The sequence below is a fragment of the Passer montanus genome, unplaced genomic scaffold (genome assembly GCF_014805655.1).
Source record: "Passer montanus isolate IOZ18808 unplaced genomic scaffold, ASM1480565v1 scaffold75, whole genome shotgun sequence".
Classification (NCBI taxonomy): domain Eukaryota; kingdom Metazoa; phylum Chordata; class Aves; order Passeriformes; family Passeridae; genus Passer; species Passer montanus.
Window position 1 is genome coordinate 310929 of NW_024372702.1, and position 121896 is coordinate 432824.

At 41.0% G+C, this 121896-nt stretch overlaps 1 protein-coding gene across 1 annotated transcript; it reads left to right on the forward strand.

Annotated features, from left to right (window-relative positions):
* Positions 1-49685: 49685 nt before the first annotated feature.
* LDLRAD3 (low density lipoprotein receptor class A domain containing 3) lies at positions 49686-121490 on the forward strand. The gene is made up of 5 exons (XM_039731036.1): positions 49686-49833; positions 68304-68429; positions 70801-70935; positions 114296-114641; positions 116645-121490. The coding sequence occupies exons 1-5, from the start codon at positions 49746-49748 to the stop codon at positions 116904-116906; spliced, it is 957 nt and encodes a 318-aa protein (XP_039586970.1). The 5' UTR covers positions 49686-49745; the 3' UTR covers positions 116907-121490.
* Positions 121491-121896: the final 406 nt, after the last annotated feature.

Below are 121896 nucleotides of genomic sequence, written 5' to 3' on the forward strand. Positions count from 1 at the left end.
CTAAAAACTGAAGGAAAAGGAAGGAGGAGACTTTGTATCTTTATTTATCACACTGGCTTTAAAACTCAGTGTTTTTTAAATATTTTAATTTATTACATTGCTATTTCCCATAGCAACTGTACATCAGGGGCCCAGCATTTAGGCTGATGTCAGGCAGCCAGGGACATTAGCATGACTGACCTGTGTCTCCTTTCAAATTACATCACTCTCTTTGCATACTTAGTCTGCAGGACCCCATGGATTTGTAACATGACCTGGAGCTGCACTGACACCATCCAGTTTATGCTCTGTCCCCATTGAGCTGATGATGTAGCAATGAAATCTGACAGCTAAGAAAAATGCATTTCAAATTGAATAATCAAGGAGGTGTCAAAGGAAAGGTTCTGTTTAATTATGACCTATAAAACAGCAGGAAAAGACCCTGTGCATTTTTCTCAGTTTTTAATAGATTGCTTAATGGGTTGTACTGAGGTAAATACATGTGTGTATAATGATAGCTTAAAAGTTATTGTGTCCATACAAATGGTCCCTCACAATACAAAAAAAAAAAAAAAGAGTAATAGATTATGTATGAAATGCAAATACTTCTATATCTTTCTTGTCAGTTTTTATTTTGCACTTGTGGAAGCTTCATTTAATCTCTAGCAATAACTAATTTCCCCTGGGTTCTCAGCCTTGTCCTTCCTGCCTCTAATACCAGATTGGCAGCCCAGTCACAAACAGTTAAAAGCAGTATCATGGGGTGAATATAATCATGGCCAGTAACTGGGCAACTGCCCGCTTAATCTGATTACTGGCCTGTGACGCACTGTAGCCCGTTAACCTTGTTTTGACCAGCTCCCTGACACTTGTGGCACAAATAAAGTGTGACATGATTAAATGAGACTGATCAGTTTTGCTCACCATGACAATACCCGTCAGCTGCTGTGCTGAGGATTTACAAAGCAGTGAAAGCTTTGAAGTCCCATGATTTAGCTGTTATGATTGCTCTCCTCTGGCTGGTGGGATGGCTGTCCTCTCCAAGCACATGCAGTTCAGTGAGGACATGGCAGCTTTTCCATGGTGGCTCCCTGCAGATCTCTGCAGGTCCCAGCTCGTCTCCCAGAAGCATGTCTGCAGTGCAGGGATGGGTTTGGTACATACCTGATGTAACAGGCAGATGATGAACTTAGCAGATGAGAGAAAAGTGGGATAGTGCAATGGGAGAGAGACAAGGAGCAAACACAGCTCTAGGAATATATTTAGTATTCAAACTATGTTTTAACATGTTTTTGGGGTAGTTTTGGGCCAGATAGTTTAAAACTGAAAATATTGCTCATGTAATAATCTAAGTACTCTGTATTAGGTTGTTTTCTAATGTCTTGAGCTGCATTTAGAGGGTAGGCTTTCTGTTCCAAAAAGATCACTTCCCTTATGTGAAGCCTTGCATATTTTAAGGGCACAACGACTTTTACAGTCACCCTGGTCCTCTGCATAATGTTTTGGACTGTCTCCCCTGGGCACTGGAGGACAGTGCTTTTGCTAAAGAGGACACTGGGTTGCCTGCTGTTGGTGCTGTTGATGCAGTATTCTGAGCAGCTACAGATGCTACATGTCCAGTAAGTTAGTGTGCTGATGTTCCCTTTGTATAGTAAAAAAAATAAAATCTCAGCTAACCTTGCAAGCTCTCTTGTTTGCTGGAAAAGGTTGATAGGGAAAAAGGAAGGAGATACAAAGAGGAGCATTAAATTGAAAAGGAAATAATTACCATGGATGAGATATGAAATCAAGGAAAGTATTTTCCTCCCTGTCATGGCCATTTATTTTTGCTAATCCATGTGCATGCAGGCACAGGACATCATGGGAGATGACTAAACTCACATGGGAGAGCTCAATGCTGGCAGGCCAGGGGAAGTGCTGTCTGGGAAGACAGTAACTCACTTTTCAACCTTGGTAATTTTGTGAAAGATTTCAGGGCCAAACACTCACAAGTTCAGGATTACCTAGCAGAAAATTATATGACTATCAGCAAACTGAATGATTTTGAGTGAAGATGAACAAGGCATGTAAGCTGAGTCAGAGACTACTGTTAACTTATCACTTGTCTGATCTTAACTGCTCTCTAATTACAGTGTCTAGGTCCCGGGTGCTTTAGATAAATGCCTCTAATAATATAATGCCTGTTACAGGAGGACTGTCAGTGCTTTGTATGCTCCACATCAGGTGGAGAAGGGGACTAAGGGCATTAAGTCCTCTGAGACAAATTGCAGGCAGGTCTGGTGCCTGCTGCCAGCTTCTCCTCCCTGCTCACTGCCTGGGGTGACACTGCCATGGGGCCCAGCAGGACGTGGTGGGGCCACCCCAGCCCCTGTTTACCCTCCTTGCACCCTTCCCCTCTCCCAGCGAATGCTGCCTCAGAAGATGAAGCCTCAGATGGCCCAGGATGGACAGAGGCACTTCATTGCTCCCATGACACGTTGTTAGTGGGCTGTGGTAGTGCAGGGAGCAGGCAGCAGGCCACAGGGCTGTTTTGCTTGGCAGCAAGCACCCCACATTATGGCACTCGTAATGTATAAGCACAGTATGGCATCCAGCTGATGTGTGCCAGGCTGCTACACACTGCCAACCACAGCATGGATGGGGTGGCCTGGGAGACAGGGATGGAGCCTCTAATCTGTCAAATCCAGTCCCATCTGATGGTCCCCTGGTGGGGCATGAATCCCTGGCAAGCTAACACCAGGCACCAGTCTACGCTTCTCTTCTGGAAATGATGTAGGGGAAGAAGCCCTGACAGGTACTTAGCCCAGGCTAGAAAAACCAGAGCCTGGGGGCTTCCCAGACAGAGCCTGTGCCCCACGGTCTCTTTCTTTCCTTAGGGAAGGACTAGTGTCTACCATGCTGGTAAGCTTTGGCCACCTGAGACCTCAAGCTGAACACTGCCTGAGAGCAGCAGGAAGGCAGCTGCCTGCCTCCCCAAAAACAGGAAGGTTGTCTCATCACCTAAGGCAATTAGCCAGGTGCTGCACCACACTGGCAAGAATGTTTTTATAGCAGCCTTGTACAGAGGTCACAGTCATGGGTAGTGTCTTCCTTGGGCTGGTCACGGGGGCAGCACCCTGGGAAATTGTCATCCAAACGGGTAAAGAGTGGCAGAGAAACAACCACAACGAAACGCTGCTGTCTCCCAAAAGGGAACATGGATGGAATAGGATATCCTCTTGGTCAGCTCATACAACTCACACTGGAAATGGATAACAGCACCCCAGTACTCCACCAAGGCAAAGACTTTCTGGGCTAGTTGTACAGTCTGAAATTATTTTTTCATTCATGATATAAGTCCCCATTCTTTCTTCTGATTGCAGATTAAATTTAATGATTTATTGTATATTTTTAATACCCCTTTTTTTTTCCCCCAGGTGCCTGCTCTTGCATTTCTCAGTGATTCCCTACAATGACACTCATGAAGACACACTGTTAAATAGGAATCACAGATGCCGTGAAGAATTCCCCAACATCACTGCCAAAAGGGAGCTGGAGGAGGTAAGAGTTAAGGGCAAGAAGTTGGTTTCGATCCTACATGCTGCAAGAAAGAATATTTTAAAATGTCATTTTGCAATCTTTTGCGAGTATCTCTTTCCTGAAAGGATTTCTTGGAAGCTCTTAAGTGCCTTTGGTAAGTCTGCATTGCATTTAGGCCATACATCTCTGACATGGATGACCTGAGAACTCTATCTCTTGCTTCAGAACAATAGGGCAGCCTCTAAACATTGGTTTAACTATTTATCTTCTGTTTGGGACAAGATTGATGCAAAATCTGTAATAATATGCCAGACAGAAGTTGTCTTGACCTGGAGATGTTAGATTGCCTGATGTTAATAGCTGTTTCTTAGCATTGCTGTTGCCTGGTTTCCTGTTTACTTACCATTTGCTTTAAAGTATCTTAACAGACCTGATGTGGTATCAATTCATTAAGTCCTTCTTCCTCTGCACAGAATAAAAAAAATTGTGTCCTCCTGACTTAGTGGTGAAGACAGGAAATTTGCCATGAGAGGCTTATGCTATTGCTATGCTCTGTCTCAGTCTTGAAGAAATACTTGTGTTGCTCTTTTAGAGTTTCCAGCTCTGCTTGCCATAGGATTCTCCTGATTAATTTTTCTTTACTAATCCATTTTCTATGCTTTACAATCTTTGCAGACGGTATAGAACCAAAAGTTATACTCAAATGTGTAAATGTGTTTCCAAGCTGGAGCTTTTTTTTTTCTTTTTTGCCTTTTTTTTTTCCTTTTGTTGTTGTTTCCATGCAGAAATTAGAGTATGGACAGCTATCTTCTAAATGACACCTCTCAGATTGTTTTAGGCCAGCTTAATCTGACTTGCTAAATCTCAGTGTGAGTCACAATTTAGACATTAGAAACATCAAACTTGGAAATAATTGATTGACTCAAAAATAAAGTTTTGAAAAGAGGGCTAACAAAGACAAATCCCACTTTCATGCTATCCCAGCTAGTTCAGACACCAGCATTTCAAACAGTTCTGCTTGGCCTGACTTCTGCTAATGTCTGCAAGCTCAGGGAAGCACTCCCTGTGTATATCACTAAATTTTTACAAGCTAACCCAAAGGAATGCCTCTACAGTGCTCTAGTCAATCCAGAATGGCTTCTAACAATATATGGAACAAGCACTTAGCTGCTACCAAATAAATCAATCACCTCTCTGGCCATCTAAGTGCAGGACAATCCCATGCTAAGAATTTGTGCAACATCTCATGCAAAACTGTAACACAAAGAGTAATGAAGCTATTTCATGGGCATTTGCACCAGCTGCTAAAAAAATGAACCTATTTGACTTTGGGTAATTTTGTTTTCCAATCCAGATTTGCACTGGTTTTATATGAAATTTCAAACCAGTGAAAACTTTATTTTGTTTTCTGTTTAAGTCTGATGCACACCTATGAGACACTTGGGTCAGCAGAGCTGATTCAGATTCACCTGGGTCCAAGCAAGGAGGTTCTCAGATATCTAAGTATGTACTGCTGAGTGGGGAAACCCAAACCTTCTCCCCTACAGTTTCTTTCCTTTCTGCACAACCCCAGTTGTTATGCAGCCACATGTGGAGAAACAGGGATCACTCCTGTATTCTGCCACATCCTCTCCTACAGCTCCTGTTAGACTGGTACTTTTCTTCCAGCTTTTGTTCTGAGGTTTGATGGTAAGCCTACATGATAGAAACAGCTTCCCTGGTAGTGATTCTGTGGTGTTTCCATGGGTTTTTTTCCATGAAGTCTGTCCACTGTCCCATGAAGTCAGCTGGATAGTCCTTTACTGAATATCTTGCCATCCCCTTGTGTAATGTGAGCTTCATGTTACCACATGTGGGTGTGTGGCTTTGCACAGTGCTCTGTTAATTCTGGCTGGAGTATGAGAAAAGATGGCTTCTCTCCTCATTAGTGAGACTGGGAACAACATTTCATAAACGTAACTATCCTTTACTGTAACTCAAACCTGCTCTTTTTGTTGGACAGAGGAAGAGAGGTTTTTTTGTTGGGGGAGTCCTGCTGGCCAATGCTGTTCCAGTGGGAATTGCTGACTGGAGAGTTTCAGGTGAGACTGGAGTCACTAGGGTTCAAATTCCCATTCTGGTTTATGGCAAAGTCATTCATTTTGTTCTTGGCCATGCTGACGTTGCAAGTAGCTCCTGGACCTGAAAAGTATTTTGTGCTTCTGGCAGGTGAAGCAAATACCAATGGATGCATGAGAGAGGTCACTTTGGATTTCCATACAGACAGGTTTTCTTTTTTTTTTTTCCTTTCTTTAATGAGATTTCAGGAGAGGGTGAGGAAAGGTGGGTGATAGTACATTATGATGGAACTTGTAATTGCTTGTACAGCTTTCTAACCTACCTGTATTAACAAGAGTGTGATGGAAGAGAGGCAAGGGGCTGACTGCTCGCTGTAGAGTTGTGGGGAAGGGCAGGGATGCATGCAGGGGTAGAGAAGGGCCCTTCTGACATTGCATGCATAATCTAATCTAGGCCATAATAATTTCCTACTGGCTCAGCATCAGTCACATTGTTAGCCTAATGCTGAAATTAGATCTTGTCTGTCACTGACATTTGTTTTCCTATCTGCACCATCTCTGTACTGCAGTACTTCCTGGCTCAATTCATGTGGGACCAACAATCCCAGTTATGTCGATCCAGACGTAGCAGAAAGCTTTTACTGAGCACTCCCTGCAGGCAAGGCAAACCATCAAAGTGAGCGTTTCAATATGCCATTGATCTCTTGTGTAAAATAAGAGCAACTCCCCATTACAGCTTGGGGTCTAATTCCCATCCAACACCCTGCACTGGTCGCAAACAGAGTCGATAATAAAAATATCACAGAATCATATCTCTTATTGTCCTGGGTTTGGCTGGGATAGAGTTAATTTTCTTCAGAGTAGCTGGCATGAGCTGTGTTTGGATTTGTGGTGGAAACAGTGTTGACAACACAGGGATGTTTTCCTTGCTGATGAGCAGTGTTTACAGGGAGCCCAGGCCTTTTCTGCTCCTCATGCACCCCACCAGTGAGGAGTCTGGGGGGGCACAAGAAGCCTTGAGGGGACACATCCGGAACAGCTGACCCCAGCTGACCACAGGGATGTTCCAGACCACAGGACCTCACGCTCAGCATGTGAAGCTGAGGAAGCAGAAGGAAGGGAGTACATCCAGAGTGATGGTGTTTGTCTTCCCAAGTCACTGTTATGCGTGACAGAGCCCTGCTTTCCTGGGGATAGCTGAACAGCTGCCCATGGAAAGTGGTGAATTAATTCCTTGTTTTGCTTTGCTTTTGTGCATGGCTTTTGCTTTACATAGAGAACTTTAACACAGAAATTTTCTCATTCTGACCCTTCTGATTCTCTCCCCCACCCTCCAAGGGAGAGTGAGTGAGTGGCTGCGTGGGGCTGAGCTGCTGGCTGAGGTTAAAACACAACACATGTCAAAATCCATACCTACCTGTGTCTATGCTGTGTGCAGTCAAGCTGAGATGACTGAGCAGCAGGGACACATTCATTCAGTTGCTGCTCCTCTTCCTCTAAATGTTCCTCTTTAGCAAATAGAGAAGCAGTTTTTCTGGCCCCTGCATGAAACCTTGGGTCATACAAGTTTGTGCTGTGATCTTATATATTAAACATGATTTAGCCATTACATTTCTCAATTAAGAAATATCCAAATGTTCAGAAGCTATAGCAAGGAAATAGAAGATGCAGTTTGCTAAAATCAGGGCTGCTAGAACCACCACACGGTTCCTCTCTAGGAAATAGAGAAGCAGTTTTTCGGGCCCCTGCATGAAACCTTGGGTCATACAAGTTTGTGCTGTGATCTTATATATTAAACACGATTTAGCCATTACATTTCTCAGTTAAGAAGCATCCAAGTGTTCAGAAGTTATAGCAAGGAAATAGAAGATGCAGTTTCCTAAAATCAGGGCTGCTAGAACCACCACACTGAGAATGCTGCAGATACCGAAGTTTTCTTTTTTCCCAAAAAGGGAATGGACCCAAAATTACATTTCATTAAGGGTTTCTTGCAATAACCAGTGAGTTTTTCATCCTTCAGAAAATTAGAGAAACCTGGACAATTTTCTGTGTGGGTCATAAATTTCTGTTGAGCCTCCTGTGCTTCCCAGGGTGCAAACTTCTTTCTGTACTCACTACTCATGGTTGTGCCTCAGGGGTGGGAGAAGGGATCTGAGTTTCAGTTTAAGCACCCTCTCTTGCCCCAGGAAGGCTGCAGCTCACAGGGTGTTGGCTCTGCATCTGTATAAGCTTCAGATATTTCCAGTGCACTTGTTTCCACTGGAGCCAGACATTGTGGATTTCTTTCACATTTAATTAAGAGAACTAGGCATTTCTAGGGATTTAGCTCATCCTGAAGGAGACATTTAAAAAGCTACATAAACCCTAGAAGTGCTTAAGAGGACTTTATCCATGAACAGCTTGAGGAATGTTAGCCATTGAAAAGAGTGAACATTGGACAAACTCCAAATTTCAGATTATAATTTAAAAATAAAATATTTTAAACACACATTTTAATGTAAAAAACCCCTTCAATTTACCCTTGTTAGCAAACACAGAATTACTTAATTCACAGTTTTTCAAATACCAGCCATGTTCCCAGTTAGGAACTGCAAACACCATGTAGGTTATCTTCTTCTGACATCTTGTTGCCTTGTATACCAGGAGAGCTTTGAAGAGATAAGATGCGTTCCTTCCTTCACTTCTCACCTTATCACAAAGTAATTTTGTGGTCAACATCATTTTAAAGGACTGATTTAGAACCTCAGGGTTCAATTCCAAAAGAATTAATTTAATATCTGGCACTCAGAAAATTCAGTTTTAGCTTAGGGCTTATTTTCCTATGAAGTTTTAGGATCCTGGCTACTCCATTGCCTCCCACCTTGTGTTTTTAATTACTTGCCTACTTCTGGTTACATTCCCTCTGCCCTGTATATAAAGGCATCAGTGTGAGATAGCAACAAATGTTTTGTGAAAATATTTAGAAAAAGATTCCCACATATACACTTAAAAGGCAGCTTTCACGATGTGATGTTTTTTATGACCTGGAGAAAAAGACAGGCACTCTACTTCTAAAATAGGCATTAAACCAGAGGCAGGAGTTAAACTTTCAGACCTTCAGGTGACATAGACACCATGGGAGCTGTAACATTTACATTAGCAGGGGATTTACATGCATAACATAGTTTTGGGTCATTTTGCTGTAAATTACAGCAAATTTTCATTATCTAGACAAATAAATTTGACTTTTATTATTTATCTGTTTGATTCTCTTTAAGGAACAGCTGGATCTAAACTGCTAGGGGATATGCATTGATCCATTCATTTATTGATGAGCTACTTTACTGCCAAATAATCCCCCTGTTTACTTGTCTTCATCTACTTTAGATTCTGGAAGAAGACTGGAAATTTCACACACTGCCTATTACCTCAGTGGAAAGTATTGATATGCTGATTGTCCAAGATGTGATTGGAAGGCTTGGTAACAGCATAATCATCTTGCTGTTCTACATGCTGTTTATGATTACTTCTTTTGAACTCATTGGCTGAAAATATTGACATGTTAGCTAATGACTAAAACTCACATTTTGAATTAAACCCACCCATTTTCCCCTCAAATGCAATGGATTTTTAATAAGTCCCTTCAGAAAACACAAATACTCAGAAGATCAAGTATAATAAAACTGTGTTCTGAGTGGATAAGAGGTGGGGAGCTTGTAAACAAGAACTGTCTGGCTTTGTAGCTAGAGAACTGTAACTATAGAACTTCCTAACTGATGTCCATATTTATAAATAGGTGTTTTGGTTTGACCACAGACACCAGCCACTCCCACACAGCCACTCATTCCCTTCCCTCCAGTGGGATGGGGGAAAGAATCGGAAAAGCAAACGTGGGAAAACTCAGGGGTTGATATAAAGACACTTCAATAGGGAAAGCAAAACCCACACACATGAGGAAAGCAAAACAAAGTTCTTATTCATCACTTCCCAAGAGCAGGCAGGAGTTCAGCCATCCCCAGGAGAGCATGTGAGCATCCCCTCACATGTAACAGTGACTTGAGAAGACAAATGCCATCACTCTGAATGTCCCCCTTCCATCGCCCTCAGCTTTTTATGCTCAGCATGATGTCATATGGTCTGGGCTACCCAGTGTCAGCTGGGGTCAGCTGTTCCAGCTGAGCAACCTCAGCCTGCTTGCTGGTGGGGCGATGCACTATGCAGAAAAGGCCTTGACACTGTGCAAGCACTGCTCAGAAATAACAAAAACATCTCTCTGTTATTAATGTTTTCAGTGCAAATCCAAGACATAGACCCATGCTAGCACTGTGAAGAAAATCACCTCCACCTCATCCAAAACCAGCACAACAGGTAAAATAGAAAGGTTGCAATAGTTTAGAAAGTGTTTTTATTTTGCAGTTGATTCTGCTAGTGTAGCCCCCTGTCGCTCCACAGAATAGGATTAAAAGATAAAACAGGTATCAGAACTTTCCACTAGCATGTCTGATTTTGAACACTGTTCTTTGAATCAGAGTAGTTGGAACTGGGAATTTGCTTGGCAAGCAATGTGGAATAGACAGACTGGTGCTGGCAAGTATGGGGCTGTGTGTGTTTTTGTGTGGGTGGCTGGAAGAGGGAAAACTGCTCTGAAAATGACCCAGCTGAAATTTAACATAGCTCAGAGTAAAATAAGGATGAGGAGAAACAGCTGTGTGCCACCTGAGTGATAAAAATTAGGGGTGGTATCCTGCACCTTTTGTGATATCAGGGAACACAGAGACATCACCCAGTAATACTCTCAAGTTTCATCATGGTAGGCAGAGTTGTGAGCTAAGCCCCTTGCCCTGCTTTCAGGAAATGGTGCTACTGCCAAGGCATTCCAGCCTCCTACCATGGCAGTATGGGGCAGCTCAAGAACAAAGCCATTGCACTATCAGTCCTACACTGCCCAGGTTATGGACAAGATCTCACAAGACTTGTCATCTCTGGTTTCCAAGTCCCAAACGTGGAGTATTGTTAGAGCTGCAACTCAGGTCAAACAGGAGCTGCACAGCAGAGGGCCGTTTGCAGACTGGGCAAAGAAAGAAATTAAAGTGAATGGGCCAAAGCTTTGGGACCTCCCCTTTTTACAGCACTAGAGAAGAAAAGCCAGTGGCTATTGAGAGCTATGAGTCTCTAACCTGCTGAGCCCAGAAGCTGGCAAGAGAGGAGGAAGAAGGTTCCACACTTAAGATAACCTCATGCATACCAGCAGAACATCACAGATTTGGTCCATCATAATATACTCTTTCTGGAGGCTCATTAAATCCCTTTTTGTGCACACAAAGTATGGAGTAGCTCACATCTCTAGAGACCTGACCTAGAATTAACCATTTGCATGCCTGAAGAAGCGGTGAGGAGTGTACTGCACAGAGGCAGGCCAAGGAGGTTGGGTGGCTCCCTGAATCCAAGCCTGGTACTGCTGGAGCTCAAGGGAGGTGCAGGAGTTTGCACAGGTGCTTCCTGTCACTGCAGGCTCTGGAGGCCATGGTAAGCAGGGGGCAGGAGAGGCTTCTCTCAGTCTTTGAGCTCCATCCTAGTTCAATTTGCTTTCTTTGAGAAGGCTGCCAATGTAATTGCATATGTATGAGAACTGTCCCTTGCTTTTGGTTTGATCCTTATGTTTTTAACTGGCACATTGATGAGTACCAACCAATGCAAACAGTTAATAGCCTTTCACAGGTCAAGATGAGAGAAGCAAATGAGTAATTTTAGGGAATCTGAATGCCTGGTATGATTGCTCCTTTAAAAATTGATCTCCAGCTCTATTTTGCAGAGGTAATATTGCTTCAACAGGCAGAAGTTCCACCCGAATATATGGAAGAATTTTACTGTGTGGGTGTCGAGAACTAGAGATCAGAACATTACAAAGCCATAATGAAGATGAATTCTAATGGATAGATGGATATAGACCGATATGCTAATATACCTGTTTAACTTGATAGATGTTAATGCTGATGACAAGTTCATAAATATATTTGGATCTACATTTATTATTTTGCTGCAGTGTGTTAAAAATGTGATTATTTTTATATTGAATCCTTCAAAAAGCTGTTGCTAACCACAGCGTCAAACTCCTAGGCTTGCTAAGTGGCAGTTCTGTCACATACAAAATATTGCAATACATTAGAACAAATTTTTATCCTTAATTGAAACAGTCCTGACTTTTCATCATTATCAATCCTGTCACTGAGCATGACACATATAAACAACTAGTATTAATTTCATTCAGAGTACTATTTACAGATTGAAGTCAGCAAATTTAGATTGTACCTAGACACATTATTGCATTTTGCTCTTTTGCCTCAAACCAACATCAGCTCCCTAAAAAATCAACTTCTACCTTATAAGAATGATTGTGAAATTAAATATGAGTTGTATACTGAACTGATTAGAAACAAGAAATGAAAAATTTGAGCTTCAGCTTACAACATACTGAGAATTGGTACTTTCTAGAGAGGTCAATCTCTCTTGGGGATGCAGATCCTTTGCAATGTACTTAGGAATAATCATTTGTCCCCCTAGATCAGAGCTGGCAGGTCTGCCAATGTGAGTTGTTGGAGACACTCCATGGCCTGCAAAAGCTAAAAAAGAACAATTTTATGCTCAGGCTTTCTGCCACCACATCTGGAACACTGGGTCCAATCTGGGCTCCACAGTACAAGAAGGCCATGGAGCTCCTTAAGCAGGTCCAGTGGAGGGCTACAAGGATGATCTGGGGACTGGAGCATCTCTCTTACAAGGGTTGGAGGAGGGAACTGGGCCTGTTCAGCCTGGAGTAGGCTGAGAGGATAGTTCATCAATGTATCTGTACTTCATATCTGAAGGGGGTCACCAAGAGAATGGAGCCAGGCTCCCTTGCTGGCTCCAAGCATTGGGATGAGAGGCAACAGGCACAATCTGATGCACTGCAAGTTCCACCTGAATATATGGAAGAATTTTACTGTGTGGGTGTCTGAGTACTGGAACAGATTTCCCAGAAAAGTTCTGGAGTCTCTCTCATGGCAGATACTCAAAAGCTGTCTGGACACAACCCCAAGTGATGTGTTCTAGGGAAATCTTACTTGAGCAGAGAATCTGGACCATATGGTCCCACCAGTGGTCCTTTCTAACCTTACCCATGTTGTAATTCTGTAATTCTGTGATCTTGTAGGAATACCAATGAGTCTTCTGTGATAAGCTTGTTTGAAGAAAATTTCCATTTCCAGCCTTTAACCACAGCGCACAAAGCTAAAAGATGTGGCTTTCTCATGATGGATCCTATGACAACTTGTCATTACTTCAGCATAATTTACTATAAAGCTAATCTCTTTTTCAGAGTATATTCCTTGTTTTTCCTGATTATAGCCTGCTATCCTGCATTACTGCTAGCCATTCAGAAGCTAACAACATTCTGTGCAATCTGAAATTATTTATTTAGCCTTTATCTTTGTGGTGTAGATGGCTGGTAGTTTCATCGAGAGTCAAAGCACGGGTTGACAAGAGTGACTTGCTTGAGGGCACACAAAGTCTGCAGCAGAGCTGGGATCACATCTTGCTTTGAGGAACAAACCCAGAAATCTCCCCTGGTGAGAGGGGAGAAGGCAGTTCATGTGAGGATAAGGAGAAACAGAATGTGTATTGTTGACCTGAGGCCTGTGGTCCTATTAACTTACACATGCTCAGACCGTTTGTTTGTTGGCTAATCTAGCTGGAAGTTCGCTAGTGTTCACACATATCCCCTCAGAAGTGAGAGTGCACCTACATGTAAGATAGCTAGAAACAGGATTTAATTAGAATATAAGATAGGCTGTGGTGATCAAACACAGGGCTCAGCTAGATCTGGCCACCCCCTTTCATCCCCTTTTTTCTTTATTTTCCCACATTTTCATCTCCTCAATCCACCTCATAGATTTCCTTTGCCCTTCCTGTGTTCTTTGCCCTAAACATTGCATGATAAATCTTGCAGGTTCCCAAAATGCTGTTCCCATTGCATCCCTTCATGTGTCCTATACCAGAGGCAATAATCACCTTTAGCTTGCAAAGCATTTGGGAGACAGTTTCTTGGCAGACTTCACACCAGCTACCAATATTGAGTCAGTTCTGTGCGAAGTTCTTGGGAGCAGCCAGTGTTGTCCGGTCCATTTCCCTGACAAAGTTACTGAGGTTTCTCTGCCCGTCGTTGCTCTCCCTGCATCTTTGTGTTAACAGGGATTACACTTGTAGTCACACAGCCCAACATCTGAAAGGTAACGAGGAATCACACTGGACCTTTTATTCTGTTCTGGCTAAGAAACTGAGGTGTACAAAATGCTTTTATAGACGAAGAGCTTCCCACTTATTCTCTCAGCAAACTAGAAGATCCTGCTTTTTGGGAACCGCTAAGGAGGCTCCCATCCCCCTTGCTTTGCCTCTGAACCCCAATTGCTGCATGTAGTCAGCGTGAGTTGGCTGGAGCCCACCAGGTGGTGAGATGGTCACGCTGGGATGTCACACTTGGACCCCAGGAAGGAAGGGCAGCAGCTGGAGATCTGTGTCCTGGCAGGCAGAGGAAATTCCCAGAGCCACATCCCTCAGGAGTCAGAAACCACTCCTCCTTCTCAGACCCCCTTCTGGAAGCTAGTTCCCAAGCTGACTTCCATGTGGGAATCAGCTATCAGTGGTTAAAATACCACTGAAAAACTAACAGAAGCTACATCTAAGTATTCCAATAAATACTTATAAAAGCCTTATTTTAAATAAAAAATTAAATTTATATTTCCAAATGCTGTGAAATCCTTATCAGTAAATCTCCACAAGCTCCTCTGAGTATGTTAAACACAAATTGTAAGAATTCTGCTTGAAACGTTATTATTGTGCTGATCAGCTGAGCACAGTTTTAGAAATCATTTGGCAGCTTCTTACTGCTATAAACTGACTTTAATTCTTACTGAAATACCTTTTGCACTAAGCCTTCCTCTTCAGCTCATAAATACATGCTGCAAGCTTTTTAGAGAGTTAAACTTTATTCTATACACATGCAGATCTACTTATGTACTTGACACTCACACAGGGGAATACTTTACAACCAAAAGGTACCACTTAATGAACCGCTCATGATTTTTGCATGAGAGCGGAATGGCACACGGTAACGTGAGTTTCTTCCTGGTCATTGTATACTGAACAATGTTGTTCCTTAAAACAAGGCCCACTTTTGCTCCCTCTGAAACCAAGTAGGGTCAGGATTGGGCCCCTAGATTGAAAATGCAGTATAAATTTCCCAAATGCTGTGTCTCAGAGCTTTGCTAGGATAGTAAACCCCACAGGCTGGCTCAGATTTCCCTTTATACTTGGCACTTCCCCCTGTACTGGGCACTGGTGAGGCCAAACTTCGAGTACTGTGTCCAGTTCTGGGCCTCTCAATTCAGGATGGACATTGAGGTACTGGAGCGTGTCCAGAGAAGGGCAACAGAGGTGGGGAAGGGTCTGGAGCTCAAGCCCTGTGAGGAGTGGCTGAGAGAGCTAAGATTGTTTAGCCTGGAGAAAAGCAGGCTCAGGGGAGACCTTATTGCTCTCTATAACATCCTGAAAGGAGGCTGGAGCCAGGTGGGGATTGGCCTCTTCTCCCAGGCAACCAGTAACAGGATGAGAGAACATAGTCTTAAACTGAGCCAGAGGAGGTTTAGGTTGGATAGTAGGAGGAATTTCTTCACAGAAAGGGTGATTAGGTACTGGAATGGACTTTCCAGGGAGGTGGTGGAGTCACTGTCTCTGGAAATGTGTAAGTAAAGACTGAATATGGCACTCAGTGCCAAGGTCTAATTGACAAAGTAGTGTTTCATCATAAGTTGGACTTGATGTTGTCAGAAGTCTTTTCCAAAGTAATTCTGACTGACTGGCTATGGAAATACCTGGTCTTCTAGTTCGGGAATGAAGTTTAGAGGAGCATGCATCAGAAGATATAAGGGGAGGCTATTGAAAGCAATATACCCCACTGTCGTTGCAGAAGGTGTTGAATGAGCACGTATGCCTCTGCATGTCCGCAGGGGCGCATCTCTGACCCAAACTCTTCCAGGTGTTCCTAAAGGGTTCCTGTCCGCCGCTGCACGGCAAGCGGAGAGTTTGTTGTAAGACACTCCAATGCCACCGCAACCCGGCCGCCAAAACTGGCCGGGGGTGTCTGATGGGTAGCAGAGGTGAGGAAGAAGAGCTCCCCGCCGCAGGCTCCGGCGGGCCGGACTGGCGGAGCAGCCCCGAAGTTTGCGGGGCGGCCGGCGCGGGGCCATGTGGCTGCTGTGGCTGCTGTGGCTGCTGTGGCTGCTGCTGGGCTCGGCGGGTGAGTGCGGGCGGGGGCGGTGCCCCGGGGCGCTGCCCGGGAGCGAGGGGGCGGCTCCGCTCGGCGGGGGAGGGCGCCGGGGCCTCCTCGCCACCCCCGCCTCCCTGGGCGGCTCGTGGCGGGCCGGGGGCGCCGCCGGCCGCCCCTCCCCGGCTGCTCTCTCTGCGCTCCCCTCCCTGGCCGGGCCGGGCCGGGATGCCCGCGGCGGGGGTGCGGCGTGTGCCCCTCCGCCCCTCGGGGCGTGCTCGGCGTGGTCCGGCCCCAGCGGGGCTGAGCGGCGCTGGCGTGGGGCGAGGCGCATGGAGCGGGCAGCGGGGTCGGGCCGGCTTTGGGGTCGGGCGCCCTTGGGCCGAACCGGGCGTCGAAGTCGCCGCCGGGCCGAAGGAGCCGCGGCTCCGCCGGTACATCCCCGGGCGGGCCCACTTCTCCTCTGCGGGGCCGCCTCGGGGCGAGCGAGGCCGTGGCGGGTGCGGGCGACCCTGCGGCGGTGGGCCCGCGGCGGGATACGGCCGAGAGAAGCGCTCGGGTCCTGCCTGCCTTTACTTGGGGTGCCGAAAGGGGATTTCATACTTCTTATTCGTATTCGTCTATATAAAAACTCTTTCTCCCAGCCACGGTAGGTATATGCCTGTCAAAATTGGCGAGTTGATGATGTTTTGTGCAGCTTTGCTGCAGGTGTGAATTATTTCTGCAACATGATCTTAGCGGGCGCTTTTCCAGGCAGTGTAAGTAGCCTGGCTGCATGCTGCTGTGTCTGTTTCCGAATCACGCCTTGGCGATGAAGTGATGACACACAGTGTGTAAAACTCAAGATTATCAAGCTCAAATTATTTTCTTTTCTTGTCTTTTAAGAGTATTTGTTGTCATGAAGAACTCGTAAGTTTCACAGCTTCTGTGGTAAAAGTTTGAGTTCGGTGTAGATGGGTAGGAAGGAGAATAGTTACAGGACTTGAACTGTTTTGAAATTAGACAACTGTGAACTTTCACTGTAACATTTGTAAGTCTTTGGACGTTTAGGTGTCTTTGCAAAACTATTTCCGCCATTCCATTTTTGGGAGGCTTCAGACGAAGCTCAGGTTTGTTTACCTGGATTGTGTTGCCTTCTTCCTTATTAATTTCCATTCTACTACTGCCAAAATTTCATCTAATTATTCACAGCAAGTTACATGTTTCCATGTGTTGAATATATTTGCTTGTAATACCACCCCTAGATTAACACGGAGGGTTCCCATCTACAAGATACTGATCTTTACATCTGAAGGTTTCCCAGCCACCCACACCCCATGTTCCTTCTCCACCTTGGCTTGGGGGCAGTGACAAAGACCTGTTTCTTGTGTGGAAGTTGGTACTTCAGCTTTTTGACTGCTGGCTGTGGTTCTTGCACAACAATCTTGCAGTTACTTAACCAGAGACTCTGGCTTACTTTGGGGCAGATTCAAAGAAATTTCTGAAACTTCTTTTTTCATGTGTTCTGTTTTTCTTTTGAAAAATAAAGTAGGGGGTCTTCAGGGATTTGTTTTTTAGATGTTGCTTCCTCTGTATATTTTGGCACCCCTGCAAGCTTCCCACAGGGAGCATAAGTTTGTCTCTGCCTGGCCTTCGCTCTGTTTTGAATTTTACTTCTGGTAACTCCTGATATAAAATATAAATACTTCTTTTCCTATTGAATCTTTTTTGGGTACAGATGGGAAACCTTGAAACCCTAGGGGTGAATTTCAGTCAACAGAAGATAAACAGCGTATAGTGTCCCTGTCTAAACAGTTGTTCTGCTAGCGTGCAAAAGTAACTGTTGACTTGCATTGGCAGTGAATATTTGCAAGGCAAAGTTGATCTTTTATTTTTGTCTTTATTCATAATATTGTGGTTGTATCAAATAGTGCTTTTCATCCTGAAAGAGCCTATCTGTGTGGAAAAGGTTTTACTTTGTTATGATACTCGAGTTTGAACTTGCACCAGGCTTGTTAATTTTAGTTGGTTTCTAACTGGTAATTGATCAGAAAGAGACTATGGATCTGAAGTTTCAGCCTCTGTTCCCTGCACAGGAGCTTCCTGGTTACCTTCCTTTCCTCTTCTACTCCCCATCTCATTTCAAGTCTCATCAAGCTCTTGGGCAGCTCACACACCAGGCACCCAGTTTCTTTCATCTCTCGTGCTCTTGCCAGTGTAAGCAGGTCAGGCTGAGCTCCGATCCCCTCCTGCTGCCCTGTACATGTCATAGTGTGACCCAGTTTCCAGCACTTTTCTTTGGCTCAGTGTCAGCCCAGGAGTTCCTGGGTGTAGGTTAGGTCCTGTAAGGATTCCTGTTTCCAGCTCAGACTGTAACAACATTATTGGGTTAAGTTAATATAGAAGAAGGTCTGTTAGTTAGAAAACAGACATCTATGTTTATCTTCTACTGCTTGTATGAAGTAATGCAAGCTGATCTACACACAGTTACAGTGAGGTTTGTAAAGGATTGTTTCAGAGAATTGCAAGTACACTACAGCTGAAAACCCAATAAAATGTAAACAATCCCTAACAGAAAAATGTGTTCTGTAATCCTGACTGCCACTGTACTGTGTATTCAAGACAATTTTTTTATTTAAAGAAACTTCAATCTATTGAACATGTTTTGAACATAGATTTATGTATTTTTTTCTTCAAGCTGTATATCATCCATTAAGAAGATAAATGATGGCAGGAATCACAAACATTCAGGTAAATTAACTGCTTTTACAATGTGAGCAAAAAAGGAACACTTTTTTTCTGACAATTACAGACCATTCTGTTTTAACTGAAGAAGGTTTTAAAATGTTAGTCTTCAACTGGCTGGAGAATCAAAATGCAATTCACAGTTGGGATTTCTAAGTATCTTCCCCAGGTGTCACAGTTCAATAAAAAGGCCTTTCTGATACATTATTCAACTATATAATGTAGATATTATGCCTCTTAAAATATACTCAGCTTGCTTGTATTAAGAGGAGGCTTCTGTGTCTTATTCCCTCCAGTCTTTTGGTCTGAGATTGTTAGAATCAGGACCCATTCCACAGACAGCATAAACATGAAGGGCCACACGTGTGCTTTCATTACATTGTGCAACTTCACCTCAAAATTTTGCAAAAAACCCAGAACATCCCTAAAATCAAGCCAGGGGTAGGAGCTATTTGAAGAGTCATGTTACCGCATTAGTCTATGTTGTGTTATATCTGCTAACTTAAAACTTCCGCATGATGTTAAGGAAATAGCCATTACTTCTTTACATGGGTCTTCATTTATACTGACATTCAGAGGTATTGCTGGTAGTAGAATTTCTTTGCTGAAAACCTTGTGTACTGCATGGCGGGGGTAATCAGCAGTGCTGAGTAGTGGTCTCCACTGTTGGATAAGCAGCGAGAGAAAAAAAGCACTCTCTACTTGAAGACTTATGTCTGTATTGTGTATTCAGTAGGTGTCTTCTGTGTTTTTCAGGCAGTCCTCTTAACTCTTAGGCTGAGCCTAGTGCTTCATAACCAGTGTTTGTCTTTCTTGGTACATAAGCCAGCTGTGGGTGTGGGTAACACGTCAGTGTGAGAGAGATGGAAAAAGATTCCTGTAGTTGGTAAGTAAAGAAATTTCCAGCTTGGGACAGTAATAAACAACGCACTGGATATTTGCTGAAGATGTGAGTCTGCTAGTACTCATAATGAGAGCAGCCAGGAGTATTCACTCCAATGCAAAGCTCCCGAGCCATGCTGAGGAGAATGTGGGATTTCTCACAGGAGCCTGTGCCCACACATAAGTTGTTTTGAATCAGTTTCTGGTTATTCGACATTTGATGTTTGAGGCTGTTGTCAGACTTTACTCTTGCAAGTACATTTTTTGTGCAGGGACTGAAATAAGCAGAGGATGATTCGGGGGCGGTGTGTCCTTGGCTAGATTTAAACAGATTTCTCTTACTCACTGAGTGTGGGGAGTTGCAGGGCCCAGGAGCTTCCAGCCATGCCTTCTCACCTAGGATAATTGCTGTAAAGAGTCTGCAGTTGCCAAGTTGAGAGGGTGAAGCATGACTGCAATGTTGCAGTCACATGTGATAGGAAGGGGAGATTGTTAAAAAGAGAATGGGTAGTAAAAATGCACCTTTCATACAAATATGAAATAAATTGTTACAGGCATGCAGTCAGTCTGTAGTGCCTGATATACTGAGACCAGCAAGCTCCATACCTCTTTAGAGAAAAAGTTTCCAGGTGATACTATAATATTTTTATTGTGAAAATAGGAACCTGCATCCTGCTTTCATTTTTATGCTGATTATCTACTGTGTGAGGAAAAAAATGGCTCCTTTTGCTGTAAATCTGGTAAACTGTTACAGGGATATGTTGATTTGTTAGGTAGCAGTGATGAATTGATGCTTGAGATTCAAGCATCTCTGTGTTTCAGGGCAGTGTGGGAAGGCCTAATTTTTGTCACCTGGAGAAATAATTTGTTTCGGTTTTTGTTTGTGTTATGTTTTTTAGATTTTAATTTCTTTTTCCAAACTGGTACATTTTACCAGAGTAGTGTCTGCCATATATCCTGTTCTGTGGTTACTCTCTCTGTCCATGTGAGCAGAAATGCAATAATGGAGTAGGCCTGAAAAATCTAGCGTGAGATCTGCTGTGATGGTAGCAGTGCTCTCCATTTCAGTGTCTTGTCTGTTGTGGAAGCTGATGAGTTTTATTAATTGCTAGAAAGCCTGGTACGCTGTTCAGTTGTCCTGCTTGCTGCAGACTGGAGCTGGAGGATATTCTAGCTTTGATACAAGGCACTTTGTGATAACTATTTCAACTGGCATTTTCAGGGTCTGGACTTGAAAACAGCTTCATTATCAGCTGGCAGGTCTTGAAGATGAGGAAGGAGAAACATGTTGGGTCTCAGTAGTTAGGTTTTGGCATTTTTGTCTTTTCAAGTATTAAAGCAACTCTTCTGCCCTGGCAGGACCTAATAATGGGCTATATCTAAGATGCGGAATAGAATATTTCAAGTGAAAACAGTTTTAATTATGTATTTTAAGGTAGCTCTCAAGTGCTACAGAATGACAGACTGCCCTTTGCTTGAAATGTAAATAGATCATGGCTGGAGGTAATTGTACAGTCAGCCATTAGGATAATCAGTTTATTATACATTTACTGGCTGCTATAGAATTTTTGAAGAGGAGCTCATATATATTAAGAAACCAAAAAAACCCAGCAAAATTGAAAATTAAACAAATAGCTTAACAAGCAAACAGAACACCATGGCAGAAAGCATTTGTCTAAATTAGTTACCTCTGATAGTGAAACTTTTGATGTATGTGATCAATGGGGTTGCCAGGACTCTCTGTGTGTCCAGATTATATGACATGTAGAATCTTGTAAGCTGCAGTAATTTGATGAGATGTTTAGTTTCTTTCATGTACCTCTTGTGCTAGTGAAACTGTCAGACTAAAAGGCATTTTAGGCCAACCTCACCTTGCATGCAGTTTTGTCTATCAGAACAGAAAAATCCTTTTAGGGGAAGAGATGGTGTAATAGTAGCTGCCTTGGTGTGTGGGTGTGTTTTAACTTGCGCATGGGAAATGCTGAGGCAGTGAGATTTCTAAATGGAGCCAATGGTCTCTCCTTGTTCTCAGCTGCTTGTGCAGATCCCCACTTAGCCACTTATTGGTTGCAAAGGAACTTGTGGAATCACATACTTATTTTAGTTGCAGATTATAGAAATGTGTACTCTTTGGAAGTTGGAGACAAATAATAGGTAGCTCCTGTTAGTGCAAGAAATGTGTTGGAGGATTGGGGAATCATATGGGTGGATAATCAAAAGGCCCCAGATGAACAAAATGAGAATGGAAGCAATTTGGGGGCGGTGAGGTGGCTGCTGATAACTTTTTCTTAAAAGTGTTTCTTAAGCCTTCTTCCAGCCATGGGCAGGACAGCTGTGAACTTGTCACAATTAAAATATATCAAGCAAAGCCACTCTTTGTCAATGTGTAAATGGTTGAGTAAGTTGCTGTGTCACATGTCAGAGTGAACAGGGAGCTGAGGTAATGAATGGAAGGTGATATGGCTGTGAAATTGCTAAAATCTGGGATCATTTAGGATTGGAAGGTAATGAACTCTGAGGTCCCAATACTATGTCTTCTTAGCCAAAAGGTTTCCATTTTAAAATGGCTTTGGTGTCTCTCAAGGAGCCTGTGAGACTTAATTTATTAAAGACTGGGAAGTGCGTAAGTTGAATATGATTGAAGTATGCTGTTGTGTTATGAAATGGCTTGTTTCAATAAGGGCAAAAATACATATTTTCAGGTTTTAATGCTATTTTTATCTTTTTTAGTAGGGATTCTGATTAGTTTTTTCCTTTTAAATTAAAGGAGAAGTACCTAAGTGCCACACCTTGCTCTGGGTCTCTGGTGTTGTGTTGTTATCTTTCATCTGCTTAGACAGATACCAGGTGGCTCCTAAGGAATGTGATTGGGGAGATTCCTGGTTCAGGATTCTCTTATTGAAAATTTTAGATGGAAACCCGTTACATCACATGAGGTATCCTATGTTGGTCTGTTGTGAAACTGTTGAGTTTGTTGGATGAAAAGTTCGGTTTTAGGTAACGTTTTCCTGTGAGGCCTTCTCTGTTTTGATAAAATGTAGTAATGTTACTGCAGCAAGTAGGTTGTGGTTCCATTAAAAATTAAGATGTGAATTCTGGCTACTAAGTATTTGTCTTCAGATTCCGTCATTCCTTGGAGTAATTTCTCTTGCTTTATGTATTTTGGATGAATTTATCACTTCAGTTGTTAATGAGTCAGATGATGGTTATAGCTCCAGACAGAGCACCATTGCCAGCCATGTGTATCTGTGTCAGCTGAAGACTTGTATTCTTCTGGGCAAAGCTGTTCATGGTCTTAGTGCTGCAGGATCTACTCCAGGTTGTGTTACTGATCAGTGGTATGACTTTGGGCAAGATACAATTCTTTCCTCGCTGTATTCCCTCCCCTTTTACGTGTTTAAACTTTTTTTTTTTTGACACCAGCTCTCTTGATGCTGTTAGTGCTGCCCTAGTTGTAGTCAAGAGCTATATGCCACAAATGTCAGGCATATGTTTCTGCAGTTCAAAATAGTGGGTTTTGCCTTTATAAGATGTTCTGCCGTACCTGGTATGGATTTGATGTGAGGTAAGTAGATTTTTCTTGATATGATAATTTTTAGTCAAGTATTCCTGTTTTTTTTTTCTTTTTGTTGTTAGCGTAAAGGCATTAAGATTCCTCTGACACAGGAGTGTTAGGTGTACAAAGATGTGAAGCATGATAGAGACATACAAATTGATGTACTTATGAAAATCCATGTATTTGTCAAGGTGCACTTTCTCTCCCTTTTGTAAGGCATGGCGGGAGTTGACACCTTGAAGTACTGTTGCTTGTCTGGAGTGCTCTGCACAGGTAACCTGTGGCTCAGGACCGTGTCAAACCTGCCAAATAGTGGCTGCTTGACAGGGAATGCAGTTATTGCTCACACATGGCTGCAGAAGGGAATACTGGAGCTTGCACTTTCAAGTTTCGAGGCTGCTGATTCAGTCTCAGGGCTGGTATTCTGCTGCTGTCTCCCAGTGCAAAAAGTTATGTTAAGGGCTATTAAATGTTTCTGCTGCTCTTTGTATAAGCTTAGCTAAAATTCTGCCGCTACAGATAGCCATCATTTATTCATATATTGTGAGTCCCTTTCTTGTCAGATTCAAACTCTTTTATTTTTCTTTCTTTGCCTGCATCCTTGTTCTCTTGTTGTGAAGCTACATGCTGATGACTTAGTCTTTACATGCTTCTTTTCATAGATGATTTGTGTCACTTCCTTCCTCCTCTCAGTATCCTTTTCTCTTTTTTTCCTTTGTGCCTCATGACCTCACCAAATTGTACCCATTGATGCATAGAGCTAGCCATGGATTTCCTCATCATGCCTCTGTAATTAAAAAGAAGGATGCTGTTATATATACTTACTATATCTATGCCAAACCTGCAGTTAGGAATTGCCATTTTTCCATTGCCTCTATCTATTGCAAGTGCTCTGCTTCACTCTGCCACCAGTGCTGTGCTTGCTTTTCTTCTCCCTGTCCTCCCTATCCATCCCTTAGCTATGCTGTGTGCTAAGGCTCAGCTTTAGGCTGTGTAGGACTTTGCTGCTGAGTTTGGGAGGTGGAGTTTTGTAGAAGCAGACTACTTGGGACTTGGTCTTACTCAGTTTCTGGGATAATTTAAAAGGGAATTTTGCATCTTAAGCAAATGAGCCATTTCTCAGGGATGATATATGAAGGACAGGTAATATTTACTGGACACAATGCAAGTTGTGATTTAGAAATTGCTAACTCATTAGTACTTTTGCAGTCAGGTGGAGGACTTCCCTGTTATCTGCAAGCAGTATTTAAATTTCAGGAACTTATTCTTTTTATTTCCTATAAAAATGGCACTACCATGTGCAGTATACAAATCAAGAATGTACTTCTGTCCAAAGATCAAAGTGGTCTGTCTAGAACATTAACAAAGTACATGGAAGATAAAAAGGACGTTGACAGTAGAGTTGCTAAGAGTATTTTTAAACAATACAAGTTGGCAGTCCCAGTTGTACCCTGAAAATCTTCCATGAGGAATATGAGTTTCTGAATTGCAAGTTTGAAGTAGAGTGTTGTCAGACTTTTTTCCCTATAGGAATTACTGACAGCATCGTGTTTTTGAAATGTTTTCCATTGCAACCTTTCTTTAAAAAAAAAAAAAGAGTCCAGAATAGTTTCAGTGAACTTGCTTTGAACTTGAATTATATGTCCATTAAGGTTAAGAGCACAATAGCCATTTTTCTTCTTCAAATTTTCATAAAATGAGACAAAATGTTTTGCAGTGTAATTTCCTATTTGCACTATTTTGTAATTTCAAGTGATTGAAATGCCTGCCCTTTTCAACAGCTGAGGTATTAGACATTTCATGGAATACTCCTGATTCAGAGGTCCTGCATGTAGGCTTTTTTGAGGTAGCATGTAGGAGTGTCTGTCTCTTAGTTACATCAACAGAGTCCACCCAAAAGTGGTGGGTACTTCATGACATTGGTTTGCACAGCTGTACCTTTTCATCAGTCTCACATTTTTCAATATAGTACAGAAAGGGTTTGCCATTCTTATGCAAAACTGTGCATGTTAGTTACACAGAAAAAGCCCAGTGTCTCTTCCTGCTGTGGCTTTGATAATGTTCAGGCTTTCAAAGTTAAAGGCTCTTTACTTATTAATGGTTTCTATGTGAGGTAGACTTCAGTGTCTAATCAGATTGAATATCCTTAAAATTTCTAATGGGATCCTTGAAAATCTGCCAATGGACTGTATAGGTTTTCTGATGAATTGTTTTAATTGAGCTCTGCCTTGCTATTTGGTTAACAGTCTTCAGGGTAGCCTCAGGCTGCTTACTTTCCAATTTCCTTGTGTTATCTGTAGATAAATGTCCACCTCATTGGAGCTTAATGGCCAATTAGCTGAGTCAAATAAAATCTGGAAACCCAAGAAACAGTGCTTATCATTGGCAGAATATTCGTGTCCTAACTGAGGTTGAATCCAGAGTTGCTGACCTGGTGACTGCCACTGCTCCTTGTGAGCAGTTTCATGGGGAAACTGTTCAGCCGTGGTTTAGCTCATTTTTCCCTGCGGTGTTGGTACTTTGTTTTCTCATCAGTAGTTGCAAAATCAGGCAAATCTCTATTGTGAGCAAACTTTCCAGTTGAAGAAGCAATCAGTGTAACTTCCTTTGGGCCTGTATCTAAGTGACCTCTGTAAGGCCCATTAGATCCTGTTAAAATTAAGCCCACATGCAATCATAGACTCATCAAGGTTGGGAAACATTGTGAGCAAACTTTCCAGTTAAAGAAGCAATCAGTGTAACTTCGTTTGGGCCTGTATCTGTGACCTCTGTAAGGCCCATTAGATCCTGTTAAAATTAAGCCCACATGCAATCATAGACTGATCAAGGTTGGGAAAGCCTTCCAAGACTGAGACCAGCCGTTGACTGAACACCACCAAGTCAACTAAATTGTAGCACTAAGTGTCATGTCCAGCTGCTTCTTGAATACTTCCAGGGATGGTGACTCCACCATCTCCCTGGGCATCCCATTACAGTATTCACCCTTATAGTGAATAAATTCTTCTTAATGTCCAACCTGAACCTCCCCTGATGCAGCTTGAGGCTGTGTCCTCTTGTCCTGTTGCTGGTTGCCTGGGAGAAGAGGCCTACTGAAGCAGCTTGAGGCTGTGTCCTCTTGTCCTCTTGCTGGTTGCCTGGGAGAAAAGGCCAAACCCCACCTGGCTACAACCTCTTTTCGGGTATTTGTAGAGAGTGATAAGGTCCCCCTGAGCCTCCTTTTTCCAGGCTAAGCAACACCAGCTCCCTCAGGACCCATCACCTCACCTTGCTGAGCCTCACGCAGCTGGCTTTGGCACATTGATCCAGCCTGTCCAGCAGATCAACAGTCCTGCCCAGTTTAGCAGTGTCCACAAACTGGCTGACACTTGGTCCTCTCGTTCAGGTCATTGATAGAGGTATTAAACAGGATTAGCCCTAACACTGAGCTCTGGGGAACATCACGTGTGACTGGCCACCAGCTGGATGTATGTTCATTCCCCACCGGGCCTCACTATCCAGCCGTTTTTAACCCAGTAAAGAGTGCATGATTTAGACTTCTAAAATGTCAGCTGGTTATCTCCATTTTGGAAAACAGGCATGTGTGATATGGGAAGTCTCAAAGGAGCAGTGACACTGAGGAAATAGAATGGTCTTTGCACCTTTGCCAGTCTGGCCCTTGAAGATGGAATAAGTTGGGTGTTTGCAAACACAAGCCTTCCAAGCTACTTTGCACATTCCTGTAAGAAAACTAACTTGGCACAGGTTTAGTTACTGTTTCAGCATTGTTTGCTTTGGTTTAGAAGGATTGTGTTGGCCTGTTGTGTTGGAAAAAATGTGTTACTGAAATGCTGTAGTAAATGTTTTGGTTAGAGAGCAGTTAGAGTGAGCTCAGCTGTCAAAATTAAACCCTAGGTGTAAGGAGCTATACCAAGAGCTAGTCATTGCATGTTTCCAGGGTGGAGTGATTTTTGGATACTTTGAAATGTACAGATTCATAATCTGTTTTCAAACAAGCTTCCCAAGTTGTTCCCTTTTCCTACTAATCACTTCCCAGCATTAAACGAAGTAAAGGGTAGGTGCAAAAGGAGAATAGAAATCGAACCATACCACGTGTTCTTGTTGGACCTGTAAGTATAAATAAGAGGGTAGTTAATTTCTGTGTCTAAAATGATTAGATTTTTAGGTCTGGGGGATTACATATCTCTATAGAGTTACTATGTGAACTGAGTCTAGTTGGTAGTTGAAGCTGCAATTTCCCAAACTCCTTTCTGCCTGTCTGTTACAGGGTGGTCCTCCTACCTATTTTAGTCAGAATCCTGGAACTGCATATCAGCTGTATACCTCAAAGATTTTTGGTTATAAAAACAAAAAAATGCCTGTTTACTGATGAGGAATAAATGGAGTTTGCAGACAACCCCAGGCTGGGTGGGAGTGTTGGTCTGCTGGAGGGTAGGAAGGCTCTGCAGAGGAATCTGGGCAGGCTGGATCAATGGGACAAAGCCAATTGTGTGAAGCTCAGCAAGGCAAGGTGCTGAGTCCTGAGGCAGTTGGGTCACAACAACCCCAATACTGTAGGCTTGGGGGAAGATGGCTGGAAAGATGTCCTGTGGAAAAGGACCTGGGCATGCTGGTTGACAGCAGCTGAACAAGAGAAGGCCAGCGTCATCCTGGCCTGAGTCAGCAGTAGTGGCTTGCAGGACCAGAGCAATGATTGTCCCCTGTATGCTGCACAGGTGAGGCCACACCTTGAATCCTGTGTTTCACTGCAAGAAAGACATTGAGGTAGTGGAGTGAGCCCAGAGTAGGGCAACAGAGCTGGTGAAGGGTCTGGAGCACAAGTCTTGTGAGGAACAGGTGAAGGAGCTGGGCTTGTTTAAGCAGCAGAAAAGAAGGCTTGTGGGGAAATCTTCCTGCTCTCTACAACACCCTGAAAGAACGTTGTAGTGAGGTGAGGTAGACAGAGTAACGAGCAATAGGACAAGAGGAAATGGCCTGAAGTTGCACCAGGGCAGGTTTGTATTGGGAATAAGGAAAAAATTCTTCACTGAAAGGGTGACCAGACATTGGAACAGATTGCCCAGCAAAAGGTGGAATCACAATCCCTGGAAGCGTTCAAAAAACATGTAGATGTGGTCCTGAGATATATGGTGTAGTAAGTGAACTTGTCAGTGCTGTGTTAATGCTTGGACTCAGTGCTTATTGAGGCCTTTTCTCTCCTTAATGATTATATGATGCAGAGGTGGGCTTTAATATTAATAGTTTGTATTTTTAATGATATTCCTTTAGAAACGGTTTATGTATTTGGCAAACAACTGATCAGTATTTGTCTTCAGGTACCCGTCTTCTCAGCATCCAAGCAGGATAGAAACATAAATTATGGATGCTGGCAATATTCCCATGGGATAGGAGAGCATTAGTAGTCATTAACAGAAAAGGAAAACTGAAGCCAAGGAAAGCAGAACAATATGATCATGTAAGACATCTGTGGCAGGGCTGAACCCTATCTCCAGGCATCTCAAATTCCACACAGAAAGCTGCCCTTCCCTGAAAGGCATCCTCTCTGCAAGGCTGGACTACATGGCAGGTACTGGCATTCATCTTCCTCCTCCTGAAGCTTATGTCACCAGCATTTCTGTCAGAGAGCTGACCACAGGTCAGCACACTCACATGAGTGTAACCATTGTGGTGTTTGAAGGGACATCGTGGTGTTTCACACCAGTTGGATGACATATGGCGGCTAATTTGTAAAGCTGCATCTGTGTCTGCCTCAGCTCCGGCAGCTGCTGTTGAGGGTGAAAGCTGTACAAGTGTGAGAGACTTACCTTTAAGTGCATGTAGACAATAGCCTGTCTGCTTGCTAAGTCTGATGAAAAATTGTGAAGGGGCAGGATAGATAATGTGCAGTGAATGCTCACGGCCTCCTTTGTCTGTTTGGTTTATAATGTTATAAATAGATAATGGCATCAGTTGGAAGGCTCAGGTGTGAAGTGTGGTAGGAGTTGAGTGAGTTCTCTTTCCTAGATCACTTTTATGTGTTAGTGATAGGAAATGTTCCTGTGTGGCATTACTGACAGCCTTGAGTGGCTGGCAAGAGTGTTTTAAATCCAAGACTGAATTCTTGGCTTTCTTCTGAGTTTCTAGTTGAATATATTTGCATTGGCAAAATAAGTTGGCTGGTTTAAACACATGTTAAGCACAGACTTAAAGTATCTTGAAATAGTAGAGCTTGAATACCTTCTTTGCTTTCTCAAGGGCAAATTCTGCCACTGAACATGTGTTGTAGATCACATTTTAAAGTGGTTTTTCCCTGGTTCCAATATTGCTGTCCTTTACTTTGAGTAGCCTTTTTCTCTCCACCTCTGAAAAGGTAGTAGGATGTGGTTACTGAAATTATTAAGTTCTGTACCTGGAGCATTCATTGTGCCTCTCTGAAGCAGGAATATGTTACAAATCAAGGTGAAGTGTGACCATGTACAAACAGAACTGAGATAACATGCTAGAGATAAGTGATCCTTGGCAAGGGTAATGTCGCAGAATTGTTTGCTGTCTGCCTGGTTTTGTGTTGTCTGCAAAATGAGGATAGCACTTATCCACCTCAGTTTCTTTAGTTTCATAAATGCTGGTAAGTGCTCAGTTCCCCAAAGTGAGTGTCATCAATAATTCATTATCACTTAATTGCTGGAGCTGATTTCCGATTGATTTGCTAAGTAAGATGCTAGGAAGTGGTAGTTGCCACTGTCAGTTCTACTCTGCTTTTCCCAATGTTTTATGAGATTGTTGTGCACATGACTTTTCCCTTCTCCTCTGTGAATGCTTTGCCTTCGAGCCCTAATAAAATTGGAGTAGCTTACAAAAAGAATGGGGCAAGCTGCATCAGATGAGATGGTGGATTTCTTTTTGCATCAGCAAAGCAGCAGGTCCAGGAAGGGCTGAAATGCAGGCTGAGCTTGGAGGACTCAGCTCTGCATGTGTGACACACTGTCACTGTTTGTTACTTTTGCTTCTTTTCTTTTTTAAGTAGGCTACTTCTAGACTGCTGTCTTTTATTCTTGCAGGTCCTCAAAGTGCTGGCTTGTCTCTAAGCTTGTGTGAGAAGGCTGTTTCAATTGTCCCTTTTATATCCCTACTTTGAATCATATGTGAGTTCTTTCTGATAGTTTTTCATTATAATCAGACTGTGTAGGTTGAGAATGGGTAACAGTTGTACATGTTTTGCTTTTTTGTGTGAGAAGTCATAGATGAGGATTTGCAATTGTGTAGGTTCTCCTTCCAGTGTTTCCTGATAGCAAGAAGTTAGTGCCTCCAGTCTCCTAGGGTGGAGCAATGGCAGATTTCTTTTCTGGGTGCTAGAGGGGAGAACTTTAAAATAGATGTCCTGAAAAAAAATGTGATGCTTATTTTTATTAGCATAGGGTCGTCTCTGTTCTGTGTAAGATATGAACTAAAATACAAATGAGGAAGCAGGGCAGTATCCCACTCTCTGATATGTAGAAATGAGAGATGGGGAAGAAGTATTCATTTACCTATATAGCTTATCCTCTGGGACACTGTAAGCATCTTTCATCTACTTTCCTGGATGAAGGTCCAAAGATAAATAGCTACAACTGGACTTTATTTGCATGTTTTCTGATCACTTTTTCTTAAAATTTGGGACATTGCCTTACCTTGCAGAATCTGAACTGTTTAACACTTGTGCAGGGTTTTGCAGTGCTGAATATTTTCAAACACTGTGCTGCATCCTAAAAACCAGTGCACAGTCTGTTGGAGCATGTCTTTCATCTGAGTCTGCTTTGCCAAGGAGGCATTAAAGGGAAATACGTAGTTTGTTTTTTGGGGTGGGTTTTTCGTTTTTTTCTATAAACATACGTAGCTTTCAGATTGATTCAGTTCTATCTTAAACACACATGAAGAATGATTCTGTTACTATTTTTATACATTCTTGAGAATTTGCATCACAATTCTTTAAAAGAACCTCGATGGGTTTGTTCAGTGCATTAACTTTTTGCCTTCAACTGCTATGGGAATAAAAATAAATTGACATCTCAGTTCTCAGAGATGACAGAATATCCTGATTTGGAAGGAGCCCACAAGGATCGTCAAGTCCAAATACTGGCCCTGCACAGGACACCCCCAAGAATCACACCCTATGCCTGAGAGCATTGTCCAAATGCTTCTTGAACTCTGTCAGGCTTGGAACTGTGACCATTTCCCTGGGGAGCCTCTTCCAGTGCCCACACACCCTTTGTTGGTTTTGTTTTAATGTGTTCTAATGTCTTTAAACTTCATTAAAGGGACTGGGCTGGAAGGAATATCAGTGTCAATTAGCTGCTTTGTGGGATTCCTTAAAGACCTACTGCAGTCTTGCTTCAGTTTCCGTTTACCAAGCTTCCTTTAACAAGTGTTGTTTTTGAAATGAAATTTCAAATGATGATATTCCATTAAAATGAAAAAGTTAATTTTTTCAGCCTGCTGCACTTTGTTAGGTCTGTAGTCACTCTTGCCTCTCTTCAGGGAAAGATGACACAAATGATGCTGCTACTTTGAGTAAATAGTTTTCCATGGAGGAGTTGTCAAACTGAAAGTTTTGACTTGAATGTGTTGCAGCTAGGATATTTTGCACAGCAGTGTACCTGCATTTTGCACAGCAATGTACCTGCCTTATGTTCCTAAATCCGTTCTTCCATGTATTAAAAGGAATATTTTTTGTCAACCTGTCTAGGCAGCAAATTCAGAAAGGGAAAAGAGTATTTTTTTAAGTATGTACAATGGCTTAAAACTTCACTTTCGACAAACAAAAATAATCCTTGAATCAGTGCTTTTCTCAAAGAGATTTTAACATCTTCAGTGGAAAAACTCTGGTATAAAGGTGCAGCAGAAGGAAGAATAAATACTTGGGGAAGGAGTAATTAGTAATTAGTTTCTGCACAATGAATTTTGGTTTGGGAATTTTTTTTTGTTTTGTTTTTTTGGTGTGGGTTTTTTTTGTTTGTTTTGTTTGTTTGGTTTTGTTCATTTTTGTTTTGGTTTGGGAATACATGGGGGAAGGAAACTTTTTCTGCCATACATTTAAATTTTTTCTGTGGTTTTGATCTTGCTGTACAGATTTTTTCAGTGCTAAGTAAGCGTTTGATCACAAAGCATCTCTGTCAGCGTGTGCTTCTTGTTGCCAAGATGCTTCTGAAACACAGAAGGTATGTGGACCTACTGGAAAAGTTGTGTCACCACCCTTCTCTGGCAGTCGCTGTGATTGGCAGTCTGTTGTGTCTGAATGTGATGAAGAATGTCAGCCAGGTAGAGGGTAATCTGCAATACACTTAAAAATTCATAATGGCCAGTCAGATGATGGCAGTGATGAAGCTGCAAAGTTACCTTGTGGTAGCAGTCTCTGAGAACATCTTCCTGCTTTTCAGATGAAGCTTCCAGGATGCTGAAGGATACTCTGTACCATTTCTGATCATATGAATGAACTTGATGATAAGGCGAAAGGAAGCAAGAACTTCTATCCTCACCTTAAGGATGCCTGTATTAGGGGCGTTGTATCATAGACATTTTCACATGACCCTGTTTTGAGTTCACACGTGGAACAAACAGATGTTGTTTGATGGAGGTGACACTTCAGTTAAGTTTGTTTGTGCAGTCATCAGCTGTAATGCAGTCAATACTTAGTGCATTACTTCTTAATTTATGGAAAATCTGGAGAAAACACAGCCATAGTTCAAGAGTTAGTATTAAGTGCTTCTAGTTGAGCCATATCATCTGCTTTGTTCAACATGATCTAGGACACAGCTTGAACAAAGTTTCTTGGTCCTGGGGGAATCTTACCACTCCATTATATTTTCTGTGTTAGTTTTCCCTTTATACTTTCAGATTGTTCACAGAATATGGGTCAGTGTACATGGTCAGAAGGAATGCTATTTTTGTGTTAAGCCCTGAATCAGAAATATCCATACACAAAACTTGTAGTGAAGCAACAAGTGCATAAATATTTCCTTTCTATGTTATAGACTATATTGTGATTGAATATGTAAAAATTAATTGCCTAGGAGATGAGAAGAATGTGAAAGACTATAGTAATCTCATTCAGCCTTTCTTGAGTCATTAATAATGAAGCTAAATTAATTCTATTTATTAGTTGAGCTTCATCCCTTTTTTTTTCCCAAAGGGACTAACCCTTGAAATAAAGTGAAGCCCTGTTGCTTAAGTAGAAAGCAAACACAATTGAAGTGCTTTCAACATAATGGAGAACTATACAGTTAATTTTTCCTGCAGCCACTCCAGTTACATGGCTGTTAACAGTTAAATTATGAAGGAAGCCCCTCCTGACTCTCAGCGTCCTCTTTTGTTTGGGTTGATCACCAGGGTCACAGGAGTCTCATTCCACATGAAGCAGTATGAGATGCAGATAGGCTTTCTTCCAGACTTGAAGAGAAAGCAACTGAGTTGTCAGTGCCATTCACAAAACTCAGTTCTTCTGGGTCTTGAATGCAAGGAGTTTAGGTTCTGGTGCAGTGAATGATGAGCATTCTTGTACAGACTGATGATCAAAGGCGTGTCTGGAATGATTCTGGCTGTGAGGCGCTTGCTTGGGGGCGTCTCTGAAAACAGAGCAGCCTGGTGTCTTGTATAATGTATGAGGTCACAGGTTAGCCAGTGACATCACTGTGCTCATCATGTTGCTTATCCTGTGTCCTAACACTATGACTTATTGTCTTTTTGTGTTGTGTAATGTCTCCTGCTAACAGAATGGCACAGCTGACCTGTTAAATTGAGCATTACTGATAATAACAATGAAAACATCAATTTTTTTGGAAGCATCTTGAAAGATAGTGACCTTTTTTGTGTGTAATAAAAAGAATATTGAAAGTGGTCCCAAGTTCATGGTCTTTATGATATAAGCACAGGATTTGTCTTCTTGGCCAAATATTTTTTGCTTTTGTGAGAGTGATTTTTTTGCTTACGTGCTGATCTCCACATACTTCAGTAACTTGCCAGTATTGGGAAATAAAACTGAAGGGAAAATTTAAGGAAGATAATTGTGTTAAATGAAAGCCCCCTCCTACTTGTCTGGTAGGAAGAGAGTCTCTGCTCTCTTTAATCTTTTTTTTTTTTTTTCCATTTGCTTTACAACTTGTCTGATGCAAAGTATGTGAAACCTTTCTGAAGTGTTTAACTAATTTTCCAGTTATAGGAGGGTCTGTTACCTCAGAGCTTTGTACCTCACCTTTGAAGCCTGTTTTTCTGATGCTAATGGAGTAGCTTCAGAGAATGGGCAAAGCCTCAGTGTATGGATGGTTGGAGTTTATTGGGCTTTCCAGCACTAAAGGTAAGGTGGCAACTGTGACTTCGACCCTTCAACAGAAGATCTTTTCAGAATCTGTCACCTTGACTTATAAGACAATTACTGCAGTAACTGGGAGTTAAAATTAGAGAAATGAGTCTGTGTGACGAATCTCAGGTGGCTTTTTAAGAACTCTATTGCTCCCAAGTGTCTTCAGTTCAGGTTTCCCCAGGAGAAAAGTGAGTTTTCAATGTTTGGCAAGATTCCTGTTCTTTTAGTACAGGCCTGTGTTTAAGGAGAGGATACGTGTGACAGAGGCTCTGGTGCTGAAAGACTCAAAATCTCAGTAAGTCTGGAGTAAATCTGCTTAGGTATTGGTTAGAAAATTCAACCCCAAATGAGCAGAAGAAAGTAAGGACTGCGAGTGGGTTGAGACATTGTTCAGCCAAGGAAGAATCAGAGTTGTCATAACAGCAGTGGTGCACTGCCATGCTGACTTGGAAATGCAAAGGCTGGAGGCTGCTTTGCTTTTGTTGCTTCTGTTGCACACTTCTGTTAAGTAGGAGAAACCTCAGCTAGTGTCTGTATGCATTGAACTAGTGGTCTTTTTGATGGCAGTGGCTGTCAGTCTGGCACTGTGTATTACTTAACAAAGTGTCCTTAAAAATACCTATTATGTACAGTTTTCATTGTCTTTTGAACTTCTTGTAGTGAGTGAGAAGGACAGGAAGGTGCAAATGTGTATGTGAGTAGTACTGGGAGAGCCACAATTAGAGCTAGCCGGTCGCTGATTTCTTGGGGCTGTGAAAGAAAATTGAACATTGTTGTTACAGAGAAAATATGTTCAGGTTGTCCTTGTATTCCAAAGACGTCTCCTGCTGCTTGTTTTTTCTTACCAAGATTTGATAGCTGCTTGGCAGAAGTCTTGGCATTGCTTGGCACCAGCAATTCTCTGCTCATCAACTTGAAAAAAATGACTGCTGAAACTCAGAAATGCACAGTTTTGAGCTACACTGTTTTCATCATTATCAAGTCAATACAGTTTGATTTTTCTTACTTATTTCTTTCCAGAGATTTGGGGAAAAAACAGAAAAGCTTTCATAAAGTCAGGTATCTTCCTTTTAATTCTCATTAATCAAATACAGTCTCCAGCAGTAAAAACATGATGTGGGACCCACTATGCTAAATTTACACCCTGCAATTTTCAAACATTAGTTGCCACTAAATTGGCAGAGGGACTGGAACCAAATATACCTGCTTTGCAATTATATCTGCTGGGTTGGTATTTATGGAAATAGCCAACCAGGCCAACAAGAGTCAAATTAAAATTAACCCTTATGGCAGCATGCTGAAACTGCTGTTCATTACTGTGTTGAGCAAGGTTCTGAAGAACCTCTATTCTGGCCAGCCTCAGGTGCCACTACAGCGATAATGCTTACTTTCCAAGAAACCTGAAGAAAAGATTGGCAAATTTATGAGCTTAGTGCACCCTGAGTTCCAGCCTGGATTTTGTGTGGAAACAAATGTATCCTGCCTTGGAACCAAGTCGTGTGCACTTTGAATCAGAAATTTATTACTGACTATGTAGAATCCATGTCTTTTGTCTATGCATTTTGAGTTCTCTGGCTTACTGTGATATTAAGATTTTTGTTTTGTTGAAAATTTTCATGAGATTCCTGAGATCTCATGTGTTTCTTCTGATCCCCGTGTGTGCGGCTCTGTAGGTGATTCCCCAGCTCATGGGTTTGCTCTGCAGCCCTCACGGCGTTTGCCAGTTTGGCGCGCTCTGCCTGGACACGTCTTCGCCCCAGCTTCTACAGAATATAGCATACAGAAATATGATGGGTGCCAGAAGGAATGTGGACCTTTCAGTTTGTTTAGCCAAGAAAATGATGTGTGGCTTTATAGCATTGGGTTTTAGAGATCTCCTGAGTTTTGATTTGGCTCAGTGAAGAATACCTGATAGAAAAAAATGTTGAGTGAAGCCTTAAAAGGCAAGAATGGTTTTGTAGTTGACCGGAAAGGTATTCATTTTTGTTAGCTGAGTTTGTGCCTGGGATTGACTCATCTGAATGAAATACATCCAGGTTTGGAAGCTGCAAAAGGGCTCAAGTGAGACACCCAAAATTTTTGGATTAGGGGCTGAAATATGTAATCTTTCTTAACTAGAGCCTAGTGGGAAGCTTTTTTCGTAGACTTTTTCTGTCATAGGCACTTTGAGTGGGGTAGATAGGAAATTTTTTCTTTTGGGATGAGGATAGGTATCTAAAAAGCAGATGCCACTTTTTTTTTTTCTTTTGAGAAATTTTTCAGAGGATTGTAGGAAATAAAGGAACCAGAACTGTCAGGAAGCAAAAAGTGGAAAAAGGAAGACAGTACACCACACACACTGAATCTTTTTGTTTAGTGGCCTTTTCCAGAGTTACTTGTCTGTAGTTGCATTCACTGCCTGCAGGGAAAATTCATTTTTCTCATGCTCTTGTGAAAAGCTTTTCTCCTTTTTGCTGAATCTTGCTCTGTCTACCTTCATTCCAGTATTCTTCACTCTTTGCTGTGCTGTTAAATACAGCAACTGTTGAAAGAGCCAAACTCCAAGATTACCTATGTTGCAGTGACCCCCCTGATTTTACTGCTAGCTCAAAAGCAGTTTGGGCTACGTGGTGTGTGGAATGGTATCTTGCTGTGGCAGTATTTGCTGGAAAGAATCAGTCACCAGTGCCTTGCAGGAAGATTGCACAGCCCTACTGTGCTCCCCATGTTAATGTCCTGTTGTGTGGAGGCACTCTGTACATTCCTCTACAGGGAAACAACATCATTGCTCTTGGCTATGGCTTCTGGTACAATGAGTGAAAGGCAAGGTGAAACTAAACTCCAGTGAAAGACTGAGATCCTCACTTCAGTGTAATCCCTGCCATATATCTGTCTAACAGCATGTTTTCTATTGACAAAAGGCAAATCATACTTATTTTTCTGGTTTTGACTTTGATTTGCTTACAGAAAGCAGTCTAATCCATGCAGCAAACACCAAGTAACTTTATCTTCTGGATAAATTTTTATTATTGCTGTATAAAGCACATCATAGAGCTCAGTTTGAATGGGAGAAAATTATACTTTAAGTGGTTATAAAAGCTGTTATTTCTCACTTGAAATTTTTATTTTCTAGGTCTCTGGTAGTGATTTCCAACTTCAAATAAATAACCATTACTTGCATACGTCTGTCATTCCTGAGCCCCATCTTCTGCCCCCACTTAACTCTCTTTGAGGCTTACCTAGTAGAGGACGTGTAATCAGAGGTAGAGGAAAAGGGCAAATACACAGTCTTCTATAAAATGAAACCTCTCAACTCTAAAGTAATGGCAAAATCTCTTCAAGTGGACCTGGAGCATGACATTTGAAGAGGCTTGTGTCCTGTGGTTAAATTAGACCAGTATGTTAGCGGGGGTCTCCAGAATACTGTGAGAGCAGTGAGAGCTCCTGGACTGTCTGAAGGGTGTTGCTGTGGCTGCCCCATGGCTTGTCATGGTTTCATATATATATAGGGTAGCTGATTATAACCCAGCCTGGTGATGCTCTGAAATCAAGGCTCTGTTTTGGCTTGTTTTGTTAAAATTGTTTTTTTTTTCTAACAGGGTCCAGTTCTGCATTCTGTAGCTGGTGAGCAATGAGTTGCCTTTCTCCTTAAAGATTCAGGGATGTTCTAAGTTCACTTTGCATCATTTTTTGTCACCCAGCACACATGGTCTTCATGTATGCCCTCTTTAGTGTCTCACTCTTACCTCTTTGTTGGATATGCATGTATATGAAGAGGTTATAATCTATTTCCAGGTGATGCTTCTGTTTAGGAATACTATCCCATCTTCACTGTCTGTGTGCTGTCACTACTGCCTAGTACAGTCTGTGCCTTTTCTTATGCTATTGCCTTTCCTTGGCTCTGATTGTCTTCTGGTAGTTCTTCTTATTTTAAGAACTGTTGATTCAATGTATTTAGAACAGTGTTCTTGTCCTTCTTCCTTTTTAGGAGCCTCAGGAGAGAGGTTTCTGATCTCCTTGTTTTCTTTTCTTAGGGCAAGACTTCAAAGCAGGAGCCAAGTTGCCTTCCTGGGATAGGGAAGTCTGCAGATCTGTCTCTTGTCTAGATGAAAATCATGGTTATCTGTCATCAATCTCCTTGCACCTGGAAATTAGCTCAGTGTTGTTGAGTGAAGGGTTATGAGTTTTTTCTTTATTGTTAAGGACAGTGTTGATGTTTTGTTTTGTTGCTCTGTCCTGCATCCTGGCCTTCCTTGGGCTTGGTTCCTCTGTGGAGCCTCACACGCATCTGTCTCTTCAGGCTCTTTTTGAGGTGTGGCCTTTTCATGCAGTGTCAGAGCCCAAGTTCACCCCTCATTACCAGTAGCACAGATGTCACATCCTAAATGCAAAGTCTGCAGAGGGGAAGGTCCCTCTGCCAATCTCTATCATAAGAGAGATAATCATTACCACAACTTCATCTTGGTTTGCCTTCACCATTGTTCCACAGTGAGTTTGCTTTCAGAGCCCTGCACTTTTTGTCTCTAGCTCACCTTTGAAATTGTCAGTGACCAGTGCTGGGGGATACACTTGGAGCAGGTACTGGGTGTGCAGCTGCAGTGAGAGCTGCAGGTTGTGCCCTGCATAGGAGAAATGTTGGGAGCCCCAGACAAGGAAGGGTGACCTGGTGCTGACCCTTTGCCCAGTAAAGACACAGGGACCTGTGGCACTGGCCAGGTGACCAGACACTGGGACACAACAGGAGCCAAGGACTCAGTAGGAAGACCCCCAGACTATTGGCAGCACAGACTAAGGGTATGAAAGGACAGGAATTCCTTTGTTCAGACTCCCTCTCCAGAGGCACCAGCTTAAGCTGGTTTTGTTTTACACACCATGATTAAATTACTTAAAGGAACCAGAGATTTGAGAGTGCACTATGGGAAAACAGGGTTAAAGTGGTAAGAAAACCTTGTCTTTTGGTGTGAGTGTGGGGTGTGCAGAGTCAAGTGCACCCATTAGGTCACTGGAGCCATCTACTGAGTAGGGGTTTCAGTCCCAGCAGTGACAGCGTCTGGTAGTAGGAGTGTGACTGCCAAAGTGACTCCTGGGTAGTCAGACAGGAAAGTTCCTGTGACACCAGTAAATGTCAGTGCCTTCACCATTTACACGTTTGCTGGGACACAGAGTGGCATGTTTGGTTCTGACAGGCACTTTCCTTGCTGGAGAAGACTGATATATAGCTACCAAGAGGAAATTAGTGCTCTTGAAAACTTTGCTGCTTAAAGAAGCAATTGTGGCATAGTTGTTAAAGATAAGCAACTTTGTAAGACTAAGTGGTGTCTGTTGCAGTTGAAAATGGAAGAGGTATTTACTTTTAGGTTACCTGACTTAGCCTGAGAAAAGGCTACAATTCTTATTGTGTTCTTAATCTGGAGGGGGCATGCATGTTTCTTTCTCTCTTCTGTGATGGCATAAACTCTTGAAACTTTGTGGTGGGTTGATTCAGGCAGGACTGAGAACTACAGGTCTAGGTTAACTTATTTTTAAAGCTTGCTGCTCACCTATGGTGGAGTAAGAGGAAGATAGGAATTTATTATGAGGGTTAAAGAAAGCCGGGGCTAGCTGCTGTGATTTAAATTAGCTTGAACTGTTGAGGACATGCACCTTTAGCTAATCAGCTGTGTACAGAAATCAGCATAGAAAAGTTTGACATTGTGTTTCTGCACTGAGCAGCAATACCATCCATACTATCCTCATTGCATGGACTTGGACTCTGGGGGCTCTCTGTAGGTGCAGAGGTTGTCATTTTATATGGTTGGGTTTTTTCCTTGCTGGTTGAAACATTCTTTTGCCTACCAGTTAACAATATCAGTTTGTTTGTTTTTCCTGTAACATGTAGCTCTTGCTTAAACTGCATTCACTTGCAAAGGTTGATTTCTATGTCTGATCTGTGTGCTGAGACATAAGACTACAGAAATATTAAATATGGTTAGAAGTGCTGAGCAACTACTCATTGAAGAAGAGGAAAGATGATACATTGCTGAAGGACTCTTTCTCCCCTTCTGTTTTTGTACTGCTGTATATTTGGGCATTGTTTCTGTTTTCTGGGATGTAAAGGAGGGAGGAGTGTGTCCAGTATCAGCTACCAATTCCAAGGTGGTTTTTATGCCTATAAGTTAGAGTGTACTTTAACCATTGCCATAGTAAAATGTCCCTAGAGCAACTGACATTATGGAGTTGCTTTTTTATTTTTCAGAGAATTAACACTTTTACAGCCTTACACTTAACTTTTGCCAGTCCTTTTGATTACTTCTCATTGGAGCAGCACTTTAAGTGATTGCCATGTGACATAACAGAACAGCTTGAAGTACCATTTGCCTGTGAGGCAATAATCTAATAGTGAATTCAGTTGTTTTCTCCAGACAGAACAACTGTGGGATTTTTCTTACGTCATGTGTAAGGCCTAGATGACTTTGGCCAGATAGTAAGGCTGAACATCCCAGATTTTGCACAGCTAACCATCTTCTCTGAAGATCCCAAAATTCAGGTAATTCAGTACATGTTTTTAAGCAAGAAAATATGGTTAACAGCAGCCTTTTATGATCTCTTGCATCTGCACACTGCAGAAACAAGACTCAAAAGGCAATTAAAAGCTTTTGATCTTTGAAAGCTAACGTTCTTATTCTGATTGGGAAACTTAAACTTAGTTGTGGTAGGTAGGTTTTTATTGGCATAGAATGCCATGTGAGGAAATTTAAACCTAGCCCCTCCCAATTGTTAGAAAAACAATAGAATGCCCATAGTGCTTCCTGTTAAATGGAAGGGTTTTTAAAATCACTTCTGTTACTCCTTTAAATTTTATGCTGAATGAATCAGACTCAGTCTTGGTGCTGTCACATTTCAGGCACGATCTCAGTATTTTCTGGGCAGAATGTTGAGCTTGGCCTGTTTTTGGGAAATTGGAGTAGTGTGATGGATCACATGAGCGTATTATCTACTTGTTTACCCCTACTCCCCATTTAATTTCTTATAGGCACATCTGTTTGATACAAAAAGTGATGCCAAGTAATTACAAGTGTATTATTAAATGAAAGACAGGAATAATGAAATCTAAATTCTGTCCTAAGATCTTTTGTAGGTTTTCTCCATAACTGTGCATAAATCCTTTAGTCTTTTGTTTTTGTGGAGACAAAAAGAATGTTTTTCTTAGGATGTTGTTGTAGCAACATGCCATAGAATCCGTAGAACATGCTGAGTTGGAAGGGACCCATCAGGATCATCAAGTCCAACTCCTGGCCCAGCACAGGACACCCCAAGAATCCCACCCTGTGCCTGAGGGCATTGTCCAAACACTTCTTGAGCTCTGTCAGGTTTGGTGCTGTGGCCACTTCCCTGGGGAGCCTGTTCCAGTGCCCAGCCACCTCTAGGTAAAAAATCTTTTTCTAATATCCAACCTAGACCCGCTCTAACACAACTTCAGGCCATTCCCTCGGGTCCTGGCACTGGTCACCAGAGAGAAGAGACCTGTACCTGCCTCTCTCCTTCAGAAGAAAATGGCAGACTACACTGAGGTCTCCCTTCAGTCTCCTCTTCTCCAGGCTGAGCAGACCAAGTGACCTCAGCTCCTCCTTGCATGCCTTCCCCTCAAGGCCCTTCACCATCCCCATGGCCCTCCTTTGGACACTATCCAATAGCTTCATGTCATTTTATATTGTGGCACCCAAAACTGCCCCAGTACTCAAGGTGAGGCCACCCCAGTGCAGAGCAGAGTGGGACAATCTCCTCCCTTGCCTGGCTGTCCCTGATGTCCCCAGGACAGGGTTGGCCTTCATGGCTGTCAGGCCCCTGCTGGCTCAGATCCAGCTTCCCATAAACAGGACCCCCACGTCCCTTTCCTGTGGCACTGCTCTACACCCTCTCGTTTCCTAATCTGTACCCACAACCAGGGTTGCCCTGTCCCAGGTGAAGAATCCGGCACTTGTGCAGGGTCTGGCACTTGCCCTTGTTAGACTTCACATGGTTGGTGTCCTTCAAAGGTATTAAAAATAAAATGTTTTTTATCTTTGCTGCTTCTTTAAGGAAGCAGTGGGGGTAGCTCTGGCTTGGATAAGAGCAGCATAAAATCTCCGTTTGACCTTCTTGCTGGGGAATGCATGTCTTTCGAGGTGCACCAAGTTCAGTAATCTAAGCTATTTCTTCCTCCTTATTTATTTTTACTTCCTTTTTCTATTTAAACCTGTGCTAGTTTGGAGCTGTGTTCACTCTGCACTGTTAGTGGCCCACAGCCTGTTTCCCTTCCATCATGGTAAGTGTGCTGAGAGCCTGCAGACCTGGGGGATATATTTTTGGTGTGTACTCAAGCAGCTGCACTGCTGCTGAGACAAGCAAATGGGGAGGCTTTAGTGAAACGTCCAGTTCTCCAAATATAGAATCCAGCCATGAAGGGTGCAGGATTTAAGTAAGCCTGTTCACCTCTGCTCGCTTCCTGCACATGTTATTGCAAGGAAAAAGCAAATGGTTGTTTAATAGGGAATGGTTTAGAAGATTATATTTAATTAAGGTGCTTCCATGGTTAAGTGCTGAAATGCAGCCACCTGCTACAGGGCATGTGTCAGTTGCTTCAACTAATGCTGTAAGATATTTAAAAGAAGATAGTCTGTTCTATGCATATTGTGTTATTTATGGTGGGGACCATGATGGATTAATTGATCTCCAGTTCAACAAAGTCAGGTTTTGCAGTGAGGAATTAATGGGTGAATATGGGCATTGGATAGTAGTCAATGTTCTTTGCCACAGTAGTTTTTCTGTCTAAATCAAAAGAAACTATCTGTTTTAGTGCTCTGAGAGGGATGGTTTTCCCACTGTCTTTGACTTGCCTCAGTAATATTTAGTGTTTAATTTGAAGTTAACATAGGAGTTTCTGGTCTTTTGGCTAAGACTGTTCCATTCAAATCTTGAAAATGCCAGATACCAAATATACCACATCTCATGGAAAACTGAAGGAGGGGAAGTTGAACCTGATCAATGAGCAGTTCCTTGAGTAATTACTAATTAGCTGCTGCTTCAGTGAAAAAACATTTTTGAGCACTTGTATTGCAGTGGGACTGTCAATCTGCCTTTACAAATAACCCTCATAACTACTAATACAGCATGAGCACTGTAATCATCAGGCAGTTTAAATGAGGATGGGGGAGGATAGGGATTAAAACTATTCTGGGGGATTTAAGTTGTCAGATAATTAGTGGCAGGTGTCCTTCACTTGTGGCAGATGGCTTAGGTGTTTTGTCAGAGGTTTCACTGCAGAGCAAGAGAGTGCTTGTCTTATTCTTTGCTTCCCAGAGCCAGCCTGAATGCGCACAGGCATGCTTTTCTTCTGTTCTGGCAAGGACCTTTACAGCAGTACACAGGAAAGCAGATAAGACTGGCATTTTTGCTGATTTACATGATACACTTATGAACATTGGGCTGCAAACAACTTTTTGGGTAAAACCAAAGGTGTTTATTTGGGAGATGGAAAGTAAACTTCACCATCATTGATGTATTTTCCTTACCTTTTTGGTGCTGTTAACAAGCAATCTTTTTATATCCTATGTACTTGAATTCAGTATGGGTGTCTTCCTCTTCAAAACCAGTGCCTTGTTTTAATTCTAACAAGGAGTGAAGTGTTATAAAGAGGTTGAACATGTTTGTCCCACAGTCTCTCTGGGTGACTGTGTGAGTCCTGACTTTCTCCCATAAGCAGAAATTGTCTCTGCCCTCTGTTTCAGTGCAGTGAGCATTACTCCAAGTCTGCTTAATGCCACTGGTGTTACCTTGCTGACAACATATTTCTATTGCTAGTGAAGTCTGTGCATGCACATGTTAAACTGAAGTTTATAGGCAAAGCACTTTCTTCGTGCTCAGTTTTTGAATTCCTCCTCTGAATACATCACCTGTATTAGTAGATCTCTGTAAAGTAGATATGGAGTGAGTCACATGCTTCATGTGAACATAAAGAGGTATGAAAAGAAACATTTGTCCTCTGGGGCTAAATTCACAGAAGCAACTGGGCCTGAATGTAAGCGTTTGGAAGTAGTTTTGTGTTCTCTGAGGAATCAAATCTTGTAATAGCCTACCCGTCACTTGACAGTGCTTATTTACGGTCTTTTAAGATGACAGAGGAAGATCAAATTATGTTTGTTCAAGTTTGCTAATATTGCTGGCTTTTCTTTATTTGTGATGTGTTTTGCTGGTGATCAAATATTGGCAGGTATTGAAGTTATGTCTTTTGGATGCCATCTCACTGCAAATGTCAGTTACTGACTTGCTGTAGTCTCTCTCCATTTGTTTTCATAACATGTTGCAGATTTCAGTAGAGTTAAAACAGATTTCTAATGTGCTTAAATCAAGCCTGGTGTGGATTTATACCTGGGAAGAGTTTAAGCAGAAATTAAAAATGAGTATTGAATATAATGTGTGCATGGTGTGACAGGAAAGTATCATCAGTAACTCTTCAGCCTCACAGCTACATACCAGCCTGATGAAAATAATTCTCTTCACATATGTAAAGCTTAAAGCAGCAATCCATTGAAAGAATCCTGTGAAGATATCATGATTCCCACAAAAGACATGCCATGAAGAGTTCATCTTCATCCTTGGTCATAGATCCCTTTTGCCATGAGGCTGACACTACTGGCATTGTTCATGTGGGCAGTGAACACATAAGTGTCCTGTATTTCTTCCTCAAAACCTCCTTGGCCAAGATGATTGCCTGCTCTTACTGATTATACTTTCTGATACAGAGCTGTGTGATCAGTAATGATCTGTTCTGTAATGTACACAATTCTCTGGAGTGCTTTCAGGTAAAGGTGGTTTTGTGAAGGATATCCTTGACTTGCTTTCTTAATACAGTGTGAAGTGCTTGCTCAGTAGGAATTGTCATTTCATTTATTTTTCCCTGATTCTTTTTTGGGGAATATTAAATATTTAGATACCAACATTTTTGCAAGTGGCTGCTAAAACAGATTGATTTTCCTTACTCAGTCCCCTTCAGAGTGAAACAGGAGTCCGTTTTTTTATATTCAGCCCAGATGGTATGCTGCTTAAAGTGAGCAATGTGTTGCAGTGAAAATGGACTACTTTCCCCTTCTTTCCTTCCTCCTTTACTTAACTGAACACATCCATGTAACTCTTATTTGGGTCGAATTCAAAATTAATCAAAGAGGCTGCAGGGTAAATATGTCAACTTTGGAATGCCAGCTCTGCCAGATTGAAGGAGTTTCTGCCCCTGCCAACAGGCAGTGCAGCAAGTTGGCTACACAAAACCTGACATCTTTATGGACCTTGTTAGAAAAATGGACATGATGATGTGGTTTGGTCCTTTCCATGTCTGTTCTGAGTGTGTCTGTGACACTGCTCCTCCTTGTGCGTGTGCAGCCCTGCATTGGGCCGTGTGCTGAGTGGGCTGGAACATTGCATTCCTGGGCTGGGAGCTGAGCACCGCCCTGAGGATTTCTTTGAGGGTTTTTTAAAATATCCGTTAGGGGAGACTTGCAAAGTGTGAGGGAAGCAGAAGGAGTAATACCATTTAAAACAGTTCCACATGTGCCATTGTTTTGATAGTTTTTTATCCACCAATGGATTTTTTGGGCATGGAGTAATGCACGAAACAAGTTTCTAGATGTGTTGGCTGTGACTCTCAAATTGCTCTCTGTAACATGCAACTCTCCCAGGAGCTGATGAAGGTCGTGTTTTAAGAGAAGTATTGGTTGAAACTGGATTGAGTCAGAGTTCCCATGTTCCCATTTCGCAGCAAAGGTTGGGTAGGGCTGTCTGCAAGTATCTTGATCTGCCACTATCTTTTGTTTGTTTGGTGAAAGGGTTAATAATACATCCTTGCTTTAAAATAATATTGAGAATAAGGTTATTATATGACAAAGGAAATCCTGTAAACAACTTACTGGGCAACAAAATTTGATATCTGTTCCTGGAAAGTTGCTTCAGTCTAATAGGGTAGAAGTATGGCATTTATTTAAAGGAGCTGTTTAAAGGAATAGAGACTTGATAATGCTTTTTTAGGGAAGTTGGTTTTTGTTCGTGCTTTTTGGTTTTTGAAACTCTAAAAATTTCTAAAATTAGTTAGCTTGGTAAAATTTTTTTTCATTAAAGGAGTGTGGAGATCACGGCTGAAACTCTTCAGCAGGACAACAGCAGTAGATCTGAGAGGAGCTGACGTTTGGTTATTCTGCACAGAAGGTGTTACAGTGCTTGAAGTGTGTCCAGTTATGTTTTCTCTTGGGAACACCAGGATGCTTCATGGGGCAAAGGCAGTTCTGTAGCTGGGACAGGTGGCTGTGAGACCTGCTGCTGGTTCTTAGCTAGCAACTTGCCCAAGTCAAGAAGAAATCTCGCTTAAATATTCACAGAAGGACTTCTTATTTTAAATAGGTGCTGCTTCCATGTGGAAGGTGGGAGGAGCAGGTTGGATGAGGGATATACGAGGTTAGATAAGAAGGTAGTGCAGAACAATGGAGAGAGATGCCACGAGGTTGGCTCCTTTTTGATGTTGCTGCCTAAATGTACTGCCTTAGTTGCTTAGGTTCTGAAAGAGCAAAAGCCTTGGTAATTTCTAGTTCTCATGTCTAGCTTGAATAAGCTCTGTTTTATATCAGAGATTTATTCTTAGCCAGGTCATTTCTGTTTTGTAATATCTGAGAACTTGTAAATTCTAATGAAAGTTAAGAAAATTACAAGGGAATCTCCCAGTAGTACCATACTGATATGAAACTGCTTTTAGGGGGGCTGTGGAGAAGGGAGTTGGATTCTACTTTTAAAACTCTTGCATGCCTTATAACTAGCTTGAGTACATTGACTGAACTTCTGCATTGCAAAGAATACCAAGCTCTCTTTCCTATCTTGATCTGACAATGCGTCCTGTAATTTTGTATTACTGAAGTAGATTTTCTCTGGTTGCAGGTAGAGGTTGTTGTTTGTGCATTGGGGCTGGTTTGCTAATGAAAGGTTGTGTAAATGCTGAGAGCTTGACCCTGCAGATCTTTGAGTCTGGCGATTTTCATTTGGTCCTTACTTAGCAGGTACATGTCAGTGATACAAAGACTGAGCTGAATGTGTTTGGTTACCGCTGTAAGGGGAAAAAACTGCCATAAACAGCATCAAAGTCCTCGCTGGTTGAACACAGGAGTGCAGAGCTCTGTTAACAGTGATGCTGTAAGGCTGCACTAGCCTGGGGGTGCTGACTGACAGCACGGTACCTGTTCAGTGTTGCATGGCATGAGTAGCCAAGGACAAACTATTGCCATTGCTGATTTAAAGTCGGGGACTCCGGCATGAGGCAAAGTTGGGTGTAGCGTCTCCCCAGGAGCTGCTGGGAGCAGTGAGGGCCGTGCCTGACTGGGCTGGAGATGAGTCTGTTCCAGTGTGGTGTAGGCTGTAACAGTGTGGAGAGCAAACCTGCTGTTTCTCCATGGGAAGAGCAGTGATCCAGGGAATGAAACTGAGGTTTGAATGACACTGCTAAAAGATATCTAATTGCCAGCTGTATGCCTGGGCATGCTTTTTGGTGGCTGTCACTCTCTTTCTTTAAGGTGCTACATACAGCATGAGAGTTACGGGTGGCTCTGGAGACCTTATTTCCACCTTTTTTTTCTGAACTGCATTGTCTTTTAACAGCTCAGGGCAAATTTCCATTAAGGCATCTGCTCTGTGCTGGCAGATTCTTGAAACATCCCCAGGAAAATCAGCCATTTGCAAGAAATAGCATTTGAAAGGAAATACATTGTTTGAGACAGACATAGGTTTAAAAGAGACTGCCTCCCTGAAGTGTTCCTCTCCTATCTTTTGAAACAGTGATGTGAAACTTAGCAGTTTTGCCTGTGTCATGGAGGGAGCATTGTGATACATTGTGGGAGAGGGTGGGAACAATCTACATTTGACTGATTCAGAAGTTTCCGAAAAGCCTCATGTGCTAATCATGCTATAAAAATTATTTTGGTAGATGTGTTCTCCAAAGGTGCCTGTACAAAGCAGAATCTTCCCTGGGGCTTCAGAAATGAGCTAGGAAAAAGGTCTTACCTGAAACTTCTTATGCTGGCAGTTGTGATCTGCTCTGTGCCCTGTGCAGCACTGAACAATGAGGCACTCGCCATGTTGTGTTCATAATAGTTTTCCTTGCTCTTGGTGTTCAGGCCTTCCTTTCTGTGAGAGAAAGGAGTTGAACTCCAAGAGCAACAGGAAGCAAGATGGTGTAGGGATGGGCAGTGGAGGGAACCAACTACAGCTCTGCCATTCCTCCAGAATTCCAGAAATAATGTGGTTATCCTCAAAATAGATAACTGATAGGTAAGTGGTTAAGCTTAGTGTCAGCTTAGCTTGTTCTTCCTGGTTCTAACCCATGAAGATATGCAGGTTGGCAGGGGGACATGTTTTTGTGACATCCTTACCTGGAAAGGTTTGTATTTCTAGGGTTTTTACCTAGTCAAGTGTATGTTGCCTGGAGCTAGTCTGGAATATGACAGGAAGACAAGGGGAATATATTCTTTTTCTGCTTTGTCTTGCAGCTTCCCCCCAGTTCTTCAGTTCTTTGACAGGTCATGCCATTTTGATGCTTATTAAAGCCACTGATTGTGATTATCCTTCCTTCACTGAAGTTCATTCATGTTTCTGTGATATCTGCATTCCAAATGATGATGCGCAAAGTGAGAAAAATGGCAGTCTGAAATGGCTGACTAGTGCTGTGTCTAACCTTGACAGCAGATCTCTAGGTTTCTTTCTTTCACTGTTCTCTTGATCTCCAGTATCCTGCTACTGTGCCCTCTCCACCCAGCAGACTCAGTGTGCCAGTTGCCTTAGTGCCTGTGGGCAAGTTGTGCCAGGGGACTGTATTGACACCAAGATGCTCAATTCTAACTTTGACCAGAAACACTATATTTAAAACTTAATTGAAAATATAGTATGAAATAGTCAGTGTGTTACCTTGCGCATAGCCCTTGGCTAATAACAGCAACAACAAAGTATTCTGCAAGCTAAGTACTAAGTTGACAAAAGCTTGGGAGGATAGAGTTGAGTTCATGTAGCTTCATCATTTTCACTTCTGTTTAGAATGACCCTCTGAAAAAGAGATTTTTTTTTTAAAACAAACATTGCTTTGACCAGCATAGAGGCTGCATGTGTGTTCCTAGGAAGAAAATAGCAAGAGGAAATTGGCGAAATAGTGTGTGAGAATGGGGAACAGATAAAATGAGAATTTAAGTAAAAGAAAGTGCTGCCATGTACCAGGCGCAGGATACTGATAGGATAATGACAAAATAACCAGGATCAGGGTCCATTTGTTTAATCTTCATTCAACCACTGATAAACAGCTTGCTCAGTGACAGCTTTTGCTGCCTTTGTTAAATCCTCAATGAACTTACCTCTCTTTCATTTGCCGCAGACAGCCAACTGTTGCCTGGGAATAACTTCACGAATGAATGCAACATTCCTGGAAACTTCATGTGCAGTAATGGACGCTGTATCCCAGGAGCCTGGCAGTGTGATGGGCTGCCAGACTGCTTTGATGACAGTGATGAGAAGGAATGCCGTAAGTAACCATTGCTGTGACCTTATCATGCTTTTTATCACAGGGCTTTGCTAACTGGTGTTACTGCTGTGTTCTGTGTTAGAGAGGGAACAAAGCTGCTGCCATTTTCCTCATTTAGATCTTGTTGGAAAAAACATGTAGGCTTTAATGTTTCAGGTCTTTAATGTTCTTCAATGTCCCATTTTAATACAGCACTTGGGGAGGTACCTGAGCTGATGGATAAATTGAGATGGACTTGACATACAATTCTTCCATGATGCTCTGTGATTTTTAGGGATCTTGTATGTACTGCTTCTGTACACTGGTGTAGTGCTGTAAATTGACCTTCACTACCATCAAACCTAGTTCCTTCCATTTCAAAATTGTTGACTGTATCCTGTGATTTTTGTTCCCTCCATGCAAAATGCAATTCTTAACTCTACGAACTTTAACAATGACTTTCTAAAAAGTAGGCTGAATTAATTTGCTAATTGGTGTTTTTTAAGTTTCCTAAAGAACTTCTAGTTCTAGAGAGCTAAATAAGTCTGATCTGGTTCTCATCTGTGATTTCATCTTTTTCTCAGTATTAAACAAGATTTAGTTAATGTTACTCAGCCATAACATGAAACTTTCCAGCCTACTTGTGTTAACCAGACAGCAAAATTATGTTGTAGCATAATGCTGTGATTTGAAATCCACTTGAGAGTGAAAAAAAAAAAAATTTCATATGATTCTAGAGCAACGGAGAAATTTCTGAGACATTACTTGTTTTCATGTAGCAAATGTGGTTTCTCTATTTGTATACTTTACAGAGGTTTTTGTTACACTTAAACTGAATTTATAAGAAGCTTACCTTTCCCAGGACATTTCCAAGACAGCATTAGCTTTGCTGATAGAGCAGAAGGAAAAAATAATAGCTTCTTTCAAATTACCTGACTAGAAATACTTGAGTTGTTAAATGCTATTGCTTTTTTAAACTTGATTCCTCTTCTTTAACCCCAGTAATCCATCCCTTTTTAAATAATGGGGCTTTAATACCTGTGCTGTGTAAATTTCCATATATAGTTTTGCTTTAGGCCAGTGAGCTTTGCTCACTTTCTAAAGAATTAAAACTGTCTGTATTAAGTATCTAATGCTTTGCAGTCTTTGTAAGACGTCAGGCTTGTGTTGAAACATTGAAGACAGGTTAATTTAGTTTGTTTTTCACACTTAAAAGTTGACATGAAAGGATAGGCCTGTTGCAAGGATTGATCAGTGTAATGCATATCTGTTTAAACCCTAGCAGAAATTATATCAGTGGGAGCTTTGGCAAGAATAAAAATACCTAAAGTTCAACCTGTACCTTTCAGTGAGATGTTCCTGATGACAACAGCTGTGTGACTCAGGTTCCTCATTACTTGGCTCCTGAATAGACTGCTGGCATGATTTTGGTGTGCTGCTTCTACTTTTTAAAACAAGCTGAATGACAGTACTTCTTTGTATTTATAGAACACACAACAGGAGTTTTTGTGTCTCTAAGAATGTTGTCATTGTCTACCTTGTATAAATTTTTTCATTTGATACAATTAGATTATGTTTATGGAGACTTTCTTCATGAAGGCTGGACTGGGTATTTACTCAGGAATCAGTAAAAAGAAAATATTTTTTGTGACTTTCTGTTCAAAAATTTCCTTACCAAAATCAGTTGGGTCTGGTGAATTGCAGACAGTAATAAACATAGTAACTGACAATAAAATATAAATAGCTGTAAAATGGCAGTTCATAAAAGCTATTCTTGTCACCGCAGACTCAAATAAACCTCAGTGATGTAGGCTATGCTGCAGCTCTGAATTTTAAGTTGCTGCAGAGCTGTCCTTCCTACGTTTTTTTCAGATACTTTTATCCGGCTTGATTGGCTGACAGTTTCCTGGATGAGCATCCTTTTGATCCTACACAAATTGATGGAGATAATTAGACTGTTCTTTCCTCTTGCCATACATCTATCTGCTATTGGATCACCCTCACAAATGTAAAGCTAGCATACAAAAGAGGCTTGCAGGGAGAGCAATCGATGAATCCTATTCTGGCCTGCTGTTAACAGGTCAGATAAGCCAAAACAGAATGGAGATAGTGCTCATTTGAATGTCCCCATTTGTAGTGTTTCCAACCAGTCTTTTACATTATAAAGTAATCAGAAATTGGATGGGCTTGTACAGACCAAATCTGATGTTAGGTTTGTTCCTAGCTCAGAGACAAGGCATTGAAAAGCAGCCTTATAGGTGTATATATTTTTTTTTCCTCATAATTTTAGTCAACAGTTTGTTACTTTCCTTCTGTCAGAACAGGGCTCTGCTTCCTAAAACTTACCTTGCAGCAAAATTAGAGTTTGTTTTCTGCTGTGATTTTGCTTTGCAGTAGCCGAGCTGTTGATGGTGAGCACAAAGCCATAGGAGTTGCATTAGCAGCATGAGATGGCTGAGTTCCCAGTGTGTTACTACTCACAGCTGTACTTTAAGCTGCTTTGACTGTGATTCCTCATCAAGTAACTATTTCACACTGAAAAGTGTTAACCTTGCTTAAAAATGTCTGTGTGTGAGTAGGAGTTTGGTTACAGGGTTCATTTGTTGTGAAGAGGAGTATGCTGTGTTGTGGCATGACCATGAGGAAGTAGTCATGCACATGTATGTGGTATCTGGAAAGTCTTTCTCTTCTGATTTGTCTTACAGTTGAATGTGGATGTCCAACAACATTTTATCAATTCCCTTGCTTTAGCATCTCATCCTGTCTGTCCCCCTTTAAACAGGAAAACTTTGAACTCCGGGTCTGGATTTTTGTGGCCAGCAGGTGGAAAAGTGATGGTCTGTGTGTGAGGAGGAAATAAGATGCAAAGCACATTGTCCATTCATGTCTGATCTCTTCCCTCTCTTCCTTTTGTCCCTTTTCCATCTCCTCTTCTGCCATGTCACTTTGCTTATGGCCTTTCCTTCATCTCCCACTCTTGCCAGAACCCACATACTCATACACCACCTGTCATCTTCCGTGCTTCCTCTGTGCCCTTACCTGTCACCTTAACACATCCTATGCCAGCTGTCTTTGTGCTGTTTAGTGCACTGAGCATTTCTCATACTCTTGCCTTCTGTAATGGTGATGTGATTACTGAAAAATGTTACCTGATTTTATGTGGGAAGGAGGGTTGAGGAAAAGCATGGAAGGGAGGGAATAAGCTGAGACAGTGACTTCTCATTGTTGTAGTAAGAGCTACTTCTTGAAGAACAACCTTGCTTTATTTCTTCCTCCAAGCAACTAATTGGGCTTGAAAAAGATTAACTTACCATATCAAAATGAATGTTTTGTGAGTACTTCCAGTTCTCTGTAGTTTGACTAAACTGCTGTCATCAGTGTATCTCCCGGTGGAGAACTGTTTTGTAGTTCATCCCCATCTTGTGGTTCTCTCCTCAGCCTGTCGTCCAGTATCTGTCACGTACATTTCTTTGAAGTGTTGCTATTACTACTGCTTTTCACCGTGTAGATCATATACAAAGGAATCTGAGGCTCTTCTTCACCAATGCAGAATCTTTACCTACAGGACTTTCCTGTGAAGCCTGGAGGGATTGATTGCATAGATCGTAAATCCTCCTCTGGCTGCATATCAGGCTTTATAGACACCTGGTGTTAGTGCCTGCCCTGGTCAGGTTGGGAGCTGCATGTTGTCAGCACTCAGTTCTTTCTATTATCAGGAATGGAAGATACAAAATTTTGCAAAATGAAGAGCCTGAATGAAAGGAGCCTAGAAATGTGTGCTTGCATGTTTTGAAACATTTTGAGGTAAATGGATTATCTCAAATGCTGACTTTTATACCTACCTGCTGCCCTGTTCCTTTGGAGCCAAGACGTGTGTCTTGCACTTGGAAGGATTCTCATCATGAGATTCAAGAGTGCACTAATATTCTTAGTTAAGCTCATAATTTACTCTGTCATCTCTGATTCCTCTTTCCTTTGCTCTTTGTACATCTTTGTATTAGATTATTACAGAGAGAACATTGTGAACACAGAAAGGCTTTTGTCACTAATGAGCAGCAGCTAGTGGGGAGATGGCATGTGCTGCCTTTGTCAGCTAAACGAGCAGCAGATGGTGGGGATTCAGAGCATGGCACATCATCCACGCTAAGTGCCTGGCATGACAGCAGCCAGAATTAGAGACATACCAAATACCCAGGAGTCTGGATTTTCCTTTGTTGCTCTTCTGAGAGATGCCAAATTTGTATGTTTAGCTATGAGCAAATAGTGGCACACAGTGAATCAGTGACTATCTGTGTTAATCCAAGGACTGAAGAGTGTATGCTGTGGGCTAGAAGAAAGCTGTGTGCAAGGATAGCCTCGGGGCAGCATGTTCTCACGTTCCAAGCCTCCTTGTCTCGATTGTTTCTGTTTCCGGTTGGCACTGTTGCTCATTCAACACAAACATAAAGGTAAAGCAGGTTTTTTCAATGCTAAAAGCTGTGACCAAGTTATATAGATGTCTGAACAATGGACCATCATCCATGCTTGTAAGAATGTGCTGGCAACACACTCCTGGGCTGGCTAGCAAGGGCTGGTCTTAAGGAACATCCAGAACTGTGGTAATAAAAAGCTCATTTCATCACCAGCAATCCATCGTCATCAAACCTTGATCTCTGATCGTCCTTCAGACAGAGCAAGTCTCCTCCATGGGGGAGAAGGTCTTTATTAAATGAAGTGCTGCATGAAAATGGTCCATTATAATTAGGATTCCCCAGACAGGTATTGAAGCCACCTGCCAAGCAGGCTTCCGCTAAAGGTCAGTTCTGTCTCTTTGCCTGAGACACATGTGCTTGCAGGGAACCCAGTGCAATCAGAACTGAAGGTTTTGTAATACCTGCAGTCCTGGGTTGCACTCAGCATGGGGTGATGAGCCAAGCTTTTCTGCAGTTTCGCAGCAGCAGGCTCACTCAAGGTCCTGAAAACTGTGACTTGTATTTGGGCAGTCTGAGAAACCAGTTTAATCCAAGTGTCCAGTAGATCCGGTAAGAACATTTCCATTTCTATGTCAGGAAATTGAAGCCCATGGCACCCCTGCTGAAGCTAGGGTTTGGTGACAGACACTAAAGGAACTTCTACACCTGGCAGGCTGCATGCCATAGTGGAAGGATGAAGGTGTGAGGTGGGAACATGTTCTGGTTATGGTTGTGACCATGCTTCTGTTGCTGATTTTGTGAGAATGCAGAAGTATTTTTAACTATCTTTGTCAGGTAAGTGGAATAACATTTGAGATAGTCCTGTAATTACTTGTTCATTGCTGATATGTTAGCATATTAATCTTTGATTTCATATTCTCTTGTGTGTCTCTTAACTATGTTCTTGCTCTTACCCTGTAGAGTTGGAACTGTGTGTTTATGTATAGTAAACATGACCTATTTTGTCACATTCCATTCTGTGTCTATCTTTCCTGTGTTGAGTATGTTTGCATTTCCATTTAATCTATCTAAATGCACACAGGGTTTTGTATAAATGCTTTATAGTTGCAGAAGATTTTATAGCTCTGGTGTCCTTGGGGTGTGGAGTGCTGGGGTGGGAGATGTGGCACAAGTAAGCCTCCATCATTCAAAGTGTTTGTGTCTGCATGCTTGCTCTAAATCTTCATTGTCTCTGCACTGGTGAGGACTCGAAACTGGATTAGCAGTATATTGTAGTTTGAAAGTGCAATACATAATAACCATTTTTAAGTTTCCCCAAGGTTTGCTGTACCTTATTTCCCTTGCTTTTTCCATCTCCAATGTGAAGCTTTCTTACCAGACAAGTGTTCACTGCTCCCTCTGGCGTTCGCCTGCGACAGGTGTTGGAGCTCCCTACACTGAGGAGCAGCGAGGCCGCGGGTTCGCAATGATCAGCTACACACGGCCCCGGGGGAGAGAGAAAGAGTCCTTTCACAGGAATGCCAAATGAAACCCACGCTCTGCAATTAGTAGCCCGGGTTTCCTAGATCATGTGAAGAATACTTTACTGTGCTCTAAACCCTTTCATTTGGGAAACTGAAACTCTTGGAGAACAAAAGCAGATTAGCTAGGTTTTCATCAGGTGAATTTTAACTGATTTAATTGCATTCAGTTTCTACAAAAGAGATATTTTTTTAACAACTGCATCTGAGGAATGGAAAGTATTTAAAAAATAAAAAATCCCACTGGAACCAAAGTCAACTCTGAGGAAGTTTGTCTGTTATTGGAGAAGCTCTTAAGTGCAAGAACTCCTACACTTGCTGGCAGGGGCTGCAGTAGGAAGAAGGTGGTTTGAGTGGGGGCTGCAGCGGCTTCAAAACCTTGTCATATGCTTGGAAGACTCAAATGAGGACTGTCAGACTGCCTTGTCCTGCTTTCTTTGATGTAGGGTATATTTCAGGAGGTGGCCTTTAGATTTGTTGCTGTTCCCTGCTTTAAAAAAAAAAAGGTAAATCATGAAGTTTACCCTCAATCAAGAGCACACTTTGAGTCTGCTCTACAGGAATTTCACAAGTTGGTAGACTAAGGCACATTATATCTGCTTTTCCCTTTGTAAGTCCCAAAATTACAATAGAGGCAAAGGCAAAATTTAGTACTAAATGGTCATTATTAACAACTCAAATACTTCTGGCGACAGTCTGAATTTAGATGTGTGTCCTCACCTTGTTAAGGTTTGCTCTGAGAGCAGTCAAAATCATGACTTCCACACTGATAAGAATAAGTACCAGCTTTAATAGCCACTTTTAAAGACAGAGAAAAAAAATCTTGTAAAGACAATGATTGCTACAATCTTTATAAGGTATTTAATAAGTGCTTATTAAGACAGTACGGTTATTACAGCAGAAGACATTTTGCTTGGATTTAACCACTTAGCAGGGTCAGTCTAATGAATGGCTTTCATGTACAGGAACAAAGGTCACAAAGTAACTCTGGCTCCTATCATTTTAAATACTAGACTTCCAGTTTGACAAGCAGAGCTCAGTGCACTGAATAATGAGATGTGGTGTTTTGTTACAAAGAAATGTCTTCGTCATTCAGAAGGGATTGTCTAAACCAGCTGAGATCTAGAAATACAGCAGTGGGTCAGGACTTGGGCAGGACTAATCTTACCCATCAGTAAAGATTGCTCACTTTGAATTAATATTCAGTAGTCCCAGAAAATGATTCTTAAAGCAGAAGTTAGGTGTAGACTAACAGTAATTCTACAGAAGATGAGGGGCAGGATGATATTTTGAAGAGATGCTTTCAGATTCCTGGGATTAAGGTCCAGCATTGCATACCTGCAACGAATTTTTGGACCACCCCATCATGTATAAAGGTGACGGCATCTCAGCTGCTGCAGTCTGTAGCTGCTAGCCAGGTGCATTTTTTAGCTTTGAGAAGTTACCATTGCTGATAAGTTGTATTCTGTCTTGCTAGTGAACAGCTTATAGGCAGTGTAGCTAAATAGCTGTGAAATGGTCTTGTATGAAAGCTCACTACATTTTGGAGAAGATAAGTATTCATTAGTTGCTTATTTGCAAGTAAGTGGTTTAGTGACCTGGCACTTAAAGAAAACCTAAGTAAACAAAAAAATCTTAAAAGGGGAACTCCAGCATTGAGATAATTTTTTCACATCTGAGGATTTTGTTACAACCTTATGATTGTAACATAATTCAAAAGTATTCTATCTGAACTTGTAGTCTTTAGTTCATCAAACCTCTCTCTGCTACTTTGGGAAGTGTTGAGTGGCTGTGATAAGGTTCAAAGTACTTATTAGAGGGTTAGGTGGCTGTGAACTTTGGTCATTGTCTATGTGTAGTTGTGGAGGTGATGACAAGCCTCTGCTGCAAATGGATGTGCACCAAGACAGACGAATGGTTGATACAAAAAGTGGAGCTAGCTGTCAAATACTGACAGATTTTAAGTGCTCTGTGATTGCCTATGAGCATGAAGGAGGGTGATACAGGCACAACGAAAAAGGTAAATAATAAATACATTAATATTAAAGCAGTATGTTAAAATAAGTAGTATAATTACAGCAGATGGAATAATAAGTAGTTCGAAGTAGTGCTAACATAAATGTGAAAGGTGGAAATGTGAGGCTTGCGGCATTTTTTTTGAGTGTGATCTGGGAGTTTGACTTTTTTTGTAAACAGGACTAACAGTCTGCCTTTGTGGTGCCCTGCTTTACACTACATCTCCATCTAGTGCATTTAAAATGCTTCCAAAGGAAACAGGAGCAGCCACAGAATCTCAGTGTCACGCAATGATTGGAATTAGAAGGGGTTTCTGAAGGTCACAGTCAAACCCTGCTGCTGAATCAGGTTCACCTGCAGCCAATTGCACAGGATCATGTTCAGGTTGCTTTTTAAAAGTTTCAGAGGAGGAGACTCTAGAGCTTCTCTGAGCAGCACTAGCTCTGGACAGAGTACTCCCAACACAGCCTCACTAGGGCAAGGTAGAGGAGAATTGGCTTTCGTCCAGTGCTCAGGTACCTCTCCTGTTCTCCATGATCTTTCAGAGGTGATAGAGAATGGCTTAGCAGTGGCATCTCGACACATGTTGGTGCATCCCACTGTGCCCCATGGATTTATGCGTGTCAAGTTTGCCTGATCTCTTACCTGTTCTTCCTCAGCCAAGGGAAAGTCATCTTTTATCCAGACTTCCTCTCTTACTTCCATGGTTTAGGATTCCCAAGGGCTGGCCTTAGCAAAGACTGAGGCAAAGAAGGCATTCAGTATCTCAGCCTTCTCTGTATTCTTTGTCACCAGGGCACCCACATCGTTCCCAAATGCATGGACTCAAATTTTCCCTGGTCTTCCTTTTGCTACTGATGTACTTGAAGAAGCCCTTCTTGATATTCTTGATATCCATTGCCCATTAATTCTAAATGGACCTCAGCTCTTTTTTACCATTTTCCCTGTCTTCTCTGACAGCATTCCTGTGTTCCTCCTGAATGGCTTGTCCCTTTTTCCACATTCCACACTATTTCTTTTTGAGGTTGCTAGAAGCTCCTTGCTTATTCATGCAGGTCTTTTACCCTCTTCACTTGATTTCTTACTCATAGAGATTCACCTGCCCCCTTTGGTGCATCCCTATGAATAATAAATTAAACAGTCTGGAGGTTGAAGGAAGTGCTACTTGAGTATTAACCAGTTCTCTTGGACCGTGCTACCTTCTAGGGCCATAATTCATAGGATTCTGCTCCAGATTCGTTTGGCCTTGAGGATGTCAGAGTTAGCTCTCACATAGTTCAGTAATTCTAGTTACTGCCTGGCTTCCTCTACTCAGGATCTTGAATTCCACCATCTCATGGTCACTGCAGTCAAGGCTGTCCCCAGTCTTCACATCCCCAGCCAGTCCTTTTTTGTTTGTCAGTGCAGCTGTCCAGCAGCAGCACACCTCTCCTCCACCAGCTGTGTCAAGACATTACCATCAGTGCTCTGCAGGAGCCTCCGGGCTCCTGTCTGCCCATGAGTTGTTTCTCCAGCAGAGATCAGGGTGGCAGAAGTTCACCAGAGCTTGTGGCTGTGAGGCTCCTTCCAAATGACTGGAGAATTCGTCATTGACTTCACCTTCCTGACAGGGTGGCCTGTAACAAACACCCACAGAAGTGTCACCCACGTTGTCCCTTGCATGTTGACTTCTTACCTGTAAGCTCTTGTCTGGTTCTTTACCCAGCCCAAGGCAGAGCTCGATAGATCCCAGCTGCTCTCTCACATAAAGAGCAGTTCCACCACCTCACATTGCTGGCCTGTGTTTCCTAGAAAGGATGTAGCCATCCATGACAGCATTCCAGTCACGTGTGCTGTCCCACCATGTCTCTGTAACTGCAGTGAGAATGTGCACACAGATCTCTAAAGCTGCCTGGTTTTTCTCAGTGCTGTGTATTGGTGTACAGGCATTTCAGAGAGGTAATGGTTCCTGCAGGTTTTCCTGGAGGAAGTGGTGCAGGAGGATCCACCGAAGCCATAAACACCCTTGAGGTGGTTTTCCTTCTGGATCTCATCTTGGTAGTCAGATAGGGAACATCTGTTGTTGCTGTGGTTGGCCTGTTTTATTCCCCAGCTGGATGTGATGTAGTGAGTGTTGCCGCTTTGAAGCTCACACTGAGTCCTTCAGTTTAATGCCTGCTCACTGGGTTGGCCAATCTTTGTCAAACATCCCCTTGCCTCTTCTAGACAGGTGGATCCCTTACAGGACAATAAATAGGGATTATTTTTTATATTGACACATTTTGGTGGGGATTGTGTTAATATAAGGAAGGAGAAAATATAACAGCAGGGTCTGAACTTATTAAGAGAGAAGCCAGAGGCTAATTAGCATCCTGAAAGGATCATGGAAATGAAAAGCTGCTGTCAGTAGATTTTGTATATTAACATTAACAGAATAAGCATTGTCATGTGCTAGGATTCCAGCAAACCAATCTTTAGATGTCTCATTCTTACTTAGAACCCAGTAATAATTTGTGTAAAAATCTAATGAATTTAACACCTCTTCTTCTAGATAACTAGTATATATAGCAGAAAGCTAGGAATTTCTCTATTAAGGTAGTTGTATGTTTTGTAGTAGGTGCACATATCCACATGGAAGATCTCTGGACTTCTAGTCACATCTCAAAGTCAGTGAGTGCTTTTAAGTCTCCTGTTTCTTGCTGCTTCCTGTCATCTCCTGGATGACCTGGAATATTTCTTGCAGGTATGTAAAAAACATCAGAATTCTTAAGCAAAGCTGGATATTAAACAATGCATGAAATGAGTATCAGCATTAATTGGGAAGATGCTGTAAGGCAGCTGCTGATCTTTTTACCACTTACTCAGATGGCTCTCAAACTTGGAATATCAAATTGGAATTAGCTCTTGTTTTTACTCATGATTAAGCAACCAAATACTTAGTAGTTATAATAAGATTTGTAATTAAGTGACCATGGTGAATGTTTCATTTGAAGCTCAATTACACATGAGTAGGGGCAAGTGCAATAGCTGCTTATGTTTGATAGCTTTTTATGCAGGGAGATCAGGAAGGTTTGTGGTGCTAATTATTTAATCCTCTTGATGGAGGTCAGTAAATAGCCCAGTTGGAGAGCTTGGAATTGGACAGGTTTAACTGTTGGATGGAATCAGTGGCACAACTGAAAGAAAAAGGACAGGTAGGTGGAATCCCAGAATAGAGTGAGGGATTGTTGCCCATCAGGCACACAGTTGTTCCTGAGGAGTACTGCTACTGAAGTGCCTTAAGGGTGGTGTTCTGTCCTGCCTGCTTGCATCCTGAGTAACTTAACAACTCTGAAATTGTGCTTGCTTCGTCCTTTAGTGTGATGTTATTGTTTGGGTTGTTTAGTGAGTAGTAACTTCTAAAATACTTCTCTTACTGAGAAACTGCTTTACTGAATGTCTGAAAACCAAGGTTTTTGTCTGTGCTCTCCTCTGACATCTCTGCTTTCTGATGATTTTGAAGGACTAAAACTGACTCCTAGACCATGAAAGATTATTTTAGGGCCTTACTGTCTGGCAAGAATTAAACGCCACCAATACATAGTAATTCAGCTCTGAAGTGCTTTATTTTTTTACCATTTTAGAAGGAAGCCATTTACTCTTCATAGCAGCAGACTGCCTTAGCTTTTTTTGCTTTAGTACTGTCCTTTCTCTCTTACTGCTAACTATAGTGTAAATATTACTCATGTAGGTGGTTGATAGTTTACTATATTGGAGGCAACCTCTGATGCTTCCTACTGGGCTAATTTCACTAGTGAAAAACCCATAAAATTGCTTCCTTTAAAATAAAGCACGTTTTAGGCTCTTTGTGTTTGCATTAGCAGTTTAAGAATAGCAACTCTTTCACTTGCCTTGTTAAACAGCGAGCAAAAGCAAGAGTGACCCAAGGGCTTTTTGTAAGTGCAGTGAATGCTCTGCAGTTGGCTGTGTTTTGTATCATAACTCAGTAACTTTAATAATTGTTTAGTTTTGAATTGGAGAAGTTCTGTCATAGTGGACTGTTGAGTGCATTTTATACTGACAATATTACTCAAGTGCTAGGTTTCTTCTAGATAGGAAGAAGCAAGCAGAGGAAGTCAAACTTCTCTGTTCTGCAAGATGGCCCTGTTCCAGAGCTCTGTGAACCAACAAATTATGCATTTGCCTTCAGTGCTGAGGCAGCTGAATGACTGCAGGTAGCAGTGGCTTTCCATTGGGAACAGAACTGAAAATACCATAGGGTCCAAAGAGCAGTTAACTAACGCAAAATAACTGTAAGTGTTAACAGGGTTAGGGTTTATATCGATTCTTGGGGTGAAAGGAATCAGATCCTGGTGCTATCCAGTTTGTGTTGCATATTGTTGTCAAATCAATCCTTCTTTGTAAATTGAAGTTGAAACCTTTATCTCCTTCCTGTGAAACCTTTACTGAAATGCTGCATCCCACCACGCATTCATCAAACGAATCTGGTTTTACAGTGCTGTCTGATGTGGCTGTAGCATCCCTTACCTAAAGTAACCACAACAGAGGAGTTTAAGGTGGTTTATTATCAAAGTCAGGAAGATAGTGATGGCTGTGCAGTAATGCAGCATCTGCACGCAGTGGTTTCTGTCTGGAGAGTTGCTCTTGTCGCATGCAAGTAATCAAGTTTTGATTAGCTGAATAAATCATTATCTGTTGTTGAGTTGAGATCCGTAGCTGTGAAGCAGTATAAAGTTACTTTGCTTGATTGCTGCTTGGAGAAGTTCTAAGGCAACAATTTAGTACAAAGACTCTCAGGTTCTGTGCAGTTTACTTCTGTCTGTACGTTGTATCTGCTATGTCCTGTTTCCTCACTTCAGATTACAAAATAATTGAGAAACATTTTAAAACGGAAATGTTTGTTAAATTAAAAGAAGGAAATAGGCTCCTCTGCTGGCCTCATCGTGTGGGGTGCTTGCTGTGTGGTCTTTGCATATTACATGCAGTATTTAGTACCCAGTTCACTCTAACTACCTGTGAAATGCTTGAGGTGTGGATAAACTGACTCAACAGTAACAGTCATAGAATCACAGAACAGTTTAGGCTGGAAAGGATCTTAAAGATCATCTAGTTCCAGTCCTCCTGCCCATGTGCAGGTGTACCTTTCTCCAGACCCCATCCAACATGGCCTTGAACACTTCCAGGGGTAAGGCATCTGCAGCTTCTCTGAGCAGCCTGTTCCAGTGCTTCACCGCCCTCACATTAAAGAATTTATTCCTTATATCCAATCTAAATCTACTACTCCCTTTCAGTTTAAGTCCTGTCACCACATGCTCTCGTAAATAGTCCCTCTCCTGCTTTCTTGTAGATCCCCTTCAGCTACAGAAGGGTCACAGTAAGGTCACCCCAGAGCCTTCTCTTCATCAGGCTGAGAACCCTAACTCTCTCAGCCTGGTCTCATAGGAGAGGTGCTCCAGTCCTGTGATCCATTCTCTGGCCTCCCTCTAACAGGTCAATGTCCCTCCTGTACTGAGAACCCCAGAGCTGGATGGAGCGCTCCAAGGGTCTCACAAGGACAGAGTAAAGAGGCAGAATCCCCTCCACTGCCCTGCTGGCCACACTGCTTTGGATGCTGCCCAGGATGCATTTGATGTTCTGGGCTGCAGGTGGACATTGCCAGGTCATGTCCAGTCTCATCCACCAGAATCCCCAAGTTGTTCTTGGCAGGGCTGCTCTCAGTCCATTCACCCACCAGCCTGTCTTCACATCAGGTTTTTCCTTGACCCAGGTGCAGCGCCGTGAGCTTGGTCTTGTTAAACTTAAATATATATTATAACTTGTTAATTATAAAATACATTTGATGTCTTTGCTGCTTTATCTATGAAAAGAAAAATCACCTGCCCACTGTAGATCAGTTGTAGTCTTCTAATCAGGTTTCAAGTCATTGTAGCCATTAGTATCAAAATTGCTTTTATTCAAGAGTGTTACCTATATACAGCATAAGATTTTACACAGTATTGCCAAATCTAATTTCTTTTTCTCTGCTATTGTGCATCTCTGCTCAGAAGTAATAAAATGGATGACACTTTTTTTAAAAATAGTACAGTTTCACACTTGGAATCCTAAAGATACCAAAATGTTTTTCTGTTACTGCTGTAGAGCTGTGCCTGCAAACTGTCACATTGTCAGTGGAGTGTACTACTGGTCCTGATGGGAAGTTAGTATTTTTTTTAGAGCTTTGAAAGTAGAGGGTGGGAGGATTAGGTTCTGTGTAGCATAAGGAGCAGCTTCACGCACTCACATGTACAACTGCCAAAATAGTTTTTTTTAACTTGAGCAAAGCAACCTGGAGGGAACATTTGGTGAACTTGTATTGTGGCCAGCAACTCTCTGCCACCGTCTTCACCATTTGCTTCATGTTTCAATTTTAAGAGATTAAAAGAATATTTCAGTGAAGAGCAGTTTCTTCCCATGTGTGATGTAGTCATAGGAGGCTCCTCAAGTTCATGGTAGTTCACTGACACCTCTTTTTAAATACCATGACAATTCCCTTTTGTGTAATGTAAATACAGATTCACATTAATCTTCCAGTCCTGGGTCACTTCTGCCATGAGCAGGTAACAAATGAAGAGTGAAACTGGAGTGAATTATTCCTTCTGCCATAGGCTCACAAATTGGTTGAATGGCAGGTTTTTTCAGTGTTTTTGTACTTACTATATTGAATCCAGAGTAACAGTTTTGTGAGTTGCTCTGTGGTGTCTTGCTGTATTTCACCCCTTCCTGTCCAATGTGTGGTTGCTTGGTTTCTTCATTTCTGGAGACATGGGTTCAGGGGGACTTGCCTGCAAGTTCCTTTAAAAACAACCAGCTTCTTCCCTTCCCTTCCCTTCCCTTCCCTTCCCTTCCCTTCCCTTCAGCTGGTTGTAATACCTTGGATAAATAAGGTCAAACAATCCACGTGTGCTTCTACATTTTTTTCACTTCTCTTCTGTCATTTCCTGGTATCCCTGTAATTCTTGATTACCCTGAGCCTGTTTCAACCAAGCTTAGCAGAGAAGAATATAGATTTTAAAGACAATGCTGTCCTTGAAAGCTTATTGAGGCTGGAATCTCTGAAATAGCCAAATAGATAGCTGCTGTTAGATAAATATAAAGCTTCTCACATACAGATCTGCCTGAATACTCTTAACCTGTGCAGTAGAAGACACAATGATGAGCAAAGGAGAAGAAAACTTTTTGTAACAGTCATGTAATGGGAGTTGGAATTGCGGAGGAATGCTGGGATAGTGCAGCGCATGACTTGAATGTGCTATAGGCTGTCAGGATCCTGGTATATGTATCTGTTTCTTGTTAAAGAAAGGTGCCAAAGACCTGAAGAAAATTACAGCCCTTCATATTTAGAGTATTTCCAGAGATCCTGCAGAATGGGAAGGTAGGCTTCTGCTCTGGAAGAAATGATTGTCCTTTCCATAGGAACTTTATAAGCAGTGACCAAAAACCACATATTACTTGAAAACCTTGGGAAAACTATGCCAGGGGACAAGAAGGATGTCAAATTGAAAATAAAGCTGAAATTCTTCAGTGGAGTTCTCCAGAGTCAGGGGACGTGACTTGGACTTAGCCTTTACTGGTTTCTAATTTTTCCTGCATTTGTGTACAGCATATGAAAAATGCATTTTGTGTCTGGAATTGGAACTTGGAAAAGTAAGTTCTGTTTGGGAGCAAGACTTGTGTCTAGTAAGCAACTGACTGACTCGTGAATCACCTTGGTGGTTGAAATGCTCCTTTATACTCCTAGGGTCTCTAATATAAGTGTGAGTTGGAGTTGGGATTGGTTTATAGATCATGGCTGTTGCAAATATAGAGAATTGAATTTGAGTTTTGTTTGTTATTTTTTCCTTCTCTCCGGTTAAAAAAAAATAAATCAGTGGACTATAGAAAATGGAAACTTAGAGATAATTTGAAGGTGTTTAGTTCCTTGTTTGTTTTGGGTCTGTGGTTACTAGTATGTGTTTTTAATGAACAGTTATTTTAAACCAGAGTTTTCTTGTGCTCTGGCTTCTGTCTCTGGAGGAGGAAGAGAAGATAGAAAGATGTCTGGGGATAAAATGTTTAACTAAATATTATATAACTATCTAAGTACTACTTTATTAAATAATTGTCCTGAATGGTTTCTCTTTTTTGGAGGGTGTCTTTGTGCTTTATACAGAAGAAAGAGTTCTTGACTTTGTTCCTTGTCATTCTAGCATGGTTTTCTTCCAGGTGTGGCCCAACATAAAATACTATTTTGGCTTTACTGTGGTAGCTCAAGGCAATGTCCCAGATGTATTTTGTACCCTTTGGGGCCAGAGCAGCTGAGGATATTGTGACCTGTGCCTGTCATACCTGAAACGGGGCTCATGCACCGCTCTCTGCCACTTCTGGCTGCACGTTCACTCTGCTTAGGAACGTGCAGCCACATGACCTCTTCAGAGGGCGCTGGTTCTGATGACTCACAGTCTGAAATCTGTCAGGAATAATAGGCTACAGGAGTAAGAGAATGGTCCTTGCTAGAAATGTTAGAAGTACATAATTTTGAAGCCTTAATTTGTCAAGATTTTCAGAGAGGACAAAGAGCATCATTGAGTATGATTTGCCAGAAAGCTGATAGCCTCTGAATTCAGAACCCAAGTGACAAAAGTAAACCTGCTTGGAGAAATGGGATCCAGTAAATGTTAAAAGAGGCAAAATCAGTTGCTTCCCCCTTTTCTTATTTCTTCTCCTTCTTGAAACTCTCGGAACTTCTTCCTTTTGTCCCCTCTGGAACTGTTTTGGCTCAAAATTCATCTCTAAAGTAAGTTGTCTGGAAGCACTTGGGGAATGTTTACTTGGTTTCAAAAAGATGTTAGCTCTTATAGAAAGGAAAACAACGACAAAAGCACAATATGTGAAATATTGGGCACCTCTTCACATACATGTGCTATTATCACTCTCTTCCAGCAGCATCGTGGCTGGCTTGTTAGTGCATTAATACAGACTGTTTGCTTTGATGACACTGAATCAGTTGCTGAGGTTGTTTTGCTGCCTTTGTTTTAAGACTTTTGGGGGTATGATGATGCCTCACACCTCGTGGCTAATGAATTATTTAGCTGAGATCTGTCTGTTTCAGAACTCTAATACAGAAATTGGTCTTTGAAGTGTGTGAAGAATTGCCGGGACTTCAAATGTCTCTGCTGATGGTTTTCTATTACCAGAGGTGTGAAGCACAGTGGCCACTTCAGGGTAATTTATCATACTTTTCTGCAAAGTAATGGCTCACTTTCTTTTCCCCAAGTGGACCTTGGATACTCTTCAGAAAAAGTGGTAGTTGAATATATGAAATTTAGTGATACATCTTATTTTGTACTTCATAATTCTAATTGAAAACTACTAATAAAATGAAGAAAAACATGTAAGAGAAGAACTGTGAGAATTTGATTTTGGAGGACACTAAAGCAAGTTAGAATGACTGTGGTTGTCGTTTAAAACAATTTATATGCACTCTGTTGAGTGGTGGAAGAAAGTTTTGCTACAGTACTGTACTTAGTAGTTAATCCTGGAAGAGAGGATTCCTTCCAAATCAATGCTGTTTATCCCTATCAGATATACTTTTTTCTTTGTCTGAACACTGATAGTCCCTGACCTTGTCCTGGCCTTGTAAAACTGTGCAGATTGGTGTATTGATGTGCCTTAGGGCCACATTAAAAAAAACTTGCCTCTTGCTGTGGTACCCAGTTTGTCATAGTTCAAAACTTGTGAGTTGTAAGCATGTCTTAGATTTGGTATAGGGGTAGGAAACACTTGCTTAAAAGGCCAGCAAGCTCTGGATCTGGCTTCTTTCCTGGTGTTCTCCCCTCAGTGGCCTTAGCACATTGCACCATACACACCTTCCTGCAGTTACTAGCATACTCCTCCTGCAGAGACTGCCTTTGCTTTAGAGTGGACTGTGTGAAGTCTTCAGTGTCCTGTGGTGTGGTCTATCAAGTCATGAGATAATTTGAAAAAGCAAAAATGTAATCATTTGTCTTGTAAAATTACTTTTTTGGTTGGGAGTTGTTTTGTTCTAGGCTGGTGATATGATAGGGAACTACTTAACTGGTGCTTGCCTTGAGCATCATGGTGGAACCATCTGCATTACTATGGCTGAGGGCAGTGTTCTCTTGCTACGAAGAATGGCTGTGCAGTAAAGTAAAAAATGTGTAGTACTTGAGATCATAATGAGATTCTGTAATCATGTGTTAAACACATTTTGATGCTATTGTTAGTATTTAATGTTTTATAAATAGCTGTGCTGTGCAGCATGAGATACAACAGTCGTTTTGCACCCAGTTTTATATAAATCATGTTGAATAAAGGCAGTGTTATTTGTGTTTGCAGCCTGAAAAATATTTTTATGATGGTCTCTTGTGTTTTGTAGTCTCACAAAGACACTAATTTGCTTGTAAGGCATCTAACATCAGTGCCAACAGCACTGCATAGAGCACCCTTAACTGTACTGCCACAACGGGATCTCTAACCATTGTAAATTGTTTCCCTCCCCTCTGCCCACTTCTGTCTCTTCTCACAGCAAAAGCCAAATCCAAATGTGGTGCCACATTCTTCCCCTGCGCCAGCGGGATCCACTGCATCATTGGCCGCTTCCGGTGCAACGGCTTCGAGGACTGTCCCGACGGCAGCGATGAGGAGAACTGCAGTAAGTGGGAGCCTGCTTGCAAGTGAGGGCACTGCTGCTTACTTCCACTAATTGGTGCTACTTAGAAAGGAAACATTTGGTAGCCTTCAGTTTCTGAGTCAAATATTCCCCCTGTCATTTACAACCCAGATGATCATTGGCTTTTCACTTCATGAAAATGAGTCTGCATTTTTTTTTTGGGTCCATCTTAGTCTTGCTTTGTATATAATGCCTGTGTGATACTCCAAGCCCTTGAAATTAGTTTTAAGATGCATGTTTGCTTTGAACATGTTCTCTGTACTCAAATGTAACTCAGATTGGCTCAATTTTAATTGTTCCATTTTTATTTGCCTGGTTTTTGTCACTGAAGAATATGATGTATTTGGTCATCAGTGCATCTGGGTTTCTCTGTTTATACATGTTCTCAAACAACAAAAAAGCAAATAATGGTATATTTAGTGAAACAGGTTCTTGGAAGGAGAGGCAGATTCTTGAAGCCAGATCTGCCTGCCAATGCACAGCAGCAGGGAAGTTGTAGCAGAGAAATGATCTGAAGTACTGCTTGTTTTGAGCTAAACCCTCTGCATGTAGCTTCGCAGATCCATTTGTATCTGTAGGTCTAGCAGGGATATATCATAGCAGTAGGGAAACGTTATGTTGAATCCAGCAGCTCTGTTGTTACTGTCAAGAGCGGGTAAAAACATGGGTCTCTAAGTGAAAGATTGCAGCAAAATACTTGCTCATTCTCCTGTCAGAGGCATGCTGAGGTTTTGTTTTCAATGACTTTTAAAGGTCAGGAGGAGGACAGCAGACAGCAGCTTTCAGATAACAGATAACAAAAGGAGCAATCTTTAGCGTGATCTGTCACTGTCTGCTTCGTGGAGGACTTGTCTTTTTTGTTAGTGGTTGGTGTGCTTCCGCAGCATGAACCTCTCTTAAGGTGGCATCTGCTGTCCTGGAGAGACTGGTTTGGGCCCTGCTAGGACTATGCGGCTGTGGCAGGGAGTCAGCACTTCTGTGGAGAAAGCGAAGCCAGTGAAGCATTGGAGGCTAAGGAAATTACTCTGGATTATGCTTGAACAAGTGGACTAAAAATTAAGATTTTACAAAAGTGCTTTGAATATCCTTAAGGTGGTGGACTGACAAATGGCAGGTCTCAGCTGAAAGTGCACCAGCTTATGGAGTTCATTAGGAATGACAGAATTTCCTGTGAGCTTGTAGGGTGTAGCTCTATTGGGACCTTAGAGCTGATGATAACATGCTACTCATCTCCCCATTATTCTATGCCAGTTTGGCGCTTGGTGTTTTTTAGCATGTCTAAATGTCTAGTTACTGCTTAGGAAGAAGAACAACCATTTAGGTTCTGGGGTGACCTCAAAAATGCAAGTGTGCAGCAGTTTCAAACCAGGAGTTTTAGCATATTTGTGCTAAACAAGCTCTTGGGGAGCTGGAGAAATTGGGAGTGTTGTTTTTGTCCTGCAGGTTATATGCAGGGTAGACTATTTATTTTTTTAAAGTCTTTAAATGTAGATCTTACTTCAAAGACGAAAAAATGGAAGCCAGTTAGTATTTGGAAATTAATCTCCTTTGTTATTATGGTAGAGAAGCAGTTTGAAGTAGACAGGGTATCTAAGCAGCCTTTTTAAGATTTTCAGTTGGAAAGTTGCATTCTGTTTCAGTCACCCCATTACCAAAAAGTGTTTGGAGTTCAGAGAAGAGTGCCAAAAAGTATTAAAGGACAGAGGTTGACTTATGAGTAGATATTAAATCCAGCTAAACTATGCATATCTCAACGAAATGATGACTGTGTTGAAGGATATGGTTATATATGATGTATATGAAGGGTGCGAACATTTTTCCTTAAAAAGGAGTTGAAATTCAAACAGTGAGAGGCCGAGAGATTTCAGCATTGCTGTTACATCAATTCAAAATAGTGATGAGAATGGGGAAGCCTGTCAGAGGTAAATAAACCACTGCCTGGCAGTTCTCAGTCAAAATTGTTTTCTTACTATATGAAACTTCAGCTAAACTGAGCCTTCTGTAATGGAAATCAACAGGCAGTGTTTATGGTAGGCAGTTCTACCCTCCATATGTCTTCAGTGTGAGCAAATGTGGAACAGTGATCATGATTGGGCTCTCATGAAAATGAACAGAAGGCTTATCACAACTGTGGGTGGGCTAAATCTCTGCTAATTGTAATGAATCTTGCATAAATTAGAGGTTTCACTTTCCCTGGTTAGAGAGCCAGGGCTAGTTTGATTGCCAAGTTACCCCCACATACCCAGCGAATTGACCAGCTGTTGAGTTGTGACCTGTGGTTGATGCTTATCAGCTATTTAACTGTGTGAGCAAGAGAATTCTTAATGAAAGGTCTCACTTTCTCTTTTTGCAGCAGCAAATCCCTTGCTTTGCTCTACTGCCCGATTTCACTGTAAAAATGGTCTTTGCATTGATAAAAGCTTTGTGTGCGACAGTCAAAATAACTGCCAAGACAACAGCGATGAGGAAAGCTGCGAAAGCCCTCAAGGTAGGCACAGGGGTTTTATTCTCTTCTGCAATATTATTCCAACTCAACACAGAATATGCTCAGCAGAAAATATGCTTCTATTGGCTTGCTCTGTGTTGGCTAGCACTGCAGATAGTGAGAGTGAAATGTGTGGAGAGTGTGCACATGCATGCACTGCATTCTCAGAAGAGTGGTATCTTTTTCAGGTTAGTAAAAACACACTTTTGCAGGAAGTGCTTGTAATCTGTGATCCAGTGCTCACTGAAGTTGCTGGGAATCCATTTAGTATTTCTGTGAGATGGATTGGACCCAGGGGGATTGATAGTAAAACCTGAGTTGGAAGTGAATCTGACTGTTTACCAGATGAATAAATCTTGTGTATGCTTAAAGCTTTAGATCTTCATTGCTCAGTTACCTTCTGAAAGACGTGTTTAACTGCACGACAGATCTACAACAAAAACATTTATTTCTACCTTTCCTCTGAAGACAAGGAAGAAAAATTTTATTTGAAAATTCTTGTGTATTGGGTATTGGGAGAATCTCAAAACACAGTGACATTTTTATTCTTTTTAACCTATCATATAAGTCTACAGGTAGTGTTTTTCAGTTTTGTTTTCTTTAACTTAATACCACAGTATTTTATAAAACAAGAAGTATATATGAATGACTTGAGGTTAACGAACGGTGTGTATTGGGCATCTGCTGCTAAACATTTTAATGTCTGAGTTCCTACCAAGAAGCAGGAGTAGAAAAAAATACGGGAGATGGTGGATATTTTCAGGGGAGAGGTGGTGTGCTTCAGCCTATGGAAAGCAGGACAGATGAAGAGAGATAAAGCAGCATGTGAAGGAAGATGTAATTAGTGAAATTGAAGGAGAATTACTTTACTATCTACCTGCACTGATTAATTAGTCCTTTGTGGAAAATAAAATAATCCTGAGCTTAAGATGCTGATAAATATTCTTGACAACTCACAGAGGAAGAGGAAGAACACACAAAAACAATGCTAACAAAACAGGGTTTATAGCAGTGGTGTGTGACAGTCTCTTCTGTGTCATACCTCTGCCTAACCTATGGAGGGGTCATCTTGGTAACCCTTCTGTGTGCTGATCTACATCACAGGCTGGGAAGGTAACTGTGCTGGGATCAGAGCCTTGGAGAGGGGCTGCCTGCCCCTGCTCTCTGTCGGGAGAGGGACAAAAGGGCTGCCGAGGGCCTAGCACGTGCCCAGGGCTGGACTGCTCTTCACTACAGCTCTAAGGCAGCCTAATCACATTAATGTGGGTGGTAAGGTTTCTTTTGCTTTCTCTCTTTTTTTTTTTTTGGCTTCTGAAGCTTAAAGCAGCAGTGCCATTCTTTTAGATGGGGATCACTGCTTCCTCTGCAGATTAATTGGCTGGATTGCCTCCAGGTTGTTTGTTGTCATGACAATCTGCTTTTGGAACTGTCAGGCTCAAGAGAAGAAAAGAGCTGTATTTCATGAAGCTGTTATTTTTGTCTTCATATGTGGTCCTTCTGGAAATATTAGATTATTAAGAGCGTAAGCAAAGTTATTATTTCTGATTGTATGTGTGAAAGAGGCCCTAACAAGGAAGAAGGAACTCTCTCCATTAGAACAAGAATAGGCATGGTTTTGGGCTAATTTAAGAAACAAATGGTCCAAGTATGGGGTTGGGAATGAGGAGTTCCCAAAGTGAAATGCTGGTTGTGGAGAACCTGTGTAATTGGCTTTTCCCTTTGTCAGCTCAGAGCCTTCCTGAATTGCTGTTTCACCATCTGTAAGTGGACAATGTGTGGGTACCTGTCTTTCAAAGCTAGGATTAAAACAGTGTGATGTGTTCAGCTTCCCATCTGAATATAAATGACGATTCCCTCTGGAGCTTGCAGCTATGGGTATGTCTGTCCTGGCTTGCAAACACAGCAACTACTTTTTGTTAATTGGGAATTAGACACTACTATGGACAGTCTTTAATTTCCCACAATTCTTTCTACAGCAGATCTAATTACTTTAATTACAATGTGTTCCTGTTCACACAGTACCCAAGAATCCTGGTCATTAGCTAGAACTCAAGTGCCGTGGGTACTTAGGGACAGAGCAAGGCAAATCTGTAGGGTGTTATAAAATGAAGATAGAGAGTTTCTTCCCACTGGCTGTGTTATGTCAAATGTTATAGCTTTAGTTCAGTGTAATTGAGTGTAATCTGACGTATGAGATAGAAAAAACAGCACACAAGGACAATCTGTAAATGTGTTGATTTAGAAGTCACTAAGCTTCTGAACCACTGCATGATAGTGTCGTTATCACCATTTAACAGATGGGAAAGAGAGGGCATAGATCAGCTGAAGGAAATGCTCCCAGAGTGCCATCCTGGCTGGTAGGAATAGAGCTTCAGCCGTGCTTGTCTGCTTCAGGGGCATGCCATTAGACTTAATCAATGTTTGCAAACTGTTTTGAGATACTATGACAACATGGGAAATGGAAGTGTGAATTATTAATTGCTACTTTGCTCTCCTTCTGCTCTTGGGTATACTGACAAGCTTTTTAAATTACCACCTCTTCCTGCTCTTCCATGAACTTCAAAGGCCTCCTTTATCCTGCTGTCATTACTGCAAAGCTCCACTAGTATATCAGTTTGGTTTGTGTCAGATACTCCTCCACACATAAGGATCCTTTCAGTCAAGGAGGGTCACTGCAGACAAGAAAAACAGGAATGTGCCCTCCTACTGAAAAACATACTGACCCAGCTTTGACATGGAACACTTCAAAATCTGCCATCTTCTATGAATAACAGCTTTGCTAGCGTGCTGCAATTTGACATGAACCTGAAGACGTGCATTTATAAAGATTAATTTTAGTCACAAATAAGAGCAGATTCATTTGACAGGAGGGAGGGCCCCATGATTTAGTTGTGAAAATGAGAAGATCAAATTTTGGAGGATGTTCATGTCTTCCTTTCTCTTTAACACTTGTAACTGACTGTTGTGCATTTTACAAAGGTTTGTATGTCATGAGGCAAGCGTCAGATTAAAAAGTGCCAATTTAGCAGCAAGCCAAAGAATTCTTCTCTAATTCCTTGCAAAAGTTATCTGTAGCTCTTGTCACTGCCATGATGAAGTTCAGACCAATTATTTTAATCCCATTCCAGCTATACTTTGGTCATCTCAGTTTTCCAGCAGTGAGGTAGCGTGGCAAAATATTTCCCTTAATTTCATCAAAGTATGTGCTTGAGTATTGGGATTGGATGGAGGATATAACTGCTAAATTGCTGGGGCATTTATAATTGCTAATTCACACCAGTCAAATACATTAATTACATAAGAATTGTTCTTTCTAGGGTGTTACTCCGGGTTTAACAAAACCCGCAGTGATTAGAAATTTCTGCTCCTGTTCTGTGTTAAATTGATCTCAATTCAATTGAAATCCCCCACACTGTCCCCCACACTCTTTTCTCCTATGCCTCTATTTAGCTGACAGTGTTAATCTTAATCATTCATAGCATCTACTCTGGGTGTACTCCTCAGGCTAATCTGTTGCTGGGGGATTTCCTCTTCTGTGACAGGCATCCACTCAATTTGGAAGGAATTACTCCTTCTCCGTATCTTCCAACAACCATATAAATTTGTTCAGCTCTAGCACTGTGTTTAATTTATTCTCTTAATTGGTTTGGGTTTTTTTTAATCTAAATGTGTCCTCACAGTTCTTCTTTTCCTCAATTTTGTACTTTTAGTTTAGAAGAATTCAATGCTAACAAAGGCATACTGGGTTGTTTAATTCAAATTCGTTTTTCTTACACAGCCCTTCTTTCTTCTCCATCTAAGTTGCTAAATACCTTTACTAGCTTTAACCCCGTTGCCTAGGAAAGGGAGTTTTATTGCTGCTAGTCTGTATTCACTCTGTTTGCTGCTCTAAAGAGAGTCTCTTGACTTCAGTAATATTCCTGAAATTCTAGCTCTGCAGTTGTTTGTAAACAGTACTGTTGCGGTCAAGTTATAAACCAAACGTTTTGCAAGTGTTCAGAATTTAATTATTGTCCTGTGTATTTGGTAATGTCCACTGCTGTGCATGTGGATACCACCTCCTTTTATTTTTTGTGTGTCTTTTCATTGAGTTTGCATTATTATTTTTATGTACCCCAGTATTCTAAAACAGATTTAGAAGCATACACAGTTTTAGAAGTCTCTATTCTTTTCTCTGGGGCATTTACAAATTACTTACATAAAACTTGTCAGCATAGTTAAAAAAAAATAAAATCTGACCCTGTGTCGAATAAGAGGAAAATCATTCAAAATGATGACTTCCTAAAATGAAACTCTATATGATAATATGAATTCTGTGATGATAATTTCTGAGGATTAAGGTATAGGCAAAGCTGCAAGTGGGCTGGCTGTAGAAGTAAGCACCAAGGCCATTGTTACTGTTTGCATGATTGAGTTGCAATGCAAAGTGGGTTTTAGAACTGGCAGCTAAGTGGAACACATGTACTCTAAATTTCATTGAAATACCACAAAATCTACTTTATGAAGCACAAATAGCTCCCAGAACATCCCACTCTGTATGGAGCTTGTAACCAGCCCTTTGCACATGATAAATTGAAATTCTGAAATTCCCAAATGCTGTGGGACATCCCAAGGCTTTGTAGTTTGATCCTGTCTGTATGCAGGGTTTTATTGAGTCTCTCTGACTCATTATTGTCTCAGTCTGTAAACTGAAGCTTAACTTGCAATTATTGTGCATAATCTTAGCCCAGATTCAGCCTGCAGCAGGAATTTAATACTCAAAGGCAACTGAATAGAAGCAGAAACGTGAAGAAGGACACAAAATATCACTGAATGTTTTATTAAATGAAGGCTTTGCCTGACCATATTTAGCTCTCTAATATCCTTCTTTTGTAATAATGGAAATGATTTTGTTAGCTGCGAATTTTTTCTTTCCTATGTTTCTTCATTCTCTGAATCCATGCTTCTTCTTCTTTCCCTTTTTTCTCCTCATTTGAGAGGGTTCTTGTCAAGAAAAAGATGTATCCATCTATTTGGGACTAACATGGGGTCTAACAGGTAAGGTGAGCTATGGGAGGCAGGTGTTCATGTGGTTGGTACTGATTTTTCAGGTGTTGGGCGAGTTCATCTCCATGTTAATTTCGATAGCACGTGGATGGACTCTGTGGTCTGTGCTGCCTCCCAGGACCGGCCATCATTTGTAAAATGGATTGTTGATCACTTGGTAAGAACAGCTGATAATAACCAGCCATTACTGTAGATGGGCCCAGACTCATTCAGAAACATGGTATCTTCTGAGTGGCATTGGGAGAAGAACTCTTACTTCACTGTGCATGGAGGCTTTGAATTAAAGCAGTTTAAAATAGATGTGGGGATCTCAGGGAGAGGTCCAGACAGCTGCTACAAGTGGATTTGAGTTGCTATGCCTCTCAGCTCCCCGAGCTTGTGAGTATGACAAGGTTTTGTTGCAGAACAGGCAAATGTAAATGAGGAACAGTCTCCTTGTAGACCAGCATGTTGCTTCTACAGGCCTGTCATTTTGGCAGAGTAATAAAAGGCATGCTGCCAAAATGTTATGCTGCAGTTGTTCTGTTAAGAGCAAATGTGATGTGGCAATAGACAAGCAATGACTTCAGGTCTTCAAATGGACAAAAAACTTACTTTAAAAGGTGTTTCTAGATCTGGGAGGTGTCCAGACTCTTTACCTAATCTGGTCAGTTCACCTTTGATGACTTCAAGCTCAGAGTTACCAGCAGATGATGACTTGATTACTGTAAAAATTAGTTTTATGGTCTAGGTCAAGTCTTGGATGGGATGTTGTGTCGGTGGGAGTTACCATGTTTACCAACAGCTTTATGAGGGATAATAGGGAAGAATAGGATCTGGCAGCAATCACTTGAACTGAAAGCAGTTCCTTTAAGATAGTAAGGATGGAGAACTACCATTGTGCCTCCAGCTTGTGTTAAGTATGTTCTGTAGACATATGCACTTCAAAATGTCTTCCCTCAAGGCACAGCTTACTCCCATCATGGAAGTGCTGGTCTCACTGGAGTGCCGCACTGGACTTTTATTGTAATACCATGAGTTTTAATTTTGGTTAGATGCCTTTTTTTTTTTTGTTTGTTTGTTTAAATTGGGTTCTCAGGCTACTTACAAAAACAGAACATGCAGGGATACTTTTCTTTCGTCAAGTGGCTGATGAGAAGACCTGGGAACTGAGCTTGAAAAGTCATGGGGTCTTCTCACCTGTGCAGAGATGAAATGTGAGCTCTGAATGCTTGTGACCAGCTATTCTTACCTTCACTTTGTGGCATTTATGTCTAATTAAAAGTTCCCAAAAGAGGTGATGACATGGATATCCAGTTTCATTGCCTGTGCTTCAAAACTTCAAAAACAGACTATAAAATGTTACACTTGAGGAAGACAAGTGTGAAATAAAGGACATTCTTTTTCCCCATTGAACTTGAGGCTCATTATATTCTCTTGAGCTCTCATTAGTAAAAATAAATAAATTCCTGTGAAATACATTTCCCACAAATTTATTACATGATGTTGATGTTTGAAATACACTGTATGTATTGGCATGTCATGCCATGCCCTGGCTGCTGAATTGCATTAACTTTTCATTATGTCAGTGTGATTTAATTGTGCAAAAGGCTGCTGTTGCTGGACTGTAGGTGCCAGACCCAAGTCTTTTTACAGTCACTGGGAGAAATCCAAATAAAAGGCACAGATGTTAATCTTTGACTTGCTGTGAAACAAAAGCAGTTCCACGTAAGGTGACCAAGTATATTTTCTGTAGTTGCTGTAGAAAATGATTATAGCATTTGTATTTAAAATGAAACCTTCTGTTATTGCAGTTTCAGCACAGGGACAACCTGTTTTTTGTTGGAAAATGGGAGTTGTCATAACAAACATGTGTCATGGATGAACCTCCACAAAGGTTTCCTGGGTTAAGTACTGAAGAGACACTCTTGCTAGCAGAGTGGGAGTTAGCTTGGCTGTGTCTTCTGTTTCATGTTCTAACCATCATTCATCAGACTGGCCTGCCCCAGCCTGTAATTCTACTTTCAAGCCCAGCTGGGGGCTGGTCTGTGTGGCTCTCCCACCAGGTCTGGCCACATCAACCCTGCACTTTTAGTTAAACCTTGCTGTTTAGCCTGATTATTGTCATTAATCTCTGGCAGTAATAATTCTTTAGCCTAAATCTAGCTTTGAGACCTGTGTGCATTAACCAGGTCGGCAAAAGGTGTGAGGTTAATTTATTCTTCAGTGCCTTTGTTAATCTTGGTCTGGCATTGTCATGTCTGTAACCACTGGTTAGAAATTATTTCCCAAGATGAACTATTGAGGAAGGTGGCTGCATTCAGCAGTTTCCACTGAGACTTCGGCAGAGTTAGAAGTTGGACTGTTTTTTTCTGCAGCACTGGTATTGGCAAGAAGAGCGGTTTTGTTGCATATGCCTGTTGGGGGGGGTGGGGGGGAAACAGATCTCAGCTACTTGAGTGTCAGACTTTGGGGTAGTTTTTAAATTTTGGGTTGGTTTTTTCCACCTGCAGCTGCCAACAGTAAAGTTGGAAGATGTGGCTCCTAAAATGTTACACTGCAACTCTGTCCCCAGCTGTAACTAGTTTTGCATGTGGTTAAAATCTGGATCTTTTCACTACTTCAGTTATATCTGGGAATAATTTGTGGCATGTGAGCTCTGTCAGAGTTTGTATGTGTGTTCTTATGCGGAGCTAAAGCCACCAGCAGAGCCAACATGGCCAGATGTAAAAAGGTCTCTCTTCAGATTCTGTAGCAGTTTAGTACATAGCCAGTTATGTGATTGATCTAAAGCAGTGTGTTTTCAGTGTAGACAGTCCCCTAGAGCAGGGTTACCAAGCTCTGCTGTGAAGTTTTACTGACATTTGCTCAACAAGTTCAGTGACTCCAGGTTAGCCAGCTGTCCCTTTAGCCACGATCTGTGCTGCTGCAATGCACTTGGTTTGTAGGGAGGAGAGCAGGTAGAAATGCAGAATTGTCCCCAGAAGTGCAGGTGATCCATGAGTCCAGGACTTCAACAGTGCAGGCCTCGGCAGGTTGTGTCTATTACTTTGAGGAATCCTTGTTTAGGGTGGTTCTTGTTTTTCTCTAAGTGGTTTCACCTCACTGTGCTAGCATAGCTGCAGTTTTATTCTGCCTTATGAAATATGATTTTATATCAGTCTATAGGACAAATAAAAGTATGGAAAACTGAATCGTGAGGGATGCCAAATCACTGAGGTGGTATTAATGTCAAAGGGTACCTACCAGACCTTACTGATCTTCATGCCCACTCCTTCCACGTGCTGGTCCCAGCCAGCTCAATGGCAGCATTTAACTTTCTGCAGCTGAAGGCATTTGTTTCTTCATTGTAGATCACACTTAAGTTTCTGTGCCAGTGTGCTGTATTCACTGTGGAGCGCACATTCCTTGAGGATGGCTTTAAAGCCCAAGCCAGTTGCCAGCCAGGTTCCAGAAAAAGGTATTTCATACTGCCTGATCTAAAACTAGCAAATGAAACTTTATGAGGAAGTGGATTATCATGAAAAAAGGAAGTTTCTTGCCAGGCTTTAGATTAAGCTGAGATTCATCCTCAGTCACGCATTTCAGTACCTGTAAATGTGTGAAGGATGAGGCTGTTGAATTCTAGATTTTCCCTCTTTGCTGCTCTTGCATTCAAACTTGTGTCCCAGAGTCTGATCAGGCTTCCTAGCAAAGATGGGAACTGCAGCAGATTTTCTTCTGCCTGCTGAAAATTGTGAAGTGATGAGAAACATCACACCAGTATTTAGTGTTTGTGCTGTTCCCTGAGCTTGGCAAAGTAACTCATGTTCCGATCTCACGTTACCAGATTTTTGGTGCTAATTTGCTGTAAAGCATTGTGTTAAAAAAATCCATATTTATGAGGGATATTAAAACATAAAGTAATTATATGGTTTTCAATTTCATAAACATCAACATGCAATGCAAATTAGAAGCTGAATAATTAATTTTCTGTTTATTTTTAATATAAAGTCTATGCAAACAGTAAGACCTGGAGAACAAGCAGGGGGAGAAGTGTGAAGGGTATGGTGCCATAAAATGCTTTTAGCATCTCTGTTCAGTTCAGATTTCAAAACAGGTATGGGCTATTAAGGGAGGTCTCAACCTGGTGAGTGGGAAGCATTGGGTTCAGAACTCCTGTTGATATGTATGCCCTATTGTAGGCACACAGTTTATGGTAATTAATAATTGGCGTGGGGCTGCAGCCGAGCCTCATCCCCAATGGCTACAGCTGTGAGCAGCAGGTGAGCAGCACTGGCAGCAATGAGCCATGGAGTGCCCAGGGGCACTGACCAACCACCAAAGGGAACAGAGGGCACACAGGTGCAGTGCATCAACGTGAGGGGTATGAAAGGCTGGGCTAAAGAACAAGAAGGGCAGATACTTCCAGCTTTCTGAAGTGGTGTGGTGTTACTCTGTATGGGTAGATGCCTGAAGCCTTCTGATGTGGTATGGTGTTACTCTGTGTGGGTTGAAGCTTTCTGAAATTGTATGGTGATACTCTGTGTACTGTGGCTGTCTCAACTGTGACATATGCTGCGGCACCCTATGATTAAATAACACCTCCATCAACGTGGCTGAAGGCAGGGACACCTGGGAGTGCATGTTTGTATGTCCTGAGCACAGAGGTGGCAGCAGCTGGAGCTGTCTGATGCTCACTGCTACTGGTGTGGTAAATAACCTTGGGCAATTTGGGTTGTGTGCCTCATCTCTACTCTGAATGGGAAAAATACTGAAATTTTAACTTTTAAAAGGTGTGTAAAATATTAAATCATTTGAAGAAAATAAATGATTAATAATTTCTGAATATTGTCAGCTGCAGTGCACCAGCCAGTCTCTGTTCAGTCTGGTCATTGGTGTTGAAGTACATCCTCTGAGGCTTCAAAGCAGAGGCTTTCAAAGCTTCTAACAACATTAATGCACTACAGTAAATGCAGTTACTATTGAGCTCTTAAGCGGACATAATTTTGAGGATCTGGTGTTTTTCTTAAGGAGTAGGAAATGTGTTATCTGTGGGAGTTAAAAACTCGTTCCATTTGTTCAAGTAGTTTTTTGTAGATTGTCATTTCCCTCTGGTTTCTTCATGCTGAATAGTAAGCAAACACCAGCCTTGATTTAGTGATGGCTGTCCGGAAAACACTTTAAAACTTTTTGAGGCAGTTTTTCCATGGTAAATTGTGTTTATGGTTCTCTACAGAAGACTAAGAACAGTGCTGCAGCACAAGTTCTAGACCTCAGAGGTTTTCTGAACTAAAACTTGAACTGTTCTGTCAGTCAACTTTGAAGTCCATGTTGGCTGGAGCCTGGCTGACTGGTTTGTGAGAATGTGGTTTGGAGTTAGTTTGAGGGAAAGGGAACATTATGTGCAATTAAAATGGAAGCTCTGCAAGGTATTGTGCTGGTACTTTTAAGAAACAATAGTTGTGGGAATATTGTATGGGTCCTTACAGTAAGTGACCATCAAATTTAATTTTCTTATTTCATACTCTAGAATTAAAAAACAATAAATATGTGACTTCAGGAGTGCAGTGCTGTGAGGGAAGTTGTGTCCTTGCTTAGAAACTGGTTGACTGTGATCAACCACAAAAAGGAGAATGAGAAGACCATGTCTCCCATTCAAAACTGAACAGATTCCAGGTTGATTTTCTTTGTTGTTTTTACTTGCTATTAAAGCAGAATTTGTCTGACCAGGTTGAAGCAGGTGTGTTTGGGATCGGTTCGATAGAGAGGTTCTTCAGAGATGGGCTCAGACAGCAGGGAGGCTACTGCAGGAATGAGAGGATGGGAGCAGCTGTTGTGATAAAAGATGAGGCCTGGTGACAGAGAGTAGAGCTTACTGTGCAAATAGCAGCTGCACATCACAGGCAGAGGCTTAAGCCATGCTCCTTCTTCCTTTTTTTTTTTTTAATTGCATTTTATGAAAGGCCATGGTCTTGTCAATTGCTATTGTGTGGGAGGTAGCTCATATAATTAAGACTGAGGTGTTAGTAACATGCTGTTCATATGCACACATGATCAGTTTTGTGATGAATTAGCTGCCAAGGTTTACAATCCTGAGCCCAAATTTTTACTTTTTTTCATTGAATTCATAGCACATGTGATTGAATCACTGAGTGTTTGTGGAAGCTACTGCTGGCCTCTCCCTTGTTTTCCAGACTACCTTTTACACCTCTTGATATGTAAATCCCAGTTGATGGTTAGTTGGCAGCCATATGAGATCAAGTTCTAGCTGTGACTGATAATTGCAAGAAAATATTCAGGGAGTGCCTTCCTGGCCAAGGTGGATGTAATTCAAGACTCTGTATGTGAAGGAGTGCTGGCTGGAAGTGCCTGAGGAAATGTGCAGAGGTGGTTCTGTGAGCCCACATTTTGGAGACAGATCCCAGCAGATGCCTCTGCAAGCTGTATGGCCTGTCTGAGGTGGAAACCAGGCACCTGGAAAACCACTGTGCAATGAGTTAACCTTTGAATAATGAATTTCCCAGTGAGGTACCTGAATGCTTTTGGTTTGTGTCTCTCTTATCTGTACATCAGCAATATGGTCAATCTTTCCAGAAAGCCTGGTGTAAGTTCAGAGTAGAGGAAACATGCTGAACCTGTTTCTCCTGTTTCTGTGCTCTTTCATTCATCATTTCACCCTCACCATATTCTCTACTTTCTTTTGTTGGAAAAACTATTCAAGTAAAGAAATAAAGTCAAACTTGTGTTTCCCCCCCCTTTTTTTCTTTAATTGCCTTCTTTCCTGTAAGACTTCAGGGGCTTTTCCTCATTTTTTCTTTTTGTTTGCTTTAGTTTCTTTCTGTCTTCAGATTTTACATCTTGTTTTTTTTGTCACATGTTTGTTTTTGCCTTTTCTGAATGTGTTAGAAAAGGGGATCTCTGCACTGAGCAATATCCAGACTTCACTCTATTATCTCTAGTTAAAACATCTCAAAGTTTTTTTTCCCCTGACAGGTAAATCTCTCCTACACAATCATTGTTCTCCTATTTTAATGTCACCTTGGGGGGGCAGGAGATCGTCTAGGCTTAAAACATAAAAAAAATAAGAAAACCCTCAAAACCCACAGGCCAGAGCAATCACACATCTCTCTGAGAAAACTGAGTATAAGTTCTTTTCCATCTCTGGACCACATCTCTTCTCTCCAATGTGATTGCCACAGTGCCCCTCTACAAGAACATTGCCAGCTGGCAGTATTCATAGCAGTTGTGTGTTTCTTTCAGCAGAGATTTAGTGTAAGTTTATGATGTCTGCAGATCACAATCAGGTGAGAAAATGAGTCAGTTTCTGCTCTGGTTGTGCTATAGCTGTTAAAGCAGGAATTTCCTTTCTGCCTTTTTTACCATATTATTTGTACTGCTTATATTTTATAGCCATGATTTATAGCATATGTCATGAGTTTCTCTGATGCTGCTAGCAGTTCCCTGCCTGTGGTTTGCTAGGTGGGGGCAGTGTCCTGATGCTTTTGACATGAGGTGTGTTTGTTGGCTGCATTACCTTCCCATTGGACACCAGAACCAAGCCCTTGCAGTGGAAGGAGGTGGTGGGGGGAGTGTCTTGAAAGAAATTACTGCATTAAACATCTGCTAGAGGATGAAGTTTCCACAAGAACTGGGTTAATAGTCTGCTTCTGGAGTGTAAGCTGGGGTCAAGCCTTTGGCCAACCCCAGCCATGTGCAGCACACAGCAGCAAACGTGGCTTTGCAGAGATTGGGGTGCAGAGCAGGAAATGTTGCCCCCTCATACATTAAACGGGAGGAGGGGGAGGAAGCCTTTGCAGCTGGGTTGAGTGCAGGCTTCTGCCAGCAGTTCTCCAGAAGCATTCGTCACTGCTGTGAGTTCTGTGGGTGATGCTTCAGAGAAAAATCTCCCTTAGCTTTTTTCAACCACAAGTCTCTGTCATGCGTAACAGGGTGGAGTTCTCTGCTGTGCTCTTCCCCAGGTTTTTCAGTTGTGGGAGATAGGGGAGGGAAAAAAATTAATCAGACTTCTTCAATTTTTCCTTTCCAGGGACTGCAGGACTGCCTCTCCAAAACCATTACTTGACTCTTATGGCAGTTGTCTCTGGAATTGCAATCACATAGTATTCTGTCTCTTCTCCTGATAGCTCAGACAGACTTCTTTAGCTTTTTGCTTTTTCTTTCTTTTTTTTTTCCCCATACCCTTTTCCCTTCTACTTTTACTATGAAGTGAGAAAGCCAAGGAAGTGAAGAGGGTGTTGCGCACCTCTGCCCTTTTCATATTGAGAAAGGAATGTGTCTCTTTTATGTGTGCTATGGCTCTGTCCCAACAAGAAAGCCAAAAATTATGAAGTAGATTTTTTTTCCAAAACATATGTTTAGATGCACAAGTAAGGTCAACTTCTAGTAGGTTCTGTACTCTTAGACAAGTTTGAGAAGATCACTCTTTTATATAATGTCAATGTGGCTTTTCCTTAAAGGAGGTAAATAATGAAGCACCGAAGATAACTTAATACAAGCAAGGCTTTTTCCTGCTTGAAAGAATGCTGACTGGAGCAGATACCACAGAGTCCTTATTTCCACTTATTTCCTAGTTAGAGGCTTCGAAAAGGATCACTATATCTCGAAAATTCAGTTTGCCCTGTCCTGTACCACTCTGCTATGCTTTGTTCAGTCTAAGCTTCAAGGCCTCAGGCTGTGAGGATTTAATTACTGTTTCTGGGGGATTATTGTAACTGCAGCTCTCACATGTTTTTTCTGTTCTAACTTCACCTCTGCTCTAAAGCCAAGGAAAACTCAAGTGTTACATAGCCTATGTGGTTTCAAGGCCTCTACAAGCCTGTAGCGTAGAATTACTCTTAACTTTTACCTTTCCTTTGTCTTTTGCATCCAGAAGAAACTCTCTAGATCTTTGATTTATCCTGAGTAGGATAATGAATTTATCTCAGTTGTTTTGGATGAAAACTGATGCTAAGTGAGGTTTACCCTTCACTGGGCTGCTTCCACTCTTTCTGTGATCTGTACATTAAATGTGCTTCCTGTTTTTAATGAACACTCCATCGCAGCTGCGTTTTTTTATTAAGGTCTTGTGGACCAGTTCTTGCTGAGCCTTGCTAAATTACTCTTGCAAGAAGATTCTCATTGTCCAGAGGTAGGATCATGTTGCGCTGAGCTTGTCTTTTAGCTTATTTTTCCAGTGGTTAGATTAGCTGCATTTAGGCCCATTTTGTCATTAGGAAGTTATTAAATTGCTGCCCTGTGGCTTCATCTTCAAGCATTGACCTTTCTGTTGACATTTTGTGTGTGGTTCAACCTGGCCTGATCTCATTCTATCTGTTACAAGGGTTTTTTTCCCTGCAAGTCTCATGTGTTTGCATAGGTGCTTCGTTTCAGAGGAGTACAGGAGGGATACAGATGTTATGACTTCATTTTTTTATTATTTATTATACTGTTTGGGCTTTTTTGATCTCTTGAACTCAAAACAATGATCAAACAAGGATTCTCTTTCATTTTTCTTGGACTAGTTTCTCTTTCCATGGATGGAAGTAACTGAGGTTGATTTTCACATTCAGTGACTGGTAAATCACATGAATTCATCCTCAGTCCAGCTGAATTTCTTGCCTATTTATGTTTTTTGTTGGATCTCAATTTCTAAACCTTACTTCTGCCCTACATAGTTTACATTTAGTGTTCCAGACTGAAAGTGTATCTTGTGAGCGTGGGGGTAAATGCTTGGTGTTTCCTTCTCCCTATTTAGCTGGTTCCTTGAGCAAGATCCACTTCCAGGCCCTTGTCCCCTGCCTGGCCCAGAGAATGGCCAGGGTTTGTTGCAGGGAGGGAGCTCTGCCTGGTGTCCAGCTGCTGTGGGTAAAGGTAGCTCCGCTGCAGCCTCAGCAAGTGCTCAACAGCGTCTGTTTTCTTAGGCACTTTCAGGCTGCATGAAAATTATTTCAGGCAGCAGCAAAGCATTTGTACTAGCCAAGTATTGCATGAAACATCCAGAAAACAGATCTGGTTAGGACACCTTCCATGGGAGGCTAGAAGGAGAAGTGGAAAAAAATAATAGAAACTTTCAGAGGGAATTCAGTGAGGTAGAAAGGGAGATCTCTTAGGCCATAACAGTGAAGTCTGTGAGTCGTACTTTTCCTTTCTTCCATCCAAGCAGTATATCTTAAAACTTCCAGTTGTTGCTATTGCGTGTTAAAAGGTTTTCCTTCTGTCATTCCTTGCTCTATCTCACATTCATTCACTGGAAGTGCTGTTCCAGCCCCTGTCTCACCAGTGCTGGTGAAAATCCTTTCCTTTGCCTTTCGGGCAGAATGTCTGGAAGTGCAGGTGGATGTTCAGTGGTCTTCATTTGCTGAGACAGGGTGCTCTGCTGAAATGAGGGCATATGTCACGCGATACAGAACACAAAAAGGAGTAGTTATTGCTTGTGATGGTTATTCTGAGGGTTTGACTCTCTTGTCTCACTAACTGGGAAAAATTCTCTGGTGTCCTCTACGCCAACTTATAATTTTCTGATGAATCTGAAAGGGATGCTGACTGTTCCACAGTGTCTCTTAATGACATGAGAAGCTCTAGGTTTTTCTTCTGTGCCTTGTGGGCTTGGTGGTTTGGTGTCACCCTTCCCCTGGGCAGTTTTCCCCCTGGGTGATAAATGGTGCATGGTACAACTGTGGTTTGGCTGATGTGGTTTGATCCTTTACCACTATGCAGTCTAAGAAAGGAGAGGGAGAGGTCTGTTCTCTGGCAGTAATGTGTGAGTGGGAGCATTTTCAGAAGAGATTATCAACCTGTCTTTCCCTCTTGATTTCATGCTGCACCTTAGCCATCTGTTCTGTCAGCCCTGGAGAAAGCTGCTGCTTTCTCTAGTTTCACTTGCTTAACCAAGGTTGTGAAGGTTCATTCCTTGCAAGGACAAAACTCCTGTCTGTTGTAATTTAAAAGCATTTACTATTATGAATTATGATGCCACCTATGTTCTGCCCAAGTGGGCTTTAAATGAAGCACAGGTTTGGTTCATCGAGGTACAGCTGTCACTGCAGCCAGGAGTCTTTTATGTTGGTGTAGTTCTCATTCCTACATGAGAGAAAGAATTTCCCACTCTACAGATTCACCATCATTTCTTACAACTTACCACTACATCTTTAAAATGCTTCCAAATAGGCTTCCAAAGCTCAAGTTTTTCAGTCTGTCTTCTGTTAGGTACATTCTAATGTCAGTTTTTCCTTGCAAACTACCAGTAGCTGAATTCATTACAGGAGCTTGCTTGGAAGAGACTTGTTCATAGAAGTCCAGAAGGCAAAGTGGGAGTCCTGAGAGCTCGCACAGAAGAAGTGCTTTGCTGTCTGTGAACACTTGGTGCTGCGGTAGTGCCAGTTCTGGGGTTTGTTTGCTTTCCAGAGGAATTGCATTGAGGGTGATGGGGCACAGCCTAAGGGAAGTAGTAATCTGTGTCCTGTGAAAAGCGCCAATAAACTGTAATCAGATATTGACACTTTTTAAATACAGGACTATATTTCAATTAGGATCTTGTTCTTTCTTCTGAGACAAAGCCTTGAATATTGTGACTCTTTTAGCATGGTGGTGTGGCAGTGTTCCTGATGAAAATGAGCATTTAACTTGCTGAATTCCCATTTCTACTGTTGGCAGTAGCTTTTTGATTCCCTTTCTTCCTGTCTTGCACTGTCACAGGCATCTCAGGAAAGTCATTTACCCTAATGCTGTGTTTGACTCATGAGACCCAATGAGCTAATAGCTTGAGAATAAATTGCTGTAGCAATTGCATTCATAAATATCATGAACAGCCTCCTTAAAGTGGTGTTTGATTACTTGAGACAAAGCTTTCAAAACATTAAAACAGTTTAAAATAATCACTTGGCTAAAGCAATAACATTCTGTGGATGCATTTCATTTTTCACAACCCTCTATTTATTTTCCTTTTCAGAAAATGGACAAGAAGCCTGTATTAAAAAGTAATTAAATCTGCAACCCAAGCAAGACACAGAAAATTCAAAATTTAATGCTAATGCAATTTTTTCATTTTGCAGATGATTGTTGCCCACTCGCATGCACACAAGTATGCACATCATTAACATTGACAAAGAGCCCACTGTTAACTTTGAGATTCTTGGTTTCCAGGAGTTTATTACACAATCCTATTATGTAAATGTGGTTTTGTTAACTTGTGCAGTTGCCAGGAGAATTAGTGTCTGTCTATAGAGCTGCATGAGATGCATCCACAAAAGCTGGGGGGGACTCTCTGTTCTGTTGAAAAAGTCATGTTGCTTTGATTTATAACTAAACTTTAAAAGTTTAAAGTATCCTGAAAATATAAACCAAACAAATCTAACAGTGTGATGGCAGTGTTTGCTAAATGAGACGGTGTCCTGCATGGCATTGTGTGCATCCCACTAAGGCCTGGGGGGTTACTGCTGCATATTTGCTGGCTTTCTTTAAGGAAAGGTATGTGTTGTGAGGATGTGTAAAAGTACATAGAACAAAAACTTCTGGCTATTTGGTTTAAAAAAAAATTAGTGTTGGGTCCCTAATTTTTTTTCCTAGTACAATACAGGGAGTGTTTGTCAGGGGAGTGAGGTTTGACAAAACCTTTATTCCTGTTTTATCCAGAGACCTGATGTATTTGTTCTTGATTGTATGTCCGATCCAACATGAGGGGAATGAGAACACCACATGAAACATCCTACTGCTTGGAACTTTCCTGGCTGGAGGGCAGCTCCCATGTCAGGTAGTTCACCTACTAAAAAAGTAGAATTAGAAGGCTCATTGGAGTCTAGTTGTGGGTGTTAGTCATGTACAGGCAGGAGCCGGTAGGGACAGGTGATGTGCATGGGAGGATTTATTTACACTGGGAGAATAGTGTTCTTCTGTGAAGGTATGATGTGTGGTACATGGTACCAAAATTACTTTTTCTGAGTGGTGTCAAGTGCTATTGGAAATAGCATTCACAAATTGTCTCCTTCTGTGAAAACAAATTCTATCTAGCTCTCATGGTTGGGAGGGGGATTCAGTAGGCAGATGGTTCAAGACCATGCTTCAAGGCATGTTGGTTAACATGCCTTTAAAAGGTTGTCAATCCATGAATTCTGACTTTGAATCTTGTAGTGGATGAAGTTGGGATTGCTCTTGAGGATGAAAGTGAATTTCACCTTTTAAATCAAGAGGTTTATGTTTATCAGAGAACATGGACAATGCAGCTTCTTAGCACTACTAAACTTGTAGTTTGATTGTTATATTTAATAAATTATATATAGCTAGAGGTGAGGGTCAGTTTTTTAAAATACTAAATCTGGTCACTTCCATGTGGTTTTAAGCTTAGAGTGAAAAGCAGTAACTTGATAGTTACTCAGTATAACCTCTGTAATATCTTTACAGCACAGTCTGGTTTGAACATTGCTCTTCATCCTCACACCAGCAAGGTAAATCAGTTGCATTTTTTGTTGTCCTGCCATCTGCAGCCAGATAGGGATGAAGATGAGGCTTCATTGTGAAGCAGTGAACTATCGCAGGTTCGTCCCACCCCAGGTGCTGTCTCGCTGTCAGGGGAGGCTTGTGAGCTGCAGTGTGAGTGTTCAGTGGTAAAACCTGTCACCTTCTGCAACGAGCAAGGTCTTGGCTTCCAGAGAGCTGCAGATCCAGAGCATCTCTGCTACTGGTGGGCTCATTTTCCATGATCTGGTTCATGCATATTCAGCTCATCACTGTGGGCTTTAACAGTCAAAGCTTTTGTTTTGCTCCTTGTCCAATGCAGAGATTGATTTGAAAGCTGAAGTAATGTTGGCGTACTTCCCATATTTTGCCCCAGATATTTTGCTGTGGCTATTCCTGTTTCATCACATTTTTATGACTTGAAAATAGGCCACTTCAGACACTTTCCTGTGTAAAAATTGAGCTAGACCTTTCTCAAGATGAACCTTTAAAATTAGAAACTTCACACTTGAATGTCAGAGTTGTGTATAATTTCCTGTGTTGACAACTACATTGCCTCTGTCATGGATGAGTGAAATGTCTTGAGCTGTTGCTAAGTTTGTGCCTGTTTCAAGAGCTGCTGTGCCTCTGTGGCACAGATAAAGAAGTCAGCTCTAGGTTGTGTTGTGGCTGAGCTTTTCTGGTGTGTTACAGTCACTCTACAGGGATTATCAGCCTTTCATATAATTGTGCCATGCCGGGGTTATGCTAGTTATATTTTAGGTTCTGTTTTGCTGTTCATGGTATCATGTAAGTGCTGAGTTTGTTTGGTGTTTAAAATTGTTAGAGCAAAGGGAAGATCATTTTTCTCTGGGCTGCACATAGAAAACTCTGGAATAACATGTTTGATTTTCTATCAGAATAACTTGCCATAGCCTCTGTCACTCCAGTGAGTAATGTTTTCCCTTCTGGTTCCCATTGCTATAATTAAATGCATTCAGAGCATTCTGTTTCTGTCTATTAACATGTAATCATGTGATTGATTCTTGTATGCCAAGTAGGTATTTTTTTCCAAAGGAAATATTTATTTACATGAGTTTTCAGATCAGCTATGTAAATCAAGTGCTTGAGAGTGGCATTTTGATGTGCAGCTTGAACACTGGTATTTCCAACTTCTGTCCTCTGCATTCCTCCCTCATGTACCTCCACAGCTTTCTGCTGCTTTAATTGTTGGTTCCCTCATTACCATGCTTAGTCAGATGTTCATAGCACTGATTATTTAACTTGCCAAGAGAAGATGTTCCTGTATCCTGTGGATTTTTTTATTGATCAGGATTTAGTGGGAGGCTGACTTGCCTTTCTGAACAGATCGCTTGTGTCAAGGAAAGCTGCTGACCAAGGATATTTTTAGACATTGTTAATGATCCAGAGAAAGAAAATATTTGACAGTACATTCTCATCTGTTCTATTTCTTTGGCATCACATCAGGTTAATATTAAGCTTTTTGTGTTTGCATCCTTTTGTACCATAAATTCTTTGCCTTCTTTGTTATAACTGTCTATGCAGTTAACCCTGATTGTTTCTCTGCTCTCCATTACTTTTGTTCCCTGATCCATGGGAATAATATTGCCCCTGACCTATAGTAGAATTTCTAAAAGTGGCCAGTAACTGTAAAAATGAACAAACCTAAAGCACTCATACAAACAAACACCATATTTTTCAACCCCAAAGAATGAAAAGGTATACCCATGGATAAGGCATTGATGATCAATACTGTCTTCCTTCAAACTGCCTTGTACTGAGCATAGGATCGGTACGAGACCGTGGTTCCAGAATCGTTAATCCTGGGAATGTTTGCTGTTCTGTCAGTCAGAGGTACAGATTTTGCCAATGTTTTTGTTGTTAACTGCAGCAGTGTGTTTAGGTCAGCTGAAGAAAGACTGGTGGTGATGCCTATCCAGCACAATCTTTTCAGACATAGGCACTTGTTTTTAAGAAATTCCTTAACCCAGAGTAGCACTTTGCATTATGGTCCAGGTGTTTTTGATTTCAGACTACAGACTTGTACTGGGGATGCAGTGGCTCAGCAGAATGTCACTAGTCTAGGAAAGGTATTGAAGGCAAATCTGTGAGCAGACACTCACTGCATGCTTCTTTTACTGCCATCCTATGCTGAATAGATTTCACCTAAAAGCAGGCGCTGTCTTAATCTTCAGAGATGTAAAGAAGGATGTTTTAATGTCATCTGTTTATCCTGAATCTTCCAGTCCATTGTGGCTTCAGAATTTATTGTTGTTTGTACTCCAGACCAATTGCAGAGTAAATGGGAACATCCCAGCTGCTTCTGCTGGTGTAGCCATGGCTGCATTGACAAACTCAGTAGCAGGGTATTGCTCATAAGTCTTGTGGTCTTAATCTGCTGTTTTATTGCTGTTGTAATGATTCCTCTATAACAGAGCATCTTCCTAGGGAAAAAGGGTTTTCTAGGTATATTTGTGGAGCTTAGCTTTTTGAATGCATCCTCCAAAGAAGGAAGAGAGCTGCTGGAAGGAGTCGGACATTTAGTCACACATTTGACAGTGCAATTCAGAGTGCTTACTTGCTGAATATGTGAACGTGTTAGTTGCTCTTGATCCTTCTCAGTGTTACTAAGAGGATCTACATTGTTGACAACTGATTTTGCAAATCAAGGAAGATATAGTTTTTATTTTTAAAAATATTTTCTTCTATTTCTACTCTGCTTTTAGCTAGAAGAGAAATATAGGAATGATCTGTCTAAAGGCTTCCTGACACACTGTAATCATCACCAGAGATCATAAAGATGAAACAAGGCATCCTTGACACTTGGGCCATCTAATCAAAGAATTGAGAGAATGAGTTTAGTTCCTTGATCATCTATGATCCTGCTGTGTGACTTACAGCAAGTTTCTGTTGTGATAATTTTTCCCCCAGATTTTTAAGATAGCAGTAGCACTTCCTTTATCTTCAAAGGGTGTAGTTATAGATTTATGTGAACTATTTGTTGATTGCTTACTTAATCATAGAATCATTAACACCAGTTTGGGTTGGGACTTGAAAGGTCATCTAGTTCCAAGCTCTCTGCCAGAGGCAGGGACACTTTCTATTGGAAAAATATTGGAAAGGACAGGATGGTGCATCCATGACTTCTCTGGACAACTTCTTCCAGTGCCTCGCCTCCCTCATCATAAAGAATTTCTACCTAATACATAATCTTAGAGCCACCCCTTTTGTCCTGTCACTGCATGCCCTTGTAAAAAGACAGTAATTATTAGTGTCTTGTCTTTTATATCCAGCAGGACAGAAACGTACTGTTACAAGTTCACTTGAAAGCCTTGCTCAGGAAGAAGTTGTGAATCCATTTCTCCTTTGGACATGCCCTTGGAAAGGTTGGGAGTTAATTCATGCAGTTCCCCAGGGCACATCCAACAAGATGTTTTGGAATAGAGTGATCTTGATTGGATCCTGCCTTATGTTTGCAGTTCAATTCAAATCATGTTTCTCCCAGTAGATTATTTCACTTCTAGCAATGTGGAGCTCCGGTATGTGGAGTTTCCCAAAAAAGCTTTTAATACTTCATTATGCTGACTGCCAGCAGAACTGCTGTGTGACCTCTGCATGGGTGAAATGGGATTTTTCAGTTGTTGGAAAATGCTTGTATCAATCAGCAATTTGAAGTGCAACAGGAAAAATGAAGTTCCCTTTCTGATCAATACAGTCTGATTGTAGACATTAGTCTTTGTTTTTTAGCATGACTCTTTTATGCTTTGTTAATCCTCTTGAGCAGCAAGAAGAGTTTAATTTTGATGATCCATTTCACCTAGGAATTCCTATAAGAACACTTTAGAGTTGTATAAAAAAATCATGTGGTGACAAGAGGATATTTGCAAAATAAGCATTTACATTATGATCTCAAAATACTTATTCTGGCCACTAAATCTCTCTGTCAAATGTTTGTATCTCTTTTCATATTTTTACATTTCCATTTGAAATTAGTCCGGTGATTAAATGGAAGTATCAGAATATGATTAAGTCACTCTTCTGCTTTATCTGTGTAAGTAAATAATGATGAATTGAAGTTTATAATTAGTGTCTTACTATCTGTTTAGTTTTTGGGTTTTTTGTTGGCTTTTTTTTTTTGCTTACACAGATAATTTTTGTCTCTTGCGAAGATAAAGGGCTTGGATAGCCTTTTTGTTGTCTTGACATATAATGTTAATGACTCTAGGTATGTTATCCATGCTTCTGATTTTATGTAGGGTTTTTTTTTTCATTAAGCTTGATGTGCATTAGAAAGTCAGATTTTAGTTCTTTGAAAGACTGTCCTTGTTAATTAAATCCACTAATTATCAGGAAGAGGTTAATACCTCCTCACTAAAGCAGTGCAATTAGAAGTGTTTCTAGAGTGTGCTTCCTCAAGTGGAGTCTGAAAGGATACTTCTAAGCCATTAAAATTTAAAATAATTTACCATTCTGAAGACAACTATGAATTTTATATGATTCTGTACATACTGAAAAGAATGTAAAAAATAGACCCCACATTACATAAAATACTATGTGGATTATGCAGTGCATTGATATGAATTCTATGTTCAATGCTGCTCATTCAGCTGCTTCTGTTCAGTTTCTCTGCATAGCTAAGTGAAATGGTCCTCAGGTTACCCAAATTTAAAAGATGTCATTAATTCTTTCACAAATAAATGTGTTAGAAATGCAATGTCTACCATTTTAAATCATCAGTTCAAAGAAATGACCAGTCAAGCTGAAAATCCAGTGAATGAGGTCAGTATGTTGTGTGAGGCAAAAACATCATTCCCTTAAAGGGTACGAAAGCAGCAAGAAGAATGGAAGCTGGAACAGTTATTAGCATTTATAGTAGTCAATGAGCAATAAAATAGTTTTCTATTTTCCTAACAAGTATGATTCATGTATCATATGCACAGCTCTATGATACTGAGCTAAGCAAAAATTAGAGCAATGCAATAATCAAATCTGAGATCAGATGCTGGTTGTGACAGTGGTTTTTCACCTACCTAGTTGGGTGCTTAGGGGTGCCGTCCTGGGCTCCTCTGGGTTGTGTGGTCTCAGAATTGCCCTTTTGCTTGAAAAAGAGTATATTATTATAAGGTTTGTACCAAGATAAATGTTGGGACTTGTATAAATCAGATTTAGACTTTTTTTTCACATCTATAGAGGTGTGGGGGAAGGTAAGGATAAAAAACAGTGCAAGAAAAAATTAATTTATTTAAAATTCCATGAATACCAAATTTTAAGTAAATGTCTTTCTGAGTAGATCTGCAGTGCATGATGTTATCCACTCATGTCCTTTTAATGCAATTAAACGAAATGCACACCTTGTGCTTTAAGGGGAAATGTGCTAAGAAGAAGGTTCTTGGTGTTACCCGTTTTGCAGTTACTCCTCTCATGGGCCAGAGAAGACCTGGTTGGCTATTTTCCTTAACTTTCTTTGAAGTTTTAATAATTCAAAGATAGAAACAGCTGTTGGCCATAAATGAAGCCCAGCAATGAAGGGAAATGAAGCTGTGCAGGTTTATGTGTGTGAAGGCATGCCCAACAATACATTGCTACTGACACAGTAATTTAAACTCAGCCATACATTTATGTACACCTCGAATTGAATATTCAGCTGACAGCTCTGGGATCACTTGGGCTCAGCAGGATGGGAGGAGGCTGAGTCCCTGCCATTGTCTAGGTGGACTTCTACCCAGGATACCTGTCCACATGTCCTACCTGGAAGCTGTTGGCTAGCCTGCAGTCCACAGGACTGGTTTCTCACTCAGATGAAGGCTGTCTAACTTCAGCAGCACAGCACATAAAAAAATTTACATTTGCGTCAGTGCGAAAAATGAAATGTCTCTGTTGTTCCAAGCCTCAGCAAGTGCTTGGAAGTACTGTACTAATATTGGAGCATGAAAATGTTAGCAAGTACTGATCAAATTTGTTGCGAGTGCTTGACAGCCAGTCTTGAAATTTTGTTGGTGGTGATGTTTTAAAAAAAATAAAATAATGGCTTTGTAGATGTCCTCAGAGGAATTCTGCAAGACTAGATGCCGTGGGGAATAAATATTAAGATTGTCAAAATGTTAAGGACCTAGTCTGAGTATAACATATTCCATTTTAAATTAGTAGTAAGTCATCTGGTATTGTAGCAATTAATCTGGTGTAAATGAGATTAAAATCAATATCAGATTAGTGGCTAATGGAACGCCACTGATTGGTGTGGGTGTGATTTCAGGGACTGCAGAGAAATTCCTATGGCCTACTCTGCTGTGCAAACTCTTCTTTGTTCTTTCCCCTGTTTTCTACTGTGCTTTTTCTCTGTGCCTGAATTTGCAAATTCTCATAATTTATAAGTACAATTGAAGAGCTCTCCTTAGGAGGGAGCATTTCAAAATTGCCTTGTAATCTCTGCTAGGAAAGATAAACCTGAAATCAGAACAGATGGTGAAATTTTATATTTATTAAATAGATCTTGCAAATTCAAATCTTTCTGCCTGATATTGATGCAGTTGGCTTATAGTCTTACTGGTTTTTGTTGAGCCCCAATTCTGTCTGATTTTCTCACACTCTTGCTTTATTGTTCTGTGTTCCTTGCATTCAGGTTGCAGTGCAGCTGGCTGACAGATGAGGGGGAATTGCATTTGTTTTTCTTTGAACAAACTGTATTAATTATAATGCCTCCCACTGGGCTTGCAGTTTGCTTAAAGTAACACATATCATTAGCTTTTAAAAACTGACAGGATCATAATCTTTGTATTATTTTATCTTAAATGGTGTATGATTTATATGCATGGTATAACCACGAGGCAGAACAGCAAACATGCACTCACAATTCTGGGTACTACAGAAAAATGTGTTTTTCTTCCTGAGGAGAAAGCATTGGTATTAACTAGAAGGGGTAGAAAGTTGGGTGGGTTTTTTTAGGGTTTTTTTTTGTCAGCAATGCAGGTTAATTGTTAACTGTTTGTCCAGAGCAATGAAAAGTGAACATTAATGCAGTCTTAACAGATGTATTCTTTTTTCATATACATGTGCATGTATTACTGGAGAACAGGTTCCTGTGGTGTTTTCTTCCTGCCAAAAAGCTTTTGGTAATGAACAGCAGAATTCATCCACGGACATGCTGTGGCTTGAATAGTTGAGGTCTGTATCTTCTGTTTCTTGATTTTCAGCCTAGTTCAAAATACTCTTCTAGACAGATGAAGACGCTTGCATCTTTTTCTGATATTTTAATGATCAGGAGTTTGTCTGAGTGGAGGGGTGAAAAGAAAATTGCAGGATACCTAGTTTACTGCAGGGTATCAAGAAAAATAGTTAAGAGCATGTACTGTGTGTTTTATAAGGGTGTCATTAGTTACAGGAGAAAGTCAGAGCCTTGGGCTATTTCCATACAATTCAGTTGGAGTTAGGGTTTATTTAAGTCTACAGGATGGATAGGAGCTTTCCTGTGCTGAAAAAGAAGGAATTTGCATAAAGTATTTAAGGTGTTTATCACACACCATGTATTGCCATGCAAATCCTTATGCTTTGTGGCATGCATTCACCAAGTACAAGTAAATACGATCCAATGTTGGTCTGTAGGCTTCAGATGAAAGGAAATTTTCCTTATTGAAGAAAGTTTTTGCCTTGTATGATGTAATGCAGCAGATTTTTCACTTGGTGCCTTATTTAAAAGCAGTGCCGCATAAAGGGTGTACATTCAGTATAAAGCATGTACAGTTCATTAAGTCAAATGCTGTATATCCTGTAAGCAGTGGAACAACAAGCAACTAGCAAGCAAATGAATAATTACATTAGAGTTTCAATAAAGAAACTCTAAATGCCAAAGACATAGTCAGAAATAAAGTTTGTTGCTAATCTAGCTACGATATGCTGATGGTAATGGTGGAGACAACAGAATGAGAACGATGTGGTTTTGAAAGATCTATGCCACTGTATGGCAAGCAGTTAGTCCAAAGAGGGACCTAGATTAATGCAGTTGAAATGTTCTGTATCTGCTTCCATTTGGGTGGAGTAAAGCAGTTTGGCCTTGGTTTCACACATGTAGCTGACTGAGATGCTCTCAGCTGGAGTTGATTTATCAAAGACTCCCAAGGTGGAGGGCTCACGTGCAGAAACAGGATTAATTTCCACCAGAAATGTAACATTTGCATTCACTTACCTCAGAAATACCTAGGCTAAGCTGATTTTCCCTTTCATCCTCTATCAGGCTTAGTTAAATGTTTGTTGGAGAATGGAACACCTTGCTGCCCTCATCCTAAAATGTTTGTGAGCAAAACACCTTAAGAGAGAACCTTGAGCTCTACAGCTTATGGGTGGAAACACTCTTTTTATGGCATTTTATTGCTTTGTAGGAGAGAATTGGAGAGTCCTTGGTTGGGACTACAGAAAGAGGGAGAGAAAGAGGGAGGATGATCCAAAAGAGGTGTGGAAGGAGGCAGCTCTGTGTCCCATTCTCCATAAGTAGGGTTCATGTATTTATATGTTGCACTGTATAGAAAAGTGTAAGCAGTCTTTGCAAAAGAGATGACTTGGCATCTCCTGTTTCCTGGGTGAACTCTGTCATTGTTAGGCCACAACCTAAGGGATAGGTTCAGTAACTTGGGGGAGAGGAAAGAATCACACAGCCCCAGTTGCCTTTGTTATCAGATGCTAGTGAAGAAGGAGAATAGAAGAATACTGATTTTGTATTGAATGTCATAATGCTGCAGTTCTGTTACAGAATTAGCATGCAAAGAAGAACATGCATAATATTTGTTCTGTACAATGAGTGTCAAGTTTGGAGTGTTTGTGTAAGATGCAGCATTAAAAAGAGGGTGTGCAGCATAGAATGTCATTGTTTTCTCCTTGATCTCTACAGGTCCTATTACTTCAAAACTGGTTCAGTTATTTTCCTGGATATGAGCTCTTGGTACTCATCTTTAAAGCATCATGGGTTTATTCCCAAGGGCAGAAAACCTTTCCTTTACTGAAATTTGGCAAGTCACTTTCAAAACAATGCAATTTTTCTGAGTCTGAAAACCTGATTTATTGCTTAATCCCCGCAGAGGATATAGAAAGTGTCATATGTTGTACATTCTATGGTGTTCTTGTCTAGACAGAGTATTAGAGTAGGGTTGCAAAGATACTCAGGAACATCTGCAATTTTAAATGCAAGAGGACTGTATTACTAAGTACCTTCTCAGCTGCCAGTTGCTTTTCAATGCATACTTAGGTTTTTCAATAAATACAAACTTCTCTGGTTGCTTCCTACTAAACAGCTTTGCCCTGTTTTCAGCTACTCACTTAGATCTATCACTAAGCAGGTAATTGCTTTCATTGCTTGGGTTTTGCCCAGAACCAGAATCACTGTCTGTATCTGGCATAAAGCCTTTGAGATTCTTGGTCAAAAATTTTAGTGCAGAAGAGCAGTAAAGACATACACAAACTTTCCTTCACAGAGGTCTGGAAATTAGTGGGTGAGTTTCAGATTGCTGACAGCTATCCCAGAAGTCCCTGTAGGACATAACTCAGGAGAGAACAGAACTTCTTACCATCATCGTAGTGGGTGTGTTCTTGGTCTCTTTCAAACCCCTGGTGTGAACAGGAAGAGACTCTGCTCAAGGTGACAGTCCTCACTCTCATGTCTGATGGGAAATGCTTTGAACTGATACCATGCAGCCTGAAAGACTCCTCTTTCCCCTTTCCTGTACCACCCATTGTCCCCTGTGAGAGCTCTGACCATTGAAGTGACCTGACCCTGCCTCCAGCAGTGAGGTGGCTGAGTGAAATGATCACAATGATGAGTAAAGGAGGTCACAATTAGGAGAAAAGTATCAATCAGAAAAGTATCAATGAAGATGTTTAGGGACTTCTGCATCAGGTCTACTCTTGCTGAGCTGACAGAGTTAATGCTGAATAGGCTGTTTCCCTAAAAGAGGTTGATTTATTTCCATCAAATATTCAGTTGCCATAGACCTCAGGTATGTTTGGATTAAACTTGTAAAACCAGTACTTCTTCGTGAGCATTGTATTACTGAGAACGATATTTAAACTGTGCCATAAGGGACAAATTCATGTCCAGCATCCTGCCAGACTGAGGAGTTTCCATTATACTGAGGTCATCCTGCTAACCTTCACTGGCTTCAAGGGAAAATAAGCTCATTTTAAACCACAGCAGTAATTAAATCTGCATGCCTACTTGACTGATTTAATGTTTAATTAAAGCAGAAGTATTGTGGTGGGGTAGTTGAAATAAATGACTGTCACCATTTGAAACGCTGACAGAATCTTTTTTTTCCCTTGTTCTTTTTAGGTTTTAAAATTGCTTCTTAGTGTAGTATGTAGGTATGCACTGAGAAATCCTTAGAACGTCTGAACTAGCATGAAATGTTTGAACTGTGTTTTCTGAGGTTTGAATAAGCATAGAAGGCTTCCATCAGATAAAGGTGCAGAGTACAAAAAAATAATGAATTTCACACCAAATAATTCATTGTATTTTTGTGTATACATCTGTGTAACACTTGCTAGCCATTAGCAGGATGAAGTTTCTTTGATTAAGAAAATGTGAGACTGGTTTACAATGAGCTATGCAATTTTATGTGGGTAGAAGTATTGAACTATAGTCAGTCTATGAAAATGCACAAGTGAATTTGTGTTTTGCTTCAACTTTTTAAACTGGATATAGTAAACAAGTAGGGATTTTTCCTCATGGAATTGCAAATTATCTGTAAAACAGAAATCATTGCTTTCTGACGCTGTACCAGTCTAGTTTGTTCAGAACCTCCTAGCTAATAATGCACATGTGCCTCACAGGTTCACAGCTACTCGCAGGCAGCTCTTAGTCTACTGAGGCAGAATAAATACTGTATTCATTTACTGCTAAGGGATCACTTGTCATAGGTCTTTGACAATTGCTGAAAGAGCTTTCTTGGCATTCTTGGGCTCTTGAATTTCAATGCTTTTTCTTATTAATTACCTTTTTAATTACTCACCAACCACCCTGATTTTTGTTGCAACATGCTACTGCACTAATCTACAGAAATTGAAAACAAAAGATTGTAAGAGAAAAATTACCCATTGAGTAATTGGCTTATGGAGACATATAGTGAAGGAGTAAGAAACAAGTGCTCTCCTAGAAAAGTTCTCTTGTGATTTTGAAAGTCTTCTATCTGATTAGAAATTTGCAAGATTTCTTGACAGATGGAAAAAAATAAACACAGCAAGGTTGAAGCTTTGAAGTTAAAATTGAAAAGGTGTTTGAAATACAGACTTCGTTTTGTTTAAAACAATAATGAATTATTTGAGTGGGCAAAACCCCCTAATATTGCCACTGTTATAGGATCCTAAGGACATAGGTTTAAATGAAAATAATAATGAAATTATAAAAAGAGTGGATTGAGTTACATGGGCCTATATGGTGTGGGCCCCTGAAATGTCCTCTGGTTTGCTGAGATGTGTCACTGATCCCCTTTGAGTGCCAGTTGTGTTTTGGAAATTGCTGGGATCCCCATCCAGGAGTTCTGCATCTTCTGTCACAGCATGGCATTTTGGTACTTCTTTAGTTGATGGGAAGATTTTTGTATAGTACGGTATCCTTCATTAAAGGCACTCCCAAATCAATAAATCACAATAGATTGCAGAGACTACCCTAGGAAATGAGGACACTGTGTGCTTCCTGGGCTAAGTCACAATTTTTCAGGTAATTATTTTTCTAGACCAAGTGAAATTTTGGCTCTTCCCCTATTTCTTATGGGAGGATATGTTTGTTATTTTTCAAAATCACTAGTAGAACTGGACATCATTAGTCACCCTTGAAATATTAGGCACAATGCTTAAACCATAGTCAGATAAAATTCCAGGTTTGATCTTGATCTAAGCTAACTGTGGCTGATAGCAGTCTCTGTCTCAAGGGATGACATGCTAATGCACTGCATGAGAGGTCAAGTGGCACTGGTCAGGCTGAATATTCTGTGGAAAGTGTAGCACTACCAAGCATATGGTACATATGCATTAGAGCACCGCTCTCTTATTTTAAATGATAACATTTACACTACTCCCCTATGCTGTATTACTAAAAGCCATTAAAATAACATTTTGGTTATGGCACCATCTGAGGTAAAAGCACCGTGCTTTCAAGAATGACTGGTTTGAAAAATTTTAATTTTCAATTAAGCTTGAAAGGACAAAGTGCAAAATTAACTAACTTGCAATTAATTTCAGTAGTAATTATGTAAAAAATTCCAGGCATACAGAAGATGAGAAGCATGGCATAATTAGTTGTGGAGGTTTTTACTGCTGTAATTACAGTGATAAATATGTATGAGGCTGTTTGGGGAAGGGAAGCACAGCAAGCAATTGTATTTAATTAAACTTTTAGCTGGCTTAGTTATGGAGACTGCTCTTTGTTTTAATCCCTTCAAAACTGCAGTGACACTCCCAAGGCAGGGTAGTTACACCCCAGTGTGTGAAAATTGCATTTTAGGATTTATTTTTCCTAGGTAGAGGTCTCCCAGGTCATCTGTCACTTTATGAATCACAGGTAACCACTATGTTCCAATTTTACAGCTCTTGAAACTTTTGTGAAAAGCCCAGTGAAAGCAAATTGCACAATTTGTTGTTTGTGTGTTTAATATGTTCAAAGAGAAGGATGTAGAATTGCACAGGTGAGCATGATGCAGAGGAACAATCAAGCACAAGGTAAGAGTGACTGCTAAGCAGTTCTGTTAGGATCAGTCAGGCCTTCAGCATCCAGAGGTCTTTGTTTATGGGGTGCTTATCTACAGGAACAAAATCAGCGGAAAAATTAAAGCTATTTGTAAAGGGAGCAAGGAGTCATGCAGACCAGTGTGTGTCTTTTATTCAGTATTTTTTAAATACTTGGTGTGTTCCACTTAGACTAGAATCTAGTGTGATTTGGTCTTTTTCCTTTTAATTTTCTTTCCTAATTTGTGTTTAGACAAGTTTTTAAGCTGAGACATAGGCATATTAAATCAGCCTCCATCTTTAACGTGTGAATACTGTATGTAGACAGCTTGTTAAAATATCACACAGTGCTGGGGAGGACAGGACTGGGTTGCTCAAGGATAATTAAGTGCACCTTAAGAGTAAAGCAATAAAGCTGCCTCCTCTTTGATAATAAAGAAAAAGTAAATAATTCATTATGGTCTCTCTGTGTGTGGAGAGTAGGGTATGCCTGATGGAAGCTGAGAATTCCCAATTTCTGATCCTGACTGACAGTCTTTAGCTCTGCAACTTGAAGTGAATTGTTTTATTAATTTAAGTCTTGCTTTTTAGGTAAGGAATAGGTTTACCTATCTTGTTGGATTACTGTAACATTTATGTGATTTGTCTTTAAATACTTAAAGGAATAGTACTAAAAAAATACTGTAGTTGGCCATTTGCATCTGTTCTGTAAAGGAGTAGTAGTAAATGGTTTTGTTTCCTCCTCTTTCAAATTAGAGAAAGTCTTAACCTTTTTTAAGAATGATTGTTTAAATTGCAGCAGATGCTCGTGTGTGTGTAAATGGAAACATGTCTCAGCTATTACAAATTAGGCTTCCTAGAAGCTTTTACCCAGCCCACACAGTCCCCCAGATTTTGTTTAAATTTAGTCATGAAGCATCACTTTACCTATCTTCTGTTCTTCCTGAGAAGTGTTTCATTAAATTTGTCTCACGTCTTTTCCCTTTTACCCATGTCCATCTTTAGTTCTGATCTGTCCAATAATCTAAGAATTAGTCATTGAACTTATTTTTTATAACCAGTCGCTATTATAAATTCTTCAGTGATATCTCCTTTTAATATTTTCTCAATACTAAATAAAGCATGCTTTTTTCCTCTCTTGATATTTAAGCCCTGTTTCCCCCATTCATCATCTTTGTTTCTCATGCTGTACTCTCTGTCAACCTAATTCTGTCTTCAAGTAAGCTGGCCAAAATAGGCTGCCAGTGTTCAAACGTGGTTTCAGTGGGGTTTTGCAGAATCATGTCATAATACAGTTAATATCCTTTCCGTGTGATAAGCCAGTTTTCTATTAACCTTCTTTACCACTGCTATGCATTAGCTGAAGTTTCTGTCAATAAAGGTTCATTCTCATGTGACACATTAGCTAATTCAGTGCCTTTTAAACTATGCTAAGCTGTACTAATCATTATTATTTGCCTCCAGTCTTTTCACGCAAAACGAGAACTATAAGTATGCCACCAAAAATCTCTTCATTTGCCCTTGCATACAGTAATTATCTTGACATAGTGATTAATAATTATGATTCTTGCCTCTTAATACAAATTTTAAAATACATTTTTCTTTCTTGCATTGTACACATGCTTTTCATATCAAGACTTGCACAATTCAGTATGACTAGTTTAGTCAGTCAGCCAGGGTCAAAGGGAAAATAAATGTTTCCACAATCTCTCTGGAAACAAAAAGCAAGACTACATCTTCAGCAAGAATAAAATCTGGCACTCTCACATTCATTAGGCTGCATTTGTCAGTGCTGAATAAACAGCCTTTCATCAAATGCAGCAATTTTCTCCGTTCTGTAATTAAAGATATTTTTTGCTTAATTTATTTATATGAAAACTTGCTGAAGTGAGACCAAAATTTTTATAATGCATATTTCAAATAAAAAGGTTCTGGATAAAGTCCCAGGTGCTATAATATCTTGATTTACTGTCTGAAGTGTTGCACTAAGTCCATTCACAGGGTAAATGTATCCAAGTGTCCTCTGCACTCTAAAGGAGGAGATGAGCTCCTCCTTCTGTTCTGAATGCATGGTTAGCTTCTAAGGCTTATAGAATTTATTGATTTGTCAATGAAGTATGAGCTCCTACTGAACTTGGGAGAATAATGGGATCATGTAACAAGTGATATAAAATTCTTTACAGGAGGACCTCCATCCTCATTGTTAGAAGGTGTTTTTCATCTTTTTTCTGTTTATCTGAAGACAGATTTGGTGAAACAAACACAGGTTTGTCAGCTCACCAGGAGAAATAACCCAAATTTAGATTTTATGAGGTGTTTTGGGTTATTTGATTGGCAGGGTGAAAGTGTTATTTCTGACTGCAGGCCAGTGTATACATTCAGAACTGTCAGATTTCTCAGGGTATTCCCAAAGCACAGCTAGACCATTGCTAGCTCGAGGGGATCTGTTCCAGTGCTGCCTTCTCCTTGCCATTTTGCCGGTTGCACCTCACACCGGAGCTACGCATGTAGGTAGTAAGTTACTGTGGTGCTTTACCTTTGGAGGTGAGTGGTTCAAATTCAGCCTGGATTGCCCATACTTAAAATCTATAGGTTTGGGTTTTTTTTTAATAAACATCAAGAAAACTTTGAGAAACTCTCCTGAGACATACAGGAATGATCATCCCTGTGGTAAAACCATCACAGTGGTCAGTGTAACTGGAAATCTAGAGGCATGTGGTGCTAGTAGGGTTTATTCACTGACAGAGATGTGTGAAATAAAGCTGGGATTTCTCACATTAGTAATCTGAGACACTTCCCTGCAGTGTTTGAAATCCCTGCACTTATATTGTTAGAGTAGCCATGGTTTTACTTCTCATTCATTTCAAACTTCTGTATTAAAACATATTAAAAGCTTCACTACAATGTTTTCTTCAGCCTAAACAATCCCTTCCTGGTAGTTAGTGTCTGTGTGGACATCTTATAGTTGATGTTCTCCATCAAGCTCTGGTTCACATTTGCTTTTTTTTTTTTTTAAGTGTGATGTCTTGAGCTGGATATATACTCAAGCACATACCTTGCTCTAGAGCTAGATTCTGTTGGTGTTGTATTTTTCACTGCCACTGAATGTACTGTTCCCTGCTGACACCTGACTACATGTGATCTGACCATTTCTGCTATTTTTACATAATTTTTTATTTTGATCTCATCTAGCGGGGTTGGTGTTGCCTAACAGCAAGCTGAATAAGCACTCTCTGTCATTCAGGTAATTACTGAATAGTTTCAGGTTCAGAGCAGAGCCTTTTGGACCCCCTCAAAAGCTTTCAATTTTCTAATGACCCACAGCAGCCACAGCCTTTGAATGTTTCCCTACCACTCCCTATTTTCAGTGTCATCTTTTCTGATCAAGTGAGATTTTTATCAGAGGGTAAAAAGCACATGTTTATATTGTTCCTGGTGTTAATGCCTCCCAGATGCTTGTTAGTGTCCCATTTGTGTACACTAGCTTTCAAATGCAGCTTTTTTCTTTTTCTTCTCTTTGCCTCATTTGCTTCTCTGTTCTTTCTTCCTTTGGCATTTGACAGTCTGGGTCTTGTGATCTGGAAGGCCAAAAAGGGCTGTGCAAGAGCAACTTTCACAGCCAATTGCTGTCTTCTCTGCTGTTGTATTTTGCTCTTTTTTTTCTGTTGCATGTATGTACATATAATATTTAAGGAAATATTTACAATTTGATTTGTAGCCAGGTACAGTGTTTGTTAAGACCTTCCTGAAGGTGGAACCTAAACACAGTGAAGCTACTGAGGCCACTGTTTGGCAAGAGTTTCTTGAGTCAATAAAGCTTGTGGCTGAAAGGAAACATTAGTTTCCTTTCCTATGTCAAACAGTTGTAATGCAAAGTCAGGATAACTTTAAGAGGCAAAGCATCTCATAATATAACTTTACACAGGGGCGTTGTCTGTTGGAACCAAGCACTGAGCTTATCTGGGTTTGGACTGAGTGTCTACCCACATTGCTCAGTTGTAGTCTTGCTTTCCTCTCCAGTCTCCTTTTTGATTCCTAGAGCCAGAGGGTGGCTTGCAGGCTTTTGCTGGAGTGGATTTGCTGCTGGCTTCTTCTGTGTCGTCCTGGAGGCAATCATTGAAGGGGCATTGAGTAGGTATGAATGAATGGCTGATGGAAAGGGATTAGGTGACCTGGAAGGTATTTTCTGTCTCTGCAGATTTGTTTCTTTTTTTACTAGGAATCACAACCTGCTCATGGTTTCTAGATTGTTAGTAGCTTCTTGAACAAGTGCAACTGTGTACTGTGTATCTGGCAACATCTCTTCTTCATAATTCTAGAAAATAAGTAGGATTGACAATATTAATATGTAAAGCAGGACGTGGACACTGTACTAACACTTTTTCAAAAATCAGAGTCATTAAAACGGAGTTCTTGAACGATTAGACTAAATTTATAAACTGATTATAAACTTACTCTATAATAGATTTAAATTGCATTTAAGCAGTATTTCTTGCCATGTGTACCTGACTGCAGGCTCCATAAATCCTGCACTGCATTTCTTCAAGCCTTATTATCCTTCTTATGCTCCAGCTGCTCATAGCACTAATCAGCACCCAGGAAAAAGTTAACGTGCACATTTTAGCTGAGCGCTGCGTGTCTCTTCTTGCCAGCCTCCAGAATAAACACTATAAAAATGCAATTCAGCTGTCCTGCACAGCATCCCACATTCAGCTTCTTCCAGACATTCTGTTGAAATAACATGCATTTTTTTTTCAGGCATATAGATCACTCAGGATAAATTGGTAACAGTTCTGCAATGGGTGTAATTTCTTTTTCACAGTTGATAGATGATAAAGACACAAGCATTTCGTCCACAAATTTTCATTTTAATTAGTTTAATTTTTGTTTTTATTTGTTGGTTTTTTTCTGCCTCCTAGGTATTCACATGATTCCAAGGAATATTAGTGGAGTATGTAAGGGAAACTTGGATTCTAAACACTTAGGAAAGGCAAAGCCTCCTGTGGCCTTTGCCAAACCTGTTTTCTGTCATACTTTTGACTCGGAATTGTACTGATGACCTTTCAAAATTAATCAAGGTAGGGAATGCCTTTGCACTGGCAGGGAGCTGATACAATGTCCAGGCTCTTACCTGGCTCAGAGCTCCAATTAACCTTTGCAGAAGACAGGACAGTGCACTTGAACATACATTTGCCAGTGATGCCCAGGTTTTTTGGTAGAAAATAGTATACTTTAGTTAAAGAAGTGAAGATAAATCTGATGCTGTAGAATCAAAGAATCACTAGGGTTGGACGGGACCTCTTGAATGTGGAGATTCCATGATTTCCTTAGCCTGTTCCAATGCTCTGTCACCCTCAATGTAAAGGAATTCTTTCTCATGATGAGGTGGAACTTCTTGTATTTTAGTGTATGTCCATTATTCCTTAAATATTGGAGACTGAGTGTGTTTGGGTCTTGCTGGTTGAATTTCACAGTTCTGTTAACTTCTCCATTAAAACATTATGTTGTTTTAACTTTCAAGACTGCCCTATACTACTCACTAATGGTATGCAAGAGGTTACACAGCAACTAAAGACCCCAGAGAGTTCTGTGCACTTATTAAGCAGTTGGGGAATACTGTGTGAGACTGGAACAAGGTGGGACTGGAATATCTCTTGGGAGATTGGAGGAAGGAGCAGGCTGTGCTTTTAGGATCAGTGGCTGTTACCTCCAACTTAGGCACCTTGCTTGAAATGGCACTAGAGTGTGGGAGGTGTGTAGTTGTCGTGTGTCTCGGCAAGAGCACCAGAGCATGTTTATGCTATGAAGATACTACTGTTTTTCTTCCTTTGAAGCAGATTCTTGATTTATTTTATAAACTTGGTCTACCAAAGAGCCTTGGGTAGAGATTTTCCTTCTGCAGAGCAGGTGTAATTTAGTGCTTGGGAGGGGCCAATAGTAGCACACCCCCCTAAAGCTTTCAGTGCCCCAGACTCTTCCTGAGTGGCATCTTGCTGTCATGAAATGTTACAAGAACTCTATAGTAACTAATTTCATGGTAGCCTTCTTGATGGTGACCCTACGTTTACAAACCAGAAAGAGATGACTAACACGGCAAAGTTCTTCCTTTTTATGTTTTACCCCTGCTTTTGGACATGGTTTTTGTAGTGGCTGTGATTTAATCCAAGTACACCACTATCCTATCATGTGTCCAGGAGCTGCTGCATAGATCAATGCTGGAGTAATCCTAAATTACTTTTGAGTAACACTTTAATTTCCTCCTTGGGCTCCCTCCAGCTGCCGAGTCTGGACCTTTTGTTTCTGTGCTTTATGGTAGGTTTTGGCTTTGCAGATTTTTACATTGCTGCCAAATTAATTTTAGAACTTTGGTTGCTATGACTACTGCTAAGTATTTCTTAGTTCTCCACTTATTTGCTCAGTTTGCTGCTTTTCTTTTCTTTGTGTGTGTGTGAAGTGCATGGAGTAATTATCCTGCCCTGCAGAAGATAAAAAAGGATGGCATGTGAGAGGTGAGGCTCTTGATCTTCAGGCTGACTCAGCTGCACATTTAGAGCAGCTGCAAAGACTTGAAAGCACAGCTCTTGTGGAGTGTGGTCAGGATGAGGATTTAAGTCTGGGGAGGAAGGCACTGGCAATGCACCCATTCTGGTGCACTGAATGAGACATGCTGGCACTGCTTCTAATTCTGCTGACTGCTACTGTCCTTAGGTTTATCTCTGTCTTGCTAGCTACTTTTATAACTATATATAGTTATAAGTCTTACACTTAGCTTTACATTCTTGGGAACAATAAGCATTGTTATGCTCAGAGCCTCTAAAGTGCATTATACAGAGAAATTCTGTTTCATTGCTCTGAGCTCAAGTTGTTACACTAATACCAATAGTGATGTAAATATATATGTAAATATGGATAGGTATAGCTAACAAGTTCTTCATATCAAGAGGTCCTACTGTGTTTGTGCAGGCAAGGTCATGACTGTCTTTCCAGTCATCTGAAAGAATGGGTAAGACAGCATTTAGTGGTGTTTAAGACTTCTGATTGATATTGGAAACACTTACACTTTTCAGGAAAATGTAGTTCTTGTCAGTATGAAAGAGCTTTGGAGAATGTCCTTTGAATGTGGGAACATCACTATCTAGTTTTCAGGTGAGGCTAGCCACACAAGGAGCCAGGCAAACATAGAGAAAACTACCTGATGGGCAACTTCACGAGCTGGAAGTAGATCTACCCTTTGCTCCAGCTTCTTGGATCAAGGGCTGTTCTGGCTGCTGTAGTTCTGGTCTGGGCATTAGGGACACTTGTGATTAGGAGGGAGTTAAACACAGGATAACTTTGGTGCCATTTGAAGTCATGACATCTGTGCAGATGCCTGTTGTCTGTCTTTGTCTGTGAAGCCATCATTGTTATAGACGTACCTGGAAGGAGCTTCATCCTGGTGCCTTCCCAGAAATCTTACCCGTTTACCAAGTACCTGTTAAGCAAAAATGTAATCATATTGTATTTCTCTGGCCAATTCCCATAGATAAGACCTGTTTAGTATGTGTAACACTTTCATTAGTGAATCTCTCTTCTGTGCTTGAAACAGAGAAAGCCATAGCAGGGCAAAAACACGCTTTGAATGCAGTTGAAAACAAATCTTTGTCTCTGGTGTCTATGGGAACTGTGAAGCTGTTCGGCGGGGGAACAGTGGTAACCTAGCAGGAGGCTTCATGAGGTCAAGGTGCTGTGTTGTCTGAGAGAGATCTTGTTTATAACACTGACAAGAGCAATAGGGAAAAAAGATAAGTCAGTTAGAAAAACATCACTAGAATAAAGAACATTCTGAGAGTTCAGTGCACAAAATCTATGAAAAACTTGTTTTAGTGGCACATAAAATCATCAGGGATGAAAAATATAATAAGAGTTTTGAGAGACTTAGCTGGATGCCCTAAGAACTCCAAACACAGAAAGTAAATAATGTGCAAAAGCTCTGCCCGTCTGCATTTGATTTTTGTTGTCTTTAACCTTCCAAGCTGCAGCTCTGCACTTTAACCAGTTGGAATTTAAATGTGTTGTTACAGTAGCATCTTTGTTGGAGATGGACCGTGACTCGTGCTCATTAAGGCTACAGATGTCTGCTCAGATTATGTATTTCAAAAGCTTTTTCTCCAATGAACTGTGAAAAGCCAGGCTTGAGCAGAGGATTGTGAAAGATAAAATAATAGCCTCTCATCCCTATGTCTGGCAGACTTAATGCAGTTACTCTCAGATCTTTTTTTAAACTTTGAGACAGCAAATTTGTTCACAGTCAATAAAATAGACCTCTAAACACAACCTGCTATGTTTCCTTTATCAGTATTTTCCTAAATTATCCACAAGGCTTTTTACACTCCAAAAATCTCTAATCGGTGAATTCGGCATTTCCCAGATACTGGGGTTTAAGAGGCATAAGTGGCATTGATAAACTGTTTATATGTGGCATGATAGAAAACGGATCTTCTTAAGGGGGAAAAAAGGCAGAAAATAGTAAATACTCCATGAATTTAAATGAAATTTGTATGCCCACTTACTCTTTTTCATGCATTTGCACTTAGTAGCAGAGCAGACAGAACTTTTTAAACCTACCTGGATAATGCCTGTTTCTCCTGAGAGACGATAACTGAATTACCAAGAAATTCAGTTAAATGACTTCTGTGATGTGTAAACATTTGCTGAAAGTTATTAGAGCAGAGCTAAAGAGTCATGGATTTTGTTTCCTTAAGTAGTCGTGCATGTCCAACAGACAGTTTTCAGGTGTTCTGTATATCTCACTTGCTCCCTTTTACATTGAGTGCAAAATGGATAAAGGTTCATCAGGCAGTCTCAGCTCAGTACCCCTCATTCCCTTCCAAACCTCTGAATATTCACCAGGCTCTACATAAAAAACAGAATGTTATCAAGGAATTCTAAAAAGTTACTTATTTCAACACGATCAGGTATATAGGAAGGCAAAGCAAAAACTTGATGTAAAAGTCTCCTGTATGCAAAATTGTCTCGTAGTTCTCTACTATGGTTTGTTTTAGCTGTGCCATAGAGTAATTTTCTTGTCAAAGCGTTACTTTGGAAGACCATTAAGGGCAGTTCACCTCTCTAGGACTGCATGCCAAGCAGTGTTGATAGGCTCAGGTATTGTTACTTTCATCTTTTGCAGGCTTGGATTTATTTGCCTTGCTAGAAAAGAGAGAGGTTAGGTACAGGTTGGTCTTTTCTGGAATAAATTATATCACAGCCAAAGTGAGATGCCACTGAACTTCACTTGTAAGCAGGGATTGCTAAGAGACCTTAAGATTGGCCCAGAAAACCCACTGATAAGGCAAGAATAATACTGGTTTTGTGTGACAAAAGACTTAGTTTTAATGGTAGCTGGAGCTTCCTAGTTAGAACTCCATCTCAGGTACAGTCTGTTCCTGGACAGATGTAAAGACTGTGCATGTTTAGGGAGCTGGATTCTTTGTATGGGGAGGGTGTCTCTATGCAAATCCTCAGCTCTGCCTGGGGTGCAAGAAAGAGCACTTGACAAATGAATCAGATTCTTTGCTCTTCACAGGATATATCTCTACTCCTCTGTGCTGCTTCGTGTTGGAGACACATGGGCTAGAATTAGCTGAACTGATGGAGGTGCTAATTCCAATTCTAAATTCAGTATTGCTGTGTTGGCTCGTTCAAAGGTTGCTCCAGACAAAACTGTTCAAAACAGCACCCTAATAGCTCTGCTTGTGGTTCAGAGATCTCTACACAGGTCTATAGGCATGCCCTTAGATTGCTCTGGGTTTCAGAAAGACAGTGAACTAAGTGGGAATATGAGAAAGAGATCTAAACACCCAAAAAGGAATAGAGTTACTGGTAAATAAATGATGTTTCATTAGCCTCAGTAATCCCAAATCTCCAAAACAGCATGTTAATAGCAAAGTTGTCCCAAATCTCTACAAAATATGTCTATGGTTGTTGTATGAAAAGGATTGTAAAACCGGATAAGAGATGTTTTGTTTCACACTGTTCTGAAGCTGGTCATCAGATCCCATCTGACTTTTGACAAAGCAGTTTTTCTTCAGCAATCTAGTTAACTTGTTTGGATTTATAGAACTGGTTCTTGTAGGACCTAGAAGATGTTATCCTAAACAGGTGGATAACTTTAAAAGATTGGGAAAAAAACTTGATGGATAATTCACTTCTCATTTTTCTCATGTTTTAGTAAGATGGAGATTATACAGAGAAGAGACTGTGCTGCTGCAGAATGACCCCATGGTAACTAATTAGGTCTCATCAAGTCTGCAAAGGCATCCTGTTTTCAGCCTTATGCCAATAAGGCAAGCCAAGTTGAATGAGAGTCTTGTGGTATTTTACTGGATGCCATTACAGATCTACCTTCCTTGTACTTGCTGCAGGTAGTAGTATTCATGCACAGGTCAGTCTTTGCAAATAAACTTCTTGATGCTTGCATAAAAATGATCTGCTTGTCATTATATTCCCTGCACTGGCCCTTGTCTGTGATGCGTGATATGAATTCATTTCTTAGCTGTTGAATTTAGGGAGTTTATTAAAGGAGCCAGAGTAATATGTGATGAGCTGTAATTAAAATTACTAATGCATGTCAATTCCTTTCCTTCCTTCTGTTCTCATTTACATTCCTTATGCAGAGTTGGTTCACTTTGCTGAGTGAGCCAGAGACCAAATGTTGACTGGAAACAGTGATTTCTGCTTTCTCTAGCACAGTTGCACAGGGAAATAAAGTTAGCAAAGATCCTCCCTAAGGTGTTACACTAAATATCAGGGAAAGTCTGGCTTGCAGCTGGCCTGCAAAGCTCTGGTCTGCAGTTAAAGTGGCATCATCAGTGGAGCAGCTCTATCTGAGTGGTAGTTTTCATAGTTGGTAGCAGGACCACTAAGCAAAGAATGGCTTGGGTTGGAATGAACCGCAAAGACTATCTTATTCCAAATCCCCTGCTGTGAGCAGGGAAACCTTTCACTAGACCAGGTTGCTCAAAGCCCCATCCAGCCTGACCTTGAACATTTCAAGGATGGGGCATACACAGCTTCTCTGAGCAACCTGTTCCAGTGCCTCACTGCTCTCATAATGAAAAAATCATGTCTTCTTTGTTCTGATACAGTCTTTTTTCCCCATCTCATCTCTTCTTATGTAAGTATATATGCTTTAAAATTGAGATGTTTAAAGGATTAGCCATTTTATGTTGTATTATCTTACTGAGAAATGCAGAAGCTATTTTTAGTGATGCTGGGAATTGTGGTTTGATATTTAACCATGGAAGTGAACTACCAAAATCAAATATTGAGAGACATACCTAAAGCATCTTGGATGAAAACAGTGGGTGGTTGAGTAAAGATCTTCCATTATGCTGGGCACAGTCAGTGTATATTTCATTATCTGTTGTTAGAGAAGTGTTAGTGGCTCTGTTGCAATTCTGAATGACTGAAAAGCAGTTTTGCTTGATAAAGAAAAGAAAGGAAAATCATATGCCAAGACTTACTGTGCCAGCCTTCTGCAGTAGGAAATTAGGAATTTGGATGGATCATGCTCTTGTAATTGTGTGGATTTGAGGTTCTGTTTGTTTGGTTTGGTTTGGTTTTTACTCAGCCTCATATTTTTCTTGAGGTAGATGAATGTCAGAATAGCCTGTTTGAGGCTATAGGGAATTACAGGCTGCACAGAAAGAGAAATTCCTGCCCAAAAATATATTGCTCAATGGCTGCAAGACCTTGTGGATGTGGGGCTTAAATGGTGTCAGAGGAATGTAAAGTAAAAAAAAAATTTAAAAAGTGTTGCACCTTCTACATCTCTGATTTTAGTAAGCTTTGCCAGGTGCAGCTGAGGTTGTGGTTATGGCTTGGAACTGGGTGTCTCACTTCTGGAAGCCAAAGCTATGACTGTTGGGTAGGGGAGATACTCCCATGATAATGCTCATGCTTCCTACTACAGTGTGTATTTTCCTCTTTCTCAGCTTGTCTCTCCCTAGTGGTTTATGTGCTGGCACTACTGTGGGTGAGGATGGACTCAGGGATGCTCTGCCATCTCCAATTTGCATGCTTTTAATGAGCTCATTTTTCACAATCTGAAGGAAAAAGGAAGACTTTCTTTGTCACACAGTGTATTAGCAGAAAACACAGTATAGGCCAAAAGCAGTTTTATATTGAAACCAATCTCAGGCTTTCTTTTCCTTTTGTCTTGCAGAGGCAGGGAGTGGCCAAGATTACGTGACCTCTGAAAATCAGCTGCTTTACTACCCGAGTATTACGTACGCCATCATTGGCAGCTCTGTCATTTTTGTCCTCGTGGTGGCCTTCCTCGCCTTGGTGCTGCACCACCAGCGCAAGCGCAACAATCTGATGACGCTGCCGGTGCATCGCCTGCAGCACCCCGTGCTGCTGTCCCGCCTGGTGGTCCTTGACCACCCGCACCACTGCAGCGTCACCTACAACGTCAACAACGGCATCCAGTACATGGCCGGCCAGCCCTACCACAGGCCAGTGGAGCTGGACTCCCCGCCATCCTATTCAGAGGCAGTGCTCGACCAAAGGTATGTACAGCAGCTGATTCAGGCCTCTCCAAAGCATCCCTCTGCTGGTTGCAGCTCTGGTAATCTGTGCTGCTGCTACCCACTTACTGCTGCTTTTGACAGAAGTCCAGTGCTGCGCTTCTGTTGCCTGCACAGGATGGAATGTCAGTAAATTTGAGCTCGTTCTTCTGGTGGTGTTCGAGGGTGACAGGACGGTTGAAGAGATGAGAATCTTGACTCCATGTTTCAGAAGACTGTTTTATTATATTATGATATATATTATATTAAAATGCTATACTAAAAGTATACTAAAAAGAATAGAGAGAAAAGGATCTATCAGAAGGTGAGAAAAAACAGGAGAGGAATGATAACAAAAACTCGTGACTCTCAGAGAGCCCAAGCCACCTGTCAGTGATTGGCCATTAATTAGAAACAGCCAACTTGCACCAATCACTGATGCACCAGTTGCATTCCACAGCAGCAGATAGTTATTGTTTATATTTCTTTCCTGAGGCTCCTCAGCTCCTCAGGAGAAAATCCTGGCAAAATAATTTTTCAGAAAACATCATGGCGACATGTTCTGTGTATGAAAAATTCATGGTCCTCAGGTCTGTTTACTGTTCCTGGTATTATAAGAGATTTGAGGGAAACTCAAGTCTCTTAGCACATATTGATAGTAAGATTTTGAGAAGGGCAGGAGAATGTATCACTTGTCTAGTAGTGATCACCTGTGCCAGTCTGGAATCAAAATATGAAAACTGAATTTGGAGTTTCACCAAAGAAAACCAGGTAGGTTGTAAGGCATAGCACTGAAAAAATACAGCCCTGCTCATTTATGATAAGTGTATAAAGGTGAGAGCTTCTTCAATTCTTTTATGAAGAATTTATATCATTCTTCTGCTCTGCGCTGCTTTACCTTTTACCAAGAGAAGAAAATAACAGAACTCTGGAATGGAAAGAACTCCTCCTAATTTAAATAGCTGAAAGTGCTTTGAAGTTTGGTGTGGGTGTGGCTTGTATGTGATGCTGTTATGACGTATGTTATGATGTAGTTATGATGCTGCTTTTATTTGTAGATAATTAACCTTCATTTTAACCGCTGTCTGTAAAGTCTTTCCAAACAAAACTTTTAAGCAGACATCCCCTGTACCTAGAAAGGATACAGTACAAACTTTAACAATTCAGATTGTTCAATATCACCCTGTTGGTATTTACAGTACAAACTGGGATTTAAGAATAATTGTAAATTCCTATTCTCTACGACTTTTGGCTGCAGGTCCCTTGTCTTAATGTTGACTTTCTTAATAGTTATGTATTTTCATTTTCAAGACCAACTAAATGAACAGGTGTCCAGATTCTCACCTGAGCTGATAAAACCATCAGCAGTTTTGGAGCTAATTGCTCCCAGTGCCTTTTACCAACCTGCTCAACCCTTGCTTGCTTGCTATCAGAACAGTTTTCCTGAATGCAGTGCTCATCTTGCCTGTGCCTACTTAACAGTTGTTCTGCGTGTGATCTCATGACAGCCAAAGTGATTTGTCTGTGTGGAGAACTCAGTTTGTTATTTATTTGTAGACTGTAAGCCATTAATCTCTGTCATTTAGTGGAGGTTTCCTTGGAGCTTTCTTCTGCTCACATCATCATCTATAGGTGTAAATCCGCCACTTAATGTTACTTCTTTTAGTGTTTTCTCTGGAGTAAATGTTAAACAGAAATGTTTTACCTCTTGCACAGCTGTCTTTGAGCCAGCTTTGTTGGACATCCATGGCCATCTAATTCAGCGTGTGGATTGTTAAACAGGTTGAAATTACAATGTTGCACTTTGGCCAGAAGCCTTGCTTCCCAGTGGTGGTGTGGATATTTTGAAATTACCTGAGTAATATGAGCAGGTCTGAGATCTCTTGAAATGTGTCATAATTCAAAAGCTGAGAAAGACTGTTTGTTTTTTTCATCATTGGAATACCATGTACTATCTTCTGTCCCACTGTTTTCAGTAACTTCTTACTCTGTTGTGTGTCTTGCAGCAGACCACCTTGGTTTGACCTTCCTCCACCACCTTATTGTTCCGAATCTGAATCCCCTAATCAGCCAGACCTTCCTCCTTACCGCTCTCGGTCGGGAAGCTTGGCCAGCACAGACACCCCCGTGGCAGAAAGTCCTGTGGGCACATCCGACAGCTGGACGAGAGATGTCCATGGCAGCATGGATGGGCACAGAACTCTGCTGGAGAGGACAGTAGATCAGAGAGATCCTCTGGTCAGCCACACTGCTGAAAGAGAAGTGTAACTGCTCCAGTAGTTGGGATGGCCAGAAGGCATTTACTGTGTCTGTGTGGGTTAATCTGCTGTGGCTAAGAGGTTTCAGGGGGACACGTGCCTGAACAATGACTTGCTTTGAATTCACACTGAGTTAACATTTGAATTCAGCGTTTTGGGCTCGCCAACGGTAGAGCAAGGAGAGCTAAACCTAGAGTCACGTGGACCTAGAGTCACATGAGCTCTCCACAGTATTTCTGTGAGCAAGTTCTGGTTCAGACAAGTAAGAGAAACATCAGTGCTTTGTCAAAAGAACTGATGTGGTGTATTTATTGGACTGCTTACTGTATATGAATGTATATATGAGTGTGTATAATATTTACAGAAGTTGCACACGAAAACTCTGCCAGAAGGACTCTTGTTTTCAGACTGCCTTCCATCCTCTCAAGGTGGGAGCTGTTTCTTCTTACTGTCTGGTGCCAACTGGTGGTCACAGAAGCACATGAGAGACACTCGTGCTGCTTGGAGGTCTGGTGCCCAATGCCAGTCTCCTGGCAGTGCCCAAATTGCAGAAAATCTCCTACTTGACCCATCTCTGCGAGGGCTGGAACATTCTTACTATGAAGGAGGTTTAAGCTTGTGAGGATGCAACAACTCTAACTAACCATGGGTTTTTTTTTACCCAGATGCCAGTATCTAGGCCAAATTTGCATGGGTTGTCTCAGCAACACCGCAAAGGTTGGCTTATCTGTCAAATGTCAAGGCTGAGTACAAAGGCTCTGAAGCCTCTCAAACCAACAGAGCAGGGCTTCTTTTCCTGTGTGGCATAGCATTACTCCGTTTAAAAAAACACCACAACTAAATAACAAAACAAACCCCCAAATTGTTCCAGCAAAAGCTTCAACACTAAAACTGCTATGAGGCAAACACCCGGCACAGAAAGCTTTAGTGTCAATGAGTAGTTTGCTATATTTGTGAAATACCTGAAAGCAGGTCATGCAGTGAAAGGTGTGGGCTTGGCATCCCGTCTACAGCATGTGTGTGACCAGCCATGGATACCTACCTGTATGTACATAGTGTATCACTTGGGTTTAGTTCTGCTACACCACAAGGACTCTAAACTGTCAAAATTTTTTCTTTTTTAATATACTCATTGGTTTTCACAGGTTTGCATTATTCACATTCATTTGGTTGAAATTCTAACTTCTGTAGCAGAATTATTTATGTCTGTTCTGTCATAAGTCTTGTAACGGTCTCCTGTCAAATGTGTTTCAGTGCACCTTGTTGAATCACCATGTGAAAGCACCTCTGAGGTTAAAGGTATTTAGAGTGGCAAGAGGGAAGAAGCTGTGAATTTAAACACCGCTGCAGTGCCGTACTTGTGCTCAGTATACAGAAAACAGTGCAGTGTCTTCCTCTTCTCTGGGGGAAAATTTGCCTTGAAAAATTATTTATATTTGTCTATCCCATATTTCCCACTCTTTCTATTTAAAAAAGAACAGTGTCATTAAACAGACCTTGCTGTTTAAAGGAGGTGAAAGAAGCTGACTGCCCACACCTTCTTTCTTCTTTCCCATCTTTGTAAGGTAGATTCTTTTGCCCAAAGGTTACATGCTCAGAACCCAAGAATTTGGAGTGTAGGTAAGGCAAGAACTCAAGTTCAGTCTCAGTTCTGATAAATACACCCGATTTTTTCAGGGAGAGAGTTAGGGTGGTGTTTTTTGGGGTTTTTTTTGTTTTGTTTTTTGGTTTTTTGGGTTTTTTTTCATTTCCAGCTTTGGAGTCTGTTGCCACAATATGCAAGAGACAGGGACCAGATAGATTTACAAGCACAGGTCATTCCAGGACTGAGGACATAGTGGGGAGTCCTGGAGAATTCTAATGCTGATGGGCTAGCTGACTTTGGAAGCAGATTAAGGGCAACTTTCATTACAGGCTTAGACAACCTGTGGTGAAGTGCCTTGGTGAAGATGCTCCTAGGTCCTTGGAAAGTAATGTACAAGAGAGGCTCAGATTTCATCCTTGCTGAGAACTCAAGCAATGTAATTATGCTGTCCTGCACAAAGCAGGATTTAGCTTTATTACTGACTGACCAAGGTCATAGGCAGACTGTTGTCATTGCACCGAGCAGACAGCTATTCTTTATTTTACAGGTAGATCAGACTCAGGTATGTGAATGAGTTCATAGTACAGATGGGTGCAGGGACGTCTTCTGTGATCACTGGACCCTGCTATCCCTCTTGCCTTTCAATAAGGTTCTGCTTGGCCTCTGTAAGACAGCTGTGTTATGCTGTATCAGAATTAACCTGAATCATTTTCTGTTGCAGTTTTATAAACTTTATATTTGCCTTGAAAACACACCATTGAAGAGTTTGCAGTAATTTCATTGTAATTAGTATCTTTTTTATTTTCAAGTTGCCTATAGCTGTATTAGTGAAACTAAATCTTTGTGTCCATTACCCCTCAAACAAGCCTTCCACAGGGAATTGCATTTCACCATGCGTATTCTAAGACACCAGAGGGTGTGCAGCCCAAATACTGTGTGCCTATGGCATCTGAAAAACATTGCCTCACATTGCTAAGAGGTAGGAGAGGAGTGAATATAGCCTGTTTCTTCTGTCTTGTGTCAGTCACTGTCATATATGTACATATATATATTTTAAAAAAAAGATACTCTTTCAGGATGTATATATTCATGTAACTTTTGCATTAAGATCATCCATTTGGACTTTACCAAAAGAAAAACAGAAAAAACGTTCTTAATGGTGTGATGTTTTCCCTTCCAGCTAAGGGTGTATTTATCTTTGTATAGGAATCTAGTTTTTGAGAACACAACTTAAAAGGAGATTGTGCCTTTCTGTTTGAATGTTGATTGGAAAAGCTGTTATCTGTGTTTCTGGGTGTTGTTACATATCATTGTGTAGAGATCCAGAAAGGGCAACAAGCCTTGTCTTCCTCTTCATTGTTACTTATGGGGACCACTGAATTTTAAGGACTACAGCAATTCAGTATCTTGTTCAAAAAGGTGTGCTAAAACTTGGGGTGGCTCATCTTACTCCAGTTTTCTGGTTTGTAGAACAGGTTTGCTAGGCTGGTTTCTTTGGAAATTGCTGTAGTATCTCACAGAAATTGTTTATGGTGTATCAATTCTAGTGTGTTAATACAGCATTACGCTGCATTATTCAGTGGAATCTTTGGGAAATGTGCTGATGAAATTAAATATTTCATTGAAAATCCTGAAGCTTGTAAGACTGAAGTTAAATGTTCATCCAATACCATGTGGTAGGGTTTCTTTTCAGTAGCAGGTAAAATTGGAATTGATCATCCTATTTTTGCAATTGTTCTTAACCTTTTAGTTTGATGTTAGTCATCCAAGAGCTTTCCTTTCTACTTAATATTTAAACAAATGAATGTTATTTCAAAGACTTATTCTTACAAAAGTAAAATCAATTAAAGTTCTCTTCAAGAGCCAAATTCTGTTTCCACATCTGTACTGAATGGTAACCACTGTATTGAGTAGTTCTCAATGCAGCTATTAATATATTTGAACAAAAGAGTTTGAAGAAATGACTACTTCAGGTAAATGAAGGCATGTCAGAAAGGTCATTTAAATACAAATAAATAAAATTCAGGAGCTTCAGCTGTAACCTCTGCTGAAATCAGCGTGCTGTGTATTTAAAATGAAGCCATTAGTGATTCTGCTTGATAGTAATCTGAAGTTCCTTGTAAGGCAAATTGCCATTTACCTCTCTGATACTGGAAATGGAAAACTGGCACTGATGCTTTTAAACGAGAGCCTGTGAATAATTTTCTTGGCTCTTGTCTGCAGTGACATATACAAAAACACTGACTGCATTGCAATTTTTAAATAACTGTATTCCTTCTTCCTCTACTTTTAAGCCAAATCAGTTTTATTTACACCACTTCACTTTGATACAGCTAATAGGGCCCTTGTGATAGATTTAGAAACTGAGCAGAGGAAAGAGATGACTCTCACTTCAATTAATGCTGTAGCTTATTAATCTTCTGCTCTTTCCTTTTAGACATCGTAGCAAAGACAAATGGTTTTAGTAGATAAGGAAAGTTATTAATGATGGAAAGGATGGAGGGACACTGATTCTGATTTTTAATGAATATTTAAAATTGTGTAAATGAAGAAAAAAATTTAATTCTGTATTTTTTATGTGGTGATCAAATGGCAAGTACTGTTTTTAACTGTTGCTTATTGGAAGCTACTTTGCATATAATGCCTGGAACTAAAATTGTAAGACAAGGACTTTTCTTGCCGTTCTTACTAGATCTGCGGTATTTTTTATTAACACAAGGTTATATTACATCCATGGACTAAAACATTGACTGCAGGAAGAATTTCAATACTGTGCTGGATTCTGCCTGAATGTATCCCAGTACACAACTGTGGCCTTGATTTATCTTTTTTTTTTCTTTTTTTTCTGATTTGAGGGGGTTTTGTCAACTTGAAATTGAGAAGTTACTGAAATGCTTTAAAAGAGGTTGTATGTTGAAAGCCAACCTTGTCTTAAGCTTTTGTAAACTGGAAATCTTCAAAAATGTATTCTGTATTCCTGAATAAAATTGGTGTTTTAATACTGTTCACAAGTGGGCATGTCCCGGGTCTCATAGTCTCAATTCTAGTTCTATAGCCTCCTATATGAGGCTTCTTACAATATCTTTTACATTCCATGTTAAGTTTTGTTAACTCTTTGTGGGTTTTAAATATATTTTTTAAGCAAAGTGACATTGGAAATCACATATACCTGTGTGTAGAAAAATTTACTGATCCATATTTATACCAATGAAAATTGCTTAATAACCATAATTTCTCATTTTGCTGTCCTGTTTGTGCTATGAAAGACAAGGCATCAGAACCAGTTTTGTTGTCTGCTTTGTTGTAAAGCTCTAGAGGCCACAGCAGAGGTTGGTGCTCTGTGCTGGCTGCTGTATATGGATTTACCAGCAAAGCTCGGGGGCTGTCAGTATTAGCCTTTACCTCCCCTTTCTGC

Bases quoted from the DNA above. Each gene is read 5' to 3' on its own strand.
- LDLRAD3 (XM_039731036.1), top strand. From the start codon at position 49,746: ATGTGCAGTAATGGACGCTGTATCCCAGGAGCCTGGCAGTGTGATGGG. The intron at 68,430-70,800 runs GTAAGTGGGAGC...CTCTTTTTGCAG, and splicing joins CAGCGATGAGGAGAACTGCA to CAGCAAATCCCTTGCTTTGC. The intron at 114,642-116,644 runs GTATGTACAGCA...TGTGTCTTGCAG, and splicing joins GAGGCAGTGCTCGACCAAAG to CAGACCACCTTGGTTTGACC.